Raw genomic sequence first — 144179 nt, 5'->3', positions numbered from 1 at the left:
TGTCTGTCTGTCTGTCTGTCTGTCTGTCTGTCTGTCTGTCTGTCTGTCTGTCTGTCTGTCTGTCTGTCTGTCCGTCTGTCTGTCTGTTGAAATCAGTTTTCTGAAGACCCCAGATATCTTCGGGATCCAAATCTTCAATAATTCTGTCAGACATGCTTTCGAGAATTTTGCTATTTAAAATCAGCAAAATCGGTCCACAAATGGCTGAGATATGAGAAAAAATCAAGACAACCTCGATTTTTGACATATTTTTGACCTATATCTGGATTACTAAGACATTAATATAGACAATATGGATATCTAATGATGGATATTTCAAAGACATTTGCAACGACGTATATAAGACCATAGTAAGTTGGACCTACAATGGGTCAAAATCGGGAAAAAAATTTTAAACCCGAATTTTTTTTAAAAAAAAAAAAAAATTTAAAAAACCAAAAAAAAAAAATTTTAAAATTTAAAAAAAAAAAATTAAATTTAAAAAAAAAAATTTAAAATAACAATCGAAAAATTTTTTTTCCAAAAAATTAAAAAAACAACTAAAAAAAAATTAAATTTTGTTTACCTAAAAATATTTAAAAATTTTAAGTATAATTTGGTGAAGGGTATATAAGATTCGGCACAGCCGAATATAGCACTCTTACTTGTTCTTTATTCGAATGGTACTTTTTCTATTTTCTTCACCAATGATCTTAGAAACATTATGCTAAGTTTATATGTACCCTAATCTGCAAGTAGTGACATTATGGAACTGTTTTTATTCTAACGGTACTTTTTGAATTTTCTACAATAATAGACTTAGATACATTAAATAAAGCATATATGGCGCAGAGTGATTAAATGTTTGACTTTTGCAACATATAACTTAATGATGCATTGGTTGCACCAATTTGCAGAATCACTGCCAACAATTTGCATTAAAAAACGTTTGACGTAAAGCAATAATCGCAAATATGCTTTTTCGAACGCTAAAATTTTAATATGCTGCAGTGATGCAATCATGCTGAATTTACGAACACACCCGTAGTTTTTGTATTTTCTTCTTTCTGGTCTCGATCGAGTGGAAATCCTCTCGGGGCTTTATAATACTTTTCTTTATTTTAATGATGAAATTTAAAAAATACTTGATTTTGGCAAAAATGTTTGTGCAACAGGGGAAAAGTACCTAACTCTAAATATGTATTAGTAACAAAAATGTGCATGTGTTGGTGTCTTTTTAATTTTCACCAATTTATTTATATTTTGTTCTATTTTCAATACCAAAAATTTAAACTCTGTTCTATAAATTAAATTATTAAATAAAAAATATTTTTTTTCATTTGCGCAAAATTAGCGTGTTTCGGAAATAAAAGTGTCCTGCAAAGTACTTAAAAAAATTTTGTTTTAAAAAAAGTACAAAACTGTGTTCCCGGATTTGGCCAAATATACCTTGGCAATCTAATTCCAAAAAACACTCTGTTAGTTATTTTTGTATGAATTTAAAATAAAATGTATTTTCATGTTTTTATTCCTTTTTGGTAACTCTTTTTATCCCCATTGCGGTGGTAAACTTTTATTCAAATAAATTTCTGTATTGTGGTGGGATCTTATAATAAAATATTCATATGTCTATGTCAATTTATAGAAAAACATATTTTATGAAAAAAGTACCAAAAATAAACACAATTTTTAACCCATAAGGTTTCGAATTTCCAAAACTACTAAATTCATATTTGTTATTTTTTGATAAGTAAATAATAGGATTTAAAATTTGTTTCTACGTGTATTGGTTTAAAAGATACAAAGGGTGCCAAAAGTGTACCAAAAAACAGTTATTACACGTTTGCCCCTACATTAGTCACGTAACTAATTCTACATCAGTTCCCCTTTTCCTATATCTTTTTACCATTAAATTAATATCAACTTGAACTGGCAACTCTGCTCAGTTTGGCAAACATTTTAGTTGTTACATGGTCTCCTCTAAAATAGTTTGCTTAAATTCGTCGTTGTACTTTGTGTTATCCGTCGTTAATCGAAAATGAAGTGTTAAATAAAATATTAAACATCTTAAATAAAATAGCTATTACATATTATAAAAAAACATTGTTAAAATAAAGTTTTTATTGAAAGAAATCAGTGAAAAAAAAACAAAAATATAATTATGATTGTGTATGCAATAAATTCATTGTTGTTGTATTTAACAGTGTTTTGTTGATGTTGTTGTCCTTTGCGTGTGTGTCGCATGATGCTGTCCATTCATTTGTAGTGTTTTGTTGTTTGTTATTCTTTTTGCATTATGCAGCAAAAGCATGAATGAAAAACTAATATCAACAACTAAATAGTAAAAGCAGAGCAAGAAGAGAAGTTTGTTTATAACACAAACAAAATACTAGAGTTGCCAATTTTATAAATAGTGTAAATAAAACGGAAATCGGTTCGGGAATTTAATTTTTATATACATTAAATCATGTAATAAATAGGTACATAGGTACCATGTAAAGAAATGTAAATTGTATTTCAGGTGAGTTTATTATTTAGAATTAATAATTTTTATGCAACTATTATTTACTGAGTTGATTTTCTCAACATTTAAATATTTCAACAAGTGATTTTTGTTGTAAACATAGGTATACATACATACCTATATTAAAAATAAATATTCGAAATTTTTAGCTTAAAATATGATAAACTTTTTATAAAAAAAAACGATTATTTTACTACCAAATTTTATAAAAATGTAGAACTTCTTCTACATAACAAATATAATTTAATTTATTTTGACTTAAATTTAATCTAAAATTATCTTCCATTAGAAGATGTCGATAAAGTAGTTTTATGAAAGGTAGTTTTATATTCAGAGCCCATGCAGGTCTGGAAATATAAAATTAAAAATTGAATTTTTTTCCACAAAAATTTGTTTTTATTATTTATCTTAAAGTATATTTGGTGAAGGGTAGAACAGAATCAAAAGATTACAAGAAAAAAAGTGCGCCATACACCCCCTAATATAAAGTATTTTTGCAAAGAGGTTACGAAATTTTTGTTTTGCCTAACATAGGGGCTCCTTTTTAAATTTTTCGTTATATCTTTGCCACTTACAGTCGGATCTTACAGTATGATACTATCAATGTTTTTGTCTCTGGAAGACCAATGTTTTGCTATAAGGGCCATTGACCTCAAGTATCATACTTTAAGATCCGACTGTAAATGCCAAAGATAAAACAAAAATGTAAAAAGGCGACCCCTACATTCGGCAAAAAAAATTCGTAACCTCCTTGGTGTACGGGGCACTTTTATTATTTCCTTGTAAGGTGGTACACTCTAGTGTACAAGGTTGTCAGATTGTCAGAAAAATGCTCAAAATTAACACAACAATGAGAACTTATATACAAACATATGGTTGTTAACCATTTATTGATCATTTTGCTAACAACTTTGTAAGACATGACACTTATTTTCATCAAAACTACTTTCAATGGTAACTGTAATAGCTCATACAAAATTTTAAGAACTTTGACTTTTATAGTTTAAAAATATCACAGACAAAAGTCTTTACATGAGAAGCTCTTTAAAGATGCTTGACTCTACTAAACGTTAGCAAAGACACAAACTAGTTAATGTCTTAGCTAAGGCGAATTCATTCATACATTCGCTTTGGAATCATTGTGCCGTGCCATATAGATAATTCAAATGTAAACAAACAAAAGCTTTTTATCTCCAAAATGTGTTTATTTTATAGTTAAGGATTGTATAGTTAAGTGCATAGGCGTGAATATTAACGACAGTGAATTAAAACCAAAATAAACAAAATCAAATTGTTTTGTGAAATAGAAAAAAGATACAATAAAAATAGTTGTTTAAATTTAAGTAACTGTATAATCAATGTTTAAGTAACTGTATAATCAATGTTAGTTGGTGAATTATTTACAGTGACTAATGTCAAAATAAATTTCAATTTTATTTTATGTGCTAGAAGTACAAGGTGGCGCAAAAGTAAACTTCCGATGTTTTTTGGCTGTAATTAGAAAAACAAAATGAAAAACTTTGATTCTTCTTGTGGATTATTTTTATTTGGTCTTTTAATTTTTTTTACATCAAGTCGCGAATATGATGTCATGTAAATGGCCGCCGCCACAGTTGATTGTCATTTGAGCCCTTTTTATGGCATTTTCCATCACTTTGGAAAAAACTTCCGGCGATAGGTCCTCACATTCTTGACGGATATTGTCTTTAAGAGCTGCAAGAGTCTGAGGCTAGTTGACATAAACCCGCGACTTCAAAAAACCCCACAAAAAGAAGTCTGGAGCGGCAAAAAGAACTCGTTGATCATTGCTCTGTATCGCTCACCATTCACAGTAACCGTTTGGCCCGCTACGTCTTCGAAGAAAAAAGGTCCGATGACTCCTCCATAATTTGGTGAAGGATATATAAGATTCGCTCTCTTACTTGTTTTTGTTTGAGTTTTTATCTAGTGTATTTCTCTATAGGTATACGACTGAAAAAACAAAAACCCTTGAAACATTTTTTTCAAGATGATTTGAATAGAAGAAACTAATAAAATGTTACTATGTGAAAGTATTTAGATCATAAACTGCGGCGAAAACTAGGCTCCCAATTAGCTTGTAGTATGAAATGAATTTGACTCTGATGGTTTTTTTTGCTATTGTCAAATTGTTTATTGAAACCGAATGTATATTTTCTATTATTGTTTTTAGTTTTTGTACACATATATTTACAGAATATATGTATATTGTTTTATTATAAGAGACAAATCTATCACGTACGGTATTAAATTTTATTTATTATAAAATCATCCAAAGATTGTTTTTATTTAAATATGGCGGATTGTAAAGGAACAATATTTCGTTTAGTGTAAGAAATTAAAAGAAAACTTAACGCCTCTCACGATTCGAATATTTTCGAATATTTCTACATGTACCTCAAAATGAGTTCCGTTTTATGTCACGTACGATTAGAGATGCTAATCGGGACAGATTTTTGAAAATCCCGTCGAAAAACATTTCTCACATTGGCAAAACCGTTTGCAAATACTTATAACAAATCTGCAAGTATTTTTGTTTTTTTCCTTCAGAAATAAAGTGATCTATTTCTTTAGCAAGTTGCAAATCTACATTATAACTTGGTTTCGTTATTGTCATTTGGGTTTTTTACATTTATTAATAATATCTTTTAGCCTTTGCAATCGAAATATTATCATTTTGTTCGAGCTCCTCATCTGAGATAAACTCAATTTCGTTTGAAGAGGATTTAAATTGAGTTCTGTTAGATAGCTTACAAAAAAAGAAGAATTGATTTTCCAGAGCCCCACTCTTGGAAAACCAAAAATACCGCTTTCCTTTTTAACTATGTTGTAGCAAGAGTTGCGCTTAACAACTTCGCTGAACATCACTATGCGATATTCGGACATGTAGAATATTAAAATGCATGAAAAAGGCACACAAAAATTACAATTTCCCCTATTTATTTATGAAAAATGGGATTTGGAAAATCCCGAAAATTCCGGGATTTAAAATTCGGGAACTGGATTCCCCGTTTGGCATCTCTACGTACGATATACCCTTATTTCGCTCAATATTTTGGACAACAATATTTCGAAAGAACTTTTTATTATTTTAAAATATAGTAGCCTCTGAATGGAACATAAATACCAAATTATTTTCCAGATACTCTTATTTTTGCAAAATCTATTCCAATCTATAAGCGTACAAATGTCACGTACGATAATATGGAATTGCCCATATGTCTCAATTATTAGATTTTCGGCTTCTTTTCATAATTAGACACTTATTTAACAAGACAAGATATTCATATTTTATATTTTAAAACATTTTTATATAGAAAATTAATTATTGATCAGTAATATGAATTAATTATTTCTTATTTTCTCAGTTACATGTGTATTTGAGTATATATTGACAATTTTCAGTCAGAAATATTGGTTTTATTTCAATTAATTTTTGGCAAGAAATATGTAGAAACTTATTTATGACGATGATTTGATTATTGACTTTCATTTCTCAATTAATCACTTATTTACCAAGTAATTTTGAGATTTTGATATAGAAAATCGAATCTCAGAAATATAAATGATCAAAGATTGAGCTTATTTCCCAAGTTATTAAAGATTTAGGTAAAAACAAGTAATAGAGCTATATTCGGCTGTGCCGAATCTTATATTTTTCACCAAATTATACTCCAAAATACAAATTTTAAATATTTTAAAGTAAACAAAATTTATTTTTTTTTCCAAAGTTGTTTTTTTAATTTATTGAAAAATTATTTTTTTTCGAATTTTTTTAAAATTTTTTTTTTTAAGTTTAATTTTTTTTTAAATTCAATATTTTTTTTGGTTTTGGTGAAAAAAAAAATTTGTGTTAAAAAATATTTTTTTCCGATTTTGACCTATTGTAGGTCCAGCTAACTATGGTATTATATATGTCGTTGCAAAGGTAATCCAGACATAGGTCAAAAATAGGTAAAAAAAAAGAGGTTGTCTTGGTTTTTTCCTCATATCTCAGCAATTTGTGGACTGATTTTGCTGATTTTAAATAGGAAACTTCTCGAAAGCATGCCTGACAGAATTATTGATTGATTTCAACAGACGGGCAGACAGACGGACATGTCTTAATCGAATCCGCTATCTATAAGGATCCAGAATATATATACTTTATAGGGTCGGAAAATTATATTGTGGAAATTAAAACGGAATGACAAACTTATATATACCCTTCTCACGAGGGTGAAGGGTATAAAAATTAAATTTTTGTATAAAGACTCGACTGGTTTTCCTTTCTTGATATTTATAATCTATATATATAAAAATGAAATGGTCCATGTATGTAATGGCATCACGTGAGAACGGCTAGTGCAATTTGCCAGATTTTTTTTATTCGATTCGAAATATTCACGAGATGGTTTGTAAAGAAAAAAACTCTGAAATCTTTTTTTTTTTGGAGTCCAGTCAACTGTAATAAAAAAGCTCCCTAAAATATGCAGTACAAATTTAGATATTTTATTTGCAAATAAATATGAACAGACGGGTTGGAGAAACTTGAAGAACTAACATTAGTAAATGCTACCGGGCGAAGCTACTTCGGCGGTCAACTAGTTAGAAATATAAATGATCACATATTGATCACTCTTTCATGACATGTTTATTTGAATTTTACGATTAAATGTATCTTTTTAATTAATAATTTCGAATTTAGAAATAGATTTTTTTATATTTATTTTTAAATTTGTTACAAAGTATACATTTTGCATATAATATCAATACAATTCTTTTGTGTACGTAGTACGTACTTGTAAAATAAAATTTACATTTTTAAAACTAAATACAAACTTAGAAAGAGGAAAGGACTTATAAAACAAACATATCACTAAATAGTTTTAAATAAAATGTGATGGTTGTGGATAAACATAAAATTACACTCAAAAATGAAACGCAAGTGTTTCTTCTAGTGTATTTTTTACAATAAAAGGAAGACAAAGAAATATACAGAATAAAAGTTGTAACTTAAAATAAACTCTTACAAATGACAATATTCGTAAATACTTATTTAAGTATTAAGGCCGCAGAGACAGAAATCATTTTATAAATGAGTTTCCTTAGTTTAGGTTAAAACATAATGAATAAATAAGCGTGAAGTATGGGATGGTTAAAGTTCACTGGTGGATGGATGAGAGTTGTAGTGTTATGTTATGCTCTTTATATTAAAACATTGGTCGGCCGCTGGGTTTTTCTGAAATTGGCGTCACTACTAAACCTTGATTATCATACGAATACTCATTGGGCTGTGGCGAGGGTGTCGTGTTTTCAGCTGGATGGCGTGAGCTAATTGGTGTTGTCACTGTCCTTACAGAACCTTCAGCACCTTAATGTTAATGTTATTGTTGTTTTTTTTTTGGTAAAGGAAAAGAAAACAAAGAAAATTTCAAGATAAAGATTAGTTAGAAATCTTTTTAAAAAGTCATAAATTATAAAAGAAAGAAGACACTTGACCATGTCACTGTAAATTTGACACAGCATCCTCTTTGTTTGGGTTTTTTCTTTTACCTGCCAGACTGTATATTTGTGAAGGTGCTCTCTCGACATCATTGATCGCACTCATATTGGGTATGGTGATGCCACCCAAATCTTTGCCATTCATGTGTGTTGTTGTCACGGTGCTTTGTTTTTTTAATTTTAGTTTTCCCATTAGTCGGCTGATGCTACAGCGTTTGTTTTTAAAACATTTCATTAACTTCCAGGTAAAATGACCGGCCGTAATGATCAGCAATACTATCAGCAGTATGAGTATAACATTCTGTTGCATTTGTATGTAATGTATCTCATTCTTAAGAGGTTCTAATTTGATGAAATCTGAAAATAAACCAAAAAACTAGTTATTAATCATATTTAATATTTAAGGTGTCATCATCAGATAAACAGTATTTTAATTATTATTTTGTAAATTATCTTAAAAAACAAATGATTCACGATTTAATAACCTGATAAATTTTTCTGCATTTCGCTGGCTGCTGCTTCAATGTAACAACTAGAAATTATTTATTCATATTGAAGTAAATGAAGAGTGATTTTTTTTATTATAAATCTCTTGGATATACTGGTGGCTTGATGGAAAAGAAACCTCAATGACTTTTTTAATAAATAAATACCACAATAGAAAGAACTCAGTAATAAGATTTTATATAAAGGCACACGTCAAAATAGCAGTTCATAGAAAAGTGAACGCTTTAAATCTATTAAGAGAAAAATTATGGTCTACCACATATCGAAATAGAAATGAAAACTACACTGAAGTCTCGATGGTTTAAATGTGAAACAAATTGTTTTAATTGCTTGTCCAATCACTCGCGATCGTTTCATTACAAAACATTCGAAATGGTTAGCTGTTCTTGAACCAAATAAGTCTTCATACTCACAGAAAACAAATTCGTTGTGATAAGCGACTCTGTTGACAATCGAATAATTCATTCTTACAGATTGAATTTTTCAGTTGTAATTGAAATAATTTTAGATGTTGTTTCAAAAACCGATTAAACCATTCTTACATTTGGTGTATGACTTAACTTCTTCTTTCTAAATAGCTTTAAACAGATATTTCAATATGTGGCCGATCGTTGTCATGATGGAATATTATGGTTTCATGTCTGAACGAATCAGTTGCGTTCGATAAAGGTTCCCTGTGATGGACTAGTCAGACTCCAGTAGCTTATAATAGATAGGACTCTTTTGGTCCCATCAAATACAGATCAAACAGCATTTCGGATATGCTAGATCCGTTCAATGTCATATACTCGCTTCAAATGAATTAGTTGCGTTCGGTAAAGGTTCCCTGTTACGGTCTGGTCAGATTTGAGTTTTACAACAACTGTAATGCCTCCAATTATTGGTCTTCAAACTTTTTTGGCTGGCCCTGGGTGATCTTTATCTTCCTTGTCAAAGTCACCACTTCTGAACCGAACAAACCATCTCTAGTTCATTGAAACCGATGGTAACGTTTACCATAAGCTTTGGTGAGCAAGCCGTGTGCTTCAGCAGCACTTTTTTTTTTTCAAAATTAGTGAAGTAAAGCGAAACTTCCCGCATATGACGGTTTGTTGGCTCAAAATATCAAATCTACTAACACACGGACATCGCATAGCCGACTCTCCTATCTATAAGGATCCAGAATTTATATATATATTAAGGTCCAAATGAATATTGGCAGTTCTGGTGGTTCCACGAAATCTATTTTTTTCAATTCAAGGTTATATTTCTGATAATTTAAATTAATTTATCAAAAACTCATTTATATCGAGCTAATAATATATTTTTGAGAAACAGCCGGTTTTTTTTATTAATTTATTCAAGTGTTTTCTTTTAAAACTTTTTTTAAGATAATAATTTTTTTTTAAGATAATAATTACGGCATGACTAATTAATTATTATCTTCAATTTCTCAAGTGACAAGACAAAAAAGAAATATACGTATTTCATGACGAATACTGCAAATATTTATCATTTTTGTTTTCTGGAATTAAATATTTTATCATTATCATTTTCAATATTTCTTATCGTATGCAGTTTTATAATCATACTTCCTATTTAGTAACACTTTTGTGGAATTCATCTACTGATAATGGAATGAGAAATCTCCGAACTTACTTTCACATCATCTTAGAAACTGACATCTGTTGTTTTAATAATGTTCTTTCAGACTGCATATCTGAATATATATAGCTACATATATACATACATAGGTACATTGTGGGATCTAAATCTGACCAAACAATTGTAAAATAATGTAAGAACCACAATATTTATTTATTTATTTTAATACCCTGCTAATAGGCTATTAATATTGTATAACTGAATTTAAATAAAACAAACGTATAACTTATTATAAACATAGAATATGGTTTCTATGCTATTTTAAATTAACACGGATATCAAATGTTTCTCACCATAATAAGGTTAATTGTCAAAATTGTATCTATTGCAAAAATTAAAACGTTTCAGTTAATGAAAATTATATTTTGATTGATATTTATATGATTTTAAACTGCTAGTGCTATAATCTCTGATTTATACTTTGAAAATAATCCTGCATAAATGATTAATCGTTTGACAGACTTTTTGACATGATGCTACATCTTAAAACTAACTCCAAAGATTCTTCAACTTTAGCTTTAAATAAGATCTAAAGATGTGATCTCCTCAAATCGAAAAATGTACTCTGGTCTACTACTATTAGAGGTTTTCACGGGAATTCCGAAAAAATTTCAATCCCGGGAAATTTTGCGAGAATTTCCGGATTCAGAACGTATTTTCTCGTTCTTAAACTAAACACCCCTTACAGAGTTTGTCAGGATCTTTAGGCCCTAATTTTGTAAATCACGTCATCAAAGTGATATTTATATGGAAAGCAAAAACAAAATTTCAAAAATTTTAAAGATTTGTTTTTGTTTTATATACAAAATTTTCAAATTATGAATTTTTGTTGCGTTTGTTCTGTTAAGAATTTGTATATAAAACAAAAACAAATTTTTTAAATTTTTTTTTTGCTTTCCTTTGTGACGTGATTTACAAAATTAGGGCCTTAATGTTATTATTCCTGATTAATGGATTTGACATAAAAGTGTACACTGATGATTCCAAGATACAAGGTGGCGCAAAAGTAATCCTGCTATCAGAAAATGCTATACATTTTGCGATTGGCCCCTAATATCAGTTCTGTTTTGACATTTGTGTAGTAAACACATGCGAAATACACGTTAATAAACAATGTTACGCTACACTGCTCCAGAACGCGGAATATTGCTGACTATTTATTTGACCAATAATCGGTCGGTGACTTTGCCAGGCGTGGCAGACCCCGGAGTAGACGTTCTGCAGAGAATATTGCTGCTGTTGCCGAGGATGTCATGGAAGCGCCGTCGACATCGACCAGACGACGTGCCACGCAAATGGGTATCAATCGACGGTCTTTACAGCGAATTTTGTTACAAGATTTGAAGATGTTTCCGTACAAAGTCCAGACGGTACATCAGCTGTTAGCTGCTGACCGCCAATCGAGTCTAACATACGCTCAAGCCATCCTTAATCACCACCAAGAGGAAGATGATTTTTCATCAAAAATAATCATGAGTGATGAGGCCCATTTCCATCTTAGCGGGTACGTAAATAAGCAAAATTTACGCTTCTGGGGCACTGAAAATCCGCGTGTAATCCACGAAGAGCCACTACACCCGCTGTTTTCGCTGGAGGAGTCATCGGACCTTTTTTCTTCGAAGACGTCGCGGTCCAAACGGTTACTCTGAATGGTGAGCTCTACAGAGCAATGATCAACGAGTTATTTTTGCCGCAACTTGATGAATTGGGATTGGAAAACATGTGGTTTCAACAGGACGGTGCAACGGCACACACTGCACGTGCCACAACCGATATGCTGAAGGATGCATTTTCCGGGCGCATAATCTCCCGTTTTTGCGATTTGCACTGGCCAGCAAGATCGCCTGATTTGACCGCTCCAGACTTCTTTTTGTGGGGCTTTTTGAAGTCGCGGGTTTATGTCAACAAGCCTCAGCAGCCCTTAATGACAATATCCGTCAAGAATGTGAGAACCTATCGCCGGAAGTTTTGACCAAATAAAAATAATCCACAAGAAGAATCAAAGTTTTTAATTTTTTTTTTTTAATTACAGTCAAAAAACATCGGAAGTTTACTTTTGTGCCACCTTGTATATTGTGACATGGGAGCAGCTATTTCTGGGATGAGTTCGGTTTATTGGTTTAGCAGTGACCAATAAAAATGAAGCCTTGAATATCATCATGTATGAGACCGTTTTAAAACCAATTTGAACATATGGAATTCAGTTATGGGGAATGGCTAGCAACACCAGTATTGATCTTATACAGAGGGCCCAATCTAAAATTCTTAGGATCATGACGGGTGCACCATGGTATATAAGAAATGAAAACATCCACAGGGACTTAGAAGTGACATTAGTAAAGGAAGAGTTCAAGAAAGTCCGTGAGAAATATATTGCAAGACAACCGGCAAGCAGAGAAAAAATATAGTTTGGCATGATTATTGTAACCATTTCAATATTGTTACAAGTTGTTTAACTATATTATAGATTGTGGTAACCATAATATGTTTAATTTACGATTCACATGATTGTATCAACTATATATATGGTTACAGTAAACAAATATATGTTTGTGACAACCATTCATATGATGAAGGACTTATCATATTATGGTGCTCTCGGTTTAATGCTTATCATAATCTGAGAACAACATATTATGATAAAATTATTCATCATAAATATGGTTTCCACAAACATATATTTGTTTACTGTTACCATATATATAGTTGATACAATCATGTGAATCGTAAATTAACCATATTATGGTTACCACAATCATGTAAATGGTTACTGTGACTATAATATTGTTAAAAATCTTGTAACACTATTTAAATGGTTACAGTAACCATGCCCAATTATATTTTTTCTCTGCGTGCGTGATCATTTTGACACGGAAGACGATGATCGTCCAGGCCAGCCAAAAAAAGTTTGAAGACCAAGAATTGGAGTCATTACACCATGAAGATTGTTGTCAAACTCAACAAGGGTTTGCAAAATCATTGGGAAGGATTCATCCAAAAGCAGCGAAATTGGATACCATACGAATTGAAGCTGAGTGACCTTCAAAGACAACAAAATCATGCTGCTTGAACGTTATAAAAGAAAATCATTTTTGCACCGAATCATTACTTGTGATGAAAAATGGATCCAACCTGAAGCCTAATAGATCGTATGTGAAGGCCGGCTAACCAGCCGAATCGCACTAAAGCCAAATATCTATGGCGCTAAGGTAATGCTCTGTATTTGGTGGGAGCAAAAGGGCCATATATATTATGAGCTGCTGAAATCTGCCGAGACCACCACAGGGAACATGTACCGAACGCAACAGATTCGTTTGAAGCGAACAATGGCTGAAAAACGCCCAGTATATGTGGCTAGACATGAAACCGTAATATTCCATCATGACAACGCTAGGCCACATGTTGAAATATCTGTTAAAAACTATTTAGAAAGAAGTGGTTGGGAAGTTTTACCTCACTCGCCTTATAGTCCAGAGCTTGCCTCATCTAACTACTATTTGTTTCGATCGATGCTTAACGTTCTTTCTGAGATACGCTTCACTTCAGAACAGAGTATCCGATAATGGGTTGATTCGTTCTTGGCCTCAAAAGATGAGCAGTTTTTTTTGCATATTAAATTGGGAAAGAAATACTTATTTCGATCCATATTTAGCAAAATCACTGATCCTTTCTTTGAAAATTTGTTGATGTAAATAATTAAATCTATATATATAACAAGTAAGATAGTATGGTCGGTCAAGCCCGACCATATAATACCCTACACTAAGTAAAAGAGCAAAAACATTTTAAAATTTCAATAATTTATATTCGTGAGTGATTTTCGGAAGTGGGCCTTATATGGAAGCTATGACCAATTATGGACCGATCACCTTGAAATTAGGTCATGTGATTTATGTCTATATGAAAGTTATTTGTGTTGAATTTTATGTGTTTACCAACATTTTTAAGCGATTTATGCACGTTAAAGTGATTTTCGGAAGCGGGTATATATGGGAGCTATGACTAATTATGGACCTATCTTAACAAAATTTGGTGATGTGAATTTTGTGTATATAAAACTTATTTGGAGCGGAATTTGTGGAGATACATATATAAATTAAACATTTATGACCGATAAAGTCCAATTTCGGAAGGACATTTGTATGGGGGCTAGGTGAAATAATAGACCGATTTCAGCCAGTTTCAATAGGCTTTGTCCATGGGCCGAAAAAATAATATGTACCAAATTTGATCGAGGTTTACATGGACGACTTAGAAAGTGATTCTAAGTCGATCGGTATACTTTAAGGTGGGTGTTAGACTAATATTTTTGGGCGTTACAAACATCTGCACAAACGCATTATACCCTCCCCACTATGGTGGTGTAGGGTATAAAAATGAAGCGCTGGAGCGATTTGGCTGATTTTTTTTTTATTCGATTCGAAATTTTCAGGAGATGGGTTGTAAAGGAAAAAACTCAACAATTCCGGTTAAAACTCGGAAATTCTTTTTTTTGTGAGTCCAGTCAACTGTAATAAAAAAGCTCCCTAAAGTATGCAGTACAAATTTAGATATTTTATTTGCAAATAAATAAGAACAGGCTGGTGTGCGTGGGTTGGAGAAACTTGAAGAACTAACATTAGTAAATGCTACCGGGCGAAGCCGGGGCGATCAACTAGTAATTCATAAAATGAGAACGGCTGGGCCGATTTCTGTAAAAATGTTTGGTAGTTGTTCTTATTTTCGAGGAGAAGGTTTTTTAAAATTTTGGAAAATCCCTCCGGAAAATTGGAAAAATCAAAAATCGAGTTTTTGTATGAAATTTTCAAATTATTATTCCTTAAAATTCTTTCCAAATCAAACAATAGAAAGTTCTTAGTGTAAATCATGGAAAATTGCAGAAAATTCGAAGTGCTTAAAATTGGGGCGAGGCTGCGGACCCAGCCAACCATTTTATAATTAAATAATCCAAAGTTGGCACATTTTGAAATTGCGGTGAAGTGATATACAAAAGAAGGGGAATTATTTTTTTTCCACACAATCAATATATGATGCTAGTGTAATCGTGTAGAAACCTTCCTCTTAATTACTTGCAACAGGTTTTACTTGGTATGATTTTATTGTATAAAACAATTTGTTAACAATGATGTAATTTAAAGTTAAAACTACAATAAATAAATTAATAAACCTACCGCTACAGTGTTGATTGCAAACTTTTTCTTCATATTTTATATCCTCGGGATCACAGGTACTGCTGCAGGACATACAAGCCTGTTCAAACTGGGCACAATACTCTTCAATTGGGCGACATGTTTGCCTATAGCATTCTATTCCACCATCCGCCATTACCACTTTAGCCAAGTTATGAACCATAAAAAACGTAGAAGAGCCGTATTTTACTAATTTTGAAACCATGATGATCAGGTTAAATTGCGTTAAAATTTTAATTAATTATTTTTACTTATTGTTTATAAATTTTATTCTTTGTTGTTTTTATATTATTAATTTATTGTTTTATTATTATTGTTGTTGTTTTTTTTTGCACTGTTATTGTAATAAAATACGTGATCGATCGTGTAAAAATTGTTATTTAAACAATTTTGCTACTTTGTTTTATAAGTATTTGGTTTTTACGGGAAATTCTGAATGTTTTATTTGAAATTTTATATTCTTTTGTTATTGTAAACGTTAATTATTTAAATTATTCACTACTGGGTAGAAACTGACATTCTACTGACTGATGATGAGAGAGTTTAACTAAGGTTTTTAGTTGTTTTTATTTGTGTGTTGCTACTAAACGTTTGACTTGATGACTCATTTTTGGTTGTCTGTTATTTGTTTTTAACTCTTCTTTGACTTTTTCGGAGTGTTGTACAATCTTTTAAACCAGACTTTCATGCATAATGTTATTGTTGTTGTGGTTGTTTCCCATTAACTGGTTTGTTATTCAAAAAAAAAATATGAGGCACGTACACTCTCCTGCAAACTGGTTTTATTCAGTCCAATATTCTTGAATACGATTTCTTTTAATAAAATTTTATATTATTTTTTATTAATTTTTGTATAGCGCACTTTTGTATTGTTTTATTTAGCCTACTCTCTCTTAATAAGTAGTTTGTTTTTTGAAATAATATTGTATAATTTAATTTATTATTTTTGTTTAAAATAATTGTATTTCCCACATATGTATGTATGTTTTGTATATTCGTACCAATACCACTTTAACCACAATTTTGTATAATTACTAAATATATTTAACAAAAACAAACATTTATTCAAAACTATATTTAATTATTCTATTTGAGTTTCACTCTACTCTACTCTCAACTCAACGCAACCGCTGCACGATCGTTTTACAACTAAAAGTATCTGAAACTGCTCACAGCTCATTAAAGCCGTCGGTGGTTGAAGAAAACAGATCCTCTTTGAGTTGAATTGTGGTTTTTAACTCATATTTTTTTGTATTGGGAGTTATTTAAGGCCACGTTAGATTTTTATTACGGTTACCTTAAGTATTTCTATTCTCTTGTGTCTACAAGTATCTTTGTATCTCAACTATTGTCTACAAAATTTATACTCGCAATTGTTTTGTTTAAAAACTGATGCTTGTTCAGTTATTTACTCACTTAATTTTTAACTCATATTTCATGGTCTTTGCTTTCTACCTGTTATTTTTCGAGTGTTTCGTTTATCTCAGGTGTGTGTGTTTTATTCTCTTAAATGAATTTAACTGTGTTGTACTTGTAAATTTTACTATGCAACTTTAAACAATATAAGTATTCAGGGTTATTCTGTTATCACTTTCACCGTATCAGCATATTTTGGGATGTGCTTGATCTTTCTGAAAAAATATGTTTAAAACTGTTTAATCCTTATTATTTTTTGAGTATAAATAAGTGTTTTATCGTCTCGAGAACGCAATGGAATGTTGCACAGTGGAGTCAAAATAATGTATCAGCGAATCATTGAGGACGAAATAGGCTTTAATACAGTAGAGCGAATCACCTTACAAGCTAAAAAAGTGTGCCGTGCACTCTCTAATATAAAGTATTTTTGCAAGGCAGTTTCGAAATAAAATTATTAGAGGTCACCTTTTTTAAATTTTCAATTGAATTGACTTTAATTTTATTCGTGTAACCTTGGCTTCAATATGGTGGGTCTATGTTAAACGGCGTTCAAGATGGATACCGACATATCACAAATAGCTTTGTTCTGGAATTTTGATATTATTTATCTGTATGGAAGGACAACTTTCTCGTCTTAGAGTTAATGTAACGTGAGTACATTTTGTTGCATTGACTTTTATCTTTCATTTATCCAGCCATTTTTCCAAATCGCCGATGCACAGTGGGAGAAAACCCTAATTTAGTGGAATTAAATTCGTATATTCTAAACGCTTGGCCAAATTAATTTCATTTATATGGAGATATTGCTGGCAAGGAGGTAAACTAATAAAGTAATGCAAAATGGGTACTGCTACTTCAGTAGAATAAGCGGGAGAGGCTGCTAAACTACACTACCTCGGAAAAAATTCTATACTATTTTCAATTGTGAGAAATTATTTTAATATATCTTTCAAAAAATTAAAATTTTATAAGTAATTTTATTTATAGCAAGAACTATTTAAATCTATAGATTTTGGACATTTACCCTATTGCCGGCATAGGTCGAAATATTCATATAAAATTAAACTTTTTTTAGTTTTATTAATAAGTTTATTTTTAAAAACGAATAACAATTATGAAATGATTTTATTTAGTTATTATAAATAATTTAGTTATAATTAGACAATTAAATAAATAGTAATTAAGCTAACTAGCACTTGTTACAATTTTGTGAATTTTTATTATGAGATTTTTAAAATTTATTTAAATTAGTCGTCTTCAGAGTCTGATGAATCACTAGGAAGTAATGGATCTAACAAAAGTTGCCTAACGTCTTTCGATAACCGTTCCACTTTTTTATAGCTTGCAGATGAAGTTCTGGACAATGTGGATATAACTGAATCCGATGTAATTAGTAATCGGTTAAACAGGTCACGCATAGTTTTTTCTCTTGACATTTTTCTTGAATGGAATTCTATGGAATTTCGAAAATCTTTATTCCTTGATTCCATTGCTTCATCAGACAACATTCCAATGGGCAAAGTAGCAGATTGTATTATATCCGCACCATGCACTAATATTTTGTGTTCTGAAGGCGTATGGGCGAGTCATATACAATAGGGCATTGCGTCTCTTTTCTTAGTATAGTCTAAGTTTTCAAGATATAACTAAAAATTTAAAAAGGCAAAACTGCATTGCAAAAATACGTTATAGTAATGGGATTTTTGAGGTAAACTTTGTAATGTAGCGAGTGAAAAAGGTAAATGAATTCCTGTTTCTATTACTAAGTTATCTCATTTCCTAGATTCTGCTTCCTTTTGGATTTTTCCAAACGATGATTGTTGTCTTCACGACAGTTGTAATCATCCTTAATATTTCGTGCCAGGTTGCCAAAATGGCCTCGGAACCACATAATATCCAAATCAGAGTATGCAGTGTAAAAATGTACTTATCTCCTTGTTACATTCCAGGAAATATCGAAAATTTATTATGTTCTTTCCTAGTATTTAGATCGCTGTTTGACTGTCCGAGAAAATGAGAATTGTTTCCTGCTCGACAGTTATCCCCAGTGTTGGATATCAAAAGCTCACTCCACGCAATGTTTATGAACTCCTAAAATGGCTAAGTGTTTTCATGATTGTCGGCATCCAATGAGTAACTCATTCTGAAACGTTCTTCAATCATATAAAATGATGCCACCGTGGTCTGGGACCTAGATGATCTCTAAACCTTAGGTGTAATTATCTCCTTATATTGCAGGACATTCTGTGAGTCATTTCCTATAATATTGATAGCTCCTTGACGGTCGGTGCTCCGTAATTTTTCAAATTGGTTTTTCAATTGGACAGACGCATTCCCAAGATATTCGATCCTGAACAGTCTAAATTTTCACCAAAATGCCCAAGGTGTTCAGAGGCGGTAAAAATCCATACTGAATCGCAATGCTTTGAAATTACTCATTTGTGACTTAGGTACTAGATTTGGCTTCATAACCCATTTTTTTAAATTTCAAAATTTATGTCTGCTTTTACACAGGGCAAGTTTACTTGAAGCAAGTCTTTTCGATTCCTTCTTAAACTTTCTCTGTTTACACACAGCAAGTCTGTGTTCAATTTTTAATAGACGCCATAGTGAAAATGAGAAAACAACATATAGCCTCTCTCTCCTATAAACTCAGACTTGCGGCAAGAAAACTTGCTCTGTGTAAAAGCAGACTATTTAAATTTATAAAAAAAACAAGTAAGAAAGTATGGTCGGTCAAGGTCATATAATACCCTACACTAAGTAAATGTTTTTCCAAAAATATTTTTCTTTTAAAATTTAAATAATTTATATTCGTGACTGATTTTCGGAATTGGGCCTTATATGGGAGCTATGATCAATTATGAACCGATCACCATGAAATTAGGTCGTGTAATTTATGTCTATATGGAAGTTATTTATGTTGAATTTTGTGAAATTTTTTTAAGAGATTTATGCACGTTAAAGTGATTTTCGTAAACGGGTCTATGACTAATTATGGACCGATTGTAACAAAATATGGTGACATGAATTTTGTATATATAAAACTTATTTGGAGCGCAATTTGTGGAGATAATATATAAATTAAACATTTATGACCGATAAAGTCCAATTTCGGCAGGACATTTGTATGGGGGCTAGGTGAAATAAAGGACCGATTTCAGCCAGTTTCAATAGGCTTGGTCCTTGGGCCGAAAAAACTATATGTACAAAATTTTATCAAAATATCTTCGAAATTGCGACCTGTACAGACAACCAGCCAGGCGGACATCGATTAATCGACTCAGAAAGTGATTATAAGTAGATCGGTATACTTTAAGGTGGATATTAGACTAATACTTTTGGGCGGAGAAAAACTTTAAAAAATTTAATTAGAAGATAATGTTGTACGATTTGGAATACACATCATAATAACGTTTTTATAATTTTCAAAATACCAGTGAAATCTGGAGTTCTACTTAAAAAAGCTTTTTTAATGACTTCGTGCACTTAGAGAATTTTAAATCATTTAAATGTTTTTGAAAATATGAATTCGAAAACAAAAGTAATAGTTCTTAAAAATAATGTATAAATTTGTATGTATAATCTCAAAGTATTGATAAAGTTGAACTGTCTAGTTTAGCTTTAAGCGTTTGCAAATTATTTATTAACGCTCTGTTTAACTTGTTAACTCTTTTCTATAAACGCAATAAAACCCGTTTTGAGCAAACTATTTGTGAGAGTAGTTAAACAAACACCCTACAAGGGAAATTATGCTACATAAGATATCTGTTATATATATTACCTCAATTTCAAATGTCTGAATTTTTTCAAATATTTAGTTTTTATTTTGAAACATTTGCACAATATAAATTTATTCAAAGTATTGACCATTGTTAGCTATGACCTTTTCCCATCTTTCTTGCAACATATGGATTCTGCGCCAAAAGAACGCTCATCTTTTGATGCCAAGAACGAATCAAGCCTATATCGGATACTCTCTTCCAAAGTATCCCAGAGAGAGCGTTCTGCATCGATCGAAACAAGTAGTAGACGGACAACGCACACTGCTTTTTTCCGTTTTTTTTGGCATAAAGTAAATTTTTTTTTGTTTAAGTATTTTAAAATTTTGTTGATTTTTAATTTTTAAACACCCTAGTTAGAAAAAAAAAATTTTAACTTTAACATGTGGAGCAATACTGTTCTGTTTGCGCACTGTTAAATAAAGCTTATTATGTACCACACGTTTTGTGTGAAATTGGCGGGGAAAATTTTGCAACTTTGATTGTTTGTTCAGGCGAAAGTTTACACAAAAGTGAAAAGAATTAATATGGAAAACGTTTGTCCTGGTATGTAAAACTATAGTTTACCAATGTCTGTTACGTTGTTATATGTTTTTGTCCAATTGTACCGTGTTTTGTTTATATGTATTTCTAGAATGAGCTTAACAACTGTAGTTGTGTTACGTTGATCAGTACTTTTGCATGGCAAAACGTTGCAAAAAGTTATAAGTGAGAAGTTATTAACCAAAGTGTGCAGATTAATAAGAAATTAATCCTTTTTGTCCGAATCCACACGTTTTCGAAAAAATTTAAAAATAATATTTTTAGTGGAAACGTCAAAATGTCGGCCAGATCGGTTATATGGCAGCTACATGAAATAGTGCTCCAAATCATATGAAACTTGGTAGGTCATCTTAGGAACATAAAAAATGAATACAAATAAAATTACACTTCAATAGCTTTATAAACAAAAAAGTTGGGGCAAATCGGCCAGATCGGCTATATAGCAGCTATATGAAATTGTCCCCCAAATCATATGAAACTTGGCAGGTCATCTTGGGAGTATAAAAAATGTATACAAACCAAATATCAATTCAATAGCTTTTAAATTAGAGTTTATGCCAAAAAAAAATATGGAATATTAAGTGGGTGAAGCAAAACTTCCCAACCACTTCTTTCTAAATAGATTTAACAGATATTTCAACATGTGGCCTAGCGTTGTCATGATGGAATATTACGGTTTCATGTCTGGCCGTATATTTTGGGCGTTTTTTTTGAATCAGTTGCGTTCGGTACAGGTTCCCTGTGATAGCCTGAGCAGATTTCTACAACTCACAATAGATACTTAGGAGCCTTTTTGTCCCACCAAATGAGCGCTAAGGTAATGACCTTAGCACCACGGATATTTGGCTTTGTTGTTGATTCGTCTGGTTGGCCGGGCTTCACATACGATCTCTTACCCTTCGGGCTGTCATAATGCATCCATTTTTCGTTGCAAAAATGATTTTGCAGCATTTCAGACATACAAAATAGTGTTTCAATGTGTCTCAGCTTCAATTCGTATGTTCCCTGCTTTTGCATGAATCCTGCTGCTTGAAAAACTTTTTAAATAGCTGATTGAGTAGCTCCCAATAATTCTGTAAGCTCTTGTTGAGTTTGACAATAATCTTCATGGAGTAATTCTTTGTATTCAAACTTTTTTTACTGACCTGTTTTCATTTTACTCTTTGCGAGACAGCAAATCGGAATACAATTCTGTGACAGCCCTGAACTTTCACGAGTTTTTGGAAAATTTGAATACTGTTGTCTATTTGGGTTAAATATTTTTTGTTGTGTAAATCTTGTGCATTTGTTTTAGAGCTTTAAGCATCCAAGTTTAAAAAACTTCACATAAAACTAAAGAAAATAATTCCAGGGATTTCGGGATTGAATATTTTGCGGAATGCTCGGGATTTTCGTTCTCGGAATTGAAAAAAATTACGATATGGTGTTGGCCGATCGGAGATAGAAAGTGCTAGAGATTATGGAGGCTATAGTCATCTTACATGGCTCAGTGTTTCAATTTTGAATGATCACTTGGGTATGAGAAAGCTTTCCGCAAGACAGCTGCCTCGTTTTCTCACAATCGGGTGCACAAAAGGGTACTTGTGCAGTTTCCATGAATTAGGCTACGAAGTGCTCTTCTCTCGGATTTAGCCCGCAGTGAATATTTCTTGTTTCCCAACCTGAAGAAATATGAACTAATTGCAGATACGGCAGTTGTATGGGGACTAGGAAAAATAATGAACCGATTCTAACCAAATTCAATAGACTTCGTCCTTTAGAAAAAAGTGTGCCAAATTTTGTGGAATTATCTTTGATATTACGACCTGTAGTTTAATTACAAGGTTAACATGGACAGACTGACATCTCTTAATTTACCAGAAAGTGATCCTGAGCAGATTGGTGTACTTTAAGCTGGACAATCTTTTTGCACCTTACAAACATTAGCACTAACCCAACATAACCTCCCCATTGTGGTGGTGTATGGCTTAATAAAAATCTAAGAGTTGTACAATATTAACGTGTAGAAATTACCATCAACATGAGTATTTAAATTCGACGTGTATTTTACGACCTACACACTCAACAAGATTGTGAACTTAAAAAAAATATTACACTGCATTGTTTTTTTTTTTTGGTAAAGTTCCTTGCTAAGGTTTGGGTATTTACTAATGCATTCAGTGAATTTGGCAGCACTTTATTGAAAAGTTTTAGGGTGGTTGGACAGAATTTTATTAATGAACTAATATAAAGATTTAATTTTATAAAATTAGAATTTTAATTGATATTTAATTAATACAGGGTTGAATCTTTCAGTTCACTTTAAGTTTATGAGTATCTCTTTTAAAATATATTAATATCGAAATGTTTTTATTAAATAATAAAAATTTGTCCTTAAATTAGCAATTCAGAGTTGCCAAATATACAACAATTTTTAGGATTACTGGACTTTGGACCAAAATATAACTATGAACTTCGGACTGAAAATGCATATGTATATGCGTGAATTCCAAATAGCAAAAAGTAAATCTTAATTATTTCATTCTGCAAATATGAATTTATTATATTTTTTTTCGAAACCTAAGAGATTTTGTTTCACAATTAAATTATTACTATATTGGCCGAAATTGTCGAAAACTTTATTCCTCATTACAATATTATTTGGAAAGTCGCCATACTATATTAATATTGTTATGTTTTTACCTTTTGAAAACGATCAATAGTTTAAAATTTGTAACTACTCTTTATTTATTTAAATTTACACAACAATTTAATTAGCCACTCTATTTTAATACACACACTTTAAAAAACTTATAATGTTTTCATAATGTCCAAGAATACTATGGTAATAAAGTTGATAAACTGTCTCACTGCAACTTGCTGTTACTATTTATATGAACAGTGCCATCTTCTAGAAGTATCATGAATTATCTAACAGACAAAACTATAATGTTCTATTTCTAGAGCTTTCAGCCACTTCAACGGTTAATGACGGCATCACTGTGCTGATAAGTAGGAGTATCCACTTATGACAATATATACAAAAAATGGTGGATTTGGAAACCAGTGTTAAAAACATTAAATTCAAATTGCAATTTCGTAACAATGTATTGTAAATCGACACCGGGGAAAACTGTATTTATTTCCTAATAACATTTACAAGTCTATGAGTTTGTTTCAAATTTAAAAATATCCTTCTAAATCAAAATTGATGATTTGAAATACATCTCAAAATCGGTATCAGCGGTATATTTTAACAAGATGATTCGTTTTTCATAATTTTTCCTTTACTTAACACATTTTTCATTAACTAGTTTTAAAATTTCATGTACAAATTATCTGCAATTCGAACGGAGTCTTAAGTAGTACCTAAAATCCTCTTGAATTTAAAATCTGAATAAAAATATTTATAGATGAAGACTCCGTTTGACTTGCATATTATTAGTACAATAGTGATCAGTCAAGGCAATGACGTATTTTAAGATTTGATCAAACAGTACATTATCATTTGGTGAAATGAGTCTTGATAAACAATATGGAAATAAATAAATTAATCTATTCTATACCCTTAACTCATTTAAGTTAAACAGATTCCCCGATTCCTTCAAGTTATTATCGTGACAACTTCTGTAGTAATCATTATAAGGTTGATTCAATTAACTCGCATACTCACCAATTTAATAGATGAGCATGTGATTTACTAGCCAATCCTGTAGCAGTCTGAAATTACTTTGGAAGCAATAATGTCGAACACGAAGGCATAGGACCATTTATAGGCAAACCTATAAAGTTCCCACTGTATAGAATGCTTCCCCCTTGGGACATGTTTGGACATATTGGTGAATCCCCACACCTTGAGGTTATGCTCTAATGGAAAATATGGAGCGAAACCGGGGCTCCGAGGTCCACGAACCTCATTCCTGGTAAGAATTTAATCCATTTAAATTCGCAGCTGACTAGGGTCTTATCTAGTACTACGGGGATCCATTGGCCTTGAACTGTTGGATCGATGGTGAGGTCACTTCGGTTAACCCATTAAATGTATCTTACTAGGATTTGTTGCCATTACAACAGGTCCAATGATAGTAGGAATTGGCTTTGTGCAATTGGGTGGTGGCATTCGTGTTCATTTGTGTGTGGTGTCAGAAAAGCACACTTTGACTTTTATCGACTTGGAGCTTCTGAAGTCAGAGGTCATATATCGGATTGGATTACCAGGTCGGATTTTGCTACTTTGATAATTGTACTAAGCTTGCTAATTGACAGTACATATCCGGATATCGTGTATTTTGTAGCTCTTTAGCCATTGTTAATGGTTAAAATCTTTGCCTGGATAACACTACATTCTCTTTCTAAAACAGGGAATATAAAAGCCATCAACAACCCCAGTCACAGACTAGTATTAATATGTATAGATCTCAAACTGGACGCATCTGGTATCAAAGTGATCTCTTGGTGGTCGATACAGAAACTCGTCGGTCAAGGAAAGGTTGGATGTTACACTGGGATGTTATTTACAGAACACAAATGGTTGCATTACAAGTATTCCCTGGTTTCAATGCTCCTACAATATTGCGCCTGATTTCCATATTTAGCCATCAGATCAGACGGCAGTCAGTGCATCATAACGATTTAAGCGCTTGTCATACTCCATAACGGACACCACAAGTCCGAATGGTGTTTTCGATGATCCCGAGTGTCCTCTAATTTATTTGACAAATTGTATTGGCATAGGATGTACATTTGATTTTTATACCCTTCACCTTCATGAGAAGGTGCCATTCCGTTTGTAATTTCCACAATATAATTTTCCGACCTTATAAAGTATATATATTCTGGATCCTGTCTGTCTGTCTGATGAAATCAATTTTCTGAAGACCCCAGATATCTTCGGGATCCAAATCTTCAATAATTCTGTTATACATGCTTTCGAGAAGTTTCCTATTTAAAATCAGCAAAATCGGTCCACAAATGGCTGAGATATGAGGAAAAACCCAGGAAAACCTAGATTTTTTACCTATTTTTTACCTATATCTGGATTACTAAGTCATTAATATAGACAATATGGATATCTAATGATAGATATTTCAAAGACCTTTGCAACCTTTGTATATAAGACCATAATAAGTTGGATCTACAATGGGTCAAAATCGGAAAAAAATATTTTTAACCCGAATATTTTGAAGTATAATTTGGTGAAGGGTATATAAGATTCGGCACAGCCGAATATAGCACTCTTACTTGTTAATCAAAACTTGGTTCTAGCATCTACTGTCTACCACGGATTGAGCTTCAACTGATAACTTATCAGTACATTCAAATCTAATATACATTAATATAACGAAAAAGCCCTCGCATACGATTTTCATAGTTTATGTTGCTGACTTAGTTGGGCAACAATTTGGTTTTATACACAAGAAATATTTCGTTTGAATTTTATTATATTTTCATCGGCATTTACTTAAAACAAGAAGGTAATAAATATTGCACCAATTTGTACAAATAGCACCTGACTAAAAGTGGAAAATCTGGGGATTTCCCAAAAGAATTTGCGTAATAATAACCACCAAATACTAGGCAACTTACTACACAGTGACTCCCAAACTATAAAATTCCAGCCGTTTTTATGCTCTCACACACACACATTTGTTTTTTGTAAATAAAAGAATACAAAAACAAATACAATAGCCAAATATGCCGAAGAGCTGCCGCAGCGGGCAGCGTCAATGTTCGAGCTACAGTATCTCAAAAATAAATTTCAAGCAAAGATTGTTAAAAGAGCAGCGAAAGCATGCGAACGTGTAGCACGGTTTGTTATTTCGTAAGTGTTTTTAGTTTTTCTTTCTTCATACATATATTTTTTGCTTTTAATTAACAAAAACTAAACAAATATAAACTAGAAAATACGGCAAACAAAAAAATGTATCTACACGATATATTGTACGTCTAAAATTGCATAGAGCCAGCAGCCGCATTGAAAGAAAAATGCATTTATGAAATACAAAAATATTTTTAATATCGATTGGAAACGAGACCACGGAAAACAAGATAAAAAAAAGTGAATTGAAACGAATGAATTTTAATGTTTAGTGAAGTGAAGTGCAGTGTATTTAATTGTGAAGAAGAAATTACATTCAAAATTTTCAAAACCAATTAAAATTTACGAGTGTAGAATTGGAGGAGGGAGTGAGTGAGCGAGTGAGTGTGTCTGTGAAATGAAGCATTAACTGGGCATGCAATTTCCAATAAATATTAATTGCAACGAGAAAAAAAGGGTTAAATCTGTAATTTATAGAGAGTGTAGACTGCGGAAGAAAAAAAATATAGAAAAAGAAAACGGGCGTGAAATTTTGTTTTGCTAATTTATTAAAAAAAATTGCTTATTTAGAGAGGTCTCTTGTTTTGCTCTAACAACCTCGACTTTAAAGTGCGCAATTAAAACGACCTTTAAGAGAAACCTTTTTATCAAATTGAAATTGATATTACAACGACAACAACTATAACAATAACAAGAATGTATGTATTTTAAATAAAAAATGTAATGAAATACTTTTGATACAGAAAAAAAAAACAACGTAGAGGCAAAAAACTTAAAAATAAAAACAAACTGGAAATTGATACATAAAACTTCCATTGCAGCAACATTTTTGCCGACCAACCTAACGGCAAAGAAACACAAAAAACAACAACATGCCAATGAGTGTATCTCGTAAATGTGAAGTGAATTACGGTATTTCAACAAGTATTTAACAAATACAAAGTGCTGTAGCAAACTTAAAATCAAAACAAAAACAAACAAACAAACAAACAAAATAACAACAACAACAATAAGGCTTAACCCAAAAAATAACTGAAACAGCAACAACTAAAAAAAACATCCTCACGGAATTCGCTACAAACTCAAGTGTTTGTCAAAAACGAAAAAAAAACAAAATAAAATTCATCAAACTAACAGCAGCTGCACAATTTTTCTTGTATCTTTTTTTTTTCAAACTCATCATCGTCAACACCATCTTAGACATCGTCGTCCTTGAGTCAGAGTGAGGCAGTCAGTACCAAAACAAACACACACAACTATACATACGAATATTTCAATCTATTGCAACAATTTTTGGTAAATACAAAAACTAAACACCGACATTCATCAACATCATCAACAACAAACTCTCCTCTTGTTAACCTGTTTTCATTTGTATCTTTAATCCATTCAATCCATCGCTACGTTTATATTCTGCAGTTCGGTGCATTGTTTTAAGTTTGTTGTTGCTGTCACTGTCACTGCTGCTTCCGCTGCTGCATTTTTTTGTACCCTTCGAAATGGCGAAAATGAATAATTTCTCAACAACAACTGAAACGCTGCCCAAGAGTGGCCATGTTACTGAAGGTAAGCTTGTCTTTTTTACTACCAACTATTCCAGGTTTTAAGTACATATTTGTAATATTTTCTAGATGTTTTTATCTTCTTCTTATTCATTCTGTTTTTGTTATTCTTTGGATATTGTTTTTTGGTCTAAACTAAAAGTATTTGTTTTTCATTAACAAAGAAATGTACAGCAGAGACTTGGTTAACGGCGGGAAAAGTTATAATAAAACTTCGTGTTCATAGCATAGATAGAAAGAAACTGAGATTGAACTAGCCTCGTGATTGGTCCTTCGGATTCACGTCGGAAGAGATCTGTTATTACGATATGACATTGTCCTAGGAGGGAGACATTAACACTTTTTAGAATCTGTTTTAATACAAATGACCGTTTAAGCTTTGTTTATAAACTGGCAATGTCAAAACTTCAGTCCACAATGTTTGGAAATTATGAAAAATTATTACCGAAATTCTGAGTCGGTGGTAGAAGCTCTAAGAGCACTTACCTCTAAAACAGAAATCAGCACTCACTGCTTCTAGGGGAGGGATTCGATCAGTTATTTAAAAAACTAGAATGTCAATAAAATTCATAAAAATTATCAAAAAATAAACAAAACTCACAATAATTGGCCAGATTACAACAAAGAAAGACAATGTAACACTTGATATTATTGGGTGTATGACTTAAAATTGAGGGATTTTTTTCCAATTTAAGCTTTTATTTTGAAACATTTGTACAATATAAATTTATTCAAAGTGTGGACCATTGTTAGCTATGACCTTTTCTCATATTTCTGCCAACATATTGATTTCGAGCCAAAATAACTGCTCATCTTTTGAGGACAAGAACGAATCAAGCCAATTTCCGATACTCTATTCTGAAGTGAAGCGTATCCCAGAGAGAGCGTTATGTATCCATCGAAACAAATAGTAGTGGGACAGGACAAGGTCTGAACTATAAGCTGGGTGAGGCAAACCTTCCGAACCTCTTCATTCTCAATAGTTTTTAATAGGTATTGCAACATGTGGCCGATCGTTGTCATGATGGAATATTAGGGTTTCCTGTATAGCCGTATATTCTGGGATTTTATCGGCCAATGCTCGATTCAAACGAGTCAGTTGCGTACGGTACAGGTTTCCTGTGATGGTCGCGCCAGATTTTAGCAGCTCATAACATTGGACCTTTTTGCTCGCATTAAATGCAGAGAATTACCTTAGCGCCATGGATATTTGAGTTTGGTGTCGATTCGGCTGGTTGGTAGGGCTTCACATAAGAACTCTTACTCTTTATTTTAATGGATCCGTTTTACATCGCAAGTAATGATTTTTTTATTGTGTTCAAACAGCATTTCAGACGTACAAATTCGTCTTTTAATGTCTCTCAGCTTCAATTCGTATGGTACCCAATATTCCTGCTTTGAGCTTGAGTAGCTCCCAATGATTTTGCAAGCTCTTGTTGAGTTTGCCAAAAATCTTCATAGAATAATGATTCCACTTCTTGGTCTTCAAACTTTTTTTGGCTTGTCTGTGCGATCTTTGTCAAAATCACCACTTCTGAAACGCAATCGTAGTTCTTCAGAGGCATTTTTTTCAAATTAAAGAAGTAAAGCAAAACTTCCCGCATATGACGGTTTGTTGGCACAAAATTCCACATTTTCGAAGCAAAAATAATGTTGTTTGCACTATAATGTTCAATAACTAAGTGAGAATAAATGACAGATATGTACCCTTCAAAATGATATATAAGTTATTAAAAACAAAACCTAATATAATCCATGTTCTTTTTATGCCGACCAATGTTCTAAATCAGAGATGCGCAAAACTAAATTCTCTCACCAACACATTCCATTCTATTTTTTATTCAGTGCACCTACAAACACAAAAATACAAAAACTGAAAAATAAAGAAAAGGTCATACACCAGTGCTCATGCGTATTCCTAGTTGTCTCGTTGAGTGGACAACGACTACTAAAATGTAAGAGCGTAAGAATACGTGTGATTTGATTTTCCACAATTGTGGTATGGGCTTCGCATGTCTGTTCTAAATCAAATCTTTCAGTTAATGGCTTTGTGAGTAGGCAATGTGAGTTATATGAACTCCAAGAGACTCCATTGATATTATGACGGAGATATCGGTAAAAATACTACGTTACGGTAAATGGCGTTGGCTATCCTGACCTGTTGGAAGACTTTTTATCAGAATTTCATGGACTTCTCCAAATATGTGGTGAAGTTCGGTAATAGAGTACTTCCATCATGCATTTTAAAACCGTTGGATTTGATTTTATAGGGTTTCATTAAGTCATTAGTTTATGCCAACAAACCAGCAATGTTTTGAGAAGTTAGGATGTTGCCCCTCGAACAGGAAATTGGCAGTGTTCCGAGCAATATGTGAGAAAGAGTGTTATAAATTTGGCTAAAATAACAAGATTTTCTGTTGAAAGATTTTAAAAACTATAAAAATACAAATTGTGGGAATCTTGAATAATAGGCGACATTTTTACAATTAAGCGACATAATTTTATTAAAATACTAGTTGATCGCCCGGCTTCGCCCGGCAGCATTTACTAATGTTAGTTCTTCAAGTTTCTCCAACCCACGCACATCAGCCTGTTCTTATTTATTTGCAAATAAGATATCTAAATTTGTACTGCATACTTTAGGGAGCTTTTTATACCCTACACCACCATAGTGGGGAGGGTATTATGCGTTTGTGCAGATGTTTGTAACGCCCAAAAATATTAGTCTAACACCCACCTTAAAGTATACCGATCGACTTAGAATCACTTTCTGAGTCGATTAAACGATGTCCGTCCGTCCGTCCGTCTGGTTGGCTGGCTGGCTGGCTGGCTGTCCATGTAAACCTTGTGCGCAGAGTACAGGTCGCAATTTTGAAGATATTTCTATCAAATTTGGTACATATTACTTTTTTGGCCCAAGGACCAAGCCTATTGAAACTGGCTGAAATCGGTCCATTATTTCACCTAACCCCCATACAAATGTCCCCTCGAAATTGGACTTTATCGGTCATAAATGTTTTATTTATCTATGTATCTACACAAATTTCGCTCCAAATAAGTTTTATATATACAAAATTCATGTCACCAAATTTTGTTACGATCGGTCCATAATTAGTCATAGCTCCCATATAGACCCGCTTCCGAAAATCACTTTAGCGTGCATAAATCACTTAAAAATGTTGGTATACACACAAAATTCAACATAAATAACTTTCATATAGACATAAATCACACGACCTAATTTTATGGTGATCGGTCCATAATTAATCATAGCTCCCATATAAGGCCCCTTCGAAAAATCACTCAAAAATATAAATTATTGATATTTTAAAAGAAAAATATTTTTACTCATTTACTTGGTGTAGGGTATTATATGGTCGGGCTTGACCGACCATACTTTCTTACTTCTTTTTATTACAGTTGACTGGACTCACAAAAAAAAGAATTTTCGAGTTTTACTCGGAATTTTTTATTTTTTTTCTTTACAAACCTAATTTCGAATTGGCGATCTTTCACAATTTACCGACGTATGTAATTTCATTGAAAAATATTTTCTGTTCAAAATATATAAAAAATTGAATTCTCAAATTGGAATAATAAATTCCCACTTTGGGAATTGATAGAAAAAGAATTTTTTTTTTACAATTTAAGCACATATAAATTAAAATATATAAAAAACTGAATTCCCATATTGGGAATAATTCCTCGTTCGGAATTGATAAAAAAAGGTTTTTTTATTCGTGAGACAGGCACTGTGAAAATTCAACATTTGTGAGGAAGATCTTGTAAAACTACTTCAGGACAAGTTGATTTAATAACAAGAGAGTTTAAGAAATTAACAAACATTTCTCCCCGGGAGGTTATCAACAATCTAAAACAGCTCTCGAACTGTTAGTTGCAGGGCAAATAATGCTGGTATTGGCTGCGAAAAACATTTGAAAGTATACAATTTGCCAAGAAACACAGCAGACTGTTCTATTTTCGCATGAAACCAAATATAATTTAAGAGGCAGAGATGCAAGAACATATGTAAAACGTCCGAAGTGGGGAGAGTGGATACCTCGAAGGAAGATTTATGAGATGTGATTATAAGGGAAATGGAAAATTGTCAAATGAGATCATTGAATCTTTAATTTGTGCAATGCATCGTCGCTGTAAAGTAGTAATAAAAAAAACTGACTCACTGAAATGGCCTGACAATGATTTTGTCATTCCGTTTGTGATATATCGAAATATTAGCTGTAGAACCAATAGGAATAAATATCCTGGATCCTCATAAGATTCTAAGATGATCTCGCTATGTTCGGCCATATGTCTGTCTGTTGAAAACACGAAAAGGAGGTAGCTGGCTGAAAATGGGCAATTGTTTGGAAAATGGGCAATATCGGTCCATAATTTCACCTAGGACCCATACAAATGTTCCCTTAATACTGTTAGAGTAGTCATAAATATGTTTATTATGCAGCAATACTGATACAAGTTTGCACAAATTTGTTCCGTTGATTTTTTTGTAATTCCGTTGGTAACACATCGAAGTATTCATCGCACACCCGCAAAAGTGTATATATGCTGGGTCCTTATAAAATTCTAAGACGGTCTAGCTATGTCCGTCCATCGGTCTGTCTGTTGAAAACCAAATTGGGCGGAAACGAAATGAGCTTGACGTCTGAAATTTTCCACAAATACTCTCTCGTTATAAAGTTTATTTGGTATTGAAAATTGGCAATATCCATGATTTTAACAAGCCTCCATACAAATATCCCCCCGGAACACTGTTTGATCAGTCAAAAATATGTAGACTATTCGACAATCCTAATAAAATTTTGAACAAATTAGATCTAGGTACTCTGAAATTATGCTGTAAAGTACGGCGAAAATCGGGCAACATTTATCCCTAGTCCCCATACAAGGTCCCCTCAGAAAATGACTTGAACATTCATAATTGTCTTATAATAATTAATATCGTGAGGAATTTCAACATAAACACGTTTTATATGAACCTAAATCTACCAACTTTTGAGAGGATCGGTCAATAATTAACCGAGGATCGGTCAATAATTAACCGAGGATCGGTCAATAATTAACCGAGGATCGGTCAATAATAATTTAATTAACTGATTTAAACGAGTATGAAGTGTAGTGCATTCTTTCAGAAAAAAAACACCCCTCCATTGATGAAAAAATACTGGTCAGTCATTTTGCAAAATAAATAAAAAACACTAAACAAATAACAATTCTTGAGAAAATAAAAAAAAGTAACTTTTTGTTTATATTTTTCAACGTTTCTTTGTTTCGATTTTATGTAGAAGTTATGAGAATTTCTTAGCAACAATCGTAAACAAGTTGAAACCAGTTTAAAACGAATCTATTAATTAAAATCTACAAAAAATGTATAATGAACTTGGGGAACTTTTACTACTGCACTCACTAACTGCTGCTATAAAACTGACCACAAATGAGTCTGCTACTACTACTACTCTAGAGGCTAGAAATTATGAAATATTTTCCCAAGACTAGAAACATTTAAATAATTTAATTTACATAGTTTTATGTCATTGAGTGTAGGTGTTAAATGTAACATTTTTCAACAATTTATAACTAAAAACATCTTTAAACAAACGCTGTTAATTAATTATGCAGAAGGAAATTATAAATGTAATGTTGAAGATTTGAATGTTGTAGAAGACTTTTTTTTAAATATCAGAGGATGCATAAATTAGTGATGAAAAGGTAGTTAAATGAGCTTTTAATGAGCAGTTTGTGGGGTAACATAAATTTCAAATCAATTTGGAAAGATAATGAGGGGAATGGAAAGATCAGTTGGGATTTTAGTTAAAATCAGATATTTAAAGTTGGTGAGTTTTCAATGCCATAAATTGTTGTAATAATAGGAATACTGGAATCACTGGGTTTTAAAAATGATGTAAATTAAGGCCATAAAATAAAGCATACTTTAGAGTATAAAATTCACTTTTAAGTAGTAAATATTTTGTAGTCAGTTCTATAAAATCAGGACACAGTATTGAAACCCTCTAACACAAATAATCAGCGAAAATCTTAAGAAGCTTGGAAACATATATTCTCTTGATACTATTCATCTGGCGGATGGATCTTTATAAGGACCCATACAAATTTAAATAAAACAAAGTGAATGTGAGATATTACCAAAAATTTTTATTCGTTTGAAAGGCCTATCGATGCAAATGTTCGCCTTGGCTTCGCTGGTTGACTCGCATTCGAAATTAGCAATTTTAGATGACTCTGGCACATAAATCAGGCTCAATTTGATTGATAGCAAGGGTTATCGGAGTCAACCCGGAGACCAGTTCTCATTACCTCCACATGAGATGACCATGCCCTCAAATCGCTTGTGCAGAATGTCCAATGTGGCATAAGCTGTGTGTCATGTAGGGCCGTTGTGTTAAAACCTCATGTCGTTGGTGTCCATATCATCTAATTCATTCCAAAAGAAGTTGGTAATCTGCGATCTATAGCTCTCGCCGTTGACGGTGATGGCACGATCAACGTCGTGATCCAATGACTAGTCCAAAATCAACACCAAACCGTGACTTTTTCGGGATGCGTTGGATGCTCTTGGATCTCTTGTGGATTGGTATGGTCCGAAATTCGACAATTTTGGTTGTTGATACACCCGTTTATCCAGAAATGAGCAAAACACAAATTTTGATAAAACAATTTTATCATTTGAACGCTATATTCTTCCATGGTAATTTGGTTAAAAAAACGGAATAAATAACAGCAAATTCGACAGATGCAACTTCAAAAATATGGCCACGATCAACTGTCAAAGTTCGGAAGCCCCTATTGGAAGACCCTTTACTTTCTAGGTACTTTCCGAGCCGAGTTTGTTGTTATTGTTGTAGCAGCATGAACAATTTTACAATAATCAATCTGGATGTTCTGGGGGTTCTGCATGTTGTTCAAGTCCAAGAAATTGTGCTACTTCAACAGGAAGAGTCCATAAATCCATAGGACTGAGTGAAGTAGGATTCGCTGAACAATTAAATATGTGGAGGGTGTCATGGCGTCCCTGACCCTATGCTGGGCATAAGTTAAAGACGGCACGGTCTATGCGGGACCAAAAGGCATTAAGTCTGTTGCTCCATTCTGATCTAAGTTGTGCCAGAACGACTCTTGTTCCACGCGGCAGAATCTTCTCGGCGTCTGCTATCGGTGGTGGGCGACCTCCAAGAACGACATTCATACGGTATCCTGCTACCACGGAATTGAAGGCGTCTCTGTGAATATCGTTCAAAGCTGTCATATACGAGCGGCGATCAAATGGATCCTGCACATACCTCTGTATGCTCTCCTCGTATTTTCGTAGGTCCTGCCTGACATCCCTCGGGGGAGACTCCAACTATGTGATGTTAAAGTTTAGATGACTCCTCCGGTGACATCCTGGAAGGAACTGTTGCGTCAACATGACGTTGTGTTCCTTGACCGGTAGAACCTTGGTTTCCTTGTGGTGTTCCGAGGTAATTTGAAGGCAGACTGTGACGGTCCTTAAGGCTACGTAACCCAGCAACAACAACAACTAAGCGCCGAGCTTAAACGGGTTCTGCTTCCAATTCTACATAGAATATCTCCAGATTCCAACTGGCTGGCAAGAAAACAAAAATATTTAATGGAAACAAAAACACTACATCGAAATAAACAAAATATTGGTACAATGTACTCGATCTCGTGCACTTGGTGTTAATGTTGTTGTATGTATTGTTGTTTTATTTTATTGTTATTTCTAAAGTTGCACGTATTCACTCATTCACTGCCAGCCACATTATTATTTACTACTTCTGCAACAACAGAAAAAGAAACTACTGCGGATTGCAGTATTTGGATACTGCTATTGCTGCTGCTGGTTGGCTTGGGTATGGCATGTCAGGGTAAAGACATTAACGTTTTTATAAAACTCAAAAAAAAATAAATATTAGACTGAAAAAAGTCTGCACGCATTTATGCAAGCAATTATTGTTGTTCAACTAAAAGTTTTTTTGTTTTGTGTCTAAGTAGTTGCTGGTATTTGCATAAAAAATATGTTGTCTACTTGTTGTGGCTGACTGTAATCAACTAATTTGCTTTGGTTTTGTTGTTCTTCTCTTGTATTTAAAAGATTCTAGATAAGTTATGTAGAAGATTTGCCATACGCTTTGTTTTTACTACAAACATTTTTAAATTTGTCTGGTTCTTTTCTTATTTTTAATTGTATTTGTTTTAAATTGGGCCTATAAACCCAGATTGCCATTATAAAGTTTATATTTTAATGTGACCCTATTGATCTACAACATAAATCATGAATCTTTTGAGTTACAAATTAGAAGTATAATTGTTATTTATCTTATAAAGGGTGTTCCAATAGGAAGAACCTTGGCAGTTGATAGCGACCATATTGTTGAAGCTACATTTGTAGAATTGCTTGTCATTTATTCAGTTTTTTTCAAATCACCATGGATGAGTATAGCCTTCAACAACACATGCAAATGATAAAATTGTTTTATCAAAATGGATGTTCTTCAGCAATGAAGTCCATTTCTGGATGGTACGTCAACAAGAGCCTTTTTGGTATGGATTTTGGGCTGGCGGCATCATCGGTCCATATTTCTTTCAGAACGACGTTCGTCAGGCCATCACCGTCAACGGAGTGCGCTATAGGTTGATGATTACCAACTTGCTTTGCCTTGAATTGGATGATATGGACACCATCGACATATATATTCAACAGGACGACGCTACGTACCACACAGCTCATGCCACATTAGACATTATACACGAGCGATTTGAGGGCATGGTCATCTCATGTGGAGGCATTGGCGTACATAGGGAGGGCGCAAACATTCTTAAATGCTGTAGAGGCTTAATACATACACTATTCGGAACCAGGAAATAATAATGATTTAAAAACCTGAAACCTGATTTCTATGTGAGTTTGTTTATTTTTAATTTTGCTCTACCTACATACAATAAAGCTTTTGAACAAATTTTTTCAAAAGGAAAATTCTACACTTGGACAAGCTCATGATACAATTGTAATATTCAAAGATAGTCTAATAAGTTTGCTGGAATTTGCAGTAATATTGAAAACTTTTCAAAACAAAGTAATATCATTGAAATCAATACGAGTTTCGAAAAGAAAAAAGGAAACTCAATAAATAAAGAATTCTGGATTTACCGTATGATATTCCTTCAGTTGATTATTGGAAGTTAAATATATATTATCCCGTAATCGATACCACATTTTGTATTATCGAATACTGATTCCAAATCGTTCCAATAGCTAAAGCTGTTAACAACTTCTTCAAATTAGATTTAAAAAAAAAACAAATAAATAAATAAATAAATAAGTGGTATTTTTTTTCTTTTTGGGAAGGGGAGGCACGTGCTCACCCCAGAATAATAGTCTAGCTACGCTTATGTGTGGAGGTGAAGTGAACTGGACACATTTGACCCAGTTAGACTTTGGTCAAATGCTGCCTGAGTATGGAAAATTGGTTATATTTGTTGCGCGCCACTCTATCTATCAGCTATTCTCAATTAGTTATTGAACATTATTGAACAGAAAAAACAACAAAAGTTTTTGCTTCGAAAATGCCGAATTTTGTTTCGCTTTACTTCGATTTCTCACCAAAGCTTATGGATATCTCACCAAAGCTTATGTAGAATGTCTTTGGTTCGGTTCAGAAGTGGTGATTTTGACACGGGAGACAAAGATCGCCCAGGCCATCCAAAAAAGTTTGAAGACCAAGAATTGGAGACATTACTCCATGAAGATTGTTGTCAAACTCAACAAGAGCTTGCATAATCATTGGGAGCTACTCAAGCAGCAATTTCAAAGCCTTTTCGAGCACCAAGATTTATTCAAAAGCTGGGAAATTGGGTACCAAACGAATTGAAGCCGGGAGACCTTGAAACATGATTTTGCATGTCTGAAATGCTCTATCAACCCCATAAAAGAAAATAATTTTTGCACCAAATCATTACTTGAGATGAAAAATGAATTCATTACGATAACAGGAAACGTAAGAGATCGTACGTGAAGCCCGGACAACCAGCCGAATCGACACCAAAGCCAAATATCTATGGTGCTTAGGTAATGCTTTGTATTTGGTGGGACCGAAAGGGTCCTTATTATTATGACCTGCTGAAATCAGACCAGATCATCACAGGGAACCTTTACCGAACGTAACTGATTCGTTTGAAGCGAACATTGGCCGAAAAACGTCCAGAATAAAAAGTATTTAGAATGAAGTGGTTGGGAAGTGTTGCATCACCCGCTTTATAATCCAGACCTTGCCTCTACCGATTATTATTTGATTCGATCGTTGCAGAACGCTTTCTCTGGGATACGATTCACTATGGAACAGAGTCTCCGATATTGTCATGATTCTTGGCCTCAAAAGTTGACCAGTTCTTTTGACTCCGTATCCATATCTAAAATGTAAAACACTTGACATTTGCTTTACATCATATAAGAAAAGTTATGTTTTGGAAAGAGTATCAAACTTTTGGTGAAATAAAAATATTAATAAAATCAAGTACTAAAAAATATGAATGTCCAATGAATGTCCAAAAAGTATCAAATAAGTGTACGCTAATTATACCCTACACCACCATAGTGGGGAAGATATTATGCGTTTGTGCAGATGTTTGTAACGCCCAAAAATTCATGTCACCAAATTTTGTTACGATCGGTCCATAATTAGTCATAGCTCGCATATATACCCACTTCCGAAAATCACTTTAACGTGCATAAATCGCTTAAAAATGTTGGTATACACACAAAATTCAACATAAATAACTTTCATGTAGACATAAATCACACGACCTAATTTCATGGTGATCGGTCCATAATTGGTCATAGCACCCATATAAGGCCCACTTCCGAAAATCACTCAAAAATATAAATTATTGAAATTTTAAAAGAAAAATGTTTTTGCTCATTTACTTAGTGTAGGGTATCATACTTTCTTACTTGTTTTTACATTAGAAAATAATAGATTTAAGTTTCTATGTTTCTTTTTTTAAAAGATACCAAAGTATATGAAAAGATATTATGGTATTTATTTTGTTTCTTCCCCCTAATAGAAAGAATATCTGAAAAGTACCAAAACACTTGATATTTGGGTCATAACAATTCATATTTCGCTTTAAGAGTTAACAAATTAAAACAAATCTTTAACTACAGATATTACATTACCTCACTCTACCCCAGGTACATATTTCTTTTTATACCCTTCGCCATGAGTGGCAAGGGTACATCTAAGTTTGTCATTCCGTTTGTAATTTCTACATTTTTCATTTGCGATCCCACAAAGTATACATATATTATGGATCGTTATAGATATAGTCGATATAGTCATGTCCGTCAGTCCGTCTGTATGTTGAAATCAACTTTCCGTAGCCCCCAAATAACTTACAAACATGATTCATACAACAATATATCGGGAATTCTCACGGCTCGATTGATCGGCACACAAATGGCTGAGATGTAATGAAAAAACCCTGACAACCTCGATTTTTGGCCTATTTTTGATCTATATCTGGATTACTAAGTCATTAATATAGGTAATATGGATATCTAATAATAGATATTTCAAAGTCTATTGCAACGATGTATATGAGGCTATAGACCTACAATGGGTCAAAATCGGGAAAAATATTTTTTAACCCGAATTTTTTATTTACCAAAAAAAATTGTTTGTCTTAAATTTTTTGTCATAAATTTTTTTTCACTAATAAATTAAAAAAAAAATTAAAAAACAATTTTGAAAAAAAAAATTTAAAAATTAAAATATTTAAAATTTGTATTGTAAAGTATAATTTGGTGAAGGGTATATAAGGTTAGCTCTCTTACTTGTTTTATATAATTTCATTCATTTAAATATCTGCTCTTTAGCTGTTGCTGTTTATTTTAATTTTGAGGCAAAATAATCATCTTAAAATAAAACAGATGCTTGATTTGTTGCAAAATATGCATATGATGGTATTTCGTTCTCTATATAATTACGTTTGCTTGCTTTAGTTTTGTTGCACGTACCCCTTTAGTACATGTTGCAGCAGTAAAACTGAAAACATAAAATGAGTGGCCTGGCCTGCATGTTGGCATCCATCCATCCATCCATCCATCCAGCCACTCACCGACACTTGCACACTCTACAGTTAAATACATAAATAAAAACACACTAGAGTTATTTGAACATTCTCTTATGCCAAATTGTCTGTCTTGTGGTGTATGTTGCACGTTGCATGTACCTTGTCATTGTAAGGAATATTTACAACACAACATACAAAATATGGCTACCGTTTTTTTTTTAGGTTGTTGTAGGAATTTTGCCACAAAACAAAAGCAACATACATACACAAATATTTGTTGCATGAATCCTTCCTTTTTACTTGGTTTCTTTTTTTAGTTTAGTTTTTGTCATCTTGCATCTTGTGATGTTTTACATCTGATGCAACTGACTGCCTTTTAATAAAAACAACACACACAGAAGATTACAAGTCTGTACTAAATTTTAGCAACAGCAACAACTAAATCACTTTGCATTATGGGCACACGCACTTTAGTGCCAACAACTACAAAAAAACTACACCTCTATTTGAATAAAAAATTTAACTCGTGCAATATTTTGTGTTCTTGGCAAAAAAAAAAAATAACCACACAGATGATTCTAAATAATAAAAAAAAACCATACAACCTGATGTTTGACTGACAGTTTCAGTTCATTTCTGTGCAAGAAACACTAAAATAAAGACTCTTTTTTAAATGATGATTCATTAAGTGTTGGTGTAAGGGGAAAGGAGCCATAAATGGCGACTGGGGATTTGGTGTCCACAAAGCATTTGTAAAACAAAGCAAAAAGAAAAATGTTTTGAATTATTTATTTCAGGCAGCCTAGAAGTTGGGGGAACAAATTAAACTGTTTAGAAATTAAGAACAATAGAAATTTGTGTCAATTAGAAATAAGTATAAAAAATTGCTTAATTAACAATTTTTGCAATTCAATTAGCAATTTATAAATTGCTGAAATATTGCATAATAAATAGATGATTTTACTAGCATTTAATCAGCTACATATTTGGATCACACTGCACAATGGGGCAAAATTTAAAAATTTTGGAAATAAATCTGTTATTTCTAAAGGAGTATTCAGAGTAGGCAGATCTCACACTCCTCCCAGGACTGGTGCACAGTGGTATACAAAAAAAAATGAGGGAAATAAATCTGTGTTGTCGAGTTTAAGTTTTGAATTTGGACCTCATGGCCCCACCAGTGCACTATGGGTAATTTCACCCATTTTTGTGGCCAATAAGAAATAAGGAACTATAAGGAATCATTGAACAAATATGAAAATCGGTACACGGGGGTTTTCAAGGTTGCTGATTTCGAATCTAATGTAAAATTTTTCAAATTCAAAATTGCGGATCTAATATGGTGTCGTAAAATTTAAAAAGTCTTCTGATTTACATGAAAATCGGTATATAGAGGTATTCAAGGTTGCTGATTTCTAATCTGAGGTAAAATTTTTCAAATTCAAAATGGCGGATCCAATATGGCGGCGTAAAATTGAAAATGTCTTTTGATTTACATGAAAATCGGTATGTGAGGATATTCAAGGATGCTGATTTCGAATCTGAGGTAAAATTTTTCAGATTCACTATGGCGGATCCAATATGGCCGGAAATCATCCATCTAACTGAGATATTCTTACAAAAAATTCGAACTTTTTCCTTCAAATAACCGGATTTCTCATTCAAAACATTGCCGAATTCAATTTCACCAACAATAAAATTGTAAACAGTAGCATTCTTCTTCTCTTATTTTGCGCATCCAACCAAATTTCCGCAAGTTGCAAGCGGAGGCTGCCTACGAAAAATGATATTTCTCAAAAAGTGCAACATGAAATTGACAAATTAAACTCAAAATTCTTTATTTAACACGTTTCTGATTGTTTAAACCCTGCCAAATTCGGCCAATTTTTTAAAAGCTTATCCAAAAGTAATTTTTCAGAAAAAACCCTAAAATTAAAGGTTATGTCGGAATTATGAGTTTTTTCGCCAAAAATTTTTTTTTTTACAAAATATTTTTCTTAAACTATTAACCACTTACTATCACTTTTGTTTTCCATATTTAATTTAAATTAGTTTTAGTTTTTTAACTATTTAAATAAACAGCTTTCAACACTTTTCTCACAATCAATGACTTTGACCACTTGCTAAGCGGTCGCCGTTAATTTTTTACAAAAACAAAACTTGCCGTTATTTTCTCAAATGCCAACAACAAAAAATGCATTCATGAAAGTGCAAAGAATTACTTATTGACTCAAAATGGGAAAAATTACCTATAGTGCAGTGGTGCGTTTTTGTTCCGATTTCGAAAAAAATTACATATATAGAATATCTTTGAGCACTACAAAAAACCTCGTCGTAGCTATCTCTTTATAGCTTAGGAGATATTTGCATTTTAAAATTAAAATTTCAACATTTTGATCGACCCTACTCCAGTTTTTTGATAACAGTTTATTGGACTATTCATTTATTGGATTCACAACAAATGTATGTGTTAAATAAAATTTCGAAATTCGGCCACCGGGCGATCCTAGTAAATATAACAAGTAAGAGAGCTATATTCGGCTGTGCCGAATCTTATACACTCGTCACCAAATTATACTTCAAAATAAAAATTTCAATAATTTTTCGGAAAAAAAAATTTTCGAAATTGTTTTTATACCCTACACCACCATAGTGGGGAGGGTATTATGCGCTTGTGCAGATGTTTGTAACGCCCAAAAATATTAGTCTAACTCCCACCTTATATATATATAAGGTCGACTTAGAATCACTTTCTGAGTCGATTAAACGATGTCCGTCCGTCAGAGTACAGGTCGCAAATTTGAAGATATTTCGATGAAATTTGATACATGTTATTTTTTCGGCCCAAGGACCAAGCCCATGAAACTGGCTGAAATCGGTCCATTATTTCACCTAGCCCCCATACAAATGTCCTCCCGAAATTGGATTTTATCGGTCATAAATGTTTAATTTATATATGTATCTCCACAAATTCCGCTCCAAATAAGTTTTATAGACACAAAATTCATGTCACAAAATTTTGTTACGATCGGTCCATAATTAGCTCCAATATAGACCCGCTTCCGAAAATCACTTTAACATGCATAAATCGCTTAAAAATGTTGGTATACTCACAAAATTCAACATAGTAGACTTTCATATAGACATAAATCACACGACCTAATTTCATGGTGAGCGGTCCATAATTGGTCATAGCCCCCATATAAGGCCCACTTCCGAAAATCACTCAAAAATATAAATTATTGAAATTTTAAAAGTTAAATGTTTTTTGCTCTTTTACTTAGTGTAGGGTATTTCCTACTTGTTTTTAATTTTTTTTTGGAATTTTAAATTTTTTTTTTGTTTTTTTCAATTTTTTTTAATATTTAGAAAAAAAAATTTTGGTGAAAAAAAATTCGTGTTAAAAAATATAAAAATAATATCAATTGCGGCCAAAAATCCATAACTTCTTTATTTCTTCATAAAAATGTTTGAAATTTGGTATTTGTATTAAGAATAACATAACTAACCGATCGATAAATATTTCTTTTTTGACCAAACCCTGCATGGACCAAAAAAGCATGGACGTTCTAAAAGTATCAAAAAATTGCATGTAAGCGGCTGAAATTTATTTCAAAATTAAAGAATCAAATATGTGATCGAAAAAAAATCGGTCATTCAAATTTAGGATTACATATACAGGGTTTGTCCAAACAATCATGGACGTTTTAAAAGCATCGAAAAAATTAGGTTATTCATGTAAATGCCTGAAATTTAGACCAAAAATAAAGAATAGCATAAGTGATTGAAAAAAATGGTCGTACATATTTCGGAATACATATGTATACAGGGTTTGGGCAAACAAACGTGGACGTTTTGAAATTATCGAAAAAGTTAGGTTATTCATGTAAAATTTGAAATTTGGTGTACATTTAAGAAAAACACACTTGATCCATCGCAAAAAATAAACATTGACGTTATAAAAGTATCGAAAAAAGTATGTCATTTTTGTAAATGGCTTCAATTAGGTTTATAATTAAAAATAACATAAATGATGAATACATGGTTTGGCCAATTCAGCATAGACGTAAATAACTCTCAAACTTACATAATTTTTTAAATTGACCAAAAAAATACAAAAAAAATGTGTAAAATATGTAGGCACTGAAATCGTTCTGGTTATAAGAATGTTAGATAATTGCAGCTGAAATTTATAATACTTACTCTTGATACTTTACAGTATTAGATATAATTTACACTTAACCTCTAATAGCCCCATTTAATTTGTTCTGGCCTTTCAAACTTTTTTTTAATTTGGTTTCTATAGATTTTAAACTAGTTTCAAATCATTTCACTTTTAAATAAAAATAACACGCAAAAACTCCTTAATAACTACGTAGAATGGTTAGCTGCTAACTGTTTTATAAAAGCATGTGCTAATTTGAAAAAAAAAAACTTTAAAGAAAAAAGCACAGGCTACTTCAATTCAAAAGTAAAAAAATCACATTTTTCTACTATTAAAATGACAAGAAAAAACCTTTGACTTTACAGCTCTATAAATAACCATATAGTTAATTTATAGCCAAAATAATTATGATACTGTATATTCTGAAGTGTTAAGAAAAAATTACAATCAAAATTTTATAAAAATTAAAAAAAAACAAAAAAAAAAACATTTTTGGCCGCAATTTACCACCGTGCATTGTAGGTCCAACTTACTATGATTTTATATATATTATAAATCGTTGCAAAGGTCTTTGAAATATCATTAGATATCCATATTGACCATATTAATGTCTTGGTAATCCAGATATAGGTAAAAAATAGGTCAAAAATCGAGGTTGTCCTGGTTTTTTCTTTATATCTCAGCCATTTGTGGACCAATTTTCCCGATTTTAAATAGCTGGAAGAATTCCGGAGATATTGATGTATGAATCGTGTATGTAAGTTATTTGGGGGATTCGGAAAGTTGATTTCAACAGACAGACGGACAGACAGACGGACATGGCTTAATCGACTCCGCTATCTATAAGGATCCAGAATATATATACTTTATAGGGTCGGAAAATTATATTGTGGAAATTTTAAACGGAACGATAAACTTATATACATATACCCTTCTCACGAAGGTGAAGGATATAAAAACATGTTCAGGGAGGAACTGATAGATTCTGTAAAAAATTAAAACGAATTTTTTATATTATATTTGTAATAAATTCTATATTTCTATACAAAAATATTATTGTAACAAGAAAAACCAAATTTTCTGTAATCTTTAAAAAAAACTTTTATCTTTTTAATTCATACAAAAAATCCCAAAAAAAAAATTCAGCTGTTCACCAGCTGTAAAATTACAGTGTTTTTTTTTCGATCATCAGTATCTGTTGCTGCAGACTTCTTGCATGACAAAGCTGCTCAGTTCGATGGTATTGTTTGTTATAAATATTGGTGGTATCTGCTGTTAGCGGTATCTGTCAGACTAAAATAAAATTGGCTCTCTAGAAACCAAAAAAAAAAAACATATAAAAATATTAAAACATCCATCTCCTGTCTTTTATTTTTATATAAGGCTTGAATTGTGTTTAAAAATAATTTAATATTTCGTCTACATTTCTTTTGTTTGGTGGGGCTTTAAACTCTAGTACAAGTACAAAATGAAAATAAAAAATTTAAAAATAAAACTAAAAACACAAAATTCATTAACATTTACATATTCACTCATACATTTCATTCGATATTAATAAAAGAGGTGTGAAAAATGTGTGAAAGTTTTAAATGTGTTTTTACTTCTTTCTTTATTTTAGTTTTTGACTCAAAAAAAAAGTTTTTACTTTTATTTTTAGAGACGTTCATAAACATCACATCTATCATGTGAGTGTTCAGAAAAATAAAAATAATAATATTTTTTTAAACCAAAAAATGAAAAAAAAAAACTATATAATGAAAAGAAAGAAGCTGTACACATTATTACGGTTTTTGGCATGCTTTATTGGATTTATGAAATTTGTTTCACTTTACAGTAAATTTTATTTAAAAATACAGATGTATGCGATTTTGTTTGCCGTTGCAATTTTTGCAAATATACAATAAATAATAATAAATTATATTGTTACGAGTGAATGATTTATATTGTACGTACGTGTTTGTATAACATTTATTTGATTTTAAATGAAAAAAAAATATGATATTGAACACAATTTGCATAAAATCGGGATATATAAACATAAGAAGCAGCTACTCTCACTAATTAAATTTTATGAAGCATTGAAAGTCTAACATAATAACTTCATACTACAAAAAGGTGTATTTTATGTATGTTAATTGGTATTATGACCTGAAATTGTTCTATTAATTTGTGATCTCACAAAGATGTCACGATTCTGGATCGTTATAGATAGCGAAGTCGATATAGCCATGTCCGTATGGATCTATAACTGGATTACTAAGTCATTAATATAGACAATATGGATATCTAATGATAGATATTTCGGGTTAAAATATATTTAACCCGATTTTTTTTTCATTACACATTTTTTCTTGTGATAAAATATTTTTACAAAAATAAAAAAATTTTAAAATTGCAAAAAATTTAAAAAAAAATTTGGAAAAAACTTTTTTAAAAAAATTAAAAAACAATTTTGAAAAAAAAAATATTTTGTTTACCAAAAAATATTTAAGAATACTTATTTGAAAGTACTCACCAAGTTATACTTTAAAATAAGATTATATAGCTCTCTTACTTGTTGGTACTTTAATGCAATTAAGCCCCCTATCTTGGTTCTTTCTTCGCTCAGAAACATAACTGAACTTTTTTGTCGATAACTTATTTAAAATATTAAAAATGTGAATGTCCTTTTTGAACTTTCGAAAAGTTGAAAAAAATTGAAAAAAAAAACAAGTAAGAGAGCTATATTCGGCTGTGCCGAATCTTATATACCCTTCACCAAATTATACTTAAAAATAAATTTGTTTAAATATTTTTAGGTAAACAAAATTTATTTTTTTTTAAATTGTTTTTCCATTTTTTTTAAATTTTTTTTTAAAAAAAGTTTTTTACAAATTTTTTTTTTTTTTGAAAAAAAAATTCGGGTTAAAAAATATTTTTCCCGATTTTGACCCATTAAAGGTCCAAATTACTATAGCCTTATCTACATCGTTGCAATGGACTTTGAAATATCTATTATTAGATATCCATATTGTCTATATTAATGACTTAGTAATAATATAGATCAAAAATAGGTAAAAAATCGAGGTTTTCCCGGTTTTTTGCTCATATCTCCGTTATTTATGGACCGATTTTGCTGATTCTAAATAGCAAACTTCTCGAAAGAATGTCTGACAAAATTATTGAAGATTTGGATCCCGAAGATATCTGGGGTCTTCAGAAAATTGATTTCAACTGACAGACAGACAGACGGACATGGCTTAATCGACTCCGCTATCTATAAGGATCCAGAATATACATATATACTTTATAGGGTTGGAAATGAAAAATGTAGAAATTACAAACGGAATGACAAACTTATATGTACCCTTCTCACGAAGGTGAAGGGTATAAAAATTGGAAAATTTTTTTTAAAAAAATTAAAAAATTTCGTAAAAAAATAATTTTGGTTACATAAAAATATTTAAGAATACTTATTTTAAAGTATTACTTGGTGAAGGGTATATAAGATTCGGCACAGCCGATTATAGCTCTTTTACTTGTTGGTACTTTAATGCAATTAAGCCCCCTATTCTTGGTTCTTACTTCGCTCAGAAATATAACAGCTAACTTTGTTTGACGATAACTTATTTAAAATATTAAAAATGAACATTCGAACATTCGAAATGCTCTATTTTGGCGAAATTTTTTGTGACACAGATATGTTTCAGAAAAGTACCTTCGTACTCGAGTTCCAAATAACACCCTGTTAGTTAATTTTTGTATGATTGAAAGTACAATGTTTAAAATTTAATTAAAATTGGCTTAATCATTTTTAATAAAATTTATGTTCCCGTTTTGGTACTTTTTTATTCGAATAGTATTTTAGTATCATATGGGAAGCCCATAATAAAATATTAATATGTCTATGTCAATTTACATATATTATGAAAAAAGTACCATATGGGCAATTCCATATCATCGTACGTGACATTTGTACGCCTATAGAGTCGAATAGATTTTGCAAAAATAAGAGTATCGGAAAAATAATTTGGTCTTTATGTTCCATTCAGAGGGTACTATATTCTAAAATAATAAAAAGTTCTATCGAAATATTGTTCTCCAAAATATTGGCCGAAATAAGGGTATATCGTACGTGACATAAAACGGAACTCATTTTAAGGTACATGTAGAAATATTCGAATCGTGAGAGGCCTTATGTTTTCTTTTAATTTCTTACACTAAACGAAATATTTTTCCTTTACAATCCGTCATATTTAAATAAAAACAATCTTTGGATGATTTTATAATAAATAAAATTTAATATCGTACGTGACAGATTTTTCTCTTATAATAAAACAATATATATTCTGTAAATATGTATATGTGTACAAAAACTAAAGAAGTGAATAGAAAATATACATTCGGTTTCAATAAACAATTTGACAATAGTAAAAAACAATCAGAGTCAAATTAATTTCATACTACAAGCTAATTGGGAGTCTAGTTTTCGTCACAATTTTAGCCTAAAACATACCTAAAACATTAAAAAATTAAATATAAGCAGTTTAAACTATTATTTTTGTCTTTAAAATGTTGTAATATGATCTACATAAATACTTTCATATAGTAAAATTTTATTATTTTCTTCTATTCAAATCATCTTGAAAAAAGTTTCAAGGGTTTTTGTGTTTTCAGTCGTGGTAGCGATTCTAGTGGAATTGCCCATATATAAATATAAATTTTAGCCTTTAAGGGTTCGAATTTTCAAAAAGTACCAAATCTTTGACTGACTGTTTTTTTCGGGTATAATGACTGGTTGAAGTTGCCATTGAAGGGTGAAATTGACACATTTCACAAAGTCTATGATAACATTGAACATAACCTTTGCGAACCTTTTCCATTTTTATACCCTTCGCCATGAGTGACAAAGGTATATATAAGTTTGTCGTTCCATTTGTAATTTCTACATTTTTCATTTGCGACCCCACAAAGTTTATATATTCTGGATCGTTATAGATAGCGAAGTCGATATATTCATGTCCGTCTGTCCGTCTGTATGTTAAAATCAACTTTCCGAAGACCCCAAATAACTTACATACATGATTCATACATCAATATTTCGGGAATTCTTCCGGCTCGGTTGTTATTTAAAATCGGCCCATAAATGGATATTAGGAAAAAACCGGAAAAACCTCGATTTTTAGCCTATTTTTGATGTATATCTGGATTACTATATCATTGATATAGACAATATGGATATCTAATGATAGATATTTCAAAGTCCATTGTAACGATGTATTAGTTGTAGTAAGTTGGACCTACAATGGGTCAAAATCGGGAAAAATATTTTTCAACCCGATTTTTTTCCACCAAAAAATTTTTTTTCGTCATAAATTCTATTTTGAAAATATTTTTTTTTCCATCTTTCTGACACATCTGCCAGAAGGATGTTCCAAATTCAAGCATAGTTCAGACTAGCGTTCAGCATCGATCGAAACAAATAGAAGTAGGCCTTGGCTATAAAGCGGATGAGGCAAAACTTCTCAACCACTTCATTCTAAATACTTTTTAACAGGCGTAGCGTTGTCATGATGGAATATTACAGTTTCATGTCTGGCTGCATATTCTGGTAGTTTTTCGATCAAGCGAACTGGTTGCTTTCGGTACAGCTTCCCTGTTATGGTCTAGCCTGATTTAATTTCAGCAGCTCATAATAGATAGACCGTTTTGGTCCCACCCTAGGGTGATATCTATTTGGCTTTGGTATCCAATTTTTGATCTTCAAACTTTTTTGAAACCGATGGAACACATTCACCCTAAACTTTGGTCAGCAATCGGTATGTTTCAGCGGCACTTTTAAAAAGAAGTAAAGCAAAACTTCCCGCATATATCGATTCGTTGGTACAAAATTCGAAATTTTCGGAACAAAAAAATTGTTGTTTCGTTCGTAAAACACAAAAACCGCGTTTAAAAGATTGGCGTATCTTTTGTAAATCCCGCATTTTTAAGTCATACACTCAAAAATTCATTAAGAAATTAATCCATAATAAAATTAAGTCAATGCTTGAATTTTTGTTAATTGAAGGAACATTTTTTTCTTTATACAATTTGTCCAAAACTTTTTAACGGTTTAATCTATTCTGTGATAGTCGTGTGATTTTCATCTATATGCAACTTATTACTGCAGAATTTTATTTGGGTACCAAGATTTTTAAGAGATTTATTCTCGTTAAAGTGATTTTAGAAAGTGGGCGTTATATGGGAGCTATGACCAATTATGGGCCAATCGCCATGAAATTTTGTCTAGTGATTTATGTCAGTATGAGCTACTTATGTTGATTTTTATGCTGCTACCAACATTTTTAAGAGATTTATGCTTGGGATTATGGGAGTTTTTGTCAATTATGGATTGATCCAACTTATTTGTGGAGGAATTTGTGTGGATACCTATATAAATAAGACATTTATGACAACAAATTCCTATTTCGGGAGGGACTTCGTGAAATAATGGACCGATTTCAGCCATTTTCAATTGGTTTCGTTCTTTTTGCCAAATATATCGACCAGTATTTTGCGCGCTGTGATCCTGAATCGATCGGATGTGTTGGACTAATATCTTTGGACTTCACAATCATCAGCACACTCCCCACTATGGTGGTGTAACAAGTTGAATGATTCAATAATGAAGGAATGTATTCAAAGGTTTGAAGTACTATGGAATTAAGCTTTTGAATTAATTTAAAGAAATGGTTAGGAAATACAATTTAATTTGATCTTGTAAATTGATTTAAGAATTAATTCTTTCGAAACTTTATACCTGTTTTGGTGGTGTAGAGTACCAATATTTTCATATGATTTCCAACAAAATTTTATATTCACTTTTTTCGACATATGTACTTAGAGGAACGTTTGCTGATTAAAAACCTTTTTATTCTATTTTTCCAATCAATCTAATTGCAGCTCAATCAGTTTGTGCCCCTTTTTTACAAAACGTTTTTTTTTTTAATTTAAAATGTTTTCCATGAAATTTTGTTTTTACTTTCTTTGTTGAAAGCAAAACTATGCAACACTTTCCCCTAATATCCGCCATTCATATGTTTGCCTGTGTCTCAATTCACATGGAGTGTAACAAATGTGTCTCTAATGTATCAAATGGAAGATTTAAATTTGACATTTTGCACGCACACATTTGTTTCTATTTTTTGGCATATGCTACACAACTCTGACAGCTGTAAGATTAATCTGGGGAATTGATAACACAGAAACCAAAATTGATAAGCATTTTCCAACACATGACCCCTATAAAAAACAAATATTTTATTTATTTGACCACAGGTTACCATATGCCTTTAGAAAACAACCAAATAAATACACAATTTAGCAACCAAAATTTGAAAACAGCAGGAGATTTTAAAACGGTGGTTTACAAACTTGCTACCAGGTTAAAAAAATAAATAAAAGAAACATTTAAATTTAAACAAACTCTTGTAAAAAAATGCAATGAAGTGTAAGTATGCAACAGAAAAAAAGAAAAGTTCAATGTTTGTTTGATCATCATCGTCATCATCTAACATTAGCAACATGTTGTCTTGTATTATTAGCGTCAACATTAAAACAACAACATCATCATCATTATTTTTTAACATCAACAACAAACAGCCTTGAGTCAGGTTTTTCCACTTTCGTTGCCAAAGATTTTTCATGATATTAACAATGCGTCAGTTTGTGTTGTTTTTCAAGTTTAGTTTGAAAACTGCCACAAACAGCCGCCTGCCTGCCTGTCATTATACAGCAACATTAATATCGATAGCATTTCCTAAAACAATCTTTTTGGTATCAACAAAAACTACAAACAACATAAAACACTTTCTAATTTCCATGACAATCTTTTTGTTTTTCAGCCTCAGCTTCGAGCGTCTGCCGATTTTGTTGTCTAAAAACCCATTATAAAAAAAAGTTGTGTAACTTTTTTTTTGTTTTAAATTCATCTATTTTATAATAACAATAACTAATTTCGGTGGTATTCACACCGCCACTGTCACTTTGACAGTGAACTTTTTTGTTTGTTTGTTTTTATTCTCCATTGATTAAATTTCATTTTCAATTCATTCAAAATAAATAAAAACTAATTTTGTATCAAAACGTAGCAACATCATAATTGTCTTCGTCATTATCAACAAATAGATGATAAAATTATAAAAGAGTTTTTTTATTTAGACAAAACACATAATAAAATAGCCAACCACTCATGCGTTCAGTTTTAAAGTTAACAAAAACACAGAAAGAAAATATGTGGATCATAATAAGTTCACAGAATTTTGAAACAATTAAGAGAGATATATACAGCTGAGCCGAATATTATGTGTTTTTCACCAAAGTATTCTTTAATATAATGATTGAAAACATTTTTTTATGAAAAAAATTTGTTGTTGAAAAAATTGGAGATTGAAAATTTTAATATGAAAAAAATTTTTGGTGAAAAACCATTTTCCCATTGTCGTTCCGAATTTCTGTGTCATTATATACGTCGTTGGAAAGGTCTTTGAAATGTCTATCATTAGATATCCATATTGTCTATGTTAATGACTTAGTAATCCAGATAGATACAAAATTGAGGTAGTCGTATTTTTTTGCTTATATTTCAGAAATTTGTGGCTCGATTTGTCCGAATTTCAGTAGCAATATTAGCGGTACTATAGCGGATATATCAAAATATCAATCATATATACAGACGGATATGGCTATATCAACTCCGATATCTATAGGTGTATGACTTAAAAATGTTTTTTAGCTTTTATTTTGAAACATTTGTACAATATAAATTTATTTAAAGTATTGATAGCTTTGAACCTTTCCCATCTTTCTGCCAACATATGGATTCCGCGCCAAAAGAACTGCTCATCTTTTGAGGCCAAGAACGAATCAAGCCAATATCGCATACTCCAAAGTGAAGCGTATCCCAAAGAGAGAGTTCAGCAACGATCAACACAAATAGTAGTCGGACGGGGCAATGTATGGACTATAAGGCGGGAGAGGCGAAACTTCGCAACCACTTCATTATAAATAGTTTTTAACAGGTATTGCAACATGTGGCCGAGTGTTGTCATGATGAAATATTACATTACTAATGCTAGCTTCAAACCAATCAGTTGCGTTCGGTACAGATTCCCAGTGAGGGTCAGGCCTTGGATATTTGATGTCGATTCGGCTGGTTGCCGGGCTTCACATACGATCTCTTACGCTTCGGGTGATCGTAATGGATCCATTTTCATCGCAAGTAATGTAATTCGGTGCAAACATGATTTTCTTTTATAGCGTTCAAACATCATTTCGGACATGCAAAATGGACTTTCAAGGTCTCTCGGCTTCAAACGCAAACATTTAGAAGTTGATGCTTGAGTAGCTCCCAATGATTTTGTTGTTGAGTTTTACAACAATCGTCATGGAAAACCTCTAGTTTTTGGTCATCGAACTTTTTTTAGCTGGCCTGGGCGATTTTTGTCTTTCGTGTCAAAATCAGTCCCCAATGCACAAAGTCCCCAAACCACAAATGAATTAAATAAATACCCAACCAAAGGAACTAAACCCCCAACCAAAATGAAAAAGAAACCGTCTTCACATACTGTTTTTCCTCGGGGGCTTCGCCCAGAATGCGCAATGCAAACAAACTTTTCTGGGCGAAGCCGGTTTTTGATACACCCCAGAGGAGAAAACCTTTGGGCCCGGCCGAAGGCCGTCAATGCAAAACAACTTATCTGAGCGAAGCCAATTTTTGATACACCTCAGAGGTGAAAACCATTGCGCTCAGCCGAAAGCCGTCAATGCAAAACAACTTATCTGAGCGAAGCCAATTTTTGATACACCCCAGAGGAGGAAACCTTTGTCGAAGGCTGGCAATGCAAAACAACTTTTCTGAGCGAAGCCAATTTTTGATACACCCCAGAGGAATTTCATTATGAATTAAATCCCCAATTTTAGAAATTAAATAAATCCCCAAAAAATGAACTAAGTCCCTAAATTTCGTTGTTGGTTTTTTCTATATAAAATACCCTCAAATACTCCTCTACTACGTCTTTGTGAAGTTTCATTTCAATAGGATCAGCCTCATAGAAATGGCAGATGTGCTACGACCTAGAGAATATTTTGTGCATCCCGAATGAAGCCAATTATTCAGAAATCCGTGGGACTGATAACATCGTTTTGGTGTCATTAAAGCCCTTCGGATAATCTTTACTCTACAAGATAAGAAACTAAGGCAATCGCATATCACTTTCTCGGAGGTCTTATCTGGGAGTTTCGCAGTTTGGGTGTTGGAAGAGACTCCATATCTTTGAGGAATTACGAATTACACTGATTGGAATCATCAGTGAACCAAAAATCTTTTGAGAAATAATCTTTATAAATAAACTTTTAAGACCTAAATTGGACAGAAAGAAAATTGTTTAAAAATATGAAGGCAGTGCATACTATTGATGGTTTTTAAAGACCAATAGCAAATAACACGGCAACGAAGATGTCGATACAAAAAAACGGTCTCCCAATAGGGAACTTTGAAAGTTGCTGAATGTACATCTGTCGAAATCACTATACAAATAATACATTTTTAAATGGGTGTTCTGTTCGATCAACGTTCCTTGTGCTTAGCCCAATTCTGGATGAATGTGTACGTCAAGAAACAAAGTTGTAGAATTTGGGACGATACCAATCCACATGAGATCCAAGTGCTTCCAATGCATCCCGAAAAAGTCACTGCTTGGTGGGGATTTTGGGCTGGTGGTGTTATCGGTCCATATTTATTTGAGAATGACGTTGGATAGATCATCACCGTCAACGGCCAGCTCGTGGAGGTGATGTGCACTGGTCACCGAGATCGCGTGATTTTCCGAGTTAGACTTTTTCTTGAGGGGTTTTCTTAAGTCGCAGGTCTATGCGAATAAGCTACAAATCAAAGCAGCCCTCAAAGCCAACATAACCCACGCCATCGGTAAAATTCACCTTAGTCGTGGAAAACTGCTCATTTCGAATGTGCGCCACAAAACGATGTTAGTGCTTGTTCACACACGTCAAGTTTATTACGCAATTCTAGAGTTTGTAGATGAGAGAGGAGAGGGGATTGGGAAAAGTTTCCTCTTTTTCTTCCTTTCTCTTCTATAAACTTAGGACTAGCTCACGTAAACTTGGCGTGTGTTACCAGCATCGATAGGCCTTTGAAAATAATAAAAAATTTTATGATATTTCCACACACTTTTTTTATTCATCTGAATAGGATAATGTTTTTATTTATTTTCTCCCAGTGTATGAAAAATATTTCTTTTTTATACCCTTCAGCTTCGTGAGAAGGGTATATATAAGTTTGTCATTCCGTTTGTAATTTCTACATTTTTCATTTCCGACCCTATAAAGTATATATATTCTGGATCCTTATAGATAGCGGAGTCGATTAAGCCATGTCCGTCTGTCTGTCTGTCTGTCTGTCTGTCTGTCTGTCTGTCTGTCTGTCTGTCTGTCTGTCTGTCTGTCTGTCCGTCTGTCTGTCTGTCTGTCTGTCTGTCTGTCTGTCTGTCTGTCTGTTGAAATCAGTTTTCTGAAGACCCCAGATATCTTCGGGATCCAAATCTTCAATAATTCTGTCAGACATGCTTTCGAGAATTTTGCTATTTAAAATCAGAAAAATCGGTCCACAAATGGCTGAGATATGAGGAAAAAACCAAGACAACCTCGATTTTTGACCAATTTTTGCCCTATATCTGGATTACTAAGACATTAATATAGACAATATGGATATCTAATGATAGATATTTCAAAGACATTTGCAACGACGTATATAAGACCATATTAAGTTGGACCTACAATGGGTCAAAATCGGGAAAAAAAATTTTTAACCCGAATTTTTTTTTTCAAAAAAAATTTTTAAAAACCAAAAAAAAATTTTTAAAATTTAAAAAAAAAAAATTTTAAATTTAAAAAAAAAAAATTTAAAATAAATTTTTTTCCAAAAAATGAAAAAAAACAACTAAAAAAAATTAAATTTAAATTTTACCTAAAAATATTTAAAATTTTGAAGTATAATTTGGTGAAGGGTATATAAGATTCGGCACAGCCGAATATAGCACTCTTACTTGTTTTTAAATAAATTGATAAACCAATCAAGCGAGCATACGAGTATCACCATTCATCCATTCATATATGTATTCATTCATCTATTGATTGGAAACCTTTTAAATGCATTTGGCCTGTCCGTCCGTCTGTCTAGCTGTCCATCAACAGCAAAGCAGTCTTCCAACAATTGTTTTGTTGGCATTGTTGCAGCTTTTGTTGTTGTCATTATTTGTTTTGATTTACTACCTTTGGATGGCGTTTTGAATTTCAATATTTTTGTGTATAATTACCGTGAGTTTTTCAGGTTTTTGTAAATAGTGTTCAACGAAACTGAGTTTATAAGTCTTAATCCCTTCTAGACACCTGATTTTCATTGTATACCTCACTTTTTTTTCATATTTCTTAAATAGTTTTTGACCTTTTTTAAATTTTAAATTATTTTTTTTTTTTTTAATTTTTTACCTTAAAAGTAGTGTGAATTTACCGGCAACAACATAATTTTTAATTTTTAAGTGCCAGCATTTCTTTATTTAGAATTATTATTGTTAATTTTTTTTTGTTGTTATTTTTGTTCATAAATGTATATTTTATTGTTGTAGTTTTACCTTTTGCATGGGTATTTCCTGGCTTTTATGAACGTTGCATTATTTTTTTGTTGTTGTCTGCTGTAATTTTCCATCGATACGTGTGCATTTTTCATGTCTTTTCGTAATAATTTGTTTTCTGGCCACATTTTTTCTACTTCTTTTGTATACAAAGCCATAATTATGTTGGTTTTATTTATGTTTTTTTTTGTTCATTGCATTTTTTATTAGTATTTTTGTTGTTGTTTTTTTTTAATTTTTGTGTAATTTGAATAAATTTTTTTGATTAGAAATACAATATTTTTGTATTGTATTTACATTGAAATGTTTACTGTGGATATTGTAGAGAGGGAGTGCTATTAGTAAGCTTTGGTATGGGGAATCTAAACATTTTGTAATGTTTTTATTAAAAGCTTTATTACAAATTAATTTCAAATGTATATCGATCATTCTTTGAACAGTTTTTCTGAAAATTGTATTTTTTACTTTTCTTTCAGTTTTTGAATTTTCTATTAGACTTCCTCTTGCTTTCAAATTTTGTGTATAACACTATTTTCTATAGACAATTTTGAGTATTACAATAAATATTGTGTATAACACAATTTTCTATTGAAAATTTTGTATATATTGGGTGTTTCGAACAATTGTTTCCTGTTTTTTTTTTAATTTTTAACCAAAAATTTCAATCTTCGAAAATTTGATCTTAATTTCGAATTTATAAAAGTTAAAAATGTTTGCTTTAATTATAGTTTAATATAGTAATTTAAATTTATTTGCTGAAATTGTGAATTTTAATCCAAAAATTCAATGTTTGAAATTTCGAACTTAATTTCGAATTTAATAAATTTTCTAATTATTGCTTTAAAAATAGTTTAATGTATTTAATTTTTATTAATTTGCTAAAATTTTGTATTTTAAGGCAAAAAGTTCAATGTTCGAAAATTCGAAATAAATTTCGAAAATATTGCTTGTTCAAATTTCTTAAAATTTTCATAAATTCGTAAAATTGTTTACTGTTTAATCGTTTTTATTGAGATTTTTAATTTCTAGGCAAAAAAATCCATGATATTTATTTACAAGAGACCTTGACAATAAAGATTGTTGATGACGGACATGGCAGGGTAGAATATTCATTCCAATTTACCAATTATCTAAAATTAATTTTCAGTGATACTCTTTGAATTATATAAAATTAACTGAAGCTAAACTAATATTTACTTGCAAATTATATAAAATAAAAAGTTCAAATAATTTAAAAAAAATCTGTAAAATTTTTTCAAATTTTAAGCTTTTATTTTGAAACATTTGTACAATATAAATTCCGAGCTAAAAGAACTGCTCATCTTTTGAGGCCAAGAACGAATCAAGCCAATATCGGATACTCTGTTCTAAAGTGAAGCGAATCCCAAAGAGATCGTTCTGCATCGATCTAAAGAAATAGTATTCGGACGGGGTACGGTCTGGACTATAAAGCAAAATTTCCCAACCACTTCATTACAAACACTTTTTAACAGGTACTGCTACATGTGGCCGAGTCTTGTCATAATGAAATAATAGGGTTTCATGTCTGGCCGCATATTTTGGGCGTTTTTCAACAATGCTCGCTTCAAATGAATCAGTTGTGTTCGGTTTAGGTTCCCTGTGATGGCCTGTTACGATATTAGCAGCTCATTCATCGCAAAATGATTTTCAAACATCATTTCGGACATGCTATATTGTCTTTCAAGATCTCTCGGCTTCAATTCGTATGGTAACCAATTTTCCTGCTTTTGGATGAATCGTGCTGCTCGCAAACATTTTAAAATTGCAGCTTGAATAGATCCTAATGAATTTGGAAGCTCTTGTTGCATTTGACCAATGCAAGGCCAATTCATGGACTTCAAACTTTCTTGGCTGACCTGGGCGATCTTTGTCTTCCGTGTCAAAATCTACACTTCTGAACGAACAAACAATCGCACGCACGTTGAAACCGATGTAACACATTCACTCTAAGCTTTGGGGTGCTTTAGCGACACTTTTTCCAAATTAACCCTTTAATGCATATTGATGCCAATTGTCTACATTCCAGTTCCACTTAATTTTAGACTAATATAAGCTTGACACTAATTCAGATTCTAATTCAGAAAAATCAAATGGAGTACGAAAAGTTTCAGCTATAGAAATTCTAAATCAAACTAAAGCTAAAGGAAATATAATAAATAAAAATCAACTAAATATTTGATACTTTATCGAGAAATAAAAGTAAAAATCATGCATTTAAGGGATAAAGAAGTAACGCAAAACCTTCCGCATATGACGCTTTTCTGGCACAAAATTTGACTATTTCGAATGCTCAATAACTAAGTGAGAATAAATGTCGGATTGTATATTTCAAAATGTCATATAAAGATGTGTATAACATAATTTTCTATACAAAATTGTGAGTATAACAGTGTCTTCTATACTAAATTGTGTGTATAACAGTGTCTTCTACACAAAATTGTATATATAACAACATTTTCTATACAAAATTGTGACTATAGCTTCGTTTGCTGTACAAAATTGTGAGTATAACAGTTTATTCTATTCAAAACTATGTATAACGGTTTTTTCTCTACAAAATTGTGTGTATAACAAAATTTTCTATACAAAATTGTGAGTATAATATCATTTGCTATCCACAATTAGGAGTATAACAGTTTCTTCTATACTAAATTGTGTCTATAACAACATTTTCTATACAAAATTGTGTGTATAATATCATTTGCTATACACAATTGCGAGTATACCAGTTTATTCTATTAAAAACTGTGTATAACAGTTTCTTTTATACTAAATTGTGTGTATAACAGTTTTTCTATACAAAATTGTGTATATAACATCATTTGCTATTCAAAATTGTGAGTATAACAGTTTCTTCTATTCACAACTGTGTGCAACAGTTTTTCTATAACAAAATTTTAATATAACAGTTTCTTCTATTCAAAACTGTGTAAAATTGTGAGTATAACATAATTTGCTATACAAAATTAGGAGTACAACAGTTTATTCTATACAAAATTGTGAGTATAACTGTTTCATCTACACAAAATAGTATGTATAACAACATATTCTGTAAAAAATTGTGAGTATAACAGTGTACAACAGTTTATTCTATACAAAATTGTGAGTATAACAGTTTCTTCAATTCAAAACTGTGTATAACAGTTTCATCTATTCTAAATTGTATATGACAGTTTCTTTTATAAAAAAATGTGAGTATAACATCATTTTCTATAAAAAGTTGTGAGTATAACAGTTTCTTCTATACTAAATTGTGTATATAACAGATTTTTTTATACAAAATTGTGTGTATAACAGCATTTTCTATACAAAATTGAGAGTAACAGTTACTTCTATTCAAAACTGTGTGTAACAGTTTCATCTATACAAAATTGTGAGTATAACAGTTTCTTCTATTCAAAACTGTGTATAACAGTTTCTTCTATACTAAATTGGGTTTATAACTAAATTTTGTATACTTAATTATGATTATAACATTATTTGTTATACAAAATTGTCAGTATAACAGTTTCTTCTATTCAAAACTATATATAACAGTTTCTTCTGTACTAAATTGTGTGTATTTCAATACAAAATTGTGCGTATAACAGTTATTCTATACAAAATTGTATGTACAGAAATTCTATAACAGTTTTTGTTATAGAAAATCTCTTCTACATGTAATATTTTCTATAAATAATGTAGTGTATAACAGTTTTTCTATAAACAATTTTGTGTATAACATTATTTGGCAGGAAAGATCAGTTATTCCGAACTATTCTAACAATTCAGCATTGGGTTTTTAAGACAGTAAAAACTTATATAATAAATATTAAATTGAGTTTGTCAACAAATTAAATAAAATCCTTAGTATTGATGTAAAAACATTTTGAAAATTAAAACAGGAAGAGATTTTTTGTACTTTCACTTTTTACGACCGGAAAGGATATGTTATATTAGATGGATTTATATATTGTAAAACAATGTGTCATAAAACTCCCTATATTTTGAAATCCAAAATATTTACATAAATTTATAACAATCTAATGCCTTATGTACACAATTCCTGTGACACAATAAGAATTTTCCAAAAATTCCCACCAAAAATTACCTAAAACTTACATATTATCTAAAATATTGTGTGATTTACCTAAAACTTACATATTTCCTTAAATATTTTGTTAATCCATTTAATATGGCAATTTACAATTGGAATTTTTGTTTATTTACCAAACAATTAAAATAAAATTTCCTAAATTGCATTGGTTACCCATAACAATTTGTTAAATTTCTAGACAGATGTCTTCAAATCAAAAACCAATTCTCCTGCCCACCATTAATCATACACATCATACAATGCAAATAAACGTTTATTTAAAACAAATATCGAGTCATATATTTGTTTTTGCCATATGATATGTATTTTTCTTTCACTTTTTTTACAACAAAACTTTTAAATGTTCAAATTTCTTATTTAAACAATCAACAACAAAATATTAATTTCCCCTCCTCTAACAAAGGAAAAAGGGAAATTTTAGCGATTTTGTTGCAGTGATTTATTTTTTTTCTTATGTTTATTTTGTGTATGTATTGATTTAGTCGGCAATAAAAATAATGACCATATGCTAGTAATTTACTTATTGGCTGCAGTTTAAGAGAGCAGTTATAAGGACAAGGAGAAGGAGAGAGGTAGAGATGGAGATAGTTTGGTCCCTAATGCAAGCATAATTGTGCATGCCAGGCTTTATAGTTGTTATTTGTTGTTGTCGTTTAGTGATAAATCACTCACTTACTCACTGTGAAAACAACTTTAGCTTATTGTCATTTATTGCATGATGATTAGTTGTTGTTGTTGTTGCTGCTGTTTAAGACAATGTTTATTATTGTTTGTTGTTGTTTGAGTTCTTCTTCCTATTGCACGTTTTCTTATCTCTTCTAGTTTATTGTATTTACTCCTTAGATTTGAGAGTTAGTATTTGTTTTAAAACAAAAACAATAACCATATCACTGTTGTTTTTTGTCTTATTTTGCCATTTAGTTGTACATAATTTATCAATTCCATATGTTATGAATTGTGTTGGGAATTTTAAATAGTCGAGTGTGTGTGTAGTATGTGCCTTGGTCTTTTTCATGATTTTCATAGTGGGCAGAAGTGTAGTTTTGTTTACATTTTCTATTTTAGTTGCGTTTTAATTCAAGTCTTGTTCGCATTGTAGTTTAAATAAGAAGGTTATTAACTTTAAATCGCAAAAAATATATAATTTTGAATATTTAATGAAGTGCTAGTGAATTGCAAAAAAATATTTAGTTTGAGAATTAAAAGAAAAACGAAAACTTTTTAAAGACTTTTATCATGTTTAAAATGGAATGGGTTAAAATTGTGGCACATCCCAGAAAAAAACCGGGTAAGTTAATGGAAAAGAAAAGTGTGCAAAAAGAATTTATTTTTAAAACTTATAGCCAGTGTTAAGCTTTTCAAGCAAAAGCTTGTTTGTGAACAATATCTTGAAATTAATTTTTAACAAATATTTTTCCCATTCAACGCATTTTTGAAATATTGCATATTTTTGAATAGTTCGTTACAAGTGAAAATCGCAGCTTTGGTTTTAAAAAAATCATAATCATAATTATTTTTCTAATAATACACACCTTCATTAGTGTCTGGTAAAAAATCGTTGCTAACAACTTCTTGTTAAATCCCTTAATTAAAAGTAAACTCTATTTTTAAAATTTGTTTAATTTGGTTTCTTTACACATTATTCGTACTTAAATGAACATTTTTGCTTGAGAATATCTTAATATCAGGGCAAGCGAAAATATGCTCCAAAAAGTTAACCCTCTAATGCCCAAGCATACCCGATTTTGCATTTCAGAAACTCATGTAACAGTTGATAAAAAACGCACTTAAATTATTTTAAAAAGCTTTCAAAGTTTTCGAAATGAAATATCACTTATATTTGCAATTATTGGCATTTGCGATGTTAAGTTAAAAAATATACTCTTAGAAATAGCTTTCCTGGTATAATACAATTTTGAAAATCCTAATTTATTTCAAATTTTTTAGCAATTTATATCGGTAAATTATTAATAAAATTTGCAAAAATTAAACAAAGGTTTTAACTTCTGCAGCAGTCAATAATCTCAATTACGTAAAATAAAAAGGGTAATTTCATAATTTTGAATTATTTATAGATTAACGATAACAGTAAGTTTTGATTATTTCGGTAACGGAATTCTAGCGGTAACGGAAATCGAGCTGAAAGTGAATTTTAGGGCTTAGCGGTAATAAAACTTACAAGATTTAAATAGAAAATTATCCAATTTCCTTTTTTAAATTGGGCGGGCGTATAACTTAAAAATGTGGTATTTTTTCAAATGTTTAGCTTTTATTTTGAAACATTTGTACCATATGAATTTATTCAAAGTATTGGCCATTGTTAGCTATGACCTTTTCCCATCTTTCTTGCAACATATGAATTCCTAGGCAAACGAACTGCTCATATTTTGAGGTCAAGAACGAATCAAGCCTATATCGGATACTCTGCTCCAAAGTGAAGCGTATCGCAGGGAGAGCGTGCTGCATCGATCGAAACAAATAGTAGTAGGAAGGGCCAAGGTCTGGACTATAAGATGGTGAGGTAAAAGTTGCCAACCACTTGGTTCCTATAAGACCCTTTCAAAAGGGTATGTGAAAACAAAAAAATTGTGATTGGAAAAAGTAAAAGGCAAAAAAGGAGAAGGTGGAAGAGTATAAGAAATTGTTAAGAATCTGAGCATTCAGCCATAAATAAATCCAGTGCTAGACATGTAACAGAAGTTGAGTTAAAGTTGTCTTCTCATTAGACAGCTTCTAAAGTGAAATAATCGACTGACTATGAAATTACATATTTTCGTTTACCCTGCTTTTTTGTAATTTTTTCCCCAAACATCTCATCACTTTTACAACTTGGTTGGTCATAATATTTACTTGTTTTAAAGAGTCGTTTGGACTGTCTACGTCTTGAAATTTTATAAACAATTAATTGTTTATGTTTGCATTTTAAATGGTTTTTTTTTACTTTAGTCTGTGTTTCTTCAGAAGTTTTTGCTGAATTTAAAAAAAAAGAATAAACCAAATATTTATGTTCAAACTCTTCTTTGCCACTTTAGGAATTAAACAAAAAGTAAGAAGAAAAAAAACAAGTAAAACTGCTGAAGCACTTAAAAATGATGGATAAGATACTTTGTATTCATTGTTTTTTTTTGTATCTGTTTTGATTGAAATTGTTGATTATGTAAAAGAAGCGGTAGTAGTTAAATAAAAATAAAAAAAATTATAGAAAAGAATAACGTCTATAAGACAATGTGATGATTTTAAATGAGTCATTTAATTTTGTTATATTATTGTTTTTTTTTTGTATTTTATTCTAATGTTTGTATTCGCAATAAAGTTAAGAATTTTAAGTAGTTAAAATTAAATAAAACTAATTAAATTTGGCAAACGTGATTTTTAAAAGTTTTGTACTTAAAATATTTTTCAAACTGTGAAATAAGTGAATATTAGACTGCTGCTTAAAATATATTTTTTTGAATTTTGATGATAACTCGCTTTAGAAATGTAGCCTTAATTTTATTAAAAACAAAACAAAATTCTATAAAAAAGAGTCAATTTGTTCGAACAACTTCGTAAATTTCCAGGAACAGTAGACAGTTTAAATGGAAACCTTGTCAATACATAAATCTTAGTGTAAACAGGCATGTAGAATTGAAGTCAGATCCAAGCATTCAGTCAGAAGCATTCGGAATCTTTTTTTCGGAATATTTTTTTTTCCAAACTTCTGATCCGGCTCGGCGGTGCTAAACAATATCAGATTACATTTAATAATTCTATGTTATTTCTGGTTTCTTCCTATAATTGTGCAGCAGTCTAATGCCCAGTGATTATGTGTTATTTAATACGATTCAAAGAACAAAAGATTTATTTTTCGTTTTGGTTTAAACAGTAATTTTTCAAAAATGTATAAAATTTAGGTCAGAACAAATGACTGTTGCAGAAATTTCTTCTTTCTTTTTTATTATTGTTGATATTGGTATGAAAATGAAATTAAAACAATAACAACAACAAATTTACAAGCCATGCAATCATAACAACAACAGCAATAAAAATAATAAATGAAATGTACACAGAAAATGTGACACAAAAGCATTAACCCATAATCAGGTTAAACAACAACAACACAAAAATGGGGAACAAATTACGAAAAACAAAGAACAGCAACAAAAATTCGACATAATCATTATCAAAATCACAGCAATAATAACAAACACATGCTAAGAATTCATATGAAAGCAAAACCAAAATTTTACATAAATCAACAATAACTACAACCAACCAAATTTAGACTAAAACAGCGCATGCGTCACTTACTACTAGTTTAAGCCGAAAAAGAAAGAAAGAAACACTCACTGTTTGGATTTTTAGTGTAGGTATGGATGAGTGTATTCTTAAGTACATATGTGTGAATACACAACAGGTACAAAGAAAGTACCTTTTTTTGGTACCATTAAACAAAATTCTATAATAAGTGGATATTATTTTTAAAGCATTTTGTTTTAGATTTAGTGTTTAATTAAGAAAGAAGAATTACTATTAAAAGCTCTCATCGTTTCAACTTTGGGTCAGGATAATATATTTCTGATCATAGGGATGTGAACATTAACTTCGGTGTTTCTCTTCCGGTAGAGTTCCCCAGTAGGGATGAATGGATTGGATCCGATCAACTGTTCGAAGGCGGTGCAGTTTTCACTGATGGTTCCAAGATGGACTCTGATACAGGGGCCGGGGTTTATATGTCGACAACGGCCAGAAGTGGCTCAGTTCTGGACCATGGTAATAGCTCCAGTGTCAGAATTCTAGTAGGAGTGATAATCGGTCACTGTTCAATTGAGGTAAATGGGATAAGAACACACAGTGATTTTGTAGGGTATGTGGGGATGTAGAGGAGTTGGAGACAGTAGAGCACATTATGAGACCGAGACTACAGAGTCATAGATTTAAATTGCTAGGTACTTGATTTCTAGATGAACTTGGGAGTGTTGCTGGCTGTAAATTAGGTAACATATTAGATTTTATCAGAGGAATATGTTGGCTATTTAAAGGATATTATACGGTCAATTCAAATTTCTTTTTGTTTCTCCTTTTGCTATCTCTAAGACACTTCCTTTCTTCTTTCTTTTCTTTATGTCCCCTTTTTAGGCATGACACACTTTTTCTCTCTATCTGACTCTTGAAGAAAATCACATGGACCTTGTGAACTAAACTAACTTTGGGACAAGAAAAGTAACTTTTTTTAAACATTTGAAAAAGTTTCTATAACAAACCCAATTGAAAATTAAAGTTTGGGTTGCGATCTTTTGAACTTTACTAACTTAAATTTTTCTCTTTAGATGTCTTTTTAGAGAGAAATAAATTAATAATAACCTTTAACCTCAATTTTGTTACTTTCAATATTTTTGATATAAACCCAACAATTTTAAACTGGCATTAAAAAAAAGTATTAGTAACACGAAGTCTGGTTATGTATTAACTAATGGTTAAACTGACAGTTTTCATACAAAAATATTTTTAACCGACAGTATAACTATTAGTTAGGCCATAACCAGGCTTCGTGTTAATGGGGGTTAAATGAATATAGTACCTTTTAATCTTTGTCTTTTCATTTTATACAAATTTAATAATAATATTTTATTGTAATAAATTTCTTATTAATTACCTTTTCTTTCATATAATTTTATAATCATTTATCTCCTCAAAAAACAATGAAATAAATTAATACTATAATCGTGGTACTATTAAAATCCCGCAACAGTACTATTTGTAATTTTCATTGCCCAAACCTAGAGAGTGTATCCCAAAGTGCGTGAATAAGTATGTGTAAAATACTATTTAGCATAAACAAATATAGAAATTTAACCAAAAAACAAAACCACAACAGCTGTATTTATTTACTTTTTTCAACGAATGAACACTATATAGTTTTGTTATAAGAGATTTGTACTAAACACAGATAAGCCATTATTGACATTAGCACGATTTTTTGTCGTCTTGTTTTAGAAAAAAAATTTAAGAACTACTAAATATATAGAGCATGTTTAAATGTTATTTAAACATGCACACTTTAAAAAGTTTAGTCATCTTAAAAATACCTTAAATTTCATACTTAAAAAAGTTTTTGTTTGTTATGATTTGTAAATTCTTAATAAAAACTAATTTCCGGTTTTTATGTAAACATAAATGAGGAATAACTTTCTTAGCAAAAAATTAATAAGAAACATGACTTAATTTTGAAAAGACCATTTTAAGAAGAAACAAACTGATTCAAACGTGGGCAGAATATTAACATTGCTTTACATTTTGTCCCTGAGAACACTTAATGACACATGCCAAAAACCTACATTGATATTGACATTTGAACTACAATGATTTTGGTGTCAAAAAAGTAAAACAAATTTTAAGTATTTCGATACCCTGATTCTAACCTTATACTTATTTTCTCAATGATGCGTGTAGTTTTCTAGAAATTTTACAACAGTAATCCGCCATCATAAGTTTATCCAAGCTATCTTGGCATCTATCTGTCATTACTTTGAAATCCTGATGGAAACATTCTCCTTACTCTTCACAGAACTTGAACTAGAACTGAACTAGAACTGAACTAGAACTGAACTAGAACTGAACTAGAACTGAACTAGAACTGAACTAGAACTGAACTAGAACTGAACTAGAACTGAACTAGAACTGAACTAGAACTGAACTAGAACTGAACTAGAACTGAACTAGAACTGAACTAGAACTGAACTAGAACTGAACTAGAACTGAACTAGAACTGAACTAGAACTGAACTAGAACTGAACTAGAACTGAACTAGAACTGAACTAGAACTGAACTAGAACTGAACTAGAACTGAACTAGAACTGAACTAGAACTGAACTAGAACTGAACTAGAACTGAACTAGAACTGAACTAGAACTGAACTAGAACTGAACTAGAACTGAACTAGAACTGAACTAGAACTGAACTAGAACTGAACTAGAACTGAACTAGAACTGAACTAGAACTGAACTAGAACTGAACTAGAACTGAACTAGAACTGAACTAGAACTGAACTAGAACTGAACTAGAACTGAACTAGAACTGAACTAGAACTGAACTAGAACTGAACTAGAACTGAACTAGAACTGAACTAGAACTGAACTAGAACTGAACTAGAACTGAACTAGAACTGAACTAGAACTGAACTAGAACTGAACTAGAACTGAACTAGAACTGAACTAGAACTGAACTAGAACTGAACTAGAACTGAACTAGAACTGAACTAGAACTGAACTAGAACTGAACTAGAACTGAACTAGAACTGAACTAGAACTGAACTAGAACTGAACTAGAACTGAACTAGAACTGAACTAGAACTGAACTAGAACTGAACTAGAACTGAACTAGAACTGAACTAGAACTGAACTAGAACTGAACTAGAACTGAACTAGAACTGAACTAGAACTGAACTAGAACTGAACTAGAACTGAACTAGAACTGAACTAGAACTGAACTAGAACTGAACTAGAACTGAACTAGAACTGAACTAGAACTGAACTAGAACTGAACTAGAACTGAACTAGAACTGAACTAGAACTGAACTAGAACTGAACTAGAACTGAACTAGAACTGAACTAGAACTGAACTAGAACTGAACTAGAACTGAACTAGAACTGAACTAGAACTGAACTAGAACTGAACTAGAACTGAACTAGAACTGAACTAGAACTGAACTAGAACTGAACTAGAACTGAACTAGAACTGAACTAGAACTGAACTAGAACTGAACTAGAACTGAACTAGAACTGAACTAGAACTGAACTAGAACTGAACTAGAACTGAACTAGAACTGAACTAGAACTGAACTAGAACTGAACTAGAACTGAACTAGAACTGAACTAGAACTGAACTAGAACTGAACTAGAACTGAACTAGAACTGAACTAGAACTGAACTAGAACTGAACTAGAACTGAACTAGAACTGAACTAGAACTGAACTAGAACTGAACTAGAACTGAACTAGAACTGAACTAGAACTGAACTAGAACTGAACTAGAACTGAACTAGAACTGAACTAGAACTGAACTAGACTGAACTAGAACTGAACTAGAACTGAACTAGAACTGAACTAGAACTGAACTAGAACTGAACTAGAACTGAACTAGAACTGAACTAGAACTGAACTAGAACTGAACTAGAACTGAACTAGAACTGAACTAGAACTGAACTAGAACTGAACTAGAACTGAACTAGAACTGAACTAGAACTGAACTAGAACTGAACTAGAACTGAACTGAACTAGAACTAGAACTGAACTAGAACTGAACTAGAACTGAACTAGAACTGAACTAGAACTGAACTAGAACTGAACTAGAACTGAACTAGAACTGAACTAGAACTGAACTAGAACTGAACTAGAACTGAACTAGAACTGAACTAGAACTGAACTAGAACTGAACTAGAACTGAACTAGAACTGAACTAGAACTGAACTAGAACTGAACTAGAACTGAACTAGAACTGAACTAGAACTGAACTAGAACTGAACTAGAACTGAACTAGAACTGAACTAGAACTGAACTGAACTAGAACTGAACTAGAACTGAACTAGAACTGAACTAGAACTGAACTAGAACTGAACTAGAACTGAACTAGAACTGAACTAGAACTGAACTAGAACTGAACTAGAACTGAACTAGAACTGAACTAGAACTGAACTAGAACTGAACTAGAACTGAACTAGAACTGAACTAGAACTGAACTAGAACTGAACTAGAACTGAACTAGAACTGAACTAGAACTGAACTAGAACTGAACTAGAACTGAACTAGAACTGAACTAGAACTGAACTAGAACTGAACTAGAACTGAACTAGAACTGAACTAGAACTGAACTAGAACTGAACTAGAACTGAACTAGAACTGAACTAGAACTGAACTAGAACTGAACTAGAACTGAACTAGAACTGAACTAGAACTGAACTAGAACTGAACTAGAACTGAACTAGAACTGAACTAGAACTGAACTAGAACTGAACTAGAACTGAACTAGAACTGAACTAGAACTGAACTAGAACTGAACTAGAACTGAACTAGAACTGAACTAGAACTGAACTAGAACTGAACTAGAACTGAACTAGAACTGAACTAGAACTGAACTGAACTAGAACTGAACTAGAACTGAACTAGAACTGAACTAGAACTGAACTAGAACTGAACTAGAACTGAACTAGAACTGAACTAGAACTGAACTAGAACTGAACTAGAACTGAACTAGAACTGAACTAGAACTGAACTAGAACTGAACTAGAACTGAACTAGAACTGAACTAGAACTGAACTAGAACTGAACTAGAACTGAACTAGAACTGAACTAGAACTGAACTAGAACTGAACTAGAACTGAACTAGAACTGAACTAGAACTGAACTAGAACTGAACTAGAACTGAACTAGAACTGAACTAGAACTGAACTAGAACTGAACTAGAACTGAACTAGAACTGAACTAGAACTGAACTAGAACTGAACTAGAACTGAACTAGAACTGAACTAGAACTGAACTAGAACTGAACTAGAACTGAACTAGAACTGAACTAGAACTGAACTAGAACTGAACTAGAACTGAACTAGAACTGAACTAGAACTGAACTAGAACTGAACTAGAACTGAACTAGAACTGAACTAGAACTGAACTAGAACTGAACTAGAACTGAACTAGAACTGAACTAGAACTGAACTAGAACTGAACTAGAACTGAACTAGAACTGAACTAGAACTGAACTAGAACTGAACTAGAACTGAACTAGAACTGAACTAGAACTGAACTAGAACTGAACTAGAACTGAACTAGAACTGAACTAGAACTGAACTAGAACTGAACTAGAACTGAACTAGAACTGAACTAGAACTGAACTAGAACTGAACTAGAACTGAACTAGAACTGAACTAGAACTGAACTAGAACTGAACTAGAACTGAACTAGAACTGAACTAGAACTGAACTAGAACTGAACTAGAACTGAACTAGAACTGAACTAGAACTGAACTAGAACTGAACTAGAACTGAACTAGAACTGAACTAGAACTGAACTAGAACTGAACTAGAACTGAACTAGAACTGAACTAGAACTGAACTAGAACTGAACTAGAACTGAACTAGAACTGAACTAGAACTGAACTAGAACTGAACTAGAACTGAACTAGAACTGAACTAGAACTGAACTAGAACTGAACTAGAACTGAACTAGAACTGAACTAGAACTGAACTAGAACTGAACTAGAACTGAACTAGAACTGAACTAGAACTGAACTAGAACTGAACTAGAACTGAACTAGAACTGAACTAGAACTGAACTAGAACTGAACTAGAACTGAACTAGAACTGAACTAGAACTGAACTAGAACTGAACTAGAACTGAACTAGAACTGAACTAGAACTGAACTAGAACTGAACTAGAACTGAACTAGAACTGAACTAGAACTGAACTAGAACTGAACTAGAACTGAACTAGAACTGAACTAGAACTGAACTAGAACTGAACTAGAACTGAACTAGAACTGAACTAGAACTGAACTAGAACTGAACTAGAACTGAACTAGAACTGAACTAGAACTGAACTAGAACTGAACTAGAACTGAACTAGAACTGAACTAGAACTGAACTAGAACTGAACTAGAACTGAACTAGAACTGAACTAGAACTGAACTAGAACTGAACTAGAACTGAACTAGAACTGAACTAGAACTGAACTAGAACTGAACTAGAACTGAACTAGAACTGAACTAGAACTGAACTAGAACTGAACACGATCATTACTAGATTTGTGTACGAAATACGAAGTTGTTATATAGCATCGCTATAAGGTAATGTCAAGAGAAGCGAGTAAAGTAATAGTTGTAAACAAAGTTTTTGCTGGAATTTGTTTACGATTCTTTTTGTCGTAATATCTCAAAATAACAATAAACTGAAAACGATAAATAAATAAACGAACATGTCTCAGTTCAATTTTCTTCAATATCCGATAAAATATTTGTATCTATACATAGTATAAATACCACACTCACAACAACACAAACAACTTGAAAACGTGTTCAACACATAATTATAGAAAACTTCTTAAATTGATCATGAAATCTTTTTTAAAGGGGATGCAGTGTGGCGGCATAAACACACACAACTACAACAAATACGTCAAAATAATGATCAAAGTACTATAAAAATTAAATACAGAAAATAAATTAAAGCATGCAACACACAATAACTAACACTCATTCAAACTTACCGCCAAATTATAGGGTTTTAAGAAAAGACAAAAAAAGATCTAAAATTTAAAATTAAATATATTTCCTATGAATTCATCATTTAACAAATATTACGAGTATCATCATCATCAGCATGCAACAATAAACAACAACATCATGTCGCCATAATATTTATTTGTATCTGTTTTTCATTAATGTATGTAGCTGGCTGCATGAGAAGAAGTGTGTGTCTGTTTGAGAGATGGAGTGCGTGTATGTTAAGGGTCATTGTGGGGACCAATTAAAATTTTACTCCAATTTCCTTAGAAAGCCCAACAACCAACATCATTTCTTACACACAAAACCGGGGCAATTTATAATACCAAACCAGCTGTCTATTACTCATTTATGTTGCAACACGTATGATACTTGTACCGAGTACTTTTTTCTCTCTTTTGTTTGCCTGGCTTCATTTGCTACTTTTTCTTGTTGCTTCATTTTCCAATTTACGTTTTTGTTTTTTAGCTTTTATTTTTCTCCATCTAATCAACGTTCATTGGCCTTTGGAAAGATTGCTTCCTTTTTGTTGTAACTGTTGTTCTTATTGCTGCTGCCGCCGCTGTTGTGCTGTTTTCTATGCATTCGAAAGATGTTTCATTCTTAAAAACACATTAAACACATTTATAGATTAAATTATTTTTGTGTGTAAATCTTAGATTCAAAGAGTGAATGCATTTGAATGTGTGTGATAGTTTTGTACATATTTGTATACCCTACATTTGGATAATTAAAAATATTTATTTTTAATTTTCCAAAAAAAAAGATTAGTTTGTAAAGATACCATGTCACTTTATTTGTTTTGAATTACTCGTTTTATCGATTTATCATTATTATGGTTTAATTGTTATTGGTCAGGTTTATCGTAAGAAAAATTTATATTTAATTTTTTTTGTGAATTTTTGTTTAAACTTTTTTTATAATGAAATTAATTCACAACAGTATTCATTCAACTTTTTAATGATTCAATTTTGTTAATTCAAATTGAATTAAAATATTGTTACGTTTTTACCTTTTAAAAACGGTGGTTTATTTCCTTTAAATAAATCTAATTCTTTTGATTGCAAATAAAAGCATTTTAGTAGCTTAAAATTATAACAATTGGTGTCAGAAGTGGGACTGCAAAATAAGGAGCAGTTATGAAGTGGAACAACTTAAGAGAGAAATTTTTAAATTTTAGTTTTAGAATCTCAATAAATATGTAATAAAATCTTCATTTAATAACAAAACTCAATGAAATTTTAATTTTTTTTTTAAATTTGTCGCTCTATATAAGAAACAGTAAAAAAAACTTGTCGAAAGGTCAAATGGAATCCCGCAATTCCTAAAAATTTAAGCGAAAATCCCAAAAATGTTATTTTTTACAGTTTTGCTCATAGGGTCCACATTTCATTCGGGGCTGGGAAAATACTTCGGGGATAACTAGGAAACACATCAAGGTTTCCAAAGCTGCTATCCGTTTTTTGATCCCAGCTTTGGGATTTTAGAACATGTGGCCCAATGTTGAAATTTTGATAAAAAATAGGTCAATTTCGAAAAAATAGAACATATTTTTTTATACCAAAATATTCTCCGTAAAGATACCTTACAGAAAAACATAAAATTGTTATATGGTCTTAAAGAAAGTTTTTTTTTTTAATAAAAAAAAAGAGCAAAAATCTACTATTTTTTGAATTTTTAAATTGAAAATCGTTTATTTTTGGATTGAAAATTGATATTGCTCTGAAATATTTTGTATATTATTGGTAATTTAGTTGTCTAATATAATTTTGTCTTATAATTTTGAAAAGCAGACCAAGGTATGGCAAAATTTTAAAATTTAAATTTTGAAATGCCTATAACTCGGAAGTTATAAGAGATAAATAGCACACGCAAAGCATGTACAAATCTTTGAAATCGTATGGGAAACAAAAAAATGGCTCGTATTTAAAAATTTTACATGTCGAAGGTACCCTATTTTGAGCCCACATAGCGCCGCCCCTGTAGAAATTGTATGGCATATTTTAATAACTTAAACTCGAATACTCAAATTTTATTCCGTTCGGACCTGCCGCTTAGAAATGCCAGATTTATTTCCAAAAAATTTCGATTTTGCCACACTGTGCTGTGGAGTGAATCTCAAGAACAGGCATTCCTGCAGTTAAAGGAATTGTTGTGTACAGCACCAAATTTGGCATATCCCTGAGCAAAGTTTGTTATAGATAGTGATGCGAGCGGATACGTTATAGGCGGTGTGCTATCACAGGTCATCGACGGGACGGGATTTTCGAAGCCTGAAAAAAATTACTGCGTAACGCGAGGAGAACTTTTGGCTGTATTAGAGTTTGTGAAGCATTATCACAAGTATCTGTATGGTCAACACTTCCAACTGAGAACCGATCATTCTGCCCTCTGGTATTGCTGCAATTTAAACAACCTAAAGGTTAACTTTCTCGTTGGATTGAGCGGCTTCAAAGCTATGACTTTAGTATCGAGACCGGAAGGGTTTGAAACATGGCGGACGCGCTGTCAAGTAAGCTCTTCATTCAATTTTGTTAATTAATCATTTACAAAATTAATTGAAAAAAATGTAATTTTCTGAAAAAGTTTAAATTGTAATTTTTTGCTCATATCTCCCTCACCTTTGAATCGATTTGGCTGATTTTCAATAGCAATTATCTCAAAATTATTTCTAAACAAGTAAGAAAGTATGTTCGGTCAAGCCCGACCATATAATACCCTACACTAAGTAAAAGAGCAAAAACACTTTTCTTTTAAAATTTCAATAATTTATATTTTTGAGTGATTTTCGGAAATGGGCCTTATATGGGAGCTATGAGCAATTATGGACCGATCACCATGAAATTAGGTCGTGTGATTTATGTCTATATGAAAGTTAACTATGTTGAATTTTGTATGTATACCGACATTTTTAAGCGATAAAGTGATTTTTGGAAGCGGGTCTATATGGGAGCTATGACTAATTATGGACCGATCGTAACAAAATTTGGTGGCATATTATTTGGAGCGGAATTTGTGGAGATACATATATAAATTAAACATTTATGACCGATAAAGTCCAATTTAGGAAAGACACTTGTATGGGGCTAGGTGAAATAATTGAATTTCAGAAATTTCTAATTATATTTCAGAATATTCCAATTGTATTTCAGAAATTTCCATTTGTATTTCAGAATTTTTAATTTATATTTAAAATGTTTCTAATTGTATTTGAGAATTTTCTATTTGTATTTCAGAAATATCCATTGGTATTGCTATTAGAATTTTCTGAAATACAAATGGATATTTCTGAAATACAATTGTAAACTTTTTAAGTATAAAATAAAAATTCTGAAATACAAATGGAAACTTCTGAAATACAATTAGAAATTTCTGAAATATAAATGGAAAATTCTGAAATATAATTAGAAAATTCTGAAATATAATTAGAAATTTCTGAAATATAAATGGAAATTTCTGAAATATAAATGGAAATTTCTGAAATTGAATTGGAATTTTCTGAAATATAGTTAGAAATTTCTGAAATTCAATTGGAAATTTCTGAAATACAATTAGAAACTTCTGAAATACAATTGGAAATGGTGTAGATTACATGGACAGCCGACCAGACGGACGGACATCGTTTAATCGACTCAGAAAGTGATTTTAAGTCGATCGGTATACTTGAAGGTGGGTGTTAGACTAATATTTTTTGGGCGTTACAAACATCTGCACAAACGCATTATACCCTCCCCACTATGGTGGTGTAGGGTATAAAGAAGCACCAATCAAACATTTTTTTTATTCCCCGATAATAAACTTTGTCAGTTTTTACAAGTATTTTTGAAATAATTCAAATATTTCTATTAAAATTTGAATAGGTTATATACACCCCTTTTAACAAACCTTTCAACTAGTGAGAGTTGAACTCCCTTTCAAGTTTCCTAAACCAATCGAAAGCAATTTATCTTACTTACCTTCTCCCCATTTTTCCAAATTTCATAAAACTCTGACTCATATTTTTAAGGCATTTTCAATAACATGTCGCTTTTTTCATTAATTTTATTACAATTTATTTATTTTTCCAAATTCCTAGCTGATTATTTATGTCTTTTTTTTCTAGTTGTTAATTTAATGACTTTTTATATACTTTTACAGAGTAAAAGAAATGGCTATTTAAAATATTGTAATAACCCCATTGAACTCTTTGTCACCATTGCTATTGCATTTATTTGTATATAATAATTTAAATGGAAATTAGAAATGAGAAAAAATGCTGTATAGATAGATATTGTATAGATATATTTTTTTATGGTAATTAAATTATTTATTATTTACGACTGTTTTTCTTTTATTATTCTCAGTTTCCTTTTATATATTGTAAGTAGAGAAATATTTATGTTCAGGCTTATTAAATAAATGGAAAATTTATTATGAAAATAAATTAAAACAAGAAATTTCTTTGTTTTGTATAAGGAAATAAATAGTAGCAGAAACATTTATTGCTATTATTTTAAACTTTGATATCTAGGTTTTTTAATGCATAATGACACATACTAAATTTTATATAAAAATTAGATATTAATTGTGATAGATAGAGGTGTTTGATAAAAGAGCAGATGTTAGATGATCTATCATTTGTATACTAATTCGAATAAATGGTGATTGAAATGACAATAGGGTAAATCAGCCATTGCATTCCAGTTTTTTTTTTTAGGAAAATAACTTATATGTCAATAAAGTTTTGTTTTTGCTTCGAAAATCTCGAATTTTGTGCCAACAAAGCGTCATATCTGGGAAGTTTTGCTTTACTTCTTTAATTTGCCGCTGAAGCACACCGATTGCTCACCAAAGATTATGGATAATGTGGCGCATCGGCGCATCAACATGCGCGATATGGATTGTTCGGTTCAGAAGTGATGATTTTGACACGGAAGACAAATGGGTCAATTATGGAAGGCAACCGACAACAGTTGCATTGCCAGAAGGCAACCATAAATTTCTGGTTAAAAATTTGGAAATAGAAATGATAGTTGCCATCTGTTATACCATTTAGACAACTGACAACGCAACTGAAGTTCGGTTGCCGTCCATAATCAACCCAAAAAAGTTTGAAGACCAAGAATTAGAGGCATTACTCCATGACGATTGATGTAAAACCCAACAAGTGCTTCGAAAATCATTGGGAGCTACTCAAGCAGCAATTTCAAAACGTTTGTAAGCTTCAGTATTCATCCAAAAACAGGGAAACTAGGAACCATACGAATTGAATCCGAGAGACCTTGAAAGACGATTTTGCAAATCCGAAATGATGCTTGAACGCTATAAAATGAAATCATTTTTGCACCGAATCATTACTTCCGATGAAAAATGGATCCATTACGATAACCCGAAGCGGAAGAGATCGTACGTGAAGCCCGGCCAAGCAGCCGAATCAACACCAAACCACATAACAATGGCGCTAAAGTAATGCTCTGTATTGGGTGGGAGCAAAATGGTCCTATCTATTGTACCGAACGCAACTGATTCGTTTGAAGCGAACTTCTGCCGAATATGAGGCCAGATATGAAACCGAAATATTCCATCATGACAACGTTCTAAATTATTTACAATGAAGTGGTTGGAAAGTTTTTAATATAATTGAGACAGTGCCCGTCCGAATAATATTTGTTTCGATCGATGCAGAACGCTCTTTCTGGAATACACTTCACTTTGGAACAGAGTATCTGATATTTTCTTGATTCGTTCTTGGCCTTAAAAGATGACCAATTCTTTTGGCTCGGAATCCATAACAATGGCCAATACTTTGAATAAATGTATATTGTGCAAATGTTTAAAAATAAAAGCTAAAACTTTAAAAAAAAATCCCGCATTTTTAAGTCATACACCCAATATATGAACAACTTGTTGAATAAATATCACTATCAAGGCTCAAATAAATTGAGTCCTATGGACTCTACTTTCTTGCATGATCGTAACGATCTGTCAAGTGGAATAACCAATCAAATTGGACCTAAAGATAATAAGACAGCAGATGTTAGTCGATCTATAATTTTTAAACAGATGATAAGTGGATAGCTATAAATTCGGAAAAGATGCGAATTATTTATATAAAAAACTTGCTGAATAAATATCACAATCATGGCTGAAGGAAATTAATTATTATGGACTCCAATGAAGTACTTGATTTTAGCGATCTACCAAGTGGAGAAACCAATCAAACCAGTCATTCAAATTGGGGATAAATAAACTACTTGTAATAGAGAGCCATCTATTTTTGTATCATATTTACAAATTTTAAGCCCTACAGCTCCAAATATTAGTTTATTTTAAGCATGATTAATTGACAAATTTTTTTTTTTGAATAAATGACACTCATTCCCACTTATTAGTCTCCAAAAACCACTACAATTTCAAGAGGTCTTCTAAGAATTCTAGCATTAATCGTTTAGATTCTTAAGCCCTAAGCCGCTTTATAAAACAGTAATGATGGAGAGAAAACACACACACGAAAATCAAATTAACAATGACACATTAAAATATCTACAAGATTGAAAAAATAAACACTTTTTAATAGACAATTATTACAACAAAAAAAAAAGAATTACAAAACAAACTACACATGATCAATTAAAAATACCTAAAACCGCATTAACATGAGGGTTGTTGTAAGTAGTTGTGAGATACATTTCAATGAACTCGCTCCAATCTATTGATGATCATACATACATACTATACATGATGATTACGAGGACTAAAATATTTAAAACAACAATAAATATTTTCTTATTGCTTCATGTGTTTTATTTTGAAGATTTCCATTCGAATCATGTAAATGTTTTGGAAACTCATGTTTGTATAAATGTTTTTCAAAAGAAAAACCACAAAATCATTATATTTTGTTCGTTTTGTTTAACACGAACCCAATTCATATCATTTATAATCATTAGAAATGCTAATTTATATTGATTAAAAAATCAAGCAACAACAAATCAATTTAAATAATAAAAAAAATTATAAAGAATTTAAACGTAAATTGAAACTGAATAAAGAAAAATTCAACAAAGTCACGAATAGGTTTATGAGGAGTAATAAACCATTAACAAATTATGAAATTTGAGTATCATAAGAGGCTTAAACGAAGCAGGTAATACCCTAAATTAACAGAAATAAAGCATAAAGTTTTCAATTAATTTCAAGTTGAAATTATCCAATTCCAAAAAAAGATTTTCTTAAACATATCCCACCCTATAAAACAATCGGTAATTGCTTGGTTCTTGCGAAGCTTTAAACAAAAATTTTCGTAAAATAAACGAGAATTAAAACTAAAATATGAATTCTCGAACATTTTTCGAAATGTAAATTCAGGAAATTGTAGAGAATTTTTAAAATAACGATTCTTTGTAATGGTAAACAAATCTCGATCGATATTGCTAATGATTCGTTATTAAAAACGTTCTCGAACCTTCAGGACTGTATGTTTTGTTGCCCCAAACTGATCGACAGGTGAAGAATTTCCGAATGGTTTGTGATCTTAATCGTTCTTGAATGTTTTTAAGAGAAGCATTAAGTTCGAGGTTAGGTAAATATATTAAAAATTTTAAATATCTTTGAGTGTTGTAGGGTACTCAAACCCATTATAATTATGTGTATAGAAAACCATCAAAATGCCCCTTCATTCTCAAGTGTTGTCGCATTAAATTGATTAACACACTTGATATATTTTTTTTAAATTTCAAAAATCTTTGATCACATTCTTTCTTACACATTATTGCTCTCATTGTTTTTCAAAGAAGACCACCTCTCAAGCGAAAAAGCCATGAAATCGCCTGACATTGGTTATAAAATACTTTTGACAAATATTGACATAAAAGAAATTTAATATCCAGAGAGAGTATAAAAATGTATTGAAATCGTACAAAAATCTACAAATACGCACTTGTATTTATTTGTATAGGAGAGTGCAGTGCGTGTGTGTTTAAATACAAATACATATGTATAAAATTAAGTCAATTTATAAGTGTGTAAACAATGTTAAACATTTCAAAGAATCATTAATAAAATTTTTAAATTGTTTAAAAGATCGATCGCTTCTTGGGTGATGAAGATGATGAGTCATTTCCCTTTACCTCTTGCTCGTTCTAGATTTTCTTTTTTCTTTAGGAAACAATCTTATGCACTCAATTAAATGTAGACATGTTCCTGACTTGCTGTATTTTGTTTAAATGAAGCATTTTATTGTATAAATATTTTGTTGTCGACCTTAGAAAAAGTAGAAATGTTTATTTATAAGTTTTTTTAAATTCTTTCCAATATAACCGATTTTAGGACTGATGCTATCTATATAAAGCTTAAATAGCGGTAGAGACGCTATTTAAATATATGTAACGAACCTAACCGCAAGGATCTACCTCTCAAGGGGCCATGCTACCTATTAATACCGGCTGTACTCATGGAAAATTGGGGTGGTTCTTGCCCCCATCGATATAGTTTGCGATTCACTACATAATTCAAAATTTATGTAGCTAAATAATCAAATCGACCAAGAAATAAAGAGCTCAAAACAAAAGAAAATAATAATTTAAATAACAAAAATAACTAGAAAGAGATATAGAAATGGAGAAGCCTAGTGGAAGAGTTAAGGTTACAAGCCACCTTCCGATGTCTCTACCCACCCAACCATGTTATCTGTGTCCTAAATTTTCAAATAGCCCAAATACGATTAACCTAATATGCCTTAACTCCAACTGGAGCAAGTTTTGCATTAAAATAGTCTGCCTTAGAGCTTTGGTTAAATGTCCGTCTGTATACTTCCTGTCTAATTTACAAATAATATAAATATGAATTAGGCTTCCCATATTCTAATTCCTAATAATAGTAAGTTAAATAGGTGATATTTACAAATAGACTTTGATAATGAAGATTGTTGAAAAATCCCTTGGCAGGGTAGAAAATGCATTCCTATTTGCCAATTGTCTAAAATTTTAGTATTCAGTGATATTCTTTGAATTATTACAAATAAATTATAATAAAAATGAACTTAAGCCTAATTAAAAATTTACTTTCAAATTATTATTCTCCGAAAAATTTAACCAAACATTTAAAACTATTCAGTTGAAAATCCCAAAATCTTTTAAAATTAATGCTTTTTATGGAATATTTTCTGCATTCGAACATGAAAATATTGAAGATAATACAATCAAATATATAATTGAAAAAATTTTGAAAACATTTTTTTCAATTTCCGCAATTTTCAACATTTTCGAAAATTCGAATTTAATTTCGAATTTTTCGAACATTGCAGAAAACATTTAATTATATTTAATAAGTTGAAAAACCATATTAATTTTTTGAAATTATTACTTTTTATGTAAAATATTATGGAGTCTTTTCTACATTTGAACATAAAAAAGTTCAACACTCACAATAAAATTCGCAAACGCTTGACAGTTAACAACCAATCATTGGCAATTGCCAAACAACAAAAATAAAGCAGTTTATTGTCCTAGAGTCTCAATGAATAATTAATTCCACAACTATAAAGATCGAGTCGAATTTTTTTACTTTATTTAAATAATTTGTATAAAATCATATATTCACTGAAATTTATATTTTACTTTTAATATTTTTTTACTTTTTAATATTTTTCCTCATTCAAGAATTAAATTTCACTAAATTTACAACATTGCTTTTGTAAAATATTGTATTGAGAAACATTTTAATTTGAAAACCCATAAAATGCTTTGAAATTAATGCTTTTATGGGAATTTTTTTTTGCATTCGAACATGATAATATTGATGATAATACAATAAAATATATTTTTTTCAGTTTATAATTGAAAATATTTAGAAAGTATAGCAATTTTCAACATTTTCGAAAATTCGAACTTAATTTCGAATTTTTCGAACATTGCAGAAAACATTTAATTATATCTATTATGTTGGAATAACATAATTTTTTTGGGAAATTGTTACTGTTTATGTAATATTTTATGAAGTCTTTTCTATATTCGAACATAAAAATATTGGAAAAATCCAAAAAATATAATTTTTGTGTTAATAAATGCTTTTAAAATACATATTGTACTTTCTCTTAACTTTTTTCAATTACAGAAATTTTCAGTATTTTCGAACTTAGTGTCGAATTTTTCGAACATTGTAGATAACCATTATTTAACTCTATTAAGTTGGAAAAATGTAAAATTTTTAGAAATTAATGCTTTGTGTGACGAATTTTCTCATTTGCTTATCAAAATATTGAAAAAATTCATTAAAATATAATTGTTAACGTTATTAATACAATATTTTTTCAAAAGTTTTAAATTTCAGTAATTTTCAAAATTTTCGAAAATTCGAAATTAATTTTGAATTTTTCGAACATTGCAGAAAACAATTTTTTAAAGTTAATAAGTGGGAAAAACCTAAATTTTTTAGAAATTAAGTATTCGAACATGAAAATATTGTAATTCAATGCAGCATAGTTTTTGTGATTGATCAAAATGTTGTTGATATTTCCTAAGTTAAGTTTATATATTTAAGCAAAAAATCCAAAAAAACCTGATTGTAAATAAATATTTGAGAAAAGTGAATATTGGGAAGTAAAATTCTATAACTCGTTTCTGAATAGATTTGTTTAATATTTGTTTATTATAATAAATAACAACATAATAATTAAATTTTGTTTCTTTTCATTACAGTTTGCAAAGAATGGCTTGTACGAGAAGATGGTGCTTTGGCCTATAAATTGCAATCACAAGAGAGTAAGTTTCTCTATTAAATTTAAAAAAAAACACTCCACGATTCTAATCTTCTATAATTCCTTATTACAGTCACTGATTTCTACAAAGGCAATCGCACGCGTAATGCAGTCGTTCGGGAAGACTTTCCCACAGCCTTGCAAGAGCAAATCAAAGAAAAAGAAACGGCAGATAAGCAAGTGGAGCAGTATAGAAGAAAATTAAAAGAACAGTAATTTTTTAATAAATACTTAATAAAAACAATTAAAAATATCGAATTTTATTAACAGGGAAGAGCATGACAAAAGAGTGGCCAAAGAAATAGCTGATAAGTTAGAAAGAGACCTACAAGAGCAAAATTTGAGAGAACTAAAGGACAGCGAAAAAATAGCACAAGAAATGCAGGTGAGTATTTTAAATGCTAAACTAATTAAAGCAAATTTTAATAATTCTTTTAATCCAAAGGAAATCTATGTTAATCTACCGCCTGTACCACCGCCCTCTGCCAGGGACAAATCGAATAAGGTACCACCACCTAGACCAGCCAAAAGTTCTACTTTACAGCAACAACATAATCATCATCAACAGCAACAACCTTTATCACCCAATGGTTATCGCAATCCAAATAGTCCACCATTTCCTATTGTCTTGCAGCAACATCATTTCTCCAATACCGATGGTTATGTAGGTTTAGCTTTGCAGGCTACGCCAGCCCAACAACGCAATCATCATCATTATCCAAATAGTGCTCAACAACAACAAAGATCCCCCACAAATACTGCCAATCATATTGTGGTAGGTGGTGCTGGTGGTGATAATAATTTATCGCCAACTCATCTCCAACAACAACAACAACATCATCATGCATCATCCTCATATCGTCCTGGCCTATTCGAATCATCTTCATCAGCTTCAATTGCTTCAATATCATCGACAGGCTCAGCCAGCAGACGCCAGAATGTATTTGATTCTCAGCTAACCATGAATACAAGTTTTAATTTACCACCCCCTCTAACACCCAACTCACCACTTACACCCCTCACGCCCAAAACACCAACACATGCATTTATGCACACACCACCACCATTGCCGCCAAATCACCCGACATCATCCCTAACACCCACAACCACCACCACACCCCACGCACAGTCATCCACCAGTCATCCAGACATTGAGGAAATCATAGAATATTCCGATGTGGCCGATAGCATAAGACGTTATGACATTACCAAATCCCTAGATACACCAGATTCATTAGCACAGCACATTGCATCATCATCATCAACATCCTCCTCACCGGCACATCACCATCAGAGTGCTAGAATCAATCGTCTTATGTCACCATCTAATGAAAATCTTTTAAAAAATGATCACAAATTTCAGAAACTATCACCCGAGAAGTATGACCAAATGGTGGGCAATATGAATGGTATTTTGAATGGAGCCGTAGCTGGTGCCGCTGGTGGTGGTGCTGCAGCTGTAGTTGTTGCCAAAGAACGTCAAAATCAGGAGAATGTCGACGATATAGAATTGTATGTGGATCCCTGTGATTATGCCAGTTTAAAGGAAATCGGTTTACCCATGCAGGAGATCAAAGAGATGAGTGCCAAATTGAAACAGGAACAGAAAGATGCTGTGCGTGAAAAACAAAACATCTATATTATGGCAATTTGGTAATTTATTTTTATTTGTTATATTTCAGTTATTGGCTCGTCGTTTACAGGAACTGGAGGTCCACGATGGCATGTCCTTGGAGGAGAGAGATCGTATGTTGGCCATTGAGGCCCAAGATAAAGAATTAGCCAAAATGTTGCAAGAAAGAGTAAGTCATAGTTTTAAGTTAAAAAGATCGGTCATTATTAACCAAAGCCATTTTAATTTAAAGTAAACCAGAAATCTCATTTGCAAAATCCATATTTTATAAGTCATTTATGGAAATTCATACTACGAGTTCCTAAAAACATAATCTCAAACATACATAATTCTAATGAATCAAATAACCTGAACATTTGTTTAAAAACCACTTTGGTTTTAAATTATTTTAATGCAACTGTTTTTGAATAAGAAGTAGTGCATTCACATCCATCTCAATTGCTTGTATGTTGTTTCCTAGCTAATTATCTTTCTCTTCATGGTTTTCTCTCTCTCCCTCCTTGGTTTTCTTTATTAATTAATTTTATATCTTTCCTATTTCGTTATGCTTTCCTTTTTACCTACACAAGATGGATTTTACGGCATGGGAAATTTTAAGACCTGGTGTCGCCACCATAACAAGACGTCCAAGTTTATGTCAGGTTTTAGCCAGTGTTCGTTTGGAAACATTAACCAGAATGTTTCCTCGTGTTAACACAAATGTACTAATGGTTTGTCTTCATGTATTAGCATGTGACATTATTTTATTTTCATAATCATTGTGTGTTCAGTTTTACCACCTTTCACAGTTTCATAAAAACTTCATTTCACTTACGAACAGATATTATTTCCATGACTTCACTTATCAATAGATATCATTTCGTTTTCCAAACCCTAAATTTAATACAACTATAATCCGTATTTTTAAACAAAAGTAAAGGTTCTTCCAAATTTATTAGCTCTGAAGTGATTTATTCCTTACAAAACTTCATAATGTAATAATCAGGGAAACCAAAATATGCAAATGCATGTTTTTTCTGGTGAGTCTAATGGGCACATGGATAAGATATTTACACGTTTCAGAACTATTTAAGAATTTTGGCATCGATTTGTTAGTGCATATTTTTGCATATTTTGCCCTTAAGTGCATATTTGTGCATATATTTGTTTTAGGAGCATATTTATGTCATATTTTTGCGTTTTAGAGCATATTTTACTGTTTAATAGCATATTTTGACTTTATCAAAAACAAATTTTGTCTTATATTTTTTTAATATAAAATTAGCATTATTTTAATAATAGCGCCATCTAAATATCTAATTTTAGTTCTAATTCAAACTCAACCGTTCTAAGTGTTAAAGAAATATTATCTTTTAAATTCGCTCCATAACATCAATTGATGTCGAAAGAATATTTTCTATGATAAAAATGTTTTCAGATCCAATAGACAACGATTTTTATTTGAAAATTTAAGTCAACATTTTGTAATTACAATAATAATCTTAATTGAAGAAGTGACTTTATATTTATATAAAATATCATCAAAAAATACCTCTCGAGGACTTTTCATAACTTAAGTTCCTATTGTTTTTATGTTGTATTTATTTTTTGTTTACTTTTTAGCTCTTGTTATTTTTGTTTATTTTATGTTACTTTACCTTTTTAGAAATGAATTTTTTTAAATAAAAGTATATTTTTTGGTTAACAATTATGTAAAAGTTTGTTTTTTAAGAGCATATTTTTTAAATTTTAAGAGCATATTTTAAAGTTTTTACTGCATATTTAAAGCGCTTAAAACGCTTTTTTTAGAGCATATTTCCGGTTTCCCTGGTAATAATTTATGATCCGATGTTCATTACACATTACACATGTGTATTCAAACCCTCGTCTTGACATGCATCAATTTGCTCGTACATGAATTTGTCTTGTTGGGACACCTTCTGTCAGTGTCATGTTCCTGTCTATACGAAACAAATTCATGTATGAACAGAAAATTGCCCGCCAAGTAAAGAAATTTATGTGTTGTCATACCCTACGGGTATGATATTTGTTATTTAGTTTGTAACTAGTTCAATTTATTGTGTTTTGCCTTCTAAAGCTGGGTTTCCGCATACAACGTAATCGGCGCCGATAACGAAAATTGAAACTGAAAAACGTCTGATAATTTCATTATTTTTGACAAAATCTATTATTTTTTCCTCTTCCAATAAAGAAAATTTTTCCAAATTTGTATACCCTTCACCTTAGTGAGAAGGGTATATATAAATTTGTCATTTCGTTTGTAATTTCTATATTTTCCATTACCGACCCTATAAAGTATATATATTTTGGATCCTTATAGATAGCGGAGTCGATTAAGCCATGTCCGTCTGTCTCTGTCTGTTGAAATCAATTTTATGAAGACCCCAGATTTCTTCGGGATCGAAATCTTCAATAATTCTGTCAGACATGCTTTTCCTATTTAAAATCAGCAAAATCGGTCCACAAATGGCTGAGATATGACGAAAAAACCAGGACAACCTCGATTTTTTTATGTGAATTACTAAGTCATTAATATAGACAATATGGATATCTAATGATAGATATTTCAATGACCTTTCCAACGACGTATATAAGACCATAAGTTGGACCTAGAATGGGTCAAAATCGAAAAAAATATATTTTAACCCGATTTTTTTTTCACCAAAAAAAATTTAAAATTTAAAAAAAAAAAATTTTAAATAACAATTCGAAAAAAAAGGAAAAAAAACAACTTGAAAAAAAATTTTTGTTTACCTAAAAAAAATTTAAAATTGGGTTTGGGCTGCATATTGAGTGCCGGAGAATGCAATTTGTATTTTATCGATGGCAAAATGGACAAATTTGTCTATCTCAACATTTTAAAGCAAAATTTAGAGCAAAGTGCGATAAAGTGGGTACAGAAAGCATCTTTTCCTTTTATCAAGACTACGATCCTAAGCTCACATCAGGAGTTGCAAATCTGTGGTTGATCCATAACTGTCCTAAACTTATAGAAACTCCTGCACAGAGCCCATACTTTAATGCAATTGAGCATCTTTGGCAGGAATTAGCTAGGAGAGTGCATCAAATAAAATTTAACATGTTAGTTCAGAAAATAGAGTCCTTACTGGAATCATGGACCACAATAGAGCCGGAAGTATGCCAAAACATGGTGAAATCGATTCAAAAGCGATTACAGGTCATTCGAGGCAACAAAGGATATTCAAATAAATATTTATCGCACACTTTTTAATACCTATTTTACTCTGTCCGATTTTGTGTTTGGCACAAAAAATGTAGTTATTTTGGTTTTATGCAAAAGTTTACAGTTTTAAGTATGCAATTTTTAGGTTTTGTTATTTTTTAGAGATATAGGTATGTGAAGTGTAAATAGAAGCGAAGTGTAAATAGATCCTTTTATGTTTAGAGCATATTTATATTAGACAAACTCTTGTCCGATTTTGCGTTTGAGTCACTGTATGTAGCTCTCTTACTTGTTTCTTATCTTATTGTCATTTATAAATTCTTTAATTTTTCTCCATTTCTCAATGATAATATAAAATGGGCAACTGTCGCAACTTTATAAATGATGGAAAGGAATAAATATTGGGTCTTGTAATTTTCTACCAAAATTTTATTAAAATTATCAGGCGAATGAACAGACTAAATCACATAAGTAAATTAGTCTATTACAAATTAATATCTGTAGAAATGAATCATTCAGTTCGTGTCTTCTGAAATAATGTTTTCTAGTTGCCTAACTTTCAATATTTCTGTAAAAAAGCTTTCTCTGTAAAATTTTATGATTTTTCGAAGCTGTGATTACTTTATACAGATTTGTTAACATTCATCTCAGATAAATACTTCAACTTAGATTGGAATTTATCATTACATTTTGGTTGATATCAGAGTATTGAAATTTTAATGGCAGATATTTGAGATCCGGAATATTATTGCTGGAAGCTAGATAGCTTACCAACTTTTTCTTGAATTTAGAAGAGAACTTTCTCCAAATTACATGACGATTTTTAGAAAATGTCTAATCTATTAATTGATTTTAATAAAATCCTTTTAGTGCTTCTTTATACATTATTAAGACATTTATTTTTAGTTCTGGGTGCAATAATCTGAAGCGCTTAATTACAAACTCCGATTTTTTTAAGGAATAAAGCTTTAGATATTCTAAAGCTTTATAGACCCGTCCAGCATATCCACCGGTCACAAGGAATAAAGATCACACTCTCATATGTCGTCTGGTGTCAGCAATGTAACAAATATTCTCAAGTTTAAAATTAAATTAACAGGTTCTGTGAAGTCTGGGGATTGTTACTGGCAAATAAGATTTTTAATTAGACATGATTATGTTGCGTATTTGTCCCCATTATGCATTAAACACATTCAAGACAGCAGGCTACACGACTACACGAACACAAATTCTGCTGGTTACAGTTGTAGTCGTGTGGCAGCTACTGAATTATTTTAAAGACGACAGCTACAAAGTAAACAGCTGATTTATAATTCAGTGGTGCCACTTTAATAAAAAATAATCGTACAAAATTCCAAAGTAATTAAGATTGAAACAATTATTTTGAGTAAAAATATATATATGGTTATAATTAATTATGTACCTGTTATTAATTTATTTCAATATGGTTATCAGAAACTTCTCTTAATTAAGTAAAAAAATATATTTTTTTAAGCACTAATTTGATTTACATTTGTTTATTATATTAGCAACACTATTTCTGTTTTGTAGCTGACAAAAATAGAAATTAGCCTAATTCGGCTACATCGGCATGAGTAGTCGTGTGGCCGTGTAGCTGTGCTGTCGTTAAAATAATCGTCTCCATATAAACGTGTGCATTTTATTTTTGACAGATTGAAGTTGGTAACCTGCTGTCTTGAATGTGTTTAATGCATTAAGTATAAATAGGAATGCCATAGCCGATCTGAAACATATTAGAAGCACCTGAAAGTTCATTTTTCATTTTCTTGATCTTTCCTTTCAATGTTTTGACTCTGATCGTAAAATTTCCTTCCAAGGGGTTTGGGTGATCTTATAGCTTTGTGATGTTGTAAACACTAAAGTAATTGATCTCTTTGCGTATTGATAGATTTCTATGTTTGAAATGGAATTGCTGGGTGTCGAGTGTGTAACGTGACTTTGTCGTCGGCTGAGGAAGTTCGATCGATTCCAGGATAGACTTACAGATCCTCAAATCTTAAGTGAAAACACAAATGATTTACCCTTTCTGGGGTCGATAATATCTTTCTTTATTGAGTTAATATTTAATATATTTTATCTATATATATAAAAGAGTAACGTTACTGACTGACTGACTGACTGACTGATTCATCATCGCACAGCCCAAACGGCTGAAGCTAGAATCACGAAATTTTAACTGTGGGTTCCTCCCTCCCCAAAACGATCCGATAAGAAGGGATTTTTGGAAATTCGAACGTTTAGGGGGTAAAAAAGGGTAAAAACGGGTAAATTCGGTAACCTTATATCTTCAAAACTAATAAAGATACAAAAAAACTTAAAATAGCATGTTACTCCATTTAAAAAATAAGCTGACAGGTGTTTCGTACTTTTTGGAAATTCGAAACTTTTAGGGGAGAAAACGGGTAAAAACTGTGTTTTGGTACTTTTTTTGCACCCTATGTATCTTTTAAACCAATAAACATAGAAACAAATTTTAAATCGTATTCTTTAATTAACAAAAAATAAAAAATATAAGTTTGGTACTTTTTGGAAATTCGAACCTTTAAGGGATAAAAATTGTGTTAATTTTTGGTACTTTTTCATAAAATATGTTTTTCTATAATTTGACATAGACATACGAATATTTTATTATGAGCTCCCACCACGTTACAGAAATTTATTTGAATGAAATTGTACCACCTCAATGGGGATAAAAAAGGTACCAAAAAGGGAATAAAATCGGGAAAATAGATTATATTTGAAATTATTAAGCCAATTTTGATCATTCTTTTAACGTTGGTTCCTGGATTCATACAAAAATTAACTAACAGGGTGTTATTTGGAACTCGAGTGCCAAGGTGTATATTGGGCCAAATCCGGGTAAACAGTTTGGTACTTTTTTTAAAACATATTTATTCTTGGGCACATTAACACAGATTTTAATATTTTGATACATGCCTGTAGCATAAACAATTTTGGCAAAATGGAATATTTTTAAATTTCAAACTTCAAGTAAGAAAAGGGAAATTGGTACTTTTCTCCTAATGGTACTTTTTTAACATTTTAAATTATTTCAGTTATCGACATTAAAGTTAGCTGATATGTATTTGAGTGAAGTTAGTGTTAGGAATAGGGGATAATATTTAGGTACCAAAATGTGTGAACTGTACTATAGGTACTTTTTTGTTCTTCTAATGGTACTTTTTTGAAATTTCTATAATAATGGACTTAGAAACATGAAATTAAACATATATGGTCATACGTGAGTGAGAATTCTAGGGGGAGACTTTTTGGTACTTTTTCTTTATTGGAATGGTACTTTTTGTAATTTCTTCACCAATGAACCTAGAAACATGAAATAAAGCTTATATATAAACCGAGTGAGTGGGAAACCACAAGTGTGGGTTTTTTGGTACTTTTTCTATATTCTAATGGTACTTTTTTGAATTTTCTATAACTATGGACTTAGAAACATGAAATTAAGCATATATGGTCATAAGTGTGTGAGAATTCTAGGGGGAGACTTTTTGGTACTTTTTCTTTATTCTAATGGTACTTTTTGAATTTTCTATAACTATGGACTTAGAAACATGAAATTAAGCATATAAGGTCCTAAGTAAGTGATAATTCTAGGGGGAGACTTTTTGGTACTTTTTCTTTATTCGATTGGTACTTTTTGTAATTTCTTCACCAATGAACCTAGAAACATGAAATAAAGCTTATATGGAACCGAGTGAGTGGGAAACCACAAGTGTGGGCTTTTTCTATAGCAATGGACTTTAAAACATGAAATTAAGCATACATGGTCCTAAGTGAGTTAGAATTCTAGGGGGCGACTTTTTGGTACTTTTTCTTTATTCGAATGGTACTTTTTGTAATTTCTTCACCAATGAACCTAGAATCATGAAATAAAGCTTATATGAACTTGAGTGACTGGAAAACCACAAGTGTATACTTTTTAGTACTTTTTCTATATTATGGTACTTTTTTGAATTTTCTATAACAATGGACTTAGAAACACGAAATTAAACATATATGGTCGTAAGTGAGTGAGAAGTCTAGGGGGAGGCTTTTTGGTACTTATTCTTTATTCAAATGGTACTTTTTGTAATTTCTTCACCAATGAACCTAGAAACATTAAGGCCCTAATTTTGTAAAATACGTCACCAAAGTGATATTTATGTGCAAAGCAAAAACAACAATTCACACATTTCAAAAATTTGTTTTTGTTTAATGTACAAATTGTGAACCAAACAAACGCACAAAAATTCAAGCGTTGATTTGCCTTTCATAATTTGAAAATTGTGTACACAAAACAAAAACAAATTTTTAAAATGTGTGAAATGTTGTTTTTGCTTTGCACATAAACATCACTTTGGTGACGTGATTTACAAAATTAGGGCCTAAATAACGGTTATACGGACCCGAGTGGGTGGGCAACTACAAGTGGGTGATTTTTGGTACTTTTTCTATATTCTAATGGTACTTTTTGAATTTTCTATAATATAATGGACCTAGAAATATGAAATTAAGCGTATATGGTCCTAAGTGATTGAAAATTCAAGCGGATACCTCATGGTACCTTTTGTTTATTCTAATGGTACTTTTTTTTATTTTCTATAGCAATGGAATTAAAAACATGAAATTAAGCATACATGGTCCTAAGTGAGTTAGAATTCTAGGGGAGACTTTTTGATGCTATTTCTTTATTGGAATGGTACTTTTTGTAATTTCTTCACCAATGAACCTAAAGCCATGAAATTAAGCTTATATGGACCCGAGTGAGTGGGAAACCACAAGTGGGGGATTTTTGGTACTTTTTATATATTCTAATGGTACTTTTTTGAATTTCCTATAATAATGGACCTAGATTTTCCAAAAAATCGAAGAATTTCAAAACCGCGGTTTCGGATTTAAAAAATTAAAAACCGATTGGTATCGGTTTTGTGATAATTTATTAAATCTTAAGTATTATAGAAACAAAATTAGTTGATAATATAGGATATGATATACAAATCTAAAATTCAAACTTGACGGGTTATGGTTTAGTGAATGCGAATTTAAAAGTGATAATCAATGGTACTATTTCCTTATTGCAATGGTACTTTTTGAATATTTTATAATAATAAACCTAAAAATTTAAAATTAGGAACACATTTTGCATTTTCTATAATAATGGACCCCGAAATATGAAATTAGACATTTTCAATTAGATTCACAAAGTGAGACTTGACTATTTACTATTTCTTTCTTCTAATTGGGGTGGCGAAGCGCACCGGGTCAGCTAGTATTTAATAAGTTTCATATAAAGAATTACGAACAGCTACGATAATACGTTCGGATGCAGACGGTTCTGACGATGCGTATTTCGGATTCTTCGGGACTTCAATAATCGTCGACAGTACAATGTATTGTCTTGACTCACTAACTGGCAGTTTATCACAAGTGATAGCTATGGATTCCTGGTGGTGCGTTTCGTCTGTACAGGATCGGGTTGTTATTGCTACTTTTACTACGTTCGGATGTAGATGGTTCTGGTGTTAAATATCTCGTATTCTTCGGGATTTCAATAATCTTCGCGGTACGAAGATTATTAAAATGAACTTATCTAGGGGGACAGTCGAAGCCTCTGTCTTGAACAGACGACCGAAGTTTGCCGAAGCCTCTGTATTGAACAGTACACCGAAGCCTCTGTCTTGAACATTCCGATCGAAGTCTCCGTATTGAACATTTGGCCGAAGCCTCTGTCTTGAACAGACGACCGAGGTCTCTGTATTGAACAGTTGGCCGAAGAACAACTTTTACGCAGATTATCTTTCTAGGGTTAAGCAAGATGACTGGAAAGTAAAATTCAAAATCAACAAGTTATAACATTTTCATTAGAATTTCATGATTGATAGAATACCAAAATATATACACATCGTAGAGTCAGTCCTTTTAGCAACTTAGTTAGGTTTCCAACTCGAATCGCTATGTCTACTTATTGTCCATGATTTTGATTAGTGGTTTCATACAAAAATTATTTTAAACGACAGTATAACTATAACCAGACATCGTGTTAAAAATCTTTTCTCAGTATTCTTTATGCAAATTTCTTACCTTTCAAAACTATACGCTTTAAACAACCAGATTTTAAAATCTACTGAAAGATATTCTATTCTTCAACTTTCATTATGAAAGACAAAATAACCTTTGTTTAATTATTTATATGAATTTTTTTTACTATTTATTAAATTGTTGCTCTTCTTACAGGAAAAAGCCAAAGCAAAACGTGCCAAAGAGAAGGCCCGTCAACGTAAGAGTCAACAAAAGGAGCCACAAACTCTAACCAATGGCATACATCCACACAATGGGCCCATCCAGCCAATGCCACAAGATTGTATGACTTCGTCGTCCACATCCTCGTCACGACACAGCCACTCATTGTCCAACGATGGCAGTGCACAATATCAAAGAGATCAATTACAAGAAGATCCACTAGATTTAGAAGCCTACTCCAGTCCAATAGATGTTCTAAAACATGCACAACGCACACAAAATGGTTGTCTAACCAATGGCAGTTTGACACGAGACATTGCCAGTCAACAGGCACGACATGCTAGTCTCAATAGAGAGGATGATATTTATACACTGCCGGTAGATAGTTGCCGTCCGGGGCCGAGCACAAGTGCCAGGCCAGCCTCCATGGGTGTGGGAGCGGATACTCAAATACAAACGGGTTATTCACAGAATTCAATGACTAGGTAATATTTTAAGGAGTTATAGTTAATAATTATTACTAATCAATATTGTTTCTTTTAGATCTGAAAACTATTCCATACACTCTCACGACTCCTTGAATTCGCGACTTAGTTCTGGTTCAAAAACTCAAAATTTTGGTATATATGTATTGATATTATATTTATGGCAGAGTATTTGTATATTAACTGGTATTTTTCTATAAAATTTTAGATCAAAACTCCAGCCCCACTCCGCCTTACATGCCAATTCAAGGTACAAGGCGATCGAATTCTAGCGAAGATCGTAAAAAGAAAACCAAGGACAATAAATGCACACATCAATAAAACTCTACAAGACATTTAAAAGCTCTCCAAACATTTATACCATATTCATACATAATACAATATTTATTATAAATTATTTACTTAAACAATTAAATTGTTATATCCACATAACTAAAGAATGACAAAAGTATTTATGTATTTAATCTCCAATAACAATGTATCTTAAATGTACTTATTCGTAAAACTATACCTATAAACAATAATCCGCTCTCTGTCTTTTTAAAACTCCTTTATCTTAAAATAACCAAAAAAAAAATGGAGGTTGGACTTTTCAACATATCATTATTTACTTAGTATAAAAAACTTTTGATTTTTTTGTTTAGATTTTATATAAATTTTAGCCAAGTAATACTGAACTGACTGGAAATATTTTGCTCTCTAAATCTGTCTCTCTGTAGTTAATACTTTTTTATATAAATATTTTTTTTTAATAAATATTTATGACAAAGATTTACATATGTATTTTGTAGTTAATTTAATGAAATTTATATTAAAGAAATTTATAGTCTTAATCAAATCAAAATTTTCAAAATTATTCGTAATCAAAAGAATGAAATATATAAAACAAAACAACTTTAAGTATTCAATATTTAAGGGTATTTTCTATGATCTATTATTAAAATATTTTTTTTCCTAATATTTAAGCTTTACAAAAAATAAAGAAATTATAAATATTCATGAAATATGCATTTTTAAGAGTTTTATTATAATTGACATGTAGCAGTTATACGTCAAAAGGTCCTAGGAAATACGTTTAACATATGACAACCATTTCACATTCACATACCATAGATGATATAAGGACACACTAGGAATCCAATTAGATGTTTAAAAGTAGACTTAATTTTTGATTAATTCAATTATGTGGAACAAGAGATGAATATTAATAGAAAATACTTAATTTCATTTAAAATTGTAAGACCCATTTCCTCTAACTGGGAGCCTAATATACAAGGATGGTATAAATTGACACTCGAAGTCATCAAAATATACAATTCATAAGAATACTCTGCAAAACAAATTGGAAATGATTCAAAGCGGTTTCTTAATCATGACTTCTTAAGCTCTCATATGTAAAATACATACTAAATTATTCCATAATGTTTAAACTGATTTGTTATGATGTCCAATTACTCCATAATGTCTGAATCATATATCATGTATAAATAGGTATATGACAACTTCTTTGTCATGTAATAAGCCAAATAAGTTATTTCAACAATTTATTTGTATGTATCCTATTCTATACATGCAAATTTATTTTTAATGTTTTAATTACAATTAATTACAAAAAGAATTGAGAAACTTAAGGAAAATAATTTGTCTTCATTCAAAATCTCTTTGTTATAAAAATCATTAAACTAATTCAATTTACTTTCAAATTAATCGCACAATTAATAAATTAAACAATATTCAACATATTCATTCATACATACAGAGAATACATACTTAGTTTGTTGTTTGACGTCATCAACAAAAAGTAATTCAAAAAATTCCAACTTGAAAATTGAGCCTAAAATCATTTCTTATTACTCGGCTCACAGAATGTGAGAGAAACAACAAGAAAATTTCGTAAGAAAAAAAGCACAGCATACCTTAGGGATGTGAATAATATTTGAGTCGGCCGGTGGCTTAAAAACCAAACAGGTTGATTCAAATATTTTCTACATCCCTAAAGTATGCTGTGACTTTTTTCTTTAAAAATGTTCATGCTCTTTCTCTCACATTCTGTACGCCGGGTAATAAGAAATGAGTTTAGCTCAAATTTCAAGTTGGAATTTTTGGAATTATTTTTTGGTGATGACGTCACGATTGTGTTATTATGAATGCGATAGTAAGTAGTGTGTTTGTATTGTTTTTAATCGAATAGAAAAGAATCTAATGAATGAAATAATGAATATATTGATAACGTAAGGTTAGTATGAATTAAAAATAGACAATAAAGTGAATTTAATTATTATATTTGCATATGGATGTGTATATTTGATAAGATTTTTTTATTTTTATTAAATAAATTGAAGTAAATGTTTTCTTAATTTGATTGATGATATTGTGAGTGAGTTTTTTCACCAAATTACTTACCAATTAAAATCTTGTGAAATAAAATGGAACGAAGTTGGATTATATTATTTTGTTTTAATATAAGTAATTTTCTTTATTAATTTAAAGTTTTTATTAAGATTTTTTACATCAACAGGAATAAGGTTTATATTATTTATATTTATTAATTTGGAAAATATACCTGAAATTTGTAGTTACATATAAACTAAACACATATTTTATTACGAATTGACTAAGATTTGACTATCTGTACCAGATTTTAAGTTTGTAAAATACGTTTTCTAAAATAATGTAAATAGTATACCAAAATTCAAACAAGATTTAAATTTGCCGTCATTTTTGCAGTAAAGTGTTGCCAATAAAAAAATTAAAAAAATATTTGACAGCTGACAATTTCATCAGGGAAATCAAATTAAATTCAAAGTAACTTTCGCTTTGTCTGTCTGGCAGTTTTTCATATCCTTTAAAGATGACAACGTAATCGTTAATTATGCACACAATTGACGGCTTTCGAGGTTTTGCGTCCTCCTGTATTTAATAACAATTTCGATGTAAAACAACTTCCGAGGATATACGAAGATATTGCTGAATCTTTGCATGTCGGAATATTATTTATTGTTGTCATTAGCTCCTCTGTTTATATTTAGTACTATAAAGATGAGTTTGTTAAAAAATCCTGCGAATTATATTAACAAAAATTATGTATTATTAAAAAGCAATAGAAGCTGTTAAAACTGTAATACGAAGAGGGACAATACGATTGTATTACTTATTATAAATAAGATTAAATTTAATTGTGAAAACTAATTTTGAAATCTGGGGTAATTTGGTAATTCGATTTGTAAAGAAAATCGTTCGAATCGATGGTGATATCAAAATTAGTTTTCACAGTTAAATTTTTGTAAGTTCTCACTGTATTGTCTCTCCTTGTCTTTGCTACACAAAAACTCAGATCATTTTTAAAAATAATTTATTGTCCTTTAATTAATACAGACAAATATTTGGTTATTTTTTGGAAATTTTATATCATATACAAAGAAAATAGATTCGTTGTGACATGTAAAATTTATTGCCAATCAAATGATTAAGTCTTCATGAGCAAATTTTGGTTGGGGAAATAAATATTAGATTTTATCCAGCAGCACAATGTATTCGATCGATTTCAACGTGCGAGAGATGGATTGTGTGGTTCAGAAGTAGTGATTTTGACACGGTAGACAAAGATGGTCTTGGCCATCCAAAAAAGTTTGAAGATCAAGAATTGGTAGCATTAATCCATGAAGATTGTTGTCAAACTCAACAAGAGGTTGCAAAATCATCAAGCCGCAATTTCAGAAAGGCAGCAGGATTCATCCAAAAGCAGAGAAATTGGGTACCATACGAATTGAAGCCGCTTGAACGCTGTAAAAGTAAATAATGGTTTGCTTAGAATCATTACTTGCGATGAAAAATGGCCCCAGCCAACCAGCCGAATCGACACCAAAGACAAATATCCATATCGCTAAGGTAATGTTCTGTATTTTGTGGGACCAAAAGAGTCCTAAGCAACTTAAATCTGGCCAGACCATCACAGGGAACCTGTAACGAACGCAACAGATTCGTTTGAAGATATCATTAGCCGAAAAATGCTCCGAATATGCGGCCAGTCATGAAACCGTAATATTACATCATGAAAACGCTCGACCACATGTTGCAATACCTGTTAAAAACTATTTAGCAAGAAGTGGTTGGAAAGTTTTGCCTCACCCCTCTTATAGTTCAGACCTTGCCCCGTCCGACTACTGTTTGTTTGCTTCACTTTGAAACAGAGTATCTTGATTTGTTCTTGGCCTCAATAGATGAGCAGTTATTTTAGCGCGGAATCCATATATTGCCAGAAAGATTGGAAGAGGCCATAGCTAACAAATGCCCAATACTTTGAAAAAATTTATTTTGTAAAAATGTTTCAAAATAAAAGCTAAAAATTTGAACAAATTCCGCACTTTTAAGTTATACATCTAATATTACTTCGGGTGGGTAAAATAACTACTTTCTAAAGTACAGTACAAAATAAATGTTTCAAGTGGTTACTCTTTAGATTACTTAGAGACACTAAAGTGTCAATTGACTTCACGCTAGGTTACCTGGGATATAAGTATACTTAAGCAAAAATAAAATAAACTGTATGAGAATTATATAAAAAAAATGAACGTACTCACAAAAAAGTCCGGTACAAAATAAACGTTGGAAGTGTCTACACTCTAGATTACTTAGAGACACTTAAGTGACAATTGACTTCATGCTAGTTTACCCGTGATGTATAAAGTAAGCAATTGACTTCTCTCTGCACTACAATGACCCAAAATATATAAATTGAAGTCTGCTAAGTGATCAAACATTAGTGACAATTACTGTCTCTAACAAAGTCTGGCTAAGTGTTAACTAATACTTATACAGTTGGTTAAAAGTATTTTTGTATGACAACTTTTAGTTTACACATAACCAGACTTAGTATTAATGGAGGTAAGGGATACGTAGACTACTTGTAAAACTTCTGGGTTTCAATCGAAATTTTGAATATCTGTTGCTAGAACCGAAAGAATTAATGAAACGATTGGCAAAAAATACAATTGTCACAGCGAATCTTTAACCAAAATATAATAAAAACAATTACAGAAAAATGGAAACAAAAAAAATTGCATTCAACTATGTATATATATATACTTTCAAACTAAACATGCTTTTAATAATAGAAAATAAAATATTTTTTTTATAAACACTAAATTAAAGACATTAAAACTATATTGCGACACACTTACCTTTTGCTAAACTTTTCTCAATAATTAAACAATTACAATTATAACACATTAAACAAAATTTTCAATGAATTTCAAACATATTTACAGAGATTTAAAACGGAAATTTTAATATATTTTCTTTTTTTTTTAAATATTTTGTGTAACTATAAATGTTTTTTTCAAAAACAGTAAGCTTGCGGCCAATACCGGAGATCAAAACTTGTGAAACTGTGATTATAAGTCACAAGTTAGGGTCTCAGGGAATCAGCCATACAAACATTTAAATCTAACAAAACAATAGAAATATACTGAAGTATATTGAGAATAAATTGTTTTATTTCTTTTCCATTTTCAGCACAATCATTTTGAAGAAAAATAAACCATTTAAATCATTAAAATTAAAGAAAAACACAACAAGAACAACATTAAATATATTTGATAAATTCACAAGCAGTGTTGTATTATTGTATTTATAGAAGTTAAGAAATATTTTCAAAAGAATCTAGAAATACAACCATACAACATTAATTGTGAATTTAACAAATAAATAACAAATTTTAAATGAAATAAAAGCACCAACTAGAAAATAAATGCAAATTTTAAAACAAAATCATCGTCACTCACACACTTTATTCCTATTCACTTCATAAAACACTTATTTTTTTATGCTAAAATTTATATAAAGGTTGTTTAAACCTCTAGTGTCTGCATTAATTTATGGTTAAATTTTTGGTAATTGCTGCTTTTAGTCAAGCAAAGAAAGCTAGCATGTTGTATAGTAAGTGAAATGTTATCTGTTTTTTTTTAAATAGAAATACTACTATACAACCTACTACCTCAATTTGCCAGAGAGATTAGTTGAGATTATGACTCTTATTTTTATGGTGGCTTTAAATTTGGTTTATATTGAATACAAAAAAAATAAAAAAAAAATACTACTGATATCGGTTGGGGTTTTCATTACAGGACTTAAGGATGTTTGTTGTCAAATTTATACATGCTCGGGGGGTATTTGTTAACCACTGGCCGTTTCTAGCTTCTTATTCTTTTTTTATGTTGTTTACATTGACAGACTCCCATAATGCCGGTCTTGTAACCTGAATTGAATAGCACAAGTTCGGATTTACGGGTTTCTGTTAATGGTCCATAGTAAAATATGCACCATTTCATCGCTTCGCATCGTTTTAAAGCTTTAAAAATACAACTATTGTATTGTGTTGGCACTAACAACTATTTGGTCGTTTCGTCGTTTCAAAAATAAACCGAAATTTGTAACACTTATAAGGGATGTGGTGAGGATTAAAGGGAAACTAAGGTTAAGCAAAAAAAAGAAACAAAACATGAGTAATAGTAAAATAAATATACAAATATCATTTGAAATCTACATATTACCAGTTTATTTTAGCTATCAGCTATTTTTGTCTCAAAGGTAGAGGATTTATGAGTTCATAATTAAGTGTCTGAAAATGGAAATGAAAGTTATGAGAACTTATTTGTTTTCAATAATACAATAGTTACGTGTCTCCAATTTCAAAAAGATTACTGCTGCTTGTTTGCTGCTACTGCCAATGATTTAAAGCTGAAAAAAAAAGAATACATTTTTAATATTAATAGTGTGATATTCTTAACATAATTATTACATAAAATCGTAATTTTGAGGAAATTTAAAAACATTGATTTTATTCCTACAAAATTTAGCCAAATGTCGAAACCGTATCTTTTCTAAGGAAAAAGGATAGATCATAAAATTTTAAGAAAAAATTGTTTAGAATATCATAATAATATATGGGCAATTCCACGAGAATCGATACCACGTCTGAAACACAAAAACCCTTGAAACTTTTTTTCAAGATGTTGTGAATAGAAGAAAATAATAAAATGTTACTGTGTGAAAGTATTTAGATCCTATTACAATATTTTAAAGACAAAAATAATAGTTTAAACTGTTTATATTTAATTTTTTAAGGCCGTATTCATAAACAAATTTTAAATTTAATCAACGTTTTAAAATCAAATTGTGTATTGAAATTTTGCTTTAAAACGCTAATGTTAATGTTTTAGGCTAAAATTGCGGAGAAAACTAGGTTCCCAATTAGCTTGTAGTATGAAATGAATTTGACTCTTATGTTTTTTTTTTGCTATTTTCAAATTGTTTATTGAAACCGAATGTATATTTTCTATTCACTTTATTAGTTTTTGTATACATATATTTACAGAATATATATTGTTTTATTATAAGAGAAAAATCTGTCACGTACGGTATGTCACGTACAATATTAAATTTAAATTTATTATAAAATCATCCAAAGATTGTTTTATAAAGGAAAAATATTGCGTTTAGTGTAATAAACGCCTCTCACGATTCAAATATTTTCGCATATTTCTACATGTACCTCAAACTGAGTTCCGTTTTATGTCACGTACGTATACCCTTATTTCGCTCAATATTTTGGACAACAATATTTCGAAAGAACTTTTTATTATTTTCCCTCTAAATGAAACATAAAGACCAAATTATTTTTTAGATTCTCTTATTTTTGTAAAATCTATCCCACTCTATAGCCGTACAAATGTCACATACGATGATATGGAAAACCAATATATTTGGACAAACACACAATTTTGTTGAAATATGAGAAAATTGTGATTTCTAAGCACATCAGTAGTTTTGTGTATGAACCGGTTCCAAATTGGGAAATATTTACCAGGAATTCCCGGGATTATTATTTTATATATTTTCGGTAAATTTTTTTTGGGTCATTTCGGAAACTTTTTTTTTAATTTTCCATTTTAAAGTTACAGTATGGAAATACCTACCATACAGACAAAAAATATATTCGTTGTGATTTGTTGCCAATTCATATTATAATCATTGATTTTTTTCTATCCTAGCAATAGAAAGTCAATTGGCGCAGAAGAATCACGATTTAAACAACCTAATTTTTATCAACACAACTAAAATTTAACAGCTAAAAATATTTTCTTTGTTTGACAAAAACAGATTTTTTTTTTTTAATCAGGAAAATTAACGTTTCAAGTAGGTCGAGAATTATTGAGATCTTTAAACTTCAAAGAATATTCATAATTAGAGAAAATAATGACAATAATAATGATTTAAATTTCTTTATATACTTCTGATTTGAAAAAGTTCTCTTTTGGAACGAATTAATTGTTTTTGGTTTTTTTATATTTTTCAACTTTTTAACCTTGGATTCTGAAATTTGTTTGCAAACGCTACTGAAACTGAATAATGAGTATTTTCAGTTCTTTGCATAATCCTGTTGGAAACATCCTTAAATATTGAAATAAAAAATTGTACTCTATTAAGAGCTTAATTCAGTAGATTTGAAATACAAATAGTTTTTAAAACTTTCAGTTTAATTTCACGCCCTTGCGATAAAACTGCAAAAAAATGAAAACCTAAAAGTAACATATTTGTGGTCAGTGTCCCAAAATTATATGAAAAAGATGATTTTCCCGATTTGGATGTCGAGTAGTGTACGTACTTAAAAACCATCCTTAAAAAAACATTCCGTTTGAAATTTCTAAATTTTTCATTTGCGACCTCATAGCAATGTCCGTCTGTTCGCCCTTCACCTTCGTGAGAAGGGTATATATAAGTTTGTCATTCCGTTTGTAATTCCCGCAATATAATTTTCCGACCCTATAAATATCATCTGGATCCTTATAGATAGCGGAGTCGATTAAGCCATGTCCGTCTGTCTGTCCGTCCGTCTGTTGAAATCAATTTCCTAAAGACCCCAGATATCTTCGGGATCCAAACCATCAATAATTCTGTCAGACATGCTTTCGAGAAGTTTCCTATTTAAAATCAGCAAAATCGATCCACAAATGGCTGAGATATGATGAAAAAACCAGGACAACCTCGATTTTTGACGTATTTTTAATCTATATCTGGATTACTAAGTCATTAATATAGACAATATGGATATCTAATGATAGATATTTCAAAGACCTTTGCAACGACGTATATAAGACCATAGTAAGTTGGACCTACAATGGGTCAAAATCGGAAAAAATATTATTTAAACCGAATTTTTTTTCAAACAACTCAAGACCTGCTCAAGTAAACTTGACGTATGTGAATCAGCCCTAAATTTGGATAATTATTCATGATGATTTGACGGAGTATACTGATCGTAAATGTCAAAAAGTGGGTGCAGTATGACAGTTCATTTGAAAGTTAATCCTTTCGTTTGAAACTACAGAGCCTACTTTAAATAGTTATGGGCTTAACCCACAGACTTTTATTCAAATCAGATCACATTTTGATCTATGTCGAATAGATCCATTTTAAGTAGATCGGCTGCTTAATCAAATAATGTTAATTTACAAGGACGGAATTTTTGGGTCAATTTAGTACAATTTTTTTAATCAGATTTAAATAAGGCTTTCAGATAGTGGAATAACAAAATATGTAATTGAAAAATTACACAATATTTTAATGATTTTTGAATTTTTAAGTGTGAGGGTTTAATTGTTGTACCACTAGATCTTAAATTTCAGTGCTGAACATTTTAGCATTGATGTCAATAGTATTTTTATGAAGGACATTGATTTGGTTGCAGATTTTGTTGAAGACCCAGAAAAAAATATTTGTTGTACGTTAACATAACTAAAATTTCATTATAACTGTTAAATTATAGAAAAATCAACCAGTGAATAAGAAAATGTATATGAAATTTACACAAACAATTGAAAAAGTTTATTTAAGTTTTTTTCAAATAAAAAGTATTAAAACAAGTAAGAGAGCTATATTCGGCTGTGCCGAATCTTATATACCCTTCACCAAATTATACTTTAAAATAAATTTGTTTAAATATTTTTAGGAAAACAAAATTTTATTTTTTTTAAATTGTTTTTGAAATTTTTTTTCCAAATTTTTTTAAAATTTTTGATAAAAAAAAATTCGGGTTAAAAAATATTTTTCCCGATTTTGACCCATTGTAGGTCCAACTTACTATATCCTTATCTACATCGTTGCAATGGACTTTGAAATATCTATCATTAGATATCCATATTGTCTATATTAATGACTTAGTAATCCAGATATAGATCAAAAATCGAGGTTGTCCCGGTTTTTTGCTCATATCTCCGTTATTTATGGACCGATTTTGCTGATTTTAAATAGCGAACTTCTCGGAAGCATGTCTGACAGAATTATTGAAGATTTGGATCCCGAAGATATCTGGGGTCTTCAGAAAATTGATTTCAACGGACAGACAGACAGACAGACAGACAGACAGACAGACAGACAGACGGACATGGCTTAATCGACTCCGCTATCTATAAGGATCCAGAATATATATACTTTATAGGGTCGGAAATGAAAAATGTAGAAATTAAAAACGGAATGACAAACTTAAGGAGTGAGATCGAAAAATTCTTAACACACGTTTTTCATTACATTTTTTAACCCAAGTATTATTTGAATTTTTTTTTGATCAAGTTACCTTTGAAAAACATGTCAGTTATTATGTGTAATGTCAATTATATTAATTTTTTTGTTAATCTGATTAAAATGAGTGACCAGAAAAAAGTGCGTACTGAAATTATTAAATATTTTCAACAAAACCCAACTTGGTCTTACAAAAAGTTGGCCAAGCATACAAAGGTCTGCCGTCAAACTGTTTCCAATGTTATTAAACAGTACCGGGAGAACTTGTCAGTTGATAGAAAACCTGGTTCAGGTAGAAGGAATGGTCCACATGATGTTTCTAAAGCCAAAAAAATAGAACGCATTTTCAAAAGAGCTCCCAACACATCCGGTAGGAAAGCAGCCCGGTTAGCTCAGTGCTCGGACTATTTGGTACGAAAAGTTAAAGCTAATGCAGGTTTAAAAACATACAAGGCTCAAAAAGTTCCTGACAGGAACGCTACTAAAAATTTAGAGGCCAAAAACAGAGCACGGAAATTGAAGTCAAGTTTTATAAAAAAATATTCTTGCTGCATAATGGATGACGAAACGTATGTTCTGGCAGATTTTTCGCAACTTCCAGGTCAAAAATTTTATGTTGCTGATGCTCGAGGGAATGTTGAAGAAAAGTTTAGGACCCAAAAGCAGACAAAATTTCCCAGAAAGTTCTTGGTATGGCAAGCAATATGCAGTTGCGGCAAAAGAAGCCACTCATTTGTTACAACGGGCTCTATAAATACCGAAATTTACATCAAGGAATGTTTACAAAAAAGGCTGCTTCCATTCATAAGACTTCATAATGTGTCCACTTATTTTTGGCCTGACTTGGCATCCTGTCACTATGGCAAACAAGCCCTTGAGTGGTACAAGAACAATAATGTGGTATTTGTACCAAGAGAGGCAAATCCTCCAAACTGCCCGGAGCTAAGGCCAGTGGAGAGATATTGGGCTCTTGTTAAAAGAGAATTGAAGAGTACAAAAAAGGTGTCCAAAAGTGTGGTAGATTTTAAACGGAGATGGACTACATGTTCGAGCAAAGTGACAGAAAGCACTATAAAAACGTTAATGGAAGGGTTTCCGAAAAAGGTTCAAAATTTCACCACTAGTGATTAAAACTATAAAAATAATTTTTTTTGTAAATTGTAATAATAATTTCAATCAAATAAAAAAAAATTAAAGCTGTAAGTTTAGTGGTTTCTTTTTTATAAACATATATGTATGTTAAGAATTTTTCGATCTCACTCCTTATATATACCCTTCTCACGAAGGTGAAGTGTATAAAAATACATTTACCAATATTTTTTTGGACTTTTGTGAAACTCTGTAATGCAGGTATGTCTGCCCGTCTGAAAAGTGTACTTTTGACCCGAATTCTTACGACGGCTAAAATGTCGGTTATGAATTAAAGCTTAACAAAACTTACTAAATTCCCAATCTTAAAAAATTCAATAACTCCTAAAGGCTTAAATGAAATTACTCCCAGTAATTGGTAGTTTTATAATAACTAGGATCACTTGGTGGCCGAAATTCGACCACTTTTAAAACGTTTTTTTTACCACTTTTATGGAAAGAATTTTTAAATATTTTTTATATTGTGCACATCTAAATAAAAAACTTTTTAAACCATATATGTTTCATCAATATTGGTGGACTTAAAAGTGTACCAACGTGTGCCCTATTTATATATAAGATAATAAATAGATTAGTTCCAACAAATTTTAAATAACTCACAACAGAAGTGAAATATGAGAACGGTTTTTTCCTCTTCTTAACACTACATCTGTCAACAGGAATCTTTCAGTTGGCTCCTGTCAAAATTTTAACAAGCTGCATCATTTAGTTTGTGTTTGACAATGATTTAAATTTTGAATGATCACTTGGGTATTCACAAGATGACTGCCGCGTTTCCTCACAATCGGATGCACAAAATATGTGCAGTTTCCATTTAAAAAATCCATGAATTTGGACACAAAATGCTCCCTCTTCCGTTCCATTCTTCGGATTTAACCCCGAGTTAAAGAGATTTGACTACAACGATGAAATCATCTCACAATAATAGCTATCTTGATGACCTTGTGAAACACTGGAGAAAGTGTATAGAGCTCAAAGGAGTCTATGTTGAAAAATACATTTTTTTATCCATAAACCTGTGTTTCATTAGGTTTTATGTATAGTAAAAACGGGTAAAAAGGGAAAAAAAATTAAATTTTAACATAAAATTTGAAAACATATTCTTTTCCTTCACAAATAACACATTCAAAATGGGAAAAATTGGCAGTCAAAACTTTAAATATAAAAAGAAGGTTAAAATTTTAAATTAAATTCATTATTTTATTATTAATTCATTTAATATAATTTGAAAGTAAATTTTTAATTTTTGGCAATTAATAATTTTTAGACAATTGGCAAATTTTACTGCATTTTCTACCCTGCATTTGCGAATTGCATAAACATTTATTTTTTTTGCATTATTACAGAGTAATTAAATGAACTTTAGTCGAAAACTAAAAATTTACTTTTTAAATATATAAAATAAATAGTTCGAATAAATACCAAAAAATCTCTAAAATTAATTCATTTAACTCAGGAGTAAACAACTTAAAATCAAATAAAAATTAAATTAGAAGCAATATAAGGACAACTTTTTATAGAAAAACAATTAAATTTTCAAATACATCTGTTTCATAATCATCACCGGGCCACAAAACGGTTTTAATGAAATACTAAGATCTTTTATAAGTTTGATTTATTACAAAATTACATAGACAAAGCGTCAAAAAATACCCTTTTTTAAAAAAGGGTATTTGGTAAAAATAAAATGGTAACGAGACCAAAAAGACCAAAAATACCCGAAAAGCGTCAAAATGGCAACACTGATTTTATCCTCTGTTTTGCATAAAAAGCGGCTTCGCAAGGTAAAGATTTCTTTCATTGGCTGAAGGCCGGCTATGCAAGAAATCTTTCCTGATCGAGCACCTTTTTGATACAACCGAAAGGAGAAAACTTTGTTCCCGGCCAAAGTCCGTCAATCCAAAACATTTTTATTGAGCGAAGCTCAATTAAGTAACATCCAACATCTACTGGCACAATATACAAATAAGCATTGCTCAAGATTCAACCAAATATTTCTTTTCATACAATAGACTGGCATTTTATTACACGTCTTTACAGAGTTGAAAAGTAATGATTCACAAAGTTTTTGAAATTGTCTACTGTCTGAATACCATTCATTTTAATTTAATATGATTTTCGGTTTATAGGTTTTTTTTAACATTTTCTGTTCACTTCGTTCATTCTTTCTGATTGTGTTACTTTTCAATTTTGACTTGCTTTAAATACTTGACATTAGTGTTTTTAGTTAAGTTAATTTTGAAAATATTTTTTTTTTATTTTTTTTGTTTAATTTAATGTTAATTATTTAAATAGTTTCACATAATTTTCATTTAACTTTCAATATTATAGGGTGCTCACAATTTTTCTACTATTGTCATAATTTTTTCTTCATTTTCTATTCTTCATCTGTATCTGTATGCGTGTATTTTTTTGTCTATTTCACAATATTATGCCATATGATTTTATGTTGCTCCTTTTAACACTATCTGCTGTTTTGGCTGCTGCTGCTGCTACTACTGCTGTTGCAGCTACTGACGACAATGATGATGATGTTGCTGATGATGCTTATTCTTCTATTTGGCTGTATACGTTTAAAAGTAGTAGTTTCTTCTTGATTTTTTTTCTTCTTCCACATAGAGTTTATTACGTTTTCAAGTTCAATAACCTTTAAGTTATTTTACTATTTTATATTTTTTGCTTTTACAATTTTTCGGTAACACAACTAGTAAATTGCACAGAATTCCCAAGATAGGGAGATTTGGGAAGTATCTTTTTTAAGCTAAAGTTTTACACTCGCGAAATTTATTTAAATTCAAAAATAAATTTAATTTTTTTCAGGTTCTTTTTTATGTTTCAGCACTTTATAACACAATTTTTTTTTGTTGAAATTTTTTGTTAATGGAATTTCATTTTGTTTTTAATAATTTATATTTTTTTTGATATTTATTTAATAATTTAAAGCAATTTCTGATGTGTTATCTATGAAATAAGCAAATAAAATTCGTCTACTCCGTTGCGATTGTTCGTTGATTAAAATATTTCACAGTGTGTCTGTCTGGCTGGTTGGTTGGCTGCCAGGCAGGCAGGCAAGCAAGCAGCCGCGACAACAAAATATTACAACCACTACCACCAGTGTATAAACCACGAAATGAAATGAAATAAAACCGGCAACAAAATCCAACAAACAACAAAAACAGCAACAACAACAACAACACACACAACATAATAATAAAGAAAAAGAGTACAACATGCAACAACAGCAGCAGCAGAATGGAGAACAAGAAGAAGAACAACAGCAGCAGCAACAAAAATAACAACAGCACCAACAATATGTTGTACTAGTCGTGTGGCAGCAGTAGGAACAACAACAATTTTGCATCTTGTTGTTGTCGTTGCTATTATTATTTCTCATCGTACTGTGAGACAGACAGACGGACGGACGGACGGATACACACACACAAATAGCAAGACCCGAGTACATAATTTCTGCACTATTTTCAAGAGATGTTTTGGATATGAATTGTAGAGTCATAGAGTCAGTCAGTAGTTGTTGTGGCAATAGTTGTAGTTTGTTGTTGCTGAACCTATCTCAGCATAAAAAGATGAAGTTTTTCCTTATATTTGTTGTTGCTGTTGTTGTTCTGTACTGTTTCGATTTTCGAAACCTTCATACTCTCAAACTGGAGTAGTAATAGTTATAGACAGACAAAACAGCCAACCAACCATCCCGGCAGTAACCAACCAACCAACCAAACAACCATCCAACCAACTCAAAATTGGAAGATGAAAGAATCCAGAAAAAAGGAGTACAAAGGCTTTAAAGTAAAAGCAAAAGAATGGTAGAATACAGGCAGTCAGCCAGCCAGCCAGCCATCATGGATAATAAAAGATACAGGCACACAAATTAAATAGTTACACAGTTGTTGAAGTTAGTTACATACTCATAGATAGATAGATGGATGGATAGATGCAGATACATGGATGAGGCAAACTAACTAATACTGGTTTCCTACAAACTACAATCAACTCAAAACTCCAAAATCTACTACAGAGCCCAAGCAAAGACTATAAAATAATAAAGTTAAAGGAAAAATCGTTGCCAGCTTTAAAACTTTCAAATTCTATTTAAAGTAAGGCCAACATTTTATTTTAAAAAATATGTCTATCAGTCTGTCTTTCGGTGTGGTGTATTTGCCTTTTAGGTTCTTCTGTACTGCAGTATCTATCTATCCATCTTATACTCTTCATGGTTGCCTTTATGGCTTTAGAGGTGTCAGCAGCAGCAGCAGGTTTTCTGGTCTGGTTTTGATATGCGATTTTTTTATGGAAGATGTTTAACCATAAATAGTCTAGCTAAAATATATAGGAAAAAATATATAGTTTTAATATGGCTATTAAAGATCATCATCAACAGCCACATCATCATTGTAGTCGTCGTTTTCATCGTCACCATTTTAAGTGTTTAAAAGAGTGAATACTTTCTTATTTTTCCTTCCATTCATGAATGGGAAAGAAAAGTAAGATTATAATATATTACAGAACAAACAATAATAATACCCATCATAGGATTGATATTACAGAAATATTGATATTTCAGAAAGAAAAGTAAGAACTTATAAGATCATAATCCTTTAGAGAACAAACTAATAATTCAAATCATAGTGTTGAAGAATAAAAAATTATAATTTCTATAACATTTTTAAAGTAAATTTAAAGTAACAATTTCATAAAAGACTGGCATTATTATTACAATACTGTACTACTTTCATAGACTAGTACTCGAACACATTCATATGATCATTACTCGCTCTAGTTTGGAGCTACGACCAATGTCTGATATTGTCATCATCAACACAAAGCTTTATGAAGTCATTGCCCCTTCCTTGGAATGATTGTGGAACCATTTGCTCAATCAATTATTTTGTCACTCTGGGAACTAGTTCTGCGAAAGCGTTATGTAACGAAAATCTCTTCTTTAAAACGATTCTTCGCTTTATAAAATGTAGAATTTAAGACCACATTGTCCAGTAAATATTCCGGTAAGTACCAGAAGATCGTTCTTATCAAGAGATTTCTACTTCTAAGACTTTCTCCAATACAGTGTAATAAATTGCTACGCTGATCCATATTGATATCCATGGACTAGTGAATCTGATTCAATCTAAGGACTAATCCAAATCTAGAATGACCTCCCGAGATGCCAATGAATGTTTTCGGTTCGATCAGCACAACCAGGTACTCATAAAAATGACAACAAGTTGTGAACATTCATAGATATAACAAAATCTAAAGAGAGCTCCGTTCTGCCATATAAGAGAATAAGACCCTGAGTACAGACTGGCTATTTTTTTTAAGAGAAGTAAATGCCTTTCTTTGAAAAGGAGATAGATTGGAGAAGGAAAGGTGGTGAAAGGAGGAGAAAAGCTTTTTTTTGATTTGACAACTCTGAAATTGCGTGTTATGTTTGTTATTAGTACAGGTTGTTCATTGAAGTATTCAAATCTGTGTGATATGAAGACGTCAATCTACGTAAATAAGCCGACGTTGTATCAATCACCGAAGGTACATTCCCAGATTATGAAGCTGTTAATAAACACAACTTAACAAAATTAAAAACTTTAAGTAGCAATGAGAATAAATACGATCTCTGGTAGGAATTTATTTAATTTTGAACATTATTTGGAGCACAGGCTACTATGTTCACGGGAAATTAAAAGTTCGAGATACTAAACAAAAGGATCCTCAATAAATAACCGGAACTATTTCATACAATATTTAAACAATGATCGGAACTTAAGTTGTTCGAGAAGGTTCCTTACTAAATTCCCAGTTCAACATGAGACGTTCAAAAGATGGTTATAAATGTATACCTTCCAAACAATAACCGGAACCCGCTGTCGGGAAAAAGACAAGAAATTTATGAAAAAATCCTTACTATAATAAATTGGATAAAACCATGAATCATTCGAGAAATATTCAGAAGAAGGGATACTGATTTTTCACAATTCAGAAAAAATCATTCTCTGAATGATACAATACGTGGAAGTCCATACTGAAGATGACTTAGGTAAAGTTGAAAGGAAAGGTTGAGATTAGGCAGGCCACAGTGTCAATGACATCACTGAAATGTATTTTTATCCAGCTAACGTGGTAAAGTAGACAATGCTTTGGGCATATAACACTTGATGGATGTAAGATCTCCTTTTTTATCTTTCAAAGATAGATAGTGTGCTGAACTATCAATCTGAGGGTTGTGGCTTCGATTCCCGCCAAAGAATCTGGATTTATCTGCTAACAAGTCACTTTCACTCAGATTCATTTATTAAAAGATTTTGACAAACAATAAAGTTGGCAAACGAGAAAATTTATGGGGAAATATTCACTGTAATAAATTGGATGAAACCATGAAATTAAATTCACCGGTTCTATATAAAAGTGTATAGTACAGTTCAGTCAAGACCGTCTGGAATAATTTGATGATTTATCATTCAGGCAATTTTCAGAAGTGGGGAAGCTGTGCCTGATTTTTCACAATTCAGTAAGCATCAGTCTATGAATAATCCATACTTAGTTAAAGTTGAAAGAAAAGGTGGAAAAGGTGGCCGAAATGTTAAATAGCTACTGTATGTTTAACAAACTAACGGAGTAAAGTAGATAATGGTTTGGCCATATAATACTTCATGGATGTGGGATGAAATATCGACTAATCCTTTAAAGAGTGTCCGACACACTAAATGATAGTGAGCTGAACAATCAATCTGAAGGCTGTGGGTTCGATAACCGCCTAAGACTCTGCTGACAAGCCACTTTCACTTAGGAAACGATTTTGACAAACAAGAAAGTTACAGACTATTTGGATAGGAATGGTTTATCGTATTTTTACTCCGACAGTCAGCCCGCTGTAAACTCACTTGGACTTTGGTAAATAAATATTATATGGAGCTTGAGCAAAATATTCGAAGAACCGAACGAAATGCTTCTATTTATGCTAGTAAACAGAACAGTAACTAATCACGAATAAACATTTGAAAGCAAAGTGTGTTTAAACTATAATTATATAATTTGCATGTGCTAATTACAATTATAAATGAAAGAACTATAAAATTTGCTTCCGAAATAAAAATACACTCCTTAAAACTCTGTTTATCAACAAACAATCAACATTGTGGCTCCACTCAACGACGTCGTCGTAGTCATCATCAGCAACATTATTATAATCATCAATTTCCATTTCGAGTTCGTTGGCTGTACCTATTTTTCGAGCAAAAAAAAAATAATTTTATGTTTGTACAGGACCTGCCTCAACAAATTCGTAGCAAACAACCAAAAATTTAAACATACATATACAAAGGCACCACAGCACATCGACACACAAATGTCTACTACGAGAACCAAAAAAAAAAGCAAATAAAAACAACAAAACAAAAAGTAGACACAGAAAAACAAAAACAAAAAAACAACACGTCATGGTATATGTTTATATTTCCTTCCTTATTCCGTCTCGAAATTCTTATGCGTTGCTTTTGTTGTTTCTTCCAATTATAGCCAAGTCACACATACCAACATACATCCATACATAATGGTGACTGACTGCATGTTGCCATTTTATTATTATTCGTTTCTGTTGTGCTCTTTTCGTTGCTCTTCGTTGTTCAATTTTAGCTCTCTGTTCAATTCAATGTGGATGTTTTCATTTTGTCTACATTGTAAATATGCATGAATTGTAATTTTATTGTTTTCCTTTGTTACCAAAAACCAGCAACAATAACAAATACATTAAATTCACAAGAATAACAACAATGTTTAATGAATTTTTTTATTTTTCCTGTAGAACTCTTTCCTTTTGCACAGAATCTCTTGTTTTTTTTTCGTTTTTATTCAAACAAACACTCTTAAACACTGTTGCTTTATTATTTAATGTAGCTAACAGAATATTTGTCTCTAGCCTAAAAAATACTCTTTTTCTACTCTTTATTAGTAATGCTCTCTAAACCGGAAGTTGTTTAAATATTTCTTCAAATTCCCCTTTTTTTGAAATAGTAAATACATTGCAAATATGTTTTTTGTTTGTGTGTAGGGTTTATATACTATATTGTTAAACCGGAAGTTGTTGTATGAAGTTCTTTGTTTTTTCTGCCATACTTTCTTTTCATTTGTTGTTTCTTTTATGTTTCCTTAATATATTTTTTTTATATTTTAAATATATATTCAGTGTTTCTTTGTTGTAAGTTGTAATAAAAGTTGTAGTAAGTTTAAGTAAGTAGTAAAATGTGTATTTTTTAATATCATCAACTTTTGTGTCTTTTTTTTTGCATTGCACATGTTTATTTTGTTTTGTATATTTTTACAATGTTGCTACAATATTTTAATTACTTGAAATTGTTAAAATACTTTGTTACTGATGCAGAAAATGGAGATTTTTTTCTCTTTTGTGTAAAATAAATATAAGTATTAACAAAAAAGTTATAATAAAATTACTTAGTTCTTTAAAATTTATAATACTGCAATGTGTGCAACATTTTAAGAAGATAACAATTTCTAATGAATACTGTAGATTGTAATCTACAGATGGTAACGTAATTGCATTTAATATTAAAAAGAAAATTGTGAAACTAAGTACATGTTTTTAAAATTTGAGTTCTTTGTAGAAAATATATAGGAATGCTAGTATATTTAAAAATTCTATATCAAAATGTTTGGAACAATTATCTGTTTGCCATAATCAACTGATTTTAATGATGTAGAATAGCAAAATTCTAGGGACCTTGGCAAAAAAATAACTTAGAAAACGCACTATTCCCGTTAAAAATTTTCCTTGATATAACAAATTATTATTTTTCTAATCACGTTAGCAAAACATTTTTCACCGCATAACAAAAATACGTGAACAAATAATTAAAACTTTTCAAAAAAATCCAATATGGACTTCACGTGAGGCAAATCCACCTAACTGTCCAGAACTTCGGCCTGCGATAAGATATTGAGCTCTTGTAAAAAAAGAATTAAAGAACACAGGACCAGAGACCGAACATAACGGGTTCACTTTCATTTCTATGGTAAATTCTCATTCGCAGCCATTTAAAAGTAATATTTTGTGATATATCACTGATAGATTTCACTGATATCACTGATTTATTCGAGAACATTTTAGGTTTGGGGTTGAGAGAAACAGAAAAAAAACAAACACAAATAATCTGGATGAGTGATTTATAATTTATTTTTTCGTAAAGGTCCGCTTGTGACTTTTATTTGCGAACATAAAAAATAAATCGCAAAGATGCATTTGATGCAAATCAACACTTAAATATGGGGCATTTCATGTCAAGTGAACCAACTTTTGAAATCGATGTCTTCCGATCGGGATGAAATTTGCACCAAGGTTAGCTCTATTGGATAGTAACTCAGACACAATTTTTCAACAACATCGGTCGAGAACTCTCTGAGTTATAGGGGGTAAAATTTTGACAATTTGGTCAAACAGGGGTTTTTTCTTATCCATGTAACTTATTACCTATTGTTCTTAGCAAAATGTGTCCCAAATAGTATAGATAGCTATTTCTTCGATCTTTCGAAAAAAAATATTTAAAAAAAAAAATAAAAAATTTTTAATATTTTTTTTCCGAAATCAAAAACTTTTTTGACTTTTTTTAAAAATTTTTTCTCTTTTTTTTTTTTTTTTTTTTTTTCTTAAAATAAAGTTTAGATATTTTCCTTGAACACCTACTTGGTCGCTTAGTGGGATGCGAGTGGGATATCTATCAAAATAAATATTTTGTAACTCAAAACATAAAATTTTTGACTTTTTTTGCAAAATCAAAAACTTTGTTGACTTTTTTTTTCAAAATGGACCCTTTTTTAATCTTTTTTTTTAGGTCAAACAAAAGCTTAGATATTATCCTTGAAGACCCTTTTGGTCGCTTAGTGGGATGCGAGTGGGATATCTATCAAAATAAATATTTTTTAACTCAAGACTTAAAATTTTTGACTTTTTTTTTTTGCAAATACGATTTTTTTTCCAAATGGGCCCTTTTTTTAAATTTTTTTTTGTAGTCAAAAGAAAGCTTAGGTCCATTCCTTTAAGATATTTTTAGTCCCTTAGTGGGATGCGAGTGGGATATCTATCAAAATAAATATTTTGTAACGCAAGACATACAATTTTTTAATTTTTTTTTGCAAAATCAAAATTTTTTTCCAATATGGGCCCTTTTTTAATTTTTTTTTTGCTCAAAAGAAAGCCTAGGTCCATTCCTTTAAGATATTTTTAGTCCCTTAGTGGGATGCGAGTGGGATATCTATCAAAATAAATATTTTGTAAAATTTTTTTATTTTTTTTTGCAAAATCGAAATTTTTTTCCAATATGGGACTTTTTTTTAAAAATTTTTTTTGCTCAAAAGAAAGCTTAGGTCTTTTCCTTTAAGACCTATTTTGTCACTTAGGAAGATGTGAGTAGGATATCTATTAAAATAAAAATGTTGTAACTCAAGACATTCAATTATTGACTTTTTTTTTGCAAATTTTTTCAAAATGGGCCCTTTTTTAAATTTTTTTTTTAGTCAAAAGAAGCTTAGGTCCATTCCTTTAAGATATTTTAGGTCCCTTAGTGGGATACGAGTGGGATATCTATCAAAATAAATATTTTGTAACTCAAGATATACAATTTTTGATTTTTTGGCAAAATCAAAAACTTTTTTGACTTTTTTTTAAAATGGGCCCTTTTTGTAATTTTTTTTTTTGCTATAAAGAAAGCTTAGGCCTATTCCTTTAAGATGGTTTTGATCGCTTAGTGGGATGCGAGTGGGATATATATCAAAATAAATGTTTTGTAACTCAAGACATACAATTTTTGTGTTAAAACATTTATTTTGATAGATATCCCACTCGCATCCCACTAAGGGACTAAAAATATCTTAAAGGAATGGACCTAGGCTTTCTTTTGAGCAAAAAAAAAAATTAAAAAAGGGCCCATATTGGAAAAAAATTTTGATTTTGCAAAAAAAATTAAAAAATTGTATGTCTTGCGTTACAAAATATTTATTTTGATAGATATCCTACTCGCATCCCACTAAGGGACCATTTGGAAAAAAAATCGTATTTGCAAAAAAAAAAGTCAAAAATTTTAAGTCTTGAGTTAAAAAATATTTATTTTGATAGATATCCCACTCGCATCCCACTAAGCGACCAAAAGGGTCTTCAAGGATAATATCTAAGCTTTTGTTTGACCTAAAAAAAAAGATTAAAAAAGGGTCCATTTTGAAAAAAAAAAGTCAACAAAGTTTTTGATTTTGCAAAAAAAGTCAAAAATTTTATGTTTTGAGTTACAAAATATTTATTTTGATAGATATCCCACTCGCATCCCACTAAGCGACCAAGTAGGTGTTCAAGGAAAATATCTAAACTTTATTTTAAGAAAAAAAAAAAAAAAAAAAAAGGACGCATTTTAAAAAAAAGTCAAAAAAGTTTTTGATTTCGGAAAAAAAATATTAAAAATTTTTTATTTTTTTTTTAAATATTTTTTTTCGAAAGATCGAAGAAATAGCTATCTATACTATTTGGGACACATTTTGCTAAGAACAATAGGTAATAAGTTACATGGATAAGAAAAAACCCCTGTTTGACCAAATTGTCAAAATTTTACCCCCTATAACTCAGAGAGTTCTCGACCGATGTTGTTGAAAAATTGTGTCTGAGTTACTATCCAATAGAGCTAACCTTGGTGCAAATTTCATCCCGATCGGAAGACATCGATTTCAAAAGTTGGTTCACTTGACATGAAATGCCCCATATATCAATGGGTTTTGAACGCGAAATTTTCGATGGATCTTAATATTCTGAACATCTGTTGAATACTTATTCAATTTTACATTAGTGTTAAACTATTAATGCCCAACCATAACTGTCTCAAGCTGCCTTAAATTCCTTCTTTTAATTGTATCCAAAAATTTGTTATGAAGTTGCCCAGTATTTTGTTAATATTAGTGTGTGTATATTTTTAATTTAATTGAAAAATATGCAAACTAAGCACCCTTAAGTCAACGAAAATTCTATGAAGATAAGTCGATTATGGGTACTCTATTTTTGTATTTAAGTAGCTTAGACCAATTATCATTGGACCTCAACAAAATAGTAAAATATAGAAATGAAAAATTACAATACAAACAATAAAATTATATCAGGAAAATAAAATAATGAAAAATAAAAGAAAATATGTAACAAAAATATGCAGTTATGAGTTAAATATGCAAAAATATGCTATAAAACGCAAAATATGCTAAAATATGCAGTAAAGAGCAAAAAATGCAAAAATATGCACTAACAAATCGATGCCAAAATTCTTAAAATTGTCTGAAACGGATATATAACTAACTCATATATTTATACGACGCACAGAAAAAAATATGATATTGCATATTTTTGGTTGCCCTGCAGATGAAACACATTCACCATAAGCTTGAATGAGCAACCGATGTGCTTCAAAGGCACTTTCTTTTAAATTAAAGAAGTAAAAAAAAAATTCTCGCATATGACGATTCGTTGGTACAAAATCCGGCATTTTTGAAGCAAAAAAAAAAACTTAGTTGTTTACACTCTAATGTTCAATAACTAAATGAGAATAAATAACAGATATGTGGCCTTAAATATGACATATAAGTTATTAAAAACAAAAACCGCTTTCAAAAGATACGCCATCTTTGGTAAATCCCGCATTTTTAAATGATATACCCAATCATTTTAAAGCCAAGTCGCTTAACTGACACCTAAACGTTTATATTCAGTATAAGTTTTCTTAATAACTAAGCTTTTAAATAACACACAATCAGCCTAACTACAAAAGCCTTCAAGTCGATTTTAAGTCCATAAAGTTGGCTGTTATTTTAAATTTCGTACCACACAATAAATTTGAAATATAATTAAAAAAGTTGTTTCATTATTTAAAAAAAAAAAGCTTTTTTTAAATGTTGCAAGTTCTATTATAAAATAAAGTCGACTGTAACAGAAATTAATTTTAAAATTTCTTTCATAGTTAGCTTAACTACAAAATAATTTTTATTATAGTTAATTTTGGAACATTGTTAAAGTCGACTTAATGTTAAAATATAGAAATATTTTAAAACAAGCTAAAATTTATAACGTTTTTCAGTAAACGTTTTTTTTTTTGTTAAAGTCGACTTTATTTTAAAATAGATCTTTTGTTTTTTGAGTACCATAAGAAATATTTTAAAAAAGCTTTCAAAACTTTTTCCAACTCATACATTCATATAAATGAAAATATTTTTAAATGAATTTAAATAAAAAAAAAGAAAATATTAAAAAAAAAAAAAAACTTATGTGCTGTTTTTGTATAGCGAACGAGTACTTTGAGTGAAAATTTAACATGTGTTTTGTTATTGTAACAAAAACAAAATACATGTAAAACGTCCTCTCAAAACGCTCATTCGCTATAGAAAAACAGCACATTAATGTACATAAAAGTTCAAAATAAAAAGCTTTTTTTAAAATACATAATACATAAAAACAACATTTTAAATTATATTTGAAATTTGTTTTATGCTACAAAATTTTAAATAATAGTCAACTTTATGGACTTGAAATCGACTTTAAGGCTTTTGTGGTTAGGCCGAAAAAGAACATCGAATGTGAAAACAAACAGCTAATTTTATAATAATCACATTTTGTTTCATTTCTTTATGTTTGATATTTGTGTCATGGTCAAGATTTAAAATAATAGTCGTCTTTATGGATTAAAATCTTCTTTTCTGCTTTTATAGTTAGGCTGAATGTATAAAGTTTTTAACCATTTTCTCTAAATTATTTTTAATTGAAAGAGGTAATTTTTTCGGTAACTGAGGCAGCCAAGTACAGTTTCTAATAGATTCAGGCAAATCTATACTAGCTAAAACAATTTATAAAATTGATGCTAAAAATCAATAATTAAAAAAAATATATATTATAGAAACATAGATATACACAATAAATCTCACATTAACAAAAATTCAAGGTTAAAAATAAAATCAAAAGAATAGAATTGTATAGTATATTGCTCAATGACAATGAAATACTTTATAGTATTACAAACCTAAATTTAACAACAAACTGTGGCAAGCAGTCAAGCAACACATACTCGCACCTACATATATAACTCATACACAATTTATTGATTAATTGTATCAATTAATATAGATTTCTAGCATACATTTTAGAATTTGCATGATGAGGCAAAACTAAATAATAAAAAAAACTAAAGGAAAAAACTCATAATTAAAAAAAAATTATCAAAATTGTGTCATAACCTCTAATAAATGACACATTTTTTTACTTCTTCAAACACAAATGTAATTTTTTGCATTTTTTTTTTGTTTTGTAATAAAAAAACCTTGGTTTTGAAAAAAAAGAAACAACAACAATAAAATTACCTCATATTCATAATGAAAACAACAATGGCCTTCCCCTACTTTGAAAAATAAAACTGAAACAGCTAACAGGACAAACGAATATGCATACTACATATACTACATAGTAAAAGAGGTTGGTTGCACACAACAAAAGCAGAAACAGCAGCAGCAGTAGCAGCAGCAGCAACTGCTGCTACTGTTGCAACAAAAACAGAAACTAACAAGACTAGAACGTTAAAGCAAAGACAACAGTAACAACAAAAAACCTGAGCTACCCCAACTTTTTTGAAAACAAACCCACCGTACGTAGACAAAAACAGCAGCAACATCAACCAACAACAACACCAACAAAATAAAAGAAGGTTTAATACGTATACGTTATTTCAAAAAATATACGAATAACGTAGTCGTATTTTTGTTGCAGTTGTATTTGTAAACAAATAAACAGGAGAGCTAAACAGAATTAAGAGAGATTTTAGAGTTTCTTTTTCCCAAAGAGCAAGAGTTGATGATGATGACGTTTTCATATTACATTACTCTCCCAATTTTTATTATTTTATTACTATTGTTTTGTTTTTTACTTATCTGTGGTTTTGTTGCAAATGTTATGCATTTTTTTTCTGTTGTTGTTGATTTTCTGTTATTTCTGCCAGCAGCTCTTACAGCTCAAACTCAATGCCATTGTCAGGGTAAAAAACAAACAAACAATACAATAAAATATAAAATCAAACAGGAAAAACAACAACTACGACCATGTGAACATTTACAAAAGTTGTTTTCTGCTTTTTTCTGTTTTGTTTCTTATTGTTGTTGTACTTTATGTGGCAAATGCAAGCAAATAAAAGAAACACAGCAATAACAACAATACATAATTGCGAAAAAAAATACCAGAAAAACAACAGACACAACACAGAGTAACAGAGAATTACTCAGAAAACTTGTTCGGCTACAGTGAAGAACAAAATTCAGCTGTATTAACTATTTCAGCCATGGTTTTACGTGTGTAAGTTTAAAATCAAAACAATTGCATTTTTATTTTAATTAAGGTTAGTTTATTATGAAAAATAAATTAAAAGATTAAAAAAACTACCATAAAAGGAAATGGGGTGGTTAGTTAATTAACCACCATGGCGGTTGACTTTAAAAATAATTATGATACAAATTTTAGTAGCGTATAAATTTTGTTTGAAAGCTAATCATTTTCACTAAATTGTCTGACCAAAATAAATGAAATAGCAAAGTAACTCTGAATTCGATGAACAATAAACATTCTGTGCAGATTTTATTGAATGTGTGAAAGTCGCTTTGAAAAACTGCGGTTTACAGTATTTTCAAATTAATATATTAATATAATCAGAGAACAAAAACGATGACTTCACAAAATGTAATTGTTTAGCAAAATGCTCATAGATGCCAATAAACTATGTTTTAAATACTATAGAAAAGGTGGTTAGAAAAGTGACCACAAAACCACAAAGTGTTAATTTTATTCTCTAGTGCGAATATGATAATAAAGTTGACAGATCCAAAGTATTTGAATTTTTTGTTCAGTTTTTATACCCTTCACCTTCGTGAAAAGGGTATATATGTATAAGTTTGTCATTCCGTTTGTAATTTCCACAATATCATTTTCCGACCCTATAAATTGTGGATCCTTATAGATAGCCGAGTCGATTAAGCCATGTCCGTCTGTCTGTCTGTCCGTCTGTCTGTTGAAATCAATTTTCTGAAGACCCCAGATATCTTCGGGATCCAAATCTTCAATAATTCTGTCAGACATGCTTTCGAGCAGTTTCCTATTTAAAATCAGCAAAATTGGTCATCAAATGGCTGAAATATGAGGAAAACACCAGGACAACCTTGATTATTTACCTATATATATCTGGATTACTAAGTCAATAATATAGACAATATGGAAATCTAATGATAGATCCTTCAAGGACCTTTGGAAGGACTTATATAAGACCATAGTAAGTTGGACCTACAATAGGTCAAAATCGGAAAAAATATTTTTTAACACGATTTTTTTTTCACCAAAAAAAAAAAAAAAATTTTTTTTTTTTAAATTAAAAATTTAAAATAAAATTCTTTTCAAATTTTAAAATAACAATTCGAACAATTTTTTTTCCAAAAAAATAAAAAAAAAAATTAATTTTTTTTACCTAAAAATATTTAAAATTTGTATTTTGAAATACATATAATTTGGTGAAGGGTATATAAGATTCGGCTCAGCCGAATATACATAGCTCTCTTACTTGTTTTTTATTGAATCGTCTTCTTATATAGGCTTATTCCATCAATCATACGTCGTGATGAATTGAACATGCATTAAAATTTCCAATATCTTTAGCAACAATTTAATAATTGGTTAAATTATGGATTTGAGCAGTGGATCTATGGGCTGCTATATAGCATACATTTAGAAATTAAGAAATGTCATTTCAAGTCTGGAGTCCCCATGGCTCTATTATTTCTCCTTTCCTTCTTTTAATTTTCATGAATGATTTACAAACAATCATTTCAGATCCAATTTATTCTTTGGCGGATGACAGTAATATTTGTTACTCATATTCATTTGATCATAGACCAAACTCTTTCTGAGATTAATCAAGAATGAATATGAATGACTATGAAATCGTGAATTTAAAACAATCTCCTGATGGGGTGAATTGAAACGAGTTAATATCAAACTCAGTATTGCCTATTGACACACAAACAACTTGAGACTTCAACAAAATCATGTCTTCAGATAACCTTTTAATTCTAGTTACGACCCAGTATGCAAAATTTCGAGTCAGTTCTTTTTATCGAACTTTTTTCGAATTGAAATCGAAAATATGAATTTATTATGATGCTCTATCCAATCTACATTTTTTAGAATATCGTATTTTAATATTTTATAGAAATGGCGAATAATGTTCGATTTTTTTTTAATGTCAAATTTTATTTTTTCACAAATTGACAAATTCGTATACATACATATTATTCTTTTGTCAATTTGGGAGAAAATAAAATTTTATTTCTTATCCTATCAATAACATATTTATAAAAATATAGTTTAACACGAAAAATGGATCGAAGACGTCTTAAAAGAAAAGCGCAGCCAATAATTGATGTTGTTTTTGTTTCGAATCTTCAAAATCAGCAAACATCAGAAATATGTGCAGAGTTTATTGCATTTGAAAATGAAAACACATCTAACGCAACATTATTGGATAATAATAAAGGTATTGAGTATGCATTATTTCAAGAAGAAATTGCTCGATGGTATAAAGTATACGAAATTGTTCATATATTTAATCGAAATCGTATCATTTTAGAACATTTTTAATACCGAAAAAGGTATAGTATATCGATAAAAATTAGAATCAGAATAATAAACGATTTTCGACTCTTTATCGCTCTGCACTCTACTTAGGAAAACACGCACATTCTCGACATTATATCGAAGTCGATATCGATAAAATTTTACGAAAAATGATTCATTTTCGATATAACTTCGAATCATTTTGCATACTGGGGAGAGTCGTCATATATTTTGAGACGTTGTCGGACATATTTCTCCCTTTCCAACCTACTTCGTATGTACACTACCTTCAATCGTTTAAAATTGGAATATAATTCTCACATATGGGCCGCAGCTGCAATATCTAGTCTAGAACTGCTGGACCGGGTTCAAAGAAGGGCCGTAGATCTTTATGTGGGTTTATTCATACTTTAAAATATCGTCAAAATTTGGGCTGCTTATCCTTATTTTACAGATATTAACACAGGTGTTGTTCAGCAGATATAAGTAGTCTTATACCTACTACACGCGTTTTAATTCGGAACATCCGACAATCACGCAGATTTTTTTTTACAGACACAAACTGCGAAGCGTTTTGCTTATCTGCTGATACATTCTTGGGAATCGAACCGGCAACCCTCAAATTGATAGTCCAGCTCATTATCGTCTAGTCAATCGGGGCACACTAACTGCCAACGTTTTCCCGGCGTAATATAATAACTATCAATTCAAGTCAAACGTCTAAAAAACACTACTCCCTCTTTCCTCTATTTCATAACATTATTTCCTAACTTCAACATAATGCAGTGCATATCCAATGAGTGTGAGAGATGGCAAGAGAAAATGACAAATCTGTGGCTGCGTTAATATCCTACATTTCCTCTAGTAAATCGTACATTTCCTCTAGTAAATCGTACATTTCCTCTAGTAAAGATTAACTGCCTGGATAAAAGATCTATCACACATTAGCCATTATGATAGCCAAGAACTAGCAATATCTCTTGCAACTAGTAAAAGTAAAAAGTAAAATAGTCATAAATTATCTTCTGAGGGCTGATAATATACAACTGAAGATGAACAATTGTTGGTAGAAATATGTATGCGACCCGAATGTAATGAAAAAATCATTCACTGCACACATTTAAATAGAAAACGGAAGAATGTTTAAAAATAAAATGTTTAATCTTCTGCAAGAATGTCAGGATATTCATATAATAAGACTTGAATCCGTCGTTTGTCGAAAACTAGACTGGGTGACCTAATTAGATACTATTTTACTAGTTAGTATCCAGTATTGGTCTCTACTTCATTTCTGGCACCAAGTGGAACCATAAAATATTATTATACAAGTTACAAGCACGACTCGCAAATGAGTAACAAAAGTTGGTCTCAATTTATTTTCATTCCTTCTCTGCTTTAAATCTAACAAGCATTATCAACTTAAATTTCAGTTAACACATCAATCTACATATTTTTTTAAAATTAATTTTTAATGCTGTTTTGTCATTAACACGAAGGCACCGTTGTAATCCAAAACGCATATCAACTTTTTTTGTAACTTGTTATGTGCGAAGAAAACTTAAAATCAATATTAAGAACTTTCAATCTTTAAAAATTAATGAAAATCTTAATTTTCCATGGCTGATCTAACTAGTAAATCGTGTTTTGTGCAATTGTATAGTGAAACCAAGTGGCGTATGATTAATATTTATTTCTAGTACTAGATTTTTATTAAAATCCGCATCTATACAAGAAAATGTCAAACTTCGTTACCCAGACTCTCGTCAATATTATACACTACAGCAATAAAGTAAATACATTATTACCACTCTTTCAGAAATTATGTTCGACTTTTTTTATCGGCGACTTTTTGAATTTCCCAGCTCATAACTGAAAGTGCAATACTGATGCTGTCAACAGGCATATGTCAGTTGACTCCTGTCAAAATTTTAACAAACTGCTTCATTTATGGGTCGATTATGGATGGCAACCGAACTTTAATTGCGTCAGTTGGAAACAGAAATTATAGCTGCCAGTTGCCTGCCATCTGTAATACCATTTAGGCAACTGAAGTTCGGTTGCCATCCATAATCGACCCATTAGTTTGTGTTTGATTAATAGCAGACCGCCTCGTGACTCGAAGAGAAAATGGAAAAAGTGAATATCGTTTGCTCATCAATTTCAATGGTAAAAAGGTAAAAGCACGGAAGACACCCAAAACAATTGAAAAAAATTACGATATGGTGTTGGCCGATCGGAGATTGGAAGTGCGAGAGATTGTGGTATCCATAGGCATCTCACATAGCTCAGTGGTTTCAATTTTGAATGAACGCTTTCCGCAAAATGCTGCCGCGTTTGCTCAAAAGGGTATACGCATGTGCAGTTTCCATGGCTACGAATTTTTGCCAACTTTTTGTTTCCAAACCTGAAAATATATCTCGACCGTGAAATCATCTCACAAAAAATAACTATTTTGATGACCTCGACAATTATTATTTATTGGAAGGGATAAACAAATTAGAGAAACGTTGTTGAAAAATAATATTATTTTTTTATCCAAAAACCTGTGACTCATTCAAACCACCCTCCAATGTTGAGTAACATTTTTCAAAAATCTTATATTAAGAATAAGTACTTCACCATGATGTCAAAACGAAATGAAAAGGTACAAAATTACTTAATTTTCCATTCCTGGCGACAACATTAAACAATTAGTTGCCAATAAGCTGATAATATTTTTATAGAAAGGTCAGCATGTTCACTTTAATTCTAACTTGAATTGTTCATTTTGATGTAAAAAATTTTTAGGCCCTAATTTTGTAAATCACATCACCCAAGGGATATATATGTGGAAAGCAAAAACAATATTTCAAACATTTTAAAAAGTTGTTTTTGTTTTATATACAAATTCTGAACAGAACAAACGCATCAAAATTCAAGCGTTGATTTGCCTTTCATAATTTGAAAATTTTGTATATAAAACAAAACAAAATTTTGTTTTTGCTTTCCACATAAATATCACTTTGGTGACGTGATTTACAAAATTAGGACCTTAATAAAAATATGCTAAGCAAAAATTTGGATAATTGGCTATGATATTCAATTGGAAAATGTATAAAAGCTCTTTGTCATATAAGTTGTGAAGTTTTTTTTTGCTACAGTTCTTTTCTCAGTACTTGAAATTTCAATTAATTGCTTTAACTTGACAGTAACAAATTTCAAGTGCAAGTTAAATTTTTTGCTTTTCACTGTAATTGAAATACAAAAATCATTATAGGAGTAGTAGAGTACGCACAGTATACATGTAGAACAAACATGCAACATATCATGTGAATACAAAAAAAAAGAAAAAATCATTCACCATACGTATCACAAACGACTGGCTAAGGCAGAGACCAAAACAGGTTGAAAGTAAACATTGAAATGTGTTGTTTTGCTTTTTTTTGTGCTGTGTTGTTGCTGCTGCAAAACAACATGGTGTCGTCCTAGCCAACAATCTCACATGTATATCGTACACTTCCACACACACACACACTCTGAATAATATACATTTAGATATATATCAACAATAACAACATCAACAACAACCTACAAAAGCAGCAGACGTTTAGAGTTGATTAACCTTTCAACATTCTGTTTTACTTTGGATATTCGCATAAAATAAAATGAAATATGTAAGACAGACGAGTGGAAGAAAGAAGTACGAAAACAAAAAAGTATGTTTGTCGATTTCAACGAACACATTTGCACACACATATTCAATTCACACGAACATATGTATAAACATAAATCCTACACACTGAGAGAGAGCGAGAAAGAGAGGTATGGTTTAAAAGAGAACCATGAATTTTGATTTAAGTAAATTTGCACCAAAAATATTTTTTCTACATTTTACAATGAAAAAATTTTAATTAATTTATTTTAATTAAGTTTTTTAATTGAATTTCTTAAAACTAAGCATTTTCCTTATTATATTTATATATTTTGCATATGTTTTTTTAGTTCCTGGCTTTTCTTTATTTTATTTAATAGTATTTCCCCCTGCCATTTCCTTGAGTACTCACCAACCTTCCTGTACATTTTCTCTTCTTCCACATTTTCTGTATTCATTGCCAGTCGTTAGTCAGTCAGTCCGTCAGGTTGTTTTATAATTTTTGTGCTTCGTCATGTTTAAGTTGCTTAAAATAAAACTAAAACACACAAAAACACATTTTTTTTTGTTTTTAGCCAAAAGTTGGTGTGGGTCATGGTCTGCATGCAAAAATCGTGCTTTGAATTTTTGTGTCTTGTTTTTATTTTTATTTTTCATTTTTGTTGTTTTCGTTGCTTTTTGCTACTTTACTACTCTACTACAACTGCTGGCTGCCTTGCAACATTTTCTTCTACAACTTTTTCGTATTTTGTTTTAATGGCCCTCATAAAACTGTCTCATTGTAGATTTAAGAAAAAAATCAAAGTTTTTTGTTTGCATCATACAATTTATTTTTAAGTTTTGCAAATGTTTTTTATACATTGAAATATTGCTCTACAATGTAGTTTTCATAAGTTATTTAAAATTTCCAATTCGATTTTTGTACCTTCTTGGGAGTAAAATTATGGGGAAGGAGTTTTAAGTATTAACAAATTGGATTATGATTGAATACTTTCAAAATTGCTTATATTCCAGTAAAGATAATCGAATTATAAAAAATAACAAAAACTGATTCTAGATCTAAACTAGAACTGATCTAGAACTGAACTAGAACTGAACTAGAACTGAACTAGAACTGAACTAGAACTGAACTAGAACTGAACTAGAACTGAACTAGAACTGAACTAGAACTGAACTAGAACTGAACTAGAACTGAACTAGAACTGAACTAGAACTGAACTAGAACTGAACTAGAACTGAACTAGAACTGAACTAGAACTGAACTAGAACTGAACTAGAACTGAACTAGAACTGAACTAGAACTGAACTAGAACTGAACTAGAACTGAACTAGAACTGAACTAGAACTGAACTAGAACTGAACTAGAACTGAACTAGAACTGAACTAGAACTGAACTAGAACTGAACTAGAACTGAACTAGAACTGAACTAGAACTGAACTAGAACTGAACTAGAACTGAACTAGAACTGAACTAGAACTGAACTAGAACTGAACTAGAACTGAACTAGAACTGAACTAGAACTGAACTAGAACTGAACTAGAACTGAACTAGAACTGAACTAGAACTGAACTAGAACTGAACTAGAACTGAACTAGAACTGAACTAGAACTGAACTAGAACTGAACTAGAACTGAACTAGAACTGAACTAGAACTGAACTAGAACTGAACTAGAACTGAACTAGAACTGAACTAGAACTGAACTAGAACTGAACTAGAACTGAACTAGAACTGAACTAGAACTGAACTAGAACTGAACTAGAACTGAACTAGAACTGAACTAGAACTGAACTAGAACTGAACTAGAACTGAACTAGAACTGAACTAGAACTGAACTAGAACTGAACTAGAACTGAACTAGAACTGAACTAGAACTGAACTAGAACTGAACTAGAACTGAACTAGAACTGAACTAGAACTGAACTAGAACTGAACTAGAACTGAACTAGAACTGAACTAGAACTGAACTAGAACTGAACTAGAACTGAACTAGAACTGAACTAGAACTGAACTAGAACTGAACTAGAACTGAACTAGAACTGAACTAGAACTGAACTAGAACTGAACTAGAACTGAACTAGAACTGAACTAGAACTGAACTAGAACTGAACTAGAACTGAACTAGAACTGAACTAGAACTGAACTAGAACTGAACTAGAACTGAACTAGAACTGAACTAGAACTGAACTAGAACTGAACTAGAACTGAACTAGAACTGAACTAGAACTGAACTAGAACTGAACTAGAACTGAACTAGAACTGAACTAGAACTGAACTAGAACTGAACTAGAACTGAACTAGAACTGAACTAGAACTGAACTAGAACTGAACTAGAACTGAACAAAAGTTGTTTGCACAGCACCCTGAAGTAAATACAAACAATTTATTCAAACTCGTGGAAGTTATTTTATTCATGCTGTGTATTTTGAAATACACTTAAGTAACATGTAAGAATTCATTAACATTTCATTATTCCCCAATAATATTTACTACCCAAACATATTGCAATCACACCTGTGAACCAAAATCACCAATAAATTAACCACTTAAGTGGCAACTGTAAAACTTAGCCCTAAAAGAATAATAATTTCCCCCTCCAAAAACCAAACTCCATTTGATTGCCTTTTTCTACTGGATTTCATTACATTTAATAATGTTTTTTGTACTTTTTTTTCTTCTGTTATAATACACAAGTTGTGAATACAATGTTTTAAAATCGTTCATTCAACTTTTGTTTGGCTACAGAATGTGAAAGCAACAAAAAAATATAAAAATATTTATTTTTTTATTTTTGTGTATTCTTCTCTACTTCAGAATATTGTATGTTGGTATGTAAAAACAATCTGTAGGTATGAGTTTTACGGAGTCCCTTTGAACGAGCCCTTTTTCCTACCATGTACTCACAAACACAAATACACACATCCGTATTGTTGTTATTGTTGCAGATTCATGTTGGGAAAGAAAAGTTTAAAGCACAAAATTTGAAAATAAACAAACAAAAAATATAACAGTTATAAATACTACAACACACATTGTTGCAAGTAGGTACTCGTACAAGTATTGGCCAAGAACAGCCAAGTGCTATTTTATACCTTTTATATGAATTTTGTATTTGGCTAAAAACAATAACAACAATAAAGTTCGAAAGGGGAAAAACTTTAGTTTTTAAATTTTATATTTTATATTGTAAGTGTGTATCTTTTTTTTTGTTTTTCTGAAATGATATCTTTTGGTTGGTAAATAAAATAAGCATCTTTAATCTTTAAGATAAAAGAAAATATATATCAAAGTAGTATGTTGTTGACTAATATGTTTATGAAAGTGGGAATTAAATTTAATGATAAGATTAAGTAAAATATGGCAAATTTTAAAGGTACAGAATTTAAGAATTTTTAAATTGTTAAAAACGTAAATAACAAAACCTCGAAATTACTGAATAAAATACTGTAACGGCCATTACAAATTATGAGTATCAATATAAAATATTATGCGATATCCATGTGATTGCTTTTAGCAGATCTTAGTTGACTTTCGAATTAGATTGTGATTTAGTTTTTATAAACTACGAACCCAAATTTTCTTACGAATAATAGCTATTTTCGTAATGAATAACTGTGTTTAAATCTAACCAATTTAAATATTACGTGTTATCCTGATACGAACCTGAAAGGGTGAGAAATACCTCAGATCGAAAAGAAAACGAATCACAATAGTTTTCTAAAACTACAATAGTCATTTACATTACATAGAACTAGTCTAATAATGACTTAACGGTTTAGTGGTCACTTTTCTAACCACCTTTTGTAGTGTCCTTAAAAAATGTTTAAGTGGCATTTTGCCAAAGAATTAAATGTTTGGAAATTATCGTTTATTGTTTTTTGCAAAACTCTGCCGTGAGGGTGCTCTGATTAGATTAAAATATTAATTTGAAAATATTGTAAAACGTAGGGGATTTCCCGCATTTAATAAAAAAATCTCAGAGTGTTTAGTATTCATCGAATTCAGTGTTACTTGGTTCTTTAGTGTTTGTTTGGTTGTCTTGTGATAACAAAGTAATATTTTATACTATACTCTTTGTTAAATAACGTAAGTAATAGAGTGGTTAGATTACTAACCACTGTGACTGAAATAGGTTTTATATAATGTTTTTCTCTACATAAATTTATATTATTTTGTAAGGATGCCGCGATTACTCAATAAACATGAAAGTGTCTGCAGTCTTGAATCCAACGAAGAAGAGAATTATGAAAAGCAAACCGATCTAATGATATTCGGTGACATACATTCGGAGCTTCAGTCAAAATTGTATAGTGATTTTGATTCGGATGATGACTTATGTTAGTGATTTAGCTACCCAATCTGCTGTGGTGCAACCAAAATGGGGAACAATTCCCATTGCTGAAGCCTCATGAGGTGTAGGTATTCCAAATGATATAATAGAATTGGAGAATGTGTCACCTACACAGCTAATTCGTTTGTTGTGGTAAGAAAATTTAGTCAAAATTATTAGCTTTCAAACTAATTTATACGTTGTTGTTTTGGCTACGAAAATTTGTACCATAATTATTATTAATGTCAACCACAATGGTGGCTAATAAACTAACCACCCCATTCCATAAAAACCTGTAGTTGTATTTTTATTTTTCATAACTTATTAAAGTAAAAATGCTATAAACTTATACGCATATAATACCGTGACTGAAAGAGTTAATTATTATCTGATATATAAGTTATATATTGACATGATCACTTAAACCACGAAGATTTTTAACATATCATACATATAATAATACTCACTTAGTTAAGAATATTTTAAGCATAAGTAGTTCTCCTTTTGCTAAAGAAACTATAGCAGTTTATGTTTTTCCCATTATCCTAAACTTCCGAAGAAACAAACAATTGACATCGCCGTGGGAGTAGCATTAACATAATGCTTCGAAAATGGTATTGCTTTATGTATGATCGTTCGGTCTCTTAAAAGTATTGTGACCCTTTGAATATTTATAATTTTTTTAAAGAATACTTGATTAAACAATCTGTTATCAAAGATGATAAGATGAGTGATCGGCAGAAAGAGAGCATTTAATATGCATTACAATTATCAGTTTTAATCTGAACATCGTGATTATTGTACACTTTTATATCATGTATATTTTAAAATCATGTATTCAAAATACTGCATTATCCATGTAAGTCTTTTAATTATTTTCTACATTATCCCATGTTACAGAATAATGCCTACTACCAACATAATAAGTTTTAACTGTATAGGTTATATAATCGGACAAATTTAGCTATAACAATTTTAAGTTTTAAGAAAATAAATACATACCTTTAGTTCCAACATTATTGTGGTTGAATTTTAAAATCTGAAAAGAAAAAAAGTAAATTATTAAAAATTTTGCTTTACTTATACAAACAACGAACTATTGTTTATTATTATTGACTAATTAAAAACACTTAAATACTTTTATAGATCAATAGACTTTGAATTACTTTCGGAGTCGATTTAACAATTTCTGTGCAACTGTCCATGTCAACCGTGTTTTTAGAAAAAACTTTGAGCAAAAAAAAAATTTTAATTAATTTTTTTTTCAAAAATTTTTTTTAATTTTTTGTGAAAAAAATTATACGACAAAACAATTTTTTTGGTGAAAAAAAAATTCGGTTAAAAAAAATATTTTTCCCGATTTTGACCCATTGTAAGTCCGACTTAATATGGCCTTATATGCACCGCTGCAAAGGTCTTTGAAATATCATCATTTATTTTTGTATTAATTCGCGAATCATTCATGCACTGAAATAGCAAATTTGAGAATTAATTCTTTTCACACAAAAAAATGAATTCAAAATCAGATGAGTTTGGTAAAAATTAATTGCAATTCAAATAAAACATTTTTCTTTTAAAATTTCAATAATTTATATTTTTGAGTGATTTTTGGAAGTGGGCCTTATATGGGGCTATGACCAATTATGGACCGATCATTGAAATTAGGTCGCGTGATTTATGTCTTAATGAAAGTTATTTATGTTGAATTTTGTGTATATACCAACATTTTTAGGAGATTTATGCACGTTTAAGTGATTTTCGGAAGCGGGTCTATATGGGAGCTATGACTAATTATGGACCGATCGTAACAAATTTGGTGACATGAATATTGTATATACAAAACTTATTTGGAGCGCAATTTGTGGAGATACATTTATAAATTAAACATTTATGACCGATAAAGTCCAATTTCGGAAGGACATTTGTATGGGGGCTAGGTGAAATAATGGACCGATTTCAGCCAGTTTCAATAGAATTGGTCCTTGGGCCGAAAAAATAATATGTACCAAATTTGATCGAAATATCTTCAAAATTGCGAGCTGTACTCTGCGCACAAGGTTTACATGGACAGCCAGCCAGCCGACCAGACGGACGGACGGACATCGTTTAATCGACTCAGAAAGTGATTCTAAGTCGATCGGTATACTTTAAGGTGGGTGTCAGACTAATATTTTTGGGCGTTACAAACATCTGCACAAACGCATAATAATACCTCCCCACAATAATAATAATACCTCCCCACTATGGTGGTGTAGGGTATAAATAATATTTTATTTGATCAGGAGCGGATCCAGGACAAGGTTTTTCAATTTTTATACTGAATATTTTCATTTTGGTAGGAGAAATTTCCATTTTTCATTCCCCCTAGAACTGTTCTTGATTTTGATTGATTGGAACTCATTTTTTATTTCATTCATTGTAATTTCAATTTATTGTTCTAATTGATTTAAATGAATTCAAAATCAATTTAATTCATACGAATTGAAAATGAATTGCAATTCAATTTAACCAATTCATTTGAATTGGAATCGAATGGGAATTCATTTTACAGACTCATTTGAATTGAAAACTAATTGCAACTCATTTTTATAAATTCATTTGAATTGGAAATGAATTGAAATTCATTTCTGCCTAACTCGATTGAATTGATTCAAATTTCATTCAATTCTTTTTTGTTTTTTGTTATGAAAAGCATTAATTCAAAATTTATGTAATTCGTATCCAATTAAAATAAAAAAAGAATGATTTACTTTACAGCTCTGATATCCATGTTGTCTATATTAATGATTTCAGATGTATATACAAAAAAAGTAAAAAATCGAGGTTGTCCTGGTTTTTCCTTATATCTCAGCCATTTGTGGGCCGATTTCCTTGATTTTAAATAACAGAGCCTGGTCTATAGCGGATATATTGATGTATAAATCATGTATGTAAGTTATTTGGGGGCTACTGAAAGTTGATTTTAACATACACTCCGCAATTTATAACGATCCAGAAATTATGAACAGAAGGACAAACTAATATAAATCCTTGCCACTCATGGTGAAGTTTAAAAAAAACAACCTCTGAATATAGAGAGATTGGGCTATATTTGATTTTATTAAATTATTTTATATTAAATGTATCACAATTAAACATAATTTTGGTTTACTGATAACAGGAGGACATTGATCGCGTTATTCAAAGATCATTTTTCACCAGATTTTAGCAAATAGCAAATAAGTACTACGTCAGAAAACATGACAACAATTTTCAATAGAAATTAAGAGAACTTTGTGTAAATAATTATGGTATTTGTACTAGTAGTCATCATAATTAAAAAAAGTATGAAATGCTAGGGGTATTCACAGTGATTTAATTTTGTTAATATTAATTCAGATTTTATTAAGGGGTTATTTAAATTTTTTTTCGTTAATACATCATTTTACCAGTAGTTTAGACGATTCGTTAAAAAACTATTTAATTTTCAAAAACCATATTTCCTGAATAAGTTTGACTATATTCACATCAATATTGTATGAAACCTCACAAATAAATTCCGAGGGGACAGAATGTTTGAAAATACAATTAGTGAATTTTGTTATAATTTTGTCGCGTATATGCAATTCAGGGGATTTTTAACATTTAACATTACTAATCGTATTGAAAACAATTTGTGCAGTTTTACATAAGATAGTGAGTACCCTTAATATTTGTTTATTATTTTATTGGTAATTTACTGATAACAAATGAACCGCTTAATTTTATATTTATTATTTGTATTTATTTAAATTTAGTCAATAGTAAACATACATTTAATTTAATGTCTTTGACCTATTTATTTTTAACAACAAATAAATTTAAAAATAAATAAATGTAACAGAAACCACCAAAGAAATTAATAAATTTATGAATATTTAATCAAGTCTAAAAAAACAAATGACCACAAAATGTACCTTGAAATTACAATATAAGCAAAGATTTTATTAAAATTACACATACATAAATGTGTGTACGGAAAATTTGGAAAAAAAATCTGAATTAATGGTTCAAACGGCATGCCGCGGCATGCATCTTGGAGTAATGATACAGAATTTGAACACGGGAGGCGCTATAATTACCCAAATAGACACGAATCATCTATTAGTAGCTTCGTCCATTAACAATCATATCCGAAAGATACAAGACAGCTCTGTAGTAAAGTAGATTTCAAACGTAGCAGACCTTTGAAGAATGTACAAAACATTTATACTGTAGCTAGTCTTCTTCAAAGTTTTGTATTTATATATTCACACTTACATTTGAAATCAGCCCCACTGTGCACTGTTACTTGTTTAAATTGAACTTGCAACTGTTATACGCTTATACGCTTATGTCATACGACAAAACTTTAAATTAATTTCGCCGTTTATATATTTTTTTTATTAAATTTCTCTTTCTCTCAACCACGACAAAAGCAACCCCTTCTTTTCATCAAAACTTCCAATAAAACGACATTAAACAGTAACTTTTAAATTTATGACCTTTTCCCTGATGCAGAAACCAAAAAACACACAAATGCGCTCACAAAACAAAAGCAGCAGCAGCAGCCAGAGATACTAAATAAAAAATCAGAATTAATAATAAGATGCACGCGAATTTCATAAATTAAAAATCAAGAAACATAAATAACTCAACACCCAACTGAATTCCAAAAAGGAAGATGTACAAACAATGACAACAACAAAAACATTTTTGCAGAAAAATCAAGAAGAAAAAAAATTCATACGATTAACAAAAGAAGTCATACACAGAGACACACTGGGACTTTAACATGCAACACAATTAAATTTAAACAAGAAAATGATAAAAGCAACTACAACAACCAGCTACAAAAAAAATATAAAAAAAATATAAACTGATTGTAGTAAAAGTCAAAGGAACTGAAAACCAGAGAACTAATTTTAAATGAAGAGATACAAAAAATCATCACCAAGCCAACAAAGGGGTTGAGCAAGAGCGATTTGCTGATGATGAAATTAATAAAAGAAATCTTAATAACAAATAAAAAGCTAATAAAATAAAGGACCAGGACAAAGGATTGCAATTGATTTGAGTTCTAGTTTTGGCTTTTAAAGGCTTTTAAAATGTCAAGGAAATGATTTTGTTTTTAGAAGGAAATAATATTTTTTTGTAGAAAAATCTATTGCATACATAATTGGCATTTTGCAAAAAAATTAACTAAAATAATATTAAATATAAGCATATGCGAATATTAAGGTTCTTTTTTTTCTGCAGATACATCCAGAGTCTCCGGCGGGAATCGAACCCGCAACCGCAGCATAAGCGATTATTAAGGTCCTTTTTTCTGCAGATGCACCCAGAGTCTTCGGCGGGAATCGAACCCGCAGTCCTTAGATAGATAGCTAGGCACTCTATTGTCAAGTCTATCGGGGAACCCTTCACGTTACTATTATACTACGGGTCACCAACAATTAGACGCAATATTTTATTTTGTCGTCTTTGTAATTTCTCTATATTAGAAGCAGAAGCTATTCCCTGTAGTTGGTTATCATAGGTCCATGTTGGTTTAATATTAGCTTAGTAGAGTAGAACTTTGTAGTTTAGGTTGAGAGCAAAATGGGAACAAAGGAGCCACCGAAGCTGTAATGTTTAAGTTGTGTGGATTTGGATTCAATATATTGATACCAGGTAAGGCGACGGTCAAGTTGTATACCAAGATATTTTATATGATTTTGATTGTTACAAAATTATACTTGAATTTAAATATAACTGTTTTAATGGCTGGATAATAATGTCGCTCAAACAGCAGTGCCTCTCAAACTTTAACATATCTGTGGGTATTATTAACATTGCTGTGGAACACTGAATAAAAGCTTTGAGTTGAGCATTGTAAGTATGGCAACACTAAGTGATTAATGATTAACATCGAAAGCTCTAGAATTCGAATATTCTAGTTTGAGGTCAATGAGGTCATATAAATTGGCGGTGAGAATACTAAACAAGGGAGTCTACTTTGAAGCATCGTTAAGTAAAGACATCAACTCCATTGCCAGTGTATACTTCGCAGAAATACACTTGTAGTGTGTGTATTTCTGAGAATTTATAAACGTGTATAAACACACTGAGTGACTATTTAATTCTGTTGTTGTACATTTTAATAAATGAGGAGCCGCAGAAAAAAAGGTACTTTTTCGATTTTTTTAACAAATTGATTTTTTGGTATTTTTATAATATTTGGCTCCTCAAATAAAGAGTTTTTACAATTTTAAACTACTAAACTGCTTTTATTTACAATCAAAAGTATCCGGTTTATTTAAAGGAAATAAACCACGTTTTTAAAAGGTAAAAACGTAACAATATGTCATTTATCTTCAATTTGGGACAGTTTCCCTTTCTCAGTTTCACTTTCCCTTTATTTTCTATTTGTTAAGCCATTTTTCGAGTTCTTTAATTTGTGCCTGCAGGCAAATAGAAACAATTACTAGATTTTTATGTACGCTTATAAACGCCGTATCGTCTGCAAAAGTTGACGTTTGTATCAGGTTATCTGAAGTACATGAGAGGATCAAGTTTACTGCCTTGGTGAACTCCTGCTGCAATTTTTCTTTAATCTGAGATGTGGTCTTTATACTTTACTTCAAATGAACGACCTAATAAATAATTTCGCAATAACTTGTGGGTATTTTGGGGCAACAAGAAATCTATTTTATATAAAAGGCCATCCTGCCAGACTTTGTCAAAGGCTTGAGAAATGTCTAAGAAGAGTGATGAGCAATAATGGTTGTCTTCAAATAAGATAATAGTAACTATGCGATGAACCTATGGTGCCATGATCCTTTCGGAAGTGACCCCATATCGTTAAGATATGGGGTCACTTCATTTAAAAAAAAAAAAATCTGAAAGAGCTTTGATAAAATTTATAGTAGTCTTATCGGGCGATAAGATGAAACTTGGCTAGAGTTCTTACCTCGATTAGGAATCGAAATATTATTTCTGATATTTTCCATGATTTATGATAGAAACCAGTTCGCAAAATGGAATTGAAAATTAATGAAACTAGTTCAAGGACAGATGTTGGTAGCTCACGAATCATTTTTCCTGATATTTTGTCCATGCTAAGGGATTTATTTGTTTTCAGTTTTTTGATTGCTGAAGTTAAGGACGAGAATCGAATTTTTATTGGGGAAACAACAAGGTCTTCAATAGCGGGAATAGCTATGTCTGAGCTAGAAATATTAGGCGTAAACACTCTTTCGAGGCGATATGCAAAAAATTAAGCCTTATCTTTATGGCACCTAGACCAATTACCATCGCAATAACGAATAGCAGACTAAACCCCATTTTCTCAATCTCTGGTTATTTTTTATCGTGACGATAAACTGACAGTTCGCATACAAAAAAAAATGTTAATTGGAGGTTTATCGTTACGAAAAACGATAACCAGATATTGAGAAAAAAGGGGTTAGACTATAATCCGTGGATTTTGTTGGTTTTAGACCTTTTAAATATGTCTTTAAAGTTGAGTGTTTGTCCTCCAATAGAGCACTTTTCTAGGTAGGAGAGCGGTGTAGTTGCCATTGTCTTATAAGATTTCTCTTTGAATGGTTGTTGAAAATTTATTATTTTCACTACTTTTTCTGCAGTAGCCAATGTTTCAGAGAATCAGAGAATAGGATTGTTTTGCCAAATGTGCATTGATATAATAGTGGGAGAGTGGTCAGAAGACAATTCGAACAAAGAGATGTACTGTAGAAAGCCGATCGAATCTGATGTTCTTAATGACAGCAAAATCTTTTAAACAATTCGGCTTTGCCGAATCTTATATACCCTTCAAATTATACTTTAAAATAAAAATTTTAATATTTTTAGATAAACAAAATTTTAAAAATAAATATTCACCCCTATCGTGAAAAACATGTGAAATTTATGTTCCCATGAAATATCTATTTTCCTCGAAGGAAAAATTGCTATCGTGATATTCCTATGAACTTTTCATTCACAATAGTTGATTGTGTTCGTAACAGCTGTTTACAAAATTCCATCGAAAAATTTCACAACAAGGGGAATTTTTCACGTGAACAAAGTTCATGAACGAAAAATGGGAAAAAGGAACATATTTCATGTGAAATATTGATTCGCGATTAAAAAAGGTTTTTTTAATTTAAAATTTTTTTTTTTAAATTTTTTTTTAAATTGTTTGTTAATTTTTGTTTAAAAAAATAGAATTTTTAATCTAAAAAAAAAATAATGACTTAGTAATCCAGATATACATAGATAAAAATAAACCAAAAATCTAGGTTGTCCTGGTTTTTTTTCTCGATTTTAAATATCAACCGATATAAATATCTGATATATGTATTATTGTATGAATCATGTATTTGGGATCTATGGAAAGTTTTTGCTTTTCTATTGCCCCAAATACAAAACCTACCTCCTATACTTATGAGAGACACTGTATATAATATAAAATTCCGATTAATATTGAAATAAATATCGGAAAATTGAAAACAGTGTTGCCAGATTTTTAGCAAAACAAAAAATACATATTTCAATTACAGTTGTTAGCAGAAAAGCACCATGAGTAAAAAAACACACACGAAACAAAACAAATAAATCCAAATGTAGCTAAAAATACATATACAAAACGAGTACAAAATATTTGCTTTTTGTGCTTCATCATTGCTTTCATCATCATCATTATTATCATCATCGGCATTGTCATGATGAACAACAAACCAAGATGCAATTTCAAAGGTCAATGACACAAAATGTAAACCCCGCTATGGAAACAAAAAGAAGAAGAAGCACAAGCAGAACGAACATAAAAATAAAACACCACACAAATGGGAAATGACAGACTTGCACACACTCCTCTCTTTTACTCTCTGGCACTCTTTCACTACACAATTCAATGCATATTGATAACGAAATCAAATCAAAACAGAATAAAAATACTCATACGTACGTATGGATGAATTTTGCAATCGTATACAAAAATAAACTTTTTACTTAAGAGTTAATTAAATATACAGAGAACTTAAAAGAGAGTTGTGGTAATGTTAATACCGATATAGAGAGAGTGCGAATGAGAAAGTTCAGCATCATACTCTCTTTTGTGACAAATACAGATTTAAGTTTATTATTTTTAAAAAAAGTACTTGTACTATTATATACTATTGCATCTTTACTATATATTTATATACTCTCAAAACTCTCTCCTCAATTTCCCCTACAATTGAGTATGAGTGATTTTCTATCACTGTACGTGTGGGTAGTGATTGCAATGGTATTAGTTCGAGTGATAAAGTAAATGTATTGGAATTTTTCAATTGGAATGTTTTTGTGCATTTTTACTATAATTTTATTTGCTTGGATTTTGTGTTTTCTTGCATATGAAATCTATTATAACATTTGTATTTGCAATCAGTTTGCTAGTTTGCTTTTGCACTGGAATACCTTGAGAAAAAGCAATAAAATACTCATTTTTTTGCAATGTAATAGTGAATAAGAACTATTTGCTGGCACCCTATCTAGAAAAATCTATAATAATGAACAAAAAAAAAATATGGAATAATTTCGAACTTTTGCTATTTTGGAGATTCAATATTAGTTTATGAATTATACTAGCTGACCCGGTGCGCTTCGCCACCCCAATTAGAAGAAAGAAATAGTACTATCAAGTCTCACTTTGTGAATCTAATTGTAAATGTCTAATTTCATATTTCTGGGTCCATTATATAGAAAATGCAAAATGTGTTCCTAATTTTAAATTTTTATGTTTATTATTATAAAATATTCAAAAAGTACCATTGCAATAAGGAAATAGTACCATTGATTATCACTTTTAAATTCGCATTCACTAAACCATAACCCGTCAAGCTTGAATTTTAGATTTGTATATCATTTCCTATATTATCAACTAATTTTGTTTCTATAATACTTAAGATTTAATAAATTATCACAAAACCGAAACCGATCGGTTTTTAATTTTTTAAAACCGAAACCGCGGTTTTGAAATTCTTAGATTTTTTGGAAACTCTAGGTCCATTATTAAAGGAAATTCAAAAAAGTACCATTAGAATATATAAAAATTACCAAAAATCCCCCACTTGTGGTTTCCTACTCACTCGGGTCCATTAAGCTTAATTTCATTGCTTTAGGTTCATTGGTGAAAAAATTACAAAAAGTACTATTCGAATAAAGAAAAAGTACCAAAAAGTCTCCCCTAGAATTCTAACTCACTTAGGACCATGTATGCTTAATTTCATGTTTTTAAGTCCATTGCTATAGACAATTAAAAAAAAGTACCATTAGAATAAACAAAAGGTACCATGAAGTATCCGCTTGAATTTTCAATCACTTAGGACCATATACGCTTAATTTCATATTTCTAGGTCTATTATATTATAGAAAATTCAAAAAGTACCATTAGAATATAGAAAATGTACCAAAAAGCACCCACTTGTAGTTTCCCACTCACTCGGTTCCATCTAAGCTTTATTTCATGTTTCTAGGTTCATTGGTGAAGAAATTACAAAAAGTACCAATCGAATAAAGAAAAAGTACCACAAAGTCTCCCCATAGAATTCTCACTTACTTAGGACCATATATGCTTAATTTCATGTTTCTAAGTTCATTGTTATAGAAAATTCAAAAAAGTACTATTAGAATAAACAAAAAGTACCAAAAAGTCTCCCCCTAGAATTCTCACTCACTTAGGACCATATATGCTTAACTTCATATTTCTATGTCCATTATTACAGAAAATTCAAAAAGTACCATTAGAATGTAGAAAAAGTACCAAAAAGCAGTCACTTGTAGATTCCCACTCACTCCGGTCTTAATTTCATGTTTTTAGGTTCATTGGTGAAGAAATTACAAAAAGTACCATTCGAATAAAGAAAAAGTACCAAAAAGTCTCCCCCTAGAATTCTCACTCACTTAGGACCATATATGCTTAATTTCATGTCTCTAAGTCCATTGTTAAAGAAAATTCAAAAAAGTACCATTAGAATATAGAAAAAGTACCAAAAAACCCACACTTGTGGTTTCCCACTCACTCGGTTTATATATAAGCTTTATTTCATGTTTCTAGGTTCATTGGTGATGAAATTACAAAAAGTACCATTCCAATAAAGAAAAAGTACCAAAAAGTCTCCCCCTAGAATTCTCACTCACTTAGGACCATATATGTTTAATTTCATGTTTCTAAGTCCATTATTATAGAAATTTCAAAAAAGTACCATTAGAAGAACAAAAAAGTACCTATAGTACAGTTCACACATTTTGGTACCTAAATATTATCCCCTATTCCTAACACTAACTTCACTCAAATACATATCAGCTAAATTTAATGCCGATAACTGAAATAATTTAAAATGTTAAAAAAGTACCATTAGGAGAAAAGTACCAATTTCCCTTTTCTTACTTGAACACCCCTCAAGTTTGAAATTTAAAAATATTCCATTTTGCCAAAATTGTTTATGCTACAGCCATGTATCAAAATATTAAAATCTGTGTTAATGTGCCCAAGAATAAATATGTTTTAAAAAAAGTACCAAACTGTTTACCCGGATTTGGCCCAATATACACCTTGGTACTCGAGTTCCAAATAACACGCTGTTAGTTAATTGTTGTATTAATCCAGAAACCAACGTTAAAAAAATTATCAATATTGGCTTAATAATTTCAAATATAATGTATTTTCCCGATTTTATCCCCTTTTTGGTACCTTTTTTATCCCCATTGAGGTGGTACAATTTCATTCAAATAAATTTATGTAA

The 144179-nt window shown here is 30.9% G+C and overlaps 2 protein-coding genes across 8 annotated transcripts; one reads left to right on the top strand and one right to left on the bottom strand.

The window, feature by feature from the left end:
* Positions 1-7211: 7211 nt before the first annotated feature.
* Positions 7212-16520, bottom strand: grnd (grindelwald). Of its 3 annotated transcripts, none has more exons than XM_065500455.1 (3): positions 15328-16520; positions 8057-8362; positions 7212-7874 (listed from the first exon to the last, which is right to left on the bottom strand). In XM_065500455.1, exons 1-3 carry the CDS (start codon positions 15548-15550, stop codon positions 7714-7716), a joined length of 690 nt encoding a protein of 229 aa, XP_065356527.1. In that variant the 5' UTR covers positions 15551-16520; the 3' UTR covers positions 7212-7713. The 3 variants fall into 3 exon arrangements, with proteins under 3 accessions (XP_065356527.1, XP_065356528.1, XP_065356529.1); XM_065500456.1 differs by having other exon boundaries at positions 7212-7865; XM_065500457.1 differs by lacking the exon at positions 15328-16520 and adding an exon at positions 8491-8586.
* An 11090-nt stretch (positions 16521-27610) lies between these two features.
* On the top strand, positions 27611-96051 carry LOC135950944 (uncharacterized). 5 transcript variants are annotated; one of them, XM_065500476.1, is made up of 10 exons: positions 27620-28449; positions 83429-83491; positions 83561-83699; positions 83758-83872; positions 83933-84427; positions 84851-85102; positions 85170-85289; positions 94557-95047; positions 95106-95190; positions 95256-96051. In XM_065500476.1, exons 1-10 carry the CDS (start codon positions 28383-28385, stop codon positions 95385-95387), a joined length of 1959 nt encoding a protein of 652 aa, XP_065356548.1. In that variant the 5' UTR covers positions 27620-28382; the 3' UTR covers positions 95388-96051. The 5 variants fall into 5 exon arrangements, with proteins under 5 accessions (XP_065356546.1, XP_065356548.1, XP_065356547.1 ...); XM_065500477.1 differs by having other exon boundaries at positions 27626-28449; positions 83933-84262; XM_065500479.1 differs by having other exon boundaries at positions 27634-28449; positions 83933-84262; positions 95106-95182.
* Positions 96052-144179: the final 48128 nt, after the last annotated feature.

The sequence above is a fragment of the Calliphora vicina genome, chromosome 2, assembly GCF_958450345.1.
Source record: "Calliphora vicina chromosome 2, idCalVici1.1, whole genome shotgun sequence".
Lineage (NCBI taxonomy): Eukaryota > Metazoa > Arthropoda > Insecta > Diptera > Calliphoridae > Calliphora > Calliphora vicina.
The sequence above is the reverse complement of the archived record's forward strand: the minus strand, read 5'-3'. Positions and strand labels throughout refer to the sequence as shown.

Coding starts and splice junctions, on each gene's coding strand:
- grnd (XM_065500455.1), bottom strand. CDS start 15,550: ATGGTTTCAAAATTAGTAAAATACGGCTCTTCTACGTTTTTTATGGTT. Junction 8,363..15,327: donor TTGCAATCAACACTGTAGCG/GTAGGTTTATTA, acceptor GTTTATTTTCAG/ATTTCATCAAATTAGAACCT. Junction 7,875..8,056: donor ACAAATATACAGTCTGGCAG/GTAAAAGAAAAA, acceptor ATTAACATTAAG/GTGCTGAAGGTTCTGTAAGG.
- LOC135950944 (XM_065500474.1), top strand. CDS start 28,383: ATGGCGAAAATGAATAATTTCTCAACAACAACTGAAACGCTGCCCAAG. Junction 28,450..83,428: donor GAGTGGCCATGTTACTGAAG/GTAAGCTTGTCT, acceptor TTTTCATTACAG/TTTGCAAAGAATGGCTTGTA. Junction 83,492..83,560: donor TAAATTGCAATCACAAGAGA/GTAAGTTTCTCT, acceptor TCCTTATTACAG/TCACTGATTTCTACAAAGGC.